Here is a 125,221-nt window from a genome sequence, read left to right on the forward strand (position 1 = left end):
TTAAACACACTTCCAGGGGCGTGTGGGTGACTCAGTCGGTTAAGCGTCCGACTTCAGCTCAAGTCATGATCTCACGGTTCGTGGGTTCGAATCCCATGTCAGGCTCTGTGCTCACAGCTCAGAGCCTGGAGCCTGCTTCCGATTCTGTGTCTCCCTCTCTCTCTGCCCCCTGCCCTGCTCACACTCTGTCTCTGTCTCTCAAAAAGTGAATAAGCGTTAACGAAAAAGAAAAATTAAAAAAAAAAAAAAACACACTTCCAGACCATTCTGCCCATTTTGTTTCCCACCCCACCTCCTCCCTCTAAGCTCCAAGGGCTTTCTCTCAGCTCCTTTCGTCAGAACGCCACAGTCCTTGGCCTGAACAGCCACCTGCAGCCCTCCGCCTCCCCACCGCGCACCCCTGGGCCCCCAGGAAGCGGCCACTACCTGGAACAGAGGGCGCCTTACTATCGAGCCCTTCTTTATACTTTCACCACACAAACATCTCCCTAAGTGACCCATGTTATTCCTCCACGCCACTGACGTCGTACTGCGTATTCTCTTGCAACCTGCCGTTCTGCTCAACACTGCCACAGCCTGATAGGCTGAATCCCTTCACTTCCGCCGTGGCAGAGCTCCGACTCCGTCCGGCGTCTCTACCCACCGTGCTGCTCAACGCCTGGGCCAATGCCAACGTTCTGTCTTCACAAACAATACTCCTAGGGCCACATTTGTACCCGTCTTCGTGCAGCTGGGGAGTTTTTCCAAGGCAAGCCTTCCGGTGTGTAACTGCACGTGGCACCTTCCAATTTTCTCCGCGAGGACAAATTAGGATTCAGAGGGGTTCTACCAATTCTCACCCTCACGCGGCCCACGAAAACACCCATTATCCTGCCACTTTATGTGAGCAGTGGCCTAAAGGCTACAACCCTAACGCAAAACCGCTGTGTTAGCTACGCAAGACAACTGACCCGCCGGAACTTTACAGAGACCTGGGTGGAGAAGGGGGTGTTGGGCGTCACAATCACTTCAGGGCTCCTGGTCCAATGTCATTCACCTGAGAAATTATCTTCCTGGAGGCAGAAGGGCTTCGATACCGACAGCGTGGAAGGGGGAGGAATCTGCGTGACACCCAAGTGGAGTTGTCCACCGGGTATGTGAGACACGAGTTCTGTGGCAGGCAGAATTCCAAGCTGTCCCCAAGATCCCCCCCCTCAGTCCCCCGCCAGGAAAGGACGGGACGCACTCTCATAAGGTTACGTTATATGACACAGCTGGCTTTAAGAAAGGGAGGTTATCCTCTGTGGGCCTGACCTAATCAGATGACCAGTGATCCTGAAGGTCAGTTGTGAGGATGAGTGGAGGCAACATGCAGAGTCCCAGGCCCCAGGCCCGACAGGTTCTCTGCACGGGGGAGCCGCTGCTACCGCCATCTAAGTACTGGACACTGCAGAGAGGTGTGACGATGAGTGAACACCTGTTAACAGTTACCGAGTGCCCACTACGTGCCAAGCACCGGTCTAAAGATTCCCCCAAAACTAACTGTCTTTCTGTGCACAACCCTACCCAGGCACACGCGGCCACCAGCCCTACTTCACGCGCGAGAAACTGAAGCACAGACACTAAGCAGGGAGGCCATGCTCCTCTGAGGTCTTCCGGCTCGTTGTGGCAGAGATGAGATTCAGACCCGGACCTGTGGATGCAGGGCCCAAGGACTTAACCGGTGAAGAGCCTGAGAGCATCAAAGCCCAATCGCACTGTCTGACAGAGGAGAGAGCAGAGACGTGAAAGGCTCAGGAAGAAAAAGGGCAACGTGGTTAAGAGCCCTGGAATGGGAACATCTGGTCAGATTACAGCCCCGTGCTGCTTCCCAGCTCTGTAACTTGTCAGCTGCTGATTTCCTAACTGTCAGGTGGGCATGCCAAAGCTGCCTGCCTCGGTTGGGAGGACCGGAGCCCAGGCAGCAGAGCACCTGGCACACGGCAAACTGTCACTAACCACCGTAGATCACCCAGGTCGGGAAGTCCATGTGCAACCGCCGACGGAAAGCAGAATACTCAACGCTAAGTTCAGTACTGATCCATTCGCAGACCCGGCGGCGCGGAGACAGAGGGAGATACAGCGAGAGGCCAGAGGGAGAGAGAAAGAAAGGAGAGAGCGAGAGAGAGAAAGAGAGAGAGAGAGAGAGAGAAGTAGAGAGCGGGAGAGAAAAGGCAACACTGTTGCCAACAACCGTTCTGGAATCCCCACAGTTGCACTTGCTCCCACTGACGCTCACGGCTACGGGCGGCTGTGAGGGGCATGCACCCTACTTTTAAGGAAGAAGGGCAAGGCTCAGAAGCGGAGGCCCTCGCCAGGTCCTCCCGCCTCCCGGCCGAGGGAAGCCCGACGGGACCCGCACGGAGGGGGCGGGTGGCTCGCGTGGAGAAGGCGCCGGGCCTGGCCGCCGGCCCCGCTCACCTCCTCCTTCCGCGAGCGCTTGGACACCTTCTTCTCCATCTTGGCGGCCGTCTTCTCCGCCCCGCGGCCCTTCTTCTCCTTCTTGCCCTTCTTGCCCATCGCGCCGGTCCGAGGTGGAACCAGGACTCCCAGAGGGGCGGGCAGCGAAGCACAGCGTGGCGCGGCGCGGCGCACCGGAAATACGCGCTCGCGGGGGGCGGGCACGGGGAAGCGTCACTTCCGGCGCGCTACGCGCGTGCTTCCGGCCGGCGGCCGAAACTCCCGGAGCCCGGGCGCTGGGGCTCTGGGGACAGGCTGGGCGCCCTCGGTCCGGGGGGCGCGTAGGTGGAAAGCTGCCGGCCCGGCCGTGGGAGGCCCCGCCTGCCCTCCCCCTGGGGCCCCGCCGAGCGAGCTGAGGTGGGCTGCGAGTGTTTACTGGATGCGGCCAAATTACTTAGCCTCGCAGAGTGACCCGGTTGGGTGACTCGGGACGGGAGCCACATTTTGCTCCTAACCTCGGACGGACCCTTTTGCGGGTTTAATTATTGCTTCGACTTCCCTCCCCAGGCAAATGTTCATACATTTGCAAGGATTTCCAGGGAAGACGGTCCCTCCTCCCGCACGGGGTTAGGTGCTGAGGATCTCGTGCTGAACGAGGAAACACGTCCTGCCATCCGCTGTCCACCGAGTTTCCTCAGATGTCCCGCGATAGAGGACTTGCTGCTTCAGCCGTGGGGGAGGGCTGATGATCCCCCTCCAAGAGCAGTCAGCTCAGCAAGCCTGAGAAACTGAAACTGCCTGCTAGGAAATTGTGCTCTAGGATTGGACTGAAATACCCGTATAAATGGGAAATTTATTTGTAGGGCATGGAATACTATGGCTTGGACAGGGTTCAGTGAAAATTCTTACCATTACTTAGAAAATTCCATCTTTGGGGCTCCTACGTGGCTCAGTCCATTAAGCATCTGACTCTTGATTTCTGCTCAGGTCATGCTCTCAGGGTTCATGAGTTCCAGCCCCATGTCTGGCTCTGTGCTGACAGCTCAGAGCCTGCATGGGATTCATTCTCTCTCTCTCTCTCTCTCTCTCTCTCTCTCTCTCTCTTCCCCTCCCCACCTCAAAATAAATAAATTTAGAGAAAAGGAAATGTCATCTTTTGGGCTCGTGATCAAGGAAATAGAGCAAATTAATGACAAAAGCAAGCAAGTATTTGGCAAAAAGAAAGCATAAGTCAAGAAATGATCTCGTTGCTTATTGTGCAAGTGAACTGCCACAGGGATCAGCCTCAAAGAAATTACCTTGGATCTGTGAAAATTAATAAAAGGAAACCTCACTAAAATGGAGCGGGGAGGCTAGACGGGGGAGCCACACCACTCAAGGTCAGTTACAGGAAGAATTCTCAATTATAGGCTCCAATAGAAGAGTCATCAAGAGGAAAGGATCATCAGTTACAGGCCCCATAGGGAAAGATGTACACTTCCATTTTCTGCGAGAAATAGACCACCCCGGCAACTCAGCCAGTGAGAAGTCATCATCACCCTGGATTCCTGGTTTTCTTCTATGGACTTTTGTTCAAAACAACCCCTCCCAGCTTCCTCCGCCATAAAATACGGTTTTGCCATAGCTTGTGTGTCCTGAATTGCAATTCCTCTGCCATTGCTGAATAAACCCCTTTTTGCTAGTAAAACAACGGGTTTATTTTTTTTAATGTTTATTTATTTTTGAGAGAGAGACCATGAGCCGGGGAGGGGCAGAGAGAGAGGGGGGCAGAGGACCCAAAGCAGGCCCCGTGCTGACGGTAGCAAGCTCAACGTGGGGCTTGGAATCGTGAACCGTGAGACCATGACCTGAGCCAAAGTTGGATGCTCAACCGACTAAGCCACCCAGGTAGATTAACAGATCCAATCAATTACTCATCACCAAAAAGGCAGGGATAAATGCTTTCCCAACCAACCCCAACCCTTGTCCATAAACCTACTTACTTAAAAAGAGAAATGAAGTTTGGGGAGACTATGGGAATAAGAGGTCGAGAAGGATTCCGGCTGGAACTGTGTCCAGTGCTGCCTGTAGGTGATTAGGAGACCATGTGTGATAAAAGGGGGCAAAAACAGAAGTATATCCGAAAAGAGCTACAGCGTCTCACAGTGAGCTGGCTCCTGAACCTCCAGACATAATCACCTCCAACAATGAGCTACAAAGGGCCAAGTCCTTACTATTGCCCCACTTTCCTTCTAGTGCAATATGACTTTAAGAACACACCTAACCCTTTAGTACTTTTCTAAGAATATCGGGTGACCTCGAGGCAATGCACTTGAAGCCCAATGACCCTTGAGTCCCAGCGCATCTGTAGGAAATTCATTACAGTGTTCCCCTCTTGAAGGCTGAGAAAGGGAGAGCATATTCCCTTTTAAGATTTAGAAGGGTCTGGCCGATGTAGGGCTTAATGCTTTTATTATCCGAAAGAATCTTGAAGCCAGGTTGGAAGGTGCTTGGACGATATTTGTCATGGTGATTTACGTGAGGTTGAGATTCTCATTACCCAGACACAGAGAGGCTAGAACATTTAAAATGAGATCAGAATCCTAAAATGGTGACAAGATTAACTACATAGTCCTATTTTAGTGAAATCATACTTTTGAAACTTTAATGGGTTATCTTACATCTAATATAACGTTAATGGCTAGAGTGTATCTTTTGTGTGGACAGGCGCCCTCTGCTGTCTTCAAGTTGAAACCCAGAAGAGAAAACTGATTAACAATGGCTCGACCTCATTACCCTCGTTGCAAATAATCAGTGTAGTTGGAAAGCTCTCCCAAGTGCGGTATGGATGTTGTGGTTCTTTGCATGTTTCCCATCTGGAAAAAATGAGAATATTAAACTAGCCCACTTCCTACGCAAAAGTCTTGGGAGAATCGAGCGAGATAACAAGAAAACTTAGAAAAATTTGGCAAAATGCAAACTTAAGAGATTCTGTGTGCTGTGAAATGACGGCATGAAATAGAGCTGGCTGACAATCATTTCGTGTAACAACATTAACTGGACTGCAGCGCGTGAACATTGTACCAGAATAGGAAATACAAAACAGAAGTCACGCCCACCGGCTTCCAGGAAGTTTGGTTCTAACAAGACAGAGAAACATAGATGTTCCTCAAATGCTTTGTGAAGTGAAGCAAGGAATAAGGAGGGATGGAGGAAGGGAGGAAGGGGTTAGGAGAGAAAGGGGAGAGAGTGAAACCAACCCGTTGCTTTGTACATTTGTCCGGTTTTCTAGAAGCCTGAAGGGAAGGGGTAGACCCAGTCTCCTTGCTCCATCGAGGCTGACAGCAAAATTCTCTCCTCTCTGGGGTTAAAATGTGCTGCTTAATTTCCAAGTATTTGGGGACCTTTTCTCCTTTTTTTCTAATTTAATCCATTTATTTGAAATCTTTAAGAGTTCTCGGTCTCCTTTTGATGACGGTTCAGGTGCATCTTACAAATTGTAATGCGTTATGGTTTGACTTCCATTCAGTTCAAGATACTGCCTAATTTCTCTCTTGATCTCTTCTTAGACCCCTGGGTTACTTAGAAGTGTGCTACTTAGTTTCTAAAGCCTTAGAGATTTTCCAAAGATCTTTCTGGAAAGTTTTTTCCCCCTCTACCTGCTTTTATGATCTTATCTTCATCCTCATTATCCTGCAGTTTCGCTAAGACATATTTAGGTATTAATTCTTTATTTCTCTTGCCTGGGGTTCGGTAGTCTTCCTGAAGCTGGGGACGGAGGCTTTATTGTGTCCAGGAACTTCTCTCTCATTTTCTCTTCAGAGGATGCTGTCTGTTCTCGCTCCTCTTGTCCTGGAGCTCCAGTTAAACACATGCCACCCCTTTCCCAGTCCTTGTTTCAGGTCCTTTAACTCCTGTCCACATTTTCCATTTCTTTGTCTCTTTGTACCACATTCTGGATCATTCTTTCTTTCCAAAGTTCTATTTCTTTTCTCAAAGCTGCTAGGTCACGTGTATAGCTGTCTGTTCTCTGCAGATATTTTAAAGCTTGTCTTCTATTTCCTTAAAGTACGTATATTAATCAGTTTATGCTGCAGTAATGCTGCTCATTTTCTTCAGAGCACAGCTTGTGTGCATCCTTTGAAAGACTGCAGCGGAAGCGTCTTTCTCCAGAGGGGAATTGCCTTAGCTTCTGCCAGAGAACCATGGCGCTGCTGGTTCACGACATCCCGAGCCCAGATTCGTAGCCTAAGTTCTTTCTGACAACCCAGGCCATGCAAACGTAGGCTGAAAAATCCAAGGATGGGCAGGGATGTGGTTATAACACCTCAGGATCTTTTGCCTCACCACCTGCTCAGCACCGAGGTGACGTCCTTGTGGTCCCCAAGATATTGGGGGGCAGGGTTGCTCCCTCTGAGGAAACTCCGCTTAATCTGAGATCCTCTAACTTCTTTTAGGTCCCACCTGGGTCAGCCTTGGGCTTGACGAATTTTTGCCCCTGCCCTTTGAGGCTGTCAAAACTGAAGCCGAACATGGCAACGCTTGCTCATGCCTGGAATCAAAAGCCATTTGCAGAATCTAGTTTCTACCCGATGTTTTTGCTTCTAGTTTCTGTTAGATGCTGACCTGGTAACACTTTGCTCCTTGTTCATTTTGCAGTGTCTTTAAGAAGGCTCGTTTCGACGTTTGCCCAGCATTCTCAGTTGCTTGGAACGGACAACTGGTCCGTTAACACAATCCACCACGCTGCCGCCCAGCTTCCTGTTTTAAATCGTAGTTTTCAGGATGTAATCTGGAAAAGACAGACAAGGCTAAGAAGGAAACTTCAAGGCCGCCCACAGGCTTCCCTCCCACGTGCAGCCACTCTGAGCATTTGTGGGACTTTCCTGCCGACTGATGATGAACAAAAATCTGCGTTGCCGTTTCCCTCATCTGCTCGGCTCCTTGTACAGGACCCCCCTTGCCCTGTCCCTCGTTATCACTGGTTCTCAGAGGCATCCCATGAAGATCAAGGACAGTTCGGAGGTTGTCAGATACAAAAACTGGGGAGAAGGCAACACCAAAACCCGGAAAATAATGCCGAAAATGGAACAGAAGCTGGGAGCCATGCTGGATACGGTCGCTGCAAGTGCGGAAGCAACCTTGAACGTCGCACGGATGGCAATGAGTCCGCGAGCAGGTTGCAGTAAAGCCACGGACCGTGCGTGCTCTTACACTGAAGGTTACCAGTGGCAGCCCCTTAAGTCCCAGATGCCCGGCCATGAAGTTAGATCACGCTGCTAAAAATGCCTGCTTCTCAAGAAGGGCTTTCCCGTCACTGTGCAACCACGTGGCTCTTACCTTCTGAAGGTGCTGACCCTTTGCAGAAGCAGTAGTGAAACCGCATTCTGGGTACAGAACTCACTCATATTCTCCTCTTGAACATGCTTGTGAATGATGCAATTTATAGAAAGTGTGTGCGAGAAAGACTACCGCATCAGACTCTGAGGGCTGGATCGTTTTCAGACAATCCGAGACTGGTGAGTTGGTTAAGTGTTGCCCAGGTTTTCAATGACGCGCCAGGAATAACGTTCATAGTATCTGATTTCCAGGTAAATCAAGATTTTCCCGCTAATGCACTTCCTCTAATGATCCTGAGAATACACTGGAAACGCATTGTGTTGGAATTACTCGTGTGCCGTTGCTCTCTTCCCCTAGATTTTTTTTTTTAATTTTTTTTTCAACATTTATTTATTTTTGGGACAGAGAGAGAGAGACAGAGCATGAACGGGGGAGGGGCAGAGAGAGGGAGACACAGAATCGGAAACAGGCTCCAGGCTCCGAGCCATCAGCCCAGAGCCCGACGCGGGGCTCGAACTCCCGGACCGCGAGATCGTGACCTGGCTGAAGTCGGACGCTTAACCGACTGCGCCACCCAGGCGCCTCTCTTCCCCTAGATTTTAATCTCCCTTCCACCATGCCTGGTTCACTTTTGGACCCCCAGAGAGGTCACACTATTCGTTACATGCTAACAAATAATGCGTAAACAATGAATGAATGAAGTCCCCCGAGGGGCTGACAAGGGACGCGGAGAGCGCTATCTAGCACAGACAAGGGGAGTGTCTCCGTGCGCAAGCGTTTTAGGACAGCACGCGACGCTACACACGGATCATCCGTTTCCAAAGAGTAATAACCACACACATTTGAAAACCCCGCCGAGATGAGAGTGAAGATTTAGAAAGGTCCGGCAGAGGAACATAGGACCGATGGATAAATGTACAGTTTCTGGGATGAGAGACAAGCCATTCTGGTGAATTTTGAGAAAGACGCAAATCCTGTCTTCCTTATGGCTGGACTCTGACCGCATGAGGCTTGATGGTCTCATTGCAAACCTTTAATTCTGATCCTCTACGGCCCCTTACCCCCCTTACCAGATCTGCGGTCAGCTCCCTGGGGAGGAAGCCCTCTCTTGGGCAGAGGGGGGCAGGAACAGGAGTCAGTTAACACTGAAGACAAAAACACAAAGTAGGTTCTTCCGGGAAATGGGTGAAGCTGCTCCAGGGCAAAACCCCAACGCCAGTGACGCTGCCGTGAAGTTGCGTGAGATCATGACCTGAGCCAAAATGAAGAGTCAGACACCTAACCGACTGAGTCACCCAGGTGCCCCAGTCCCGCTTGCCTCCACTCCCCCCGGGCCCCTCACTTGCCCTCAAAATGTGCCCGATGTCCTAGTCTCTCAAATATCCCCTCTCTACGGACAGGCAGTTAGCTAATGGGTTTATAATTAAGGTAGATTGCTCCCGGCCAGATGTCACCCTGGAAATGCAAAGTAAAACAAAAAGACACCATCTCACCCCTATGACAACGGCCAAAATCCAGAACGCTGACAATCACCAAATACTGGCGGGGTGTATTTATTTAATACCTTCAAAAAAAAAAAAAAGTAGCAAAAGCCTTTAAGACCAGTGCTGGGAGTCAGATTGCAGCGGGTGGGGTCTCGGCAGCCAGGGCCCACCTCCGGGAAAGCAGGGTGAGGGGACACACACCACAGGCTCTCACGGGAGCAGGCAAGGTGCCCGTACAAGCTGCTCACCGGCCCATTGTCGTCCTCGAGTCTTAAAGGTCGCTTCCTGGCTGTCAAGGCCAGTCTCCAGGATGCCCCTGAGTCCCGGCCGGATGAGGAAATTCCCGCTGCCGGGCTTCGGGGCCAGCAGGGGGCGCTGATGACCCCTCTCAGGGAAAAGCGGCTCTGCCCATGGGCACACATGCAGTGTTCACATTGATTTATATTAATAAGCATAATAACAAAAAATAAAGAAACAAACAAAAAAGAGAAAAGCGTTACCACACTTTAAAAAGCCAGGGACTGGGGCACGTGGGTGCCTCAGTCAGCTAAGCGTCTGACTCTTGATTTTGGCTCAGGTCACGATCTCCTGGTTCGAACGTCTGAGTCCCACGTCAGGCTCTGGACCGACAGCGTAGAGCCTACTTGGGATCCTGTCTCTCTCTCCCTCTTTCTCTGTCCCTCTCCTGCTCACATGCCCCCCCCTTCTCAAAATAAATAAATAATCTTTAAAAATAAAATAAAATAAAATTACCAGGGACTCTGAACTGGGCATCCCTCCCCAGTTCTGACCCTTGGCCCCACCTGGCCCCTCCCATCCCCACGGGGAAGTCACAGGGGTCCGAAATTCTTGTGCCAGCGTTCTTGAAAGTAGAAGGCGGTGTCTCATTTTCTCTCCGGCATCAGACCACTCTGGTCTGCGGCCCGGGTGCCATAGCACAGACACACCCTGACTCTGCTCTGGGCCAAGGACATGGGCAAAAAGGGCCGAGTGACGGAAGGTCAGCTTAGATACAGCCGCCACGGCAGCTAGAGCTTCCTTGGAGGTGACGAGCAGGCCGTGGTCCTAGTGGGCCACCAGCTCCCCTGGTCCTCGGCCAGGCCCAGGGCCATGGGACTGTGGACACAGTGCCCACAACAATGACAAAGGAGCCTGGGAGGGGAGCGTCACCCCATCACCCACACCTCACAACCCAGCAGCCTTTAAACGCACTTGCGGGGGGGTGGCGGTGGCCTGGGTCGCACGCGACTGGAGCCGGCCTGGCCTCAGTTTCCCCAGGCTCCCGGGGGCTGATAGGACAGGGCTTCAGAGTTGGTCACGAGTCCCGAGCTGGCAAAGTCACAGCCACTAGAGGGCAGTGCTGCTACGTGGACGGCCACGTGCGGGGAAAATTGCATCATCCCCTCGTGCGTGCCGGCATTGCACGCAGAGTCAGGTGTCCTGCAGCCTTCCTGGGCACAGACACGGCCTGCCGTGGCGCTCATGCCAGAGGGCCTTGGTGTGGACGGGGACCGCACCTGCAGGCTGGCGGTGAGGGGACGGGGGTGGGGGGGGAGGGAGCCGGCGGGGCAGAGTGGCTTTTCTGAATTCACTCTGTCCTTCCAGATGAATAATGTGTTAGACGCTGCATTTTTTGTTTTCCTTTGTGTTTTAAGAGGGGCTTCGGTGCAGGCTTAGCAATAGTTTCACGGGATTAACTGAGGGAGGCAATAGAGCCTCAGGCACGCACGTTAGCCAGGCTGGGGCCGCAGCCCTGGGACCCAGGTGGAGTCTGGGGGAAAGGACTCCAACCAGGTCCCAGGATGTTTGCGCTCTCTGGTGTCACCATGGCCCGGTGTCTATGGAAACCCATAAACTACTGTTTGCTCAACTGTCCTGAAAGCAAACCGTGTGCAGAAAGCATTTTGACAGCTGAGGAGAGTGATGGCCAAGGGCTCAGGGCAAAGGCCGTTGGTCCCATGGTCCTGACCTCCAACATCTCCGCCATCAAAGCGCCACGGTGCGCTGGAGCGCCGCCCTGGCGGCCAAGATTCCTGCAGAGAGCCACAGGCCCTCCTCCAGCGGCCTTGTGGTGGGCTTTCCGGCACCTTCCGCCCTCTGCCCATCTGCCTGGCACTCCACCGGCCCCAGGCCCCTAGCACTTTCACCTGTGGTCACTTGATTTTTTTTTTTTTTTTGCTTTGTGTTTTTAATCAGACATATTCGCTTTCCTTTTGGAATAATTTTAGATTTGCAGAAAAGTTGCAAAGACAGTTGCGACAGCTCTGGTGTGTTCATCTTCCATGCTGATAACGAGTTGGTCAAGACAGAGAAGCCCACAGTGGGGCGTGAGTATTAGCTAAACTCCAGGCTTCATGTGGATTTTGCTGGCTTTTCCACAAATGTGCTTTGTCTGGTCTCATTCAGGAGCCCATGCGGGATACGACGCTGCATTTTGATACAGCTCACTTCTCAGAGTCCAGACCCTGAGCCGTCCCACCCAGCATAGGGCATCTGCTCTGGGGAGAGAACACCCACGAGTGGTAATCCCCAGACTCTCCTAGGTGCCTTTGGGCTACAGATGAAGATGTCGGGGGGCATCCATTTGACATTCTCCCTCCCCCCTCCTCACATAACCTTTGTGCATCCTTTTAGCGAACCACCTACCTCCTTAGCAGTCCAGTTGCCTTGCTCTGGAGATTCTAAGTATCAGTCATTCACCACTTAGTAAAAACCAGACCGCAGTGCTGCACATTGCTGAGAAATAGAGACGCAGAGTCCTCTAGGATGACAATCGTCTAGAATCTGGGGTAGAAGTAGGGATTAAAGCCTCTTTGGGAGTTTCGTTATTTAGACAGAGCCCCCTCCCACCCCCACCCCGCCCCGTGACTGTGGCCTTTTCGGACCCCCAGGATGCCCGGAATAGCGTTTCAAAGCATCTACCTGCAGAGCCCCTGTGCTCTGCTCCCCGCCTCCCAGATTCTTCCCCAAATCCCACAAAGTGCTGACACAGGACATTTGAGACTCACTTGCAGGCAGAGGCTGGCAGCATGGGCTGTTTACTGAGGCCAGACCCTCTTTAAGGCCTGTCTCCCAGTCACCCCGATGCCTTTGTCCAACTGCCCCCAAATCATCGGGTTCAGCTCAGAAAACTCAAAACAAACCCCGGGTAAGGTGCAGAAATCAACACGTCTCCCAGAAGTGCACCAAGGGGGACAGTGAGTGTTTGTTTCTCCTGCTCGGGGCCACTGGGCACGCAGGAGCCAGAAGGGCTGGCTCATCATGTTTTGTCACCGCGGTGACTCGGGGCCAGAGCGTTGAGGGCTCTGAGCTATGCTGGGACCTGAGGGGCACCGCTGCTCTGAACCAGTGTCCACAGGAAAAGCGGATGCCCGGCGGGGCCATCCGTGGACATGCCACTGTGGGGGCAGCTCTGAGTCCCCTCACCCAGCGTCACCCAGCCCTGCGGCCAGAACTGGAGAAACGACACCCTCCTGACCCCAGTCCCCTCCTTTCTGCTGAGCAACACTAGCTCGGAGAAGCATGGGAATCCCTGCAGGGTCCCAGGGTCAGGGTACTCGCTGCCGGTGTGAGCTCTCGTAGCCCTGCCGGGCGCTGGGGTGAAGGGAGCTGGCCTCTGGTCCCTGTCCCGGGCCAGGCTAGGCCGGCTCCCAGCTCTCCCTGGTCCTGCGGAGACACCGTTCGTTCTAGACCGAGCGCCATTGGTTCCCCTCCTCCCCCACCCCGCACGCTGGGCTTGCAGAATACCCCCGCTTTATTTTGCAAATCAGGGAACTCAGCACAAAGAAACTGAGCTCTGGCTGGGGGATGTAGGCGGCAGCCAGAACCCGGGTCTGCAGGGAGGCCGACCAGACTGACCAGACTTGCTTAGGCCGCTGGGTCCCATCAGCCCAGGGAGATTCTGTACCTGGACCCTGCGCCCGCCGTCCCCTCCGGCTCTCCCTGTGGCCACCTCCACATCCATCACACCTCCGTCTACGCTGGACAGTGAGGCCGGAACAAACACCTTCCTAGCAGGCGGCACTCAGCCCGGAGAGAGAATAAACTTGGTAGCACATGGGGTGCCCCGGGGCACCGGTGACGTGTCCGTGCAGGCTCCTGACAGCAGCAGGGGCACCGCGGTGGTGCAGGACTGCGTGTGGGGAGGCCGCGGGTGTGAGGGGGCACGGCCGCGTGGGGATTCTCTGCACCTGCCGCTCCATTCTGCTGTGAACCGAAAACTGCTCCCCCCAATGAAGTTACTTTAAAACAAAAAAAAGAAAAGCAAGCCTCCGTAGCTTGGAGGATACTCTTCCCACTGTGGGCTCTGGTTCCTGTCCCCTTGGGCCAAATGTCCCTGCCCCTGCTCCTCTCTCTGTCCACCACGGGGCCCCTGCTAGCGGCACCCACTGGGCAGGTGACTTGGTTTATGGGACACACTGGGGTCCCGCAGCCCCCACGTGCAGGCAGGGCCTATGCGGCCATTGTGGGCTTGGAGGATGCGCCCACCCCCCGCCCCATATGAGTCTGTTGGACGGCCACGGCCAAGTACCGCAGCATGGGGCCTCAGCCCACAGATGCTCATTCTCTCCCAGTGCTGGAGGCTGGAAGGCTGCGGTCAAGGTGTGGGTAGCGTTGGTTTCCTGACAGGTCTGTCCTTGGCTGGCCTTCCCCTGGTGGCCTCACCTGGTCCTTCCTTCGTCTATGTACATCCCAGTGTCTCTGTGGATACAAATTTCCTCTTACAAGCACACTAGTGAGATTATGGGTTTAGGGGCTCAGCTTCATGACATTTCAAAAAATATTTGTTTAATATTTATTTTTGAGACAGAGCACAAGCAGGGGAGGGGCCATGAAAGAGGGAGACACAGAATCTGAAGCAGGCTCCGGGCTCTGAGCTGTCAGCACAGAGCCCGACGTGGGGCTCGATTCCACAAACTGTGAGCTCATGACCTGAGCCGAAGTCAGACACTTATCCAACTGAGCCACCCAGGCACCCCATTATTAATTCATTTTAAATAGCAAGAATAATGTTATTACCTGTTACCATAAACCACCTATTTTTAATGAAAAGCAACTATATTTCTCTTTAATAAAAAGTAACCACATTTAGTGAGAAGCCGAGCTCTGTTCTTTGTTTTTGCAAATGTCTTACTGTCTGGCTTCATAGACAACTGATGGAATTCTTAGATGTGCTTGTGCATTTAATCTGTTGGGCCGAGCATGTCCTGTGGCCTCTGGAAAACTCCACTGTACATTCACGAGAGTCCCTGAAAGTTTTGTTTTTGTTTTTAGTTGTACTATCTGCTTTTACGTGGAGCCTTTGTAATATCCAAAAACTATTCTGCCACGGCCATCTCTCCAAAATCCTTCATAGACTTTGTGATGAGGGAAGGAGGTAAGAAGAAAGAAAGAAAGAAAGAAAGAAAGAAAGAAAGAAAGAAAGAAAGAAGGAAGAAGAAAGAAAGAAAAGACATAAGGTTTGAGAAAGAGATAAACTGTCATTACTCACACACAACATAGTGTAAAAAATCCAAAGGCATTTACCAATAACCTATTCAAAGTAAGAGGTAAAATTAGCTAGGTTGCTGGATACAAGATCAATATACAAAACTGGTTGTTGTTTTATATGTCTATACTAGCAACAAATAAATACAAATTTAAAAAATCTTTAAAGTTACCATCTTTAAGAGCATCAAAAAACACCAAATGCCTAGGAAAAGACTGAGCCAGAGATGTGCAAGGCCTCTGCACTAGAGACTATGAAGCACCACTGAGGAGAAAACTACGTAGTTCTGCAAACTACGTAGTTCTGCATATGGAGGGATCGGTCTGAGTAACGGGGAAAGACTCAATGCGAGAAAGGTTTCCATCTTCCCACAAACAACCTAAAGGTTCAACAGCACCCCGACAAAATCGCAGAGGGCTTTCTGTGTGCACGTGTGTGCGCACTCACAGACTGACCAGCTGATTCTAAAATTTAAATGGGGGACTAGCTACCGTGTATCATTTTCATTTGAAAACAAAACAAAAGACTAATGACTCTTTGGGGCACAGAGCAACTCAGAGCTGCTGGTGTTCTTTGCTGAGGGGAGGTGCTGTCGGAATGGCCCGCGAGCCTGCACTTGGCAGTTTCCCTGACTTCTGAACCAAGACTCTCACACACTGCCTGAAATCTTTGGCAAACTCTTGAAAAATGACAGCATGAACCAAAGACCAGAAGGGAAGTCAGGTTGGTGGAAAGCAGCTCTCCAGACTTGTTTAATCGTGTTGGGGAAGCCATTAATCCGTTGGAGTAAGAGCCTGGCAATTCTTGGGTCCCTCTAAGTGCTTCATTCCTTGGGAATTAACACACAGGATCCTGCAGGTTTCAACAAACAAACCCAGAAGAGGGGGACGGGATACACCCCGGGCATCCAGGGCCAAAGGCCCGGGTATGGAGCAAAGGGAGTGCTGCCCCGTGGACACGAGGCTCAAGCGGCCGCGCGAGGTCCCTCCACCCCCGAGACAGTCAGGGGTTGCTATGACTCTAAATTGCCCGATACAAACACGCGCTTAACAAGGATGCAGAAATTCACTGGACAGAGTGTGACCTGACACGGCTTGTGCGAATGGTGCTGTGGGCGGGGAGGCTTCTGATGGTGAGCTCCCGACAGCAGCCGCCAGCCCACGGCCCCAGCCGCAGAGGCTCCATGCGACCCTGTGGCCTCCTCACACCCTCCATCACCCCCTCCCCGGGTGTTTGCTTCAGACCTCTTCGCTCTGTTCCCTGGGGTCTCCGGGGTCTCCAGAGGGCTCCTCCCTCTGGCACTAACAGGGGTTAGCTCGCATTAGGTGTGCCATTTTTAGGGGCCCGGAGAAGACCCTTGCTTCACCGGCCTTCTGTCTGCTTGGCTAGCGGACGCATCTTTCCAGCCCTGGGCAAAATCGGGCAATGCTCTAAGTCTCCCGAGATAACTGTAGATCCCTTAATTAACAAGCACACCGGAACCGAGCGGAGGTCGACCCCGCCGTGCGGGGCCGGGAGGGCGGACGTGCTGAGGCCCGGCTGTGCTTGTTGCCTCCTGGGCTTGGCTGCTGTTTGTCTCTGGACATCACCACCTTCCTGGCTCCCCGAGGCTCTCCCGCCCAGAAGGGACGGACCATCCCTTGCTGCCAAGAAACAGGCTAGCACTTATCTCACGCTCGCAAAGCTCAGCCAAGCGGAGGCACCCTGCCCACGAATGGTATCCCGTGCAGCCCACGGCCAAGGCCAAACTCGGATTTGGAAGTGGCGGGTCAAAGAAGCCAGATTTCCAGAGCAGGAGCGGAGGAGGCCCGGCGGACGAGCACAGCTCCTTGATCCACTGTCGTTTTGTTACAGCTGGAGGGAACTTCATCTGTTCAAGTAGCGCCATGAGCACCCCAGAGCCCGGAGCCCCGGGCGTCCCCACAGCACACTGTGCCCTCTGTTTCCTCCAGCCGCGGCCAAGAGCGCTTTGTGTGTCTGAATAACTGGCCGGGAACTGGACAGCAATCCCGTGCCAAGACACAGACGACAGGGCTGGCTTTAACTCCTTAGCGGCTGCCGGAACGCCTCGTTCGTTTTACAAGTATTTGTCGAGTGCCTGCCATGTGCTGGGCCTTGTCTAGGCTCACGGGACCCTTGGCCGCGGAACCCGGTTTCTGGAGGAGGCAGACAGGAATCTCAGATGGTTTGGAATAAGACAGGCGTGTGAATGAACGAAACAGGGAGGACGGGGGTTCGTTCGGGAGACGGCCTGATGACGGAGAGATCTGGGTGTGAGGGGCTGCTCTGGTGTAGACGAGGGTGGGTGAAGAGGCAGGGCCCCCTCCTCTGGGGCTGCCGGCACGGGGAGGGGTTTGGATTTTGTCCTAAGCACCATGGGAGCTGCTGGCAGGTGGTGAGCAGGGTGGTAACATGAAGGGGGGAAGCCACCTTCTAGAGAGAGAGCACTGTGGCCCCCCCATGGGCTGAGGGAAGGATGGTGACTGGGTCAACAGGGTAACCGTGTCCCGATTCCCAGAAGGAATCTGTCGCTACGTGACATTGTCTGGGGGCAAAGCGGACTTCGCAGGTGAGGCTAAGTGGGAGTCTTGAAGTGAGAGACCATCCTGGGCTATCACGCTGGGCTCAGTGTCATCACGGGATCCTTACAGCAGGGGGCGGGAGTCAGAGTCAGAGGGAGCTGGGAAGGCCCCCTGCTGCTGGCTCTGGACATGGAGGGAGGGCCACAGCCAAGGATGCGGGTGGAAATGGCAGAAACAAATGGTAAGGAAAATACAGAACAAGCAGGTGGGTGCACAGTTGCAATGTATTAGAAATATATTAGAAATAAGAACCAACAGGGTGTGCGAGGGTCCTGGGGCCACCATTACAAATGGCCACAAAGTGGGGGTTTGAAACACAGAACTGTCTCACAGTTCTGGAAGCCGAAAGTCCAAAATCCAGGGGTTTCTGGGGCTGGGCTCCCTCTGAAGGCTCTAGGGAGGACCCTTTCTCAAGCTTGTGGCGGCCAGTGATCCCTGCCGTTCCTTGGCCTGCGGCGGCTTCCTGCCAGGCTCCCCTGGTCTTCAAAGGGGCCTCCCTGCATCTTCAAAGGCACCAGTGGTTGGGGGTAGGGCCACCTTTATCCAGTGTGAAGCAGTGAGTTGAAAAGCATCCCCTAAAAAGAGTCCTCACCCCTGCGCCCCGTGAACGCGACCTTATTTGGAAATAGGTCTTTGCAGATGTGATTAGATTACAGAATCCACGGCCGAGCCTCCTTGAAAGAGATAGAGTGAGATTTGGGGCATGGGGACACAGGTCATGTGAGAATAGAGGCAGAGACCGGAGGGCTGTGACCACGAGCCCAGGGATTCCTGGAGCCGCCAGGACCTAGAAGAAGCAAGACGTGGGTGAAGAAGTTCCTGTGCCAACTGGTGTTTGGTCAAACATTATTCTGAGTGTTTCTGGGAAGACCGTTTTGGACGAGATTAACGTTTAAATCGATAGAGTAAAGCACTTGGTTTTCAGGGCGCCTGGGTGGCTCAGTCGGTTGAGCGTCCGACTTCGGCTCAGGTCATGATCTCACGGCCTGTGGTTTTGAGCCCTGCGTCAGGCTCTGTGCTGACAGCTCAGAGCCTGGAGCCTGCTTCGGATTCTGGGTCTCCCTCTCTGTGCCCCTCCCCTGCTCATGCTCTGTCTCTCTCTCTCTCTCTCTCTGTCCAAAATAAATAAATATTAAAAGAAAAAATTTAAAAAAAAAGCACTTGCTTTTTTTTTTTTTTAATTTTTTTTTTCAACGTTTATTTATTTTTGGGACAGAGAGAGACAGAGCATGAACGGGGGAGGGGCAGAGAGAGAGGGAGACACAGAATCGGAAACAGGCTCCAGGCTCTGAGCCATCAGCCCAGAGCCCGACGCAGGGCTCGAACCCACGGACCGTGAGATCGTGACCTGGCTGAAGTCGGACGCTTAACTGACTGCGCCACCCAGGCGCCCCAGCACTTGCTTTTCTGTAAGGAGAGTGGGCCTCATCCAATCAGTTGAAGGCCTGAAGGGAACAGAAGGTTGGCCCTCCTCGGAGTAAGGGAGGTTTCTTCCTGCTTGATGGCCTTTGAACTGAAACTGACACATGGGTTGTTCCCGCGTCCCCAGCTGTCAGCCCCCCTGCGGCTCTTGGCACCTGCCGGCCTCCGCAACAACGTGAGCTCCTTCTCTAAGACCGATCTCTTCCCGCATCCGCACACGTCCTCTGGCTGCCATGTCTCCAGAGGAGCCTGAAGGATCCGGCTCAGGGTCAGAAGGATCCTGCCGACACCCTGCCCAGCCTCTGGTGCCTCATTTCTGTTGCTTTATTTTATTTTTTTAATTTTTTTTAACATTTATTCATTTGTGAGAGATAGAGACAGAGCACAAGCCGGGGAGGGGCAGAGAGGGAGGGAGACCCAGAATCCGACGCAGGCTCCAGGCTCCGAGCTGTCAGCACAGAGACCGACGCAGGGCTCGAACCCACAAACTTCGGTGAGCCGAAGTCGGACGCTCGACCGACTGAGCCACGCAGGTGCCCCATCGTTCCTGTTGCTTTAAACCCAGGTTGGTGGGAACATGTAACAACCCCAGGGTGCTCCCAAAACAAGGAACCAAACTTGAAAGGGAGGCCACACCCAGCTCCCTAGTGACGTCTTATCTAGAACCTCGCTCTTCCTTCGAAACGCAGCCTTGCGCATGTGCACCGGTGACCCTCGGAGGGAGGAGGTTCACCCCGTAGCCCGTGTCCCGCAGAAGGCCGGCTGCTTGGGCTCACCCCTCCCCGGCTGCAGGGGAGAGGCCGGACGGCTGTACCTCACTGTCAGCTTCAGGTTTCTCAGACTAACCGCCTCCAGTTGCTTCCCGCCCAACAGGAGGGAAGGCTCGCGGGCCTCTTTGCCTTTCAAATGAGAGCTTTGAGAAGGGACCTGTCACAGGCCCGCTCCCCACCCGGGCAGATCCCGAGGCCAGGGCCTTGCGACAGGAAAACGGGGCAGCGTGCCCTGGCTGCCTGCCCCGGGTCGGGTCGGCCTGGCCTAGAAACGAGCAGGAAGCAGGGAGACGTCCGGAGGTTTCCCCAGGTGTGACCCGGGAGGTCACAGCTTAGCGACTGTCAGGGCGTGTGTGCATCTTCCGCTCCCGGGTCTGCGTGGCCCCCTGGGAAAGTCCCCAGTTGCGTCAGTGGATGAGGAGGCGGGGCCCCCACACCCCGACACCCCCGGTGGCCTGGGGTCCCCTCCAGGGCACCCAAACGTCTAAGAGGACGGAAGTCTACATTCTCGTGGCTGTCTCCTCTCAGTCTGAGAACATTCCAGCAAACAGCACCGCTGCCTGTTTGGGGTCGTGGGCAGCAACACGTCGACAGGAGGGGGACCTTCCCGGTGATGGAGGCCCATCCCCCGGACCTGGGGGCCCCGCGTCCCTACCGCGGGCAGTGTTGATCCTCCGCTCTGCACGGCACCGGCCGCTGTCACACGCTGACCTCCGCGGCGCCCCGAGGCTCCAGCCTCCTCTGCCGCAGAACCTCGTCTCTGCCTCGCACACGGGAGGCAGCTCGCGGCCATGCCCTTGACACGTGGGAAGGCGGGAGGTTCCGTCCACCCCGGCCGACCACACAGGCGCGGGGAGCCCAGCTTCCCCAGAGGGAGGACAGACGCTTCATTCTCCGGGGTTCCCACCACAGACCGCCGGGCCCCGCACAGGATGACGCACTCCGGGTGTGATCCTGTGGTCGGCCCACACACACTCTTCTGCCCGGCAAGGCCGGGGGCTCTCGGAAAGCAGGGCTGGGGTTTATCCATCACGGGGTCCCTCCAGCTCCGAGTGCTGGGTCCCGCCACCTGGTCATGTGGTGCAGTGCGGGGTCCACAAGGGACCCACAAAGCCTTCCTCGCTCCTCGCAGCAGGGGGTAGGGTCTGCGACCCCAACACGGTGCCGGCTCTGGCCGGCGGCTTCCACTTCCCGTCTCTCGGAAGGGTTGTCCTTGGAGCCCAGAATCCCCACGTAACCAGTCCCACCACGGCGAGACCGGCGGGCTGTGGGGTTCCTCGCGCCAGTCCCGCGGGCAAGCTGCGTGGAGAGAGATGCCCGAACAGCCCTCGCGGTTCCAGCCATCCTGCGCAGGGGGCAGACGTGTGGACCAAGAGGCAGTGCGAGGACTCTAGACCCAGCCGTCCTCTGATCGCAGCTGTGCGTGAGACCCCAAGCAAGGACCATCCAGTCGAGTCCAAGTGCCCAGAGCCAGGAGCCCGTCATAATGAATTGTCTTAAGCCATGAACTTTGGGGCTGATTTGTTACATGGCGATTGCTAGAGCAGGTGGCTTGGTGGGAACGAGAAACTCTTCCCCTTTCGGGGGATACGCTGTTCAGCAGCACTTCCTCTGGGTGGGCACCGTGGACGGCATTCTGTGCAAAGAAGCAGATGCCCCGTCTCCCAGCTGGAGGACGCCCGGATGAGGGTACACAGGAGGCACACAGAGCATGGGCCAGCGCCGTGCGCCTTTGTGCAGTGTACAAACTGTGCAAGTGTACGTGACAGCCCCGCATGGAGGCCTTACTACCAACAGGAGGAGGTAGAAAGCGTCCATTTCGGACGGGTGCTCCGTCGCTGTTCCTCACCACGTCTATATATGGCTGGCCATCGCTCAGTCAGTCACACCGGGGCCCCTTCCTTGTGCCAGCCTACTTGGGGGCTGGGGAGCTCAGCCAGGTAGGGATTTGGACAGAAGCGGCTCCAGGTGCCGGGAGAGCACAGAGCAGGGTGCCCGCGGAGGCGCCAGCACGGCTCTGCAGCTCTCTGATTGGGACTTGACCCCACCGCCTGGGCTTGTCCAGCCCTGTGCGGCCCGACAAGCGCGCTTTTGAAGTCTGCTGCTGGGGATGATCACAGGGGCCCCGATCCGGAACCAAGCGCCCACACCCGCCCCTCCAACCCTTGGCCGCCTCTGCTCCAAGCGGATGTGCGTCTCCCGCCTCTTCCCCGGTGACCCCAGCCCGCCTGGAGCCACCTGACACTGGAATCCAGCCTGCTCTGCCCAGGCCTGAGAGGATCTGTGCGGCCGCCGCCCGTGGCCCCTCCAGGATCCCCTCTGCAGCTGCCCGCCCCGTTGCCCCCCGGCCGCTGCTCGGATTTGGCCATTGGGAGTACTACCGTGGGAGCCTGGAGGCCTGTGCTGGAAGGACAGTGAGGCCAGGGAGGGACGTGCCCCCGTCCCCTTCCCGCGGGCCGAGGGGCGCTCGGCAGGCGGCCCCGCCCACGGCCACGGGAATCTCCGGGGCCCCTGACGTGGGTGTCCCTGCTCCTACTCCTGCGGCCCCAGGGCCCCCCGTCTGGGTGCCCAGTTCCTCGGCTCCACGGGGGCCGCCTGTCCCGCTGGGCCCCCGCTGGTGTGGAATTAGAGGGGAAACAAACTGGCTTCCACAACCGGTGAGGGCTCGGTCCTCCCTCGGCCTCAGAAAAACCCCGACAGAAGGAACCTCAGGAAACCCCCCCCCCCGCCCCACCAGAGACAGTTGTCCACTGTATCCCACGCTTTGGGGTCCGACGGGGGCAGGGGCCATCTGTGCGGCAGGAAGGAGAAGCTCGCCCCTCCGCCCCCCTCATCAGACTCCAGCCCGGCATAACCCGGGGGGTCTGGCGTGGCTGTGCTGGCCTCCAGTGCCCGCCGGGCCACGCGCTGGGGGCCCTGGGCCAGTGACAGGGCTTTCTGCGTCCCCGCTTCCTCCTGTGTAACAAGGGCAAGAGACGACCACGGGTGCCCGCGTGCTGTGACAAAGATTCCTTGACCATGGCCCAGCGGGGCTCCTCCGAGCACCTTTTCGAGGAGGCCTCAGCCTGGGGCACATCCTCAAGAGCCAGTTTCAGCAGGAACCCGGCTGAGTCAGTTAGGCCAGAAGCCCCAGTTGGATATCCGGGTCACCTCACCTCGGTGCCAATCGGGTTCCCCCACCCCCAGTCCCCCAGGGCACGAGGCCGTCTTCAGCAAGAGTCTGGTCGGGCCTGTTTAGCGGGAACGTCCCTCACCCCAAGTTCCTCTTGGAGATTTGCATCTACTGACCCAGAAGACCCCTGGGCTCTACATCCCCACACCGTCCTCAGGGCAGGCGAAGTCTCCCCCCTGCCGCAGAACCCCTGCTCCGGTCCCTGGGCACCCCCACCAACATGTCTGCCTCTCCACTTTTGTCTCCACCGACTGTGGCTCCCTCGGCACAAACAACGCAGCCGCTCGCGGAACCCCACACGGTGGGTGAATGAATCTCTTGAGTTTCGGGAGGGAGACCCCCGTTCTGGATGCCCGAGCAGGGGCTTCTCTCCCACCCTGGGGGTCTCCCAGCAGACCTCTGAGGGGACCCAGATGAACCTCTGGTTTTGAGATTCTGTGTTCAGCCTGGACAGTGGGCGGGGGTGGGGGGGTTCTCGGTTCCTGTGGACCTTGAGGTGAGAGGCCTTCCCTGGAGCCCAGCCCGGCAGAGGTGGGACAGAAGTGGAGGCAGGGAGGCCTGCAAGGAGGCCGAGGGACAGGGAGGCGTGGGCGTGGTGGGCCTAAGGCAGAGCTGGGGGCTGGAGGGACAGGAGGAGGGGAGGACAATTCCTGGGGATTCGCTCAGCATGGGGGCCCTGGGGCTGGCACTCAACTGGGGTCAACTGTGCCTCCCAGGGGACACTTGGTGACATTCGATGACATTGTTGGTTGTCAGTATGGGGAGGGGGTACCAGGGCACCTGGCAGGCGGATCTGCTCAACGTCGTGCATCAGTGATGCAAAGGCCCTGCGCCCCACCCCCGAGAATTACCAGCCCTGAATGTCGTCTGTGTGGTGACGTGAAACCCTGCGAGAAAGGGCACAGCTTCCTGACCGCTGTCACCGTCTCCTCCTCCTGGGGGTGGCGAGCCCCTACTCAACGTGAAGCTGAGCACAGAGAGGAGGGTGCTGGGCAAACACAGTGTCAAGGCCGCCGGGCCCCCTGGTCGGCAGCCGCCATGCGCCCACACCTCCCCCAACTGCGTTCCAGGCCTCAGAGTCTCCCTGGCCAGAAAACTCCCGTTGCTCAGGCCTGTGAAGACTGGGGATGCGTTCCTGTCCCTCTAGGGGCCATTGTCCCTCCTCGCAGGCCCCACCCCCACCCCCCACCGGGCTCTCGCAGTGGGTGTGGGGAGACACGGGCACTCACTTTCCTTTCTGCCTTCTGTGCCCGCAGCGTTTGTCCCGTTTTTGTGGGTCCCTCTCGAGTCCCCCCTCCGCAGAGCCCCACTAGGTCCCTTCTGCCACAAGCTGGCGGTGGTGTTTTTTTTTTTTTTTTAACAAGTCACCTGCGGTTTGCAGGCCTGCTTCCCCCTCAAGTGGCATTTCCCAGTTGCGGGGAGCAGAGCAATCCTGGAACCTCTTGCATCAGCCGTTTTGCATGAGGGGTGGAGTGAGGACAGCCAGAGCGGGCGGTCGGTGCGTCCACCTGGCTCCCGGGTTCACTGAGGCGAGGAAACGAACAAACGTGCCCCGGGGGTTCCTTTCCCAACAGAAGGCGCTCAGCCTTCTCCGCGCAGGCTGGCACTTGCGTAAGTGGAGGTGGCGGTTGGGTCGCGGTTGGCCAGATGCTCCCAGCAGTTGCTCTGACCCTGCCCCGCCCTCACCTGGGCCTGTGAGTCACCGATGGGGGGCGGGGAGGGCAGGGGATCTGGGAGTGAGGTGCCGCCACCTGCCTGTTGATGGGACGCAGCCTTGGGGTCACTGTGTCAGAGCGGGAATGTGCAAACGGGGACACTCTGCCCCCGGCCGGGACGGCAAAGAGGCCACCCCGTCCCCCGGGCCAGCTCTGGTCAACGGCCGGGCCCCCGAGGGGCCTCTGGGCTTGGTTCTCGAGCAGGGGGACGCTTGGTGGTGTCTGGAGACATTCTGTCCATCACGGTTTGCGGGGGGGGGGGGGGGGTGCGGCTACTGGCTTCTAGAGGGTCCAGGTCAGCGGTGCCGTCCAACATCCTTCAAAGCACAGGTCGGGCCCCCAACACAGACATCCACGAAGAATGACCTGGCCCCAGATGTCCACAGCCCCCCGTGAGAAACCGGCTTGGGGGCAAAAGGAGCTGCCGTCCGTTCCTTCTGCTTCTCACGTCTGCCCTTGGCACCTGGGCTGTTCACTTGTGATCCCAGACCCACCGGGCAAACCGTCCGAAAGCAGCCGGTGCCTCCCCCTGCCCCCGCCCTTCCTCTCCGGACCTTTTACTCCCACAGTCTCTGTGCGGCTGGCTCCAGGAGGGCCCGGGGCCGCGGGGGATGCTTGGACCCGGGCCGCGTGTTACACAACCCAGGGTTTCATCAACCCGGTGGCCTTGTACGGATTGCTGTTTTCTTGGGGATGGTTTTTATATGGGCAGGAGTTGAAATCTCACATGCCTCCAGGGGCCCGACCAGAAGAGAAGGGACTTGAACGGGCAGGTGGAGGCAATGGTTCGGCGCCTGGGCGGCTTAGAGAGACGGGGCGGCTGCCGGGAGGCTCCAGCCTCTTCCGGCGCCTGCAGACTGATAGCCTCAAACTGCTACATTTTTGAATTTTTTTTTTTTTAAAGAGAAGTCAGAAATTTGGTTTTTGTTTTTGCTTTTTTTTAAATCTGCTATTTCCTCATTTTTAAACGCGAATGCAAATTGTTTGAAAATAAAGCGTCAGTGGGTCCAGCCAGCCCCCAGCTGTCCCTTGTGCACCCTCTGTGGCGCCTCAAGCAGGGCCCAGCTCCCCAAGTCACGGCGATGTGCACCTGCTCCAGTGACATCACACTGCCCACCTGGCCAAGGATGCACCCTCGAGGGGGCTGGGGCAGAAGACAGCATGGCGGGCGAGGAGGGAGGGACGGGACCCGGGAACGAGTTCCAGGTTGGGCTTTCAGACCCTGACCCCAACCCGGCACCTCCCAGCTGGCTCCCCCCGTGGCTCCTTCCAGGAGCCCCTTAAACTCCGGACCCCAGGATTCTGCCCAAGCCTTGCCGAACCGGAATCCCGCAGGTCTGACCAGGAATATGTGCTCCAGAACACTTTCTAGTAACATTTTCTATCTTCTTGGGGTGTTGGTTTACCAAGTGTATGTGTTTGTCTGAACTCACCAAGTGCCTTGCTTCATTGTGTTTAATTTTATAGAAAGAAGGAAAGGAAGGAAGACAGGGAAAGGAAGAGGGAGGCTGAGGCAACACCCACGTCTCCGCCTCCTGGTCCCGTATGACTGATGCCCGTGGTGTCTCAAACCTTTCGTCTCGTGGTCTCCCCATCACTGTTCCCGTACTCACTATTTCTCTTTAAATAGACTCACCTAATGGGAAAACCAGCCACAAATCCAAGGTAGGCGTAAAAACAAATACAATGTAACAAAATACCACATCAGGGGTCCAGCAGGTTCTCTGACTGTCAGAGGATGGGAACCAGGTCTATGGACACAGAGAAGGAAAATCTCGGGGGTCCACACCTGATGGGGGCGGAAGCTTCTCGCTACACAATTCAGCGTCATTTCACGCAGGGTCTGTGATCCCGAGTCGCCTCTGGGGATCGCCTCTGAGGCACCGGTCTGTGCTTCAGCAAGGACGCCCTGCACCCCACTGACCGCGGGCCGCTAGCCTGGGAATGAGGCCCTCCCCAGCAAGTCAGGGGCTGGGGGAGCCTTGAGGAAACAGCTCAGGTGAGCCGGCACTGAGCGGGGGTTGAAACCTTCCATCAGGTCAAAGGAAAGTCGGGTGACCCAGCGATTCCACTCCCCGGTGTGTACCGCAAAGAGGTGAAAGTTGGTGTTCAAACCAGCACTGTTCACAACGGCTAAGAGTGGAAACGACAATGTCCGTCCATGGACAAATGGACCAAAAGACAGCAGACCCGCACCGTGCAATGCTATGCAGTCACGAAGAGGAACAAGGTGCTGGCATTCGCAGGGATCCACCTCGAAAACATGGTCAGTGACACGAGCCGGTCACCGGAGGCTGCATACTATCGGATTCTATGAAGTGTCGAGGACAGGCGGGTCCACGGAGACAGGAACCAGACGGTGTTGCCCAGGCTGGGGGAGGGCACGGGCATGACTGCTGATGGCTACGGGGCATGTTTCTCGGGGAGGAGAATGTTCTGGAACCAGACAGAGGTGGTGGTTGTACACGACTGTGAATTTACTAAATGCCACCGAATTGTACACTTTAAAGTGGTCGGACTTATGTTGTGCGAATTTTACCGCAACTAAAAAAAATAATCCTTTAGGGGCGCCTGGGTGGCTCAGTCGGTTGGGCGTCCGACTTCGGCTCGGGTCATGATCTCGCGGTCTGTGGGTTCGAGCCCCGCGTCGGGCTCTGTGCTGACGGCTCAGAGCCTGGAGCCTGCTTTGGATTCTGTGTCTCCCCCTCTCTCTGCCCCTCCCCCAGTTGTGCTCTGTCTCTCTCTCTCTCAAAAATAAACATTAATAATAATAATAATAATCCTTTAAAAAGAGACACCGGGGAAGAAGGGGCTGGGATGGCTTCGTGCTTGAGGCTGAGCCCAGACCCTGGAACCTCAGGTGCCCGATCCCCTCCCAGACAGGAGCAGTCTACGCGAGGTGACAGGCGCCAGCTTCAGGGGGCACGGGCAGTGTGCACACGCAGGACAGGGAGTCCCTGAGGCCCCGGCACCGAATTCCCCGAGGAAACCCTCCTGCCTCACCCTTGCGAAGCACCGGGGACTTGGGGGCGAGCCCTGGGGCCAGGCGGTCTTTGCCACTTCCCACCCCCATCCTCTGAGCAGCGGCTCGTGCTGAAGACACCGCGGGCAGGGGTCAGCACATCTCCAGCCGAGACAGACTCACGGACGCCTACAAAAACCACTGTATCAACGAGCTGACCAGCCATCTGCTGTCTCCTGTGAATACAGGCACTCACTTAATCCTCCTGCCGGACAGATTATTATCCCCATTGGAAAAAGGCACCCACATGGAAATGAGGAGAGGGCCAGGCCCCACAAGGTCAGGGGGCTGGTCCACACCGACGATGGGCTCCCGCAGGGTTGTGCAGGGCTCAAGAGGGACTTGGTGACCCCAGCGAACAGATACGCCAGGAGGAGCTGGTTACGAATGTCACCTGTAGCCCCCGTTGTGGGTGACACAGTGACTCCCTTCCCAAAATGTACCCTCCGCCAGAAACTCAGATGCAACCTTATTTGGAAAGAGGGTCTTTGCAGGTGCGATTAGTTAAGCTTAGGTGAGGTTATTCTGGATCAGAGCAGCCCCAAATCCAGTGACTGGAGTTCATTATATTAGAGACAGAGACTTGAGGCACTGGGTCATAGCCAAGGGCCTGGGGCCACCAAGAGCTGGGAGAGGCAGGAAGGACCTACCCCCCCCCGGAGCCTTTGGAGGGAGCGCGGCCCTGAGACGTCTCCATTGTGGACTCTGGCCTCCAGAGCTGGCAGAGGACAGATTTCTGTTGTTATGACCCCGGCCTGGGGTCACTTTTGCCGTGGCCCCGGGACACAGATGCCCCGCACCCTCCAGCCTCATGAGATGGTGGACTCGCCGTGGCGTCCTTCCTGGACCCGTTTGCTGAGGAGAGGCCGGCTCGGGGGTGGGAACCCGCAGCTTCCTCCAGCCCACGCAGCAACGGGTGCGGCCCCCTCCCGACAGCCGCCGCAGCCCCACATCCCACGGCGGCCCCAAGCAGGGACTCGCGGAGCCCATGGACCACGAGAAGCGTGGTCCTCATCCCTCATCACGGAAGCAGCTGGAGCTTGCCTGGCCCCAGGGCTGTGACGGGGACGCCGAGGGCAGGCTCGCTCCGAGCACAGCACCTCACAGGGCTGACGGAGCCCCAGAACGCGGGGAGGCCCCTCCAATCGGCAGGGCTGCCGAAGCAAGGGGCAGCCAGCTTTCCAGAACTTAGTGAGCAGCGTTCCGGGAGTGTCCTGGGGCCACTGTGGCGAAGGGCCACAGGTAGGGCAGCTCAGAACAACAGAGATTACTTTCTCCCAGTCTGGAGGCCGGAGTCTGAGTGCAAGGTGTGGCAGGGCCACACTGCCTCCAAAGGCTCCGGGGGAGGGTCCTTCCTGCCTCTTCCTGCCCCTGGGGACCCCAGGTGACCCTCTTCTGTGGCCACGTCCTCCACCTCTGCCCCTGACCTCGCACGGCCCTCGGGGTCTGTGTCTCAGAGCCCCGACCCTACTCCAGCATGAGTTCATCGGAACTCGATGACACCTGCAAGGACCCTATTTCCGAATAAGGCCCCATACACGGGTATCGGGGGTCAGGACGTGGCCGCCTTTCAGGGGGACACGGGTCAGCCCACAGCCACTGTAGAGGAGCCGAGCCACTCCAAGCCACGGACAGGGCAGTGGCGTGGGAACCGCACCCCTGACTCTTCTGGGGTGACAGGCGCCTGGGCCGGGACGAAGCAGGACAGAGCGCTGGGCGTGGCTGGACGGGCATCCCTAGGCCGAGGGCCCCACGGCGGAGCGGTCGCTCGCTCGCACGTCTGGAAGAGTTAGGCCCACCCGCACCCCTCGAGCCAGCTCCACGCTGGGCTCCCCCCTCCGACCCCTGCTCCCGGCGGTTTCTTCTACAGACGGAACAGGGAAAGTACCCGGGCGAGATCATTGCGCTCTGAAAACGGCGGCGAGGGTGACTCTGCGGGGTCAGAAGTCCGTTTAGGAAGAGGCCTCGCTGACCCTTATCTGAAAACGGGGACATCGCCCGTGTAATCGGGTAAGAATCTCAAGATGAGATCATCCTGGATTCAGATGGGCCCTAAATCCAAGGAGACGTCCTGATCAGAGAGACAGGAAACACACACAGAGACACAGAAACACGGGAGGACCGCGGCCACGGGTGGAGGGACGTGGCCGGGAGCCAAGGGTCGCGGAGCCACCACAGCCGACGGTGGCTGGAAGGCTCGCCCCGGAGCCTCCCGAGGGAGCGCGGTGGTGGCCCCGTGGACGCCTTCATCTCAGACTTCCGCCTCCAGAGCAGGAGCCAACACGCTCTGTCTGGGGTTACGGCTTCTGTTTGCGGTCCTTTGTTACCGCGGCCCCAGGGCGCGAATACAGAGACCTTTGGGCCATGCCCTTTCTCCACAGAGGGCACAGAAGCACCTTGCTCGGTCTCACTGATGCACCTGACCACACGTGCGGAATGCAGCTCCTGACGGGGACAGTCTCTGTGGTGGGCGGGGGTTGGCCTGCCCGGAGCCCCTTCCCGGAGGGTCCGTTGCACACGAGGAAAAACGCCACCCCTCCTCAGGCTCCCTTTTCAAGCAAAGGTCTGTTTATAGCGGATTCATTTCCCGGCATTTTCCACCAGGCCAACTCCACCCATAGCCGTGCCGAGGGGGAGGGAGCACATCCTGGGTCAAGACGAGTCCGAGGCCCGGTTCCAATAAAGAGAGTTATTTATAAGCAGGAGACCCTGGATGTTCTCGCCGTCACAACATCACACATCTTCACGTCTTCTCGTAGGGACCATTTAAACGCTCTGCAATGGCTTCACTCCAATCCTCCACGGCCTCGTCCAGCGTTTGAATCTGTTCTGGAACAGTCCCACCAAGCACCATGCTGCATCCTGGCTTTTATTTTTAATTTTTAAAAATTGTTTAACGTTCATTTATCTTTGAGAGACAGACACAGTGTGAGCAGGGAAAAGGGGCAGAGAGAGAGGGAGACACAGAATGTGAAGCAGGCTCCAGGCTCCGAGCCGTCAGCACAGAGCCCTACGCGAGCCCTGAACCCACGGACTGTGAGATCATGACCTGAGCCGAAGTCAGACGCTTAACTGACCGAGCCACCCAGGCGCCCCTCTTTTTTTTTTTTTTTAATTTTTTTAATGTTTATTTATTTTTGACATAGAGAGAGACAAAGGGTGAGTGGGGAGGGGCAGAGAGAAAGAGGGAGACCCAGAATCTGAAGCAGGCTCCAGGCTCTGAGCTGTCAGCACGGAGCCCGCCGCAGAGCTTGAACCCACAAACCACAACACCAAGATCTGAGCTGAAGTCAGCCTCTTAAGCGAGGGAGCCACCCAGGCGTCCCAAATCCTGGCTTTTAAAGCCCCTGGTGGCTCCACGATTTGTGGGGTGACACATCCTCATCACCAAGACCCACCTTGGGCTCGGGGGTCAGGTTGGGCTGCTGGTTCGGCCTGGGTGTGGCTCACCCATCCAGACTCCCCTTCTCTGTCTGAGGCCACACGGGTAGGTAAGAGGCCGGCAGAGTAACAGCCCCCGGGACGTCCACATCCTAATCCCTGGAAGTTGTGAGTACGTTACAGAGCAAAAGGGACTTTGCAGATGTGGTTCAGTTCAGGACCTTGAGGGGCGGAGATGGTCCTGGGGCATCCACACTGGCACAGTGTCCTCACAAGAGAGGGGCGGTCGGTCACAGAGGAGCAAGATGCCACGCCGATGGCTTTGCACACGGGGGAGGGGCTACAAGCCAAGGAACGCAGGTGCCTTCCAGAAGCTGGGGAAGGCCAAGAAACGGATCCTACCCAGGGCTTCCAGAAGGAACCAGCTTTACGGATACCTGGACGTTAGTCCCAGCAGCCCTGTGTCAGACTTCTGGTCTCCAGGACTGCCAGACGATAAAGTTCCGTCTAAGCCACCGGTTTGGGGGCCATTTGTCAGAGCAGCCCCAGAAAGGCGACGAGATGAGCACGTGTCCGTGGAATGAACAGATGTATTGTCCTTGTTTGCTTCCTCACCACACTCTTCTTTAACGTAAACGTGTTACGAAAGGGTCACGCGCACTCCGTACGCCGCTCAGATCCTCGGCGTGCGCGGCTCGATGGCTGTCACGAGGTCGCTGCCGTGGAACCGGAACCAGAACGCCACCTGCACACGAAGCCGCTTCCGGAACTCACCTGTCTTAGCCCTGCTTCGAGCATCTGCAGAGGTGAATGACATCCCCTGCCCAGTTCACGTCTACTAGAACCACAGAACGTGCGTGGCCTCATTTGGAAACAGGGGCTTTGCAGATGAAACTGCGATCCAGTGAGGCCATGCTGGAGAAGGGTGGGCCACAAATCCCGTGGCTGCCGTCCTCGTGAGGACAGGGAGATCTGGACACAGACGCGCACAGGAGAGACCTCGTGAAGACAGGGGCGGGGACTTGAGGGGCGCGGCCACCAGCCAAGGGACACGAGGAGCCGCCAGGAGCTGGAAGAGGCAGGAAGGACCCCGCCCTGGAGCTTCGGGGGGCACTCGGCCCTGCAGACGCCTCCGCCTCCAGAACAGCGAGGGGATAAATGTCTGCTGTTCAAGCCCCTGTCTGCGTGGACGTGTTCCTGCGGCCCCAGGACACTGACACGAAGCATCACTACCACCTGCCGTGCACACTCACTGATCACGCCCCGAGTTCCAGACGTCCCGAGAACAGGAGCAGGCGACAGGAGGGTCTGGGCGCAGCCTTCTCTCGCCCGGACGTGGGTCCGCGGAACCTCTCCACGTGGCCATGCTTGGCCACCGCCCATCCCCCTCACCAGTATCTGTTACCCCAGCGTGTGGCCACCTTTCTCCTTTCTGGGATTCACGGACTTGTGGGCGGTTCCCAGCGTGGGTCGCTGGGACCAGCACGGCGGCCAACATCCTCGCACACGCCCCGGGGTGCGTGTGCGCACGCCTCTCAGGTGGACACACACCCACAAGGGGGGCCGTTGAGTCACAGGCCCTGGGAAACACTGCCTGAACGTTTCCAGAGGGGCTGAACTTGTTTACGCCCCTTCGCAGAGCAAAGCGTGAAAATGAGGAACGCCGTGGATGGGGGGCGCCTCGCGTCCTCACAGCCAAGAGCGATGAGGACCACGGAGAGAAAGTAGGGGGCGGGGAGGGGTCAGGACGCACGGTGACCCAGGGGAGACGTCTCTGCGCGGCGTTTTCGCCGCCCGCTGAGCCGTGAGAGGCGCACGCAGAGCTGGACTGAGACAGTCCCGATTGCTGGGACGGCAGAGGGTGGTTCCTCTCACGAGAGTCACTGAGGTCCCCCGGATCCCCGGCCCGCAGGCCTCGCGGAACGCGTGTGTCAGGACGCCCGCGGAAGCGGGTTCTGTCGTCTGGGAGGTTCCCAGCGGTGGTCCTGAGTTCCCCGCGTCTGGTGAGAGACAGTTTCCTCTGGGGCCAAAGGAAGGCGGCAGGAGTCAGCTAGTGGCCAGCTCCAGTGTCCAGAGAGGCCAGGGATTCTCGGCCCTCCTGCTTTGCCCTGGGGGTGGTATTGGGAACCCCGTTTTATCAGCCCCCAGACTCCCTGGGCTTCTTCGGACTCCTCACGGGCACGACGGAACCAGAGTTCTAGTGAAGACAGAGAGGAGAGAGGGGGCAAGGGGACAGACCACCTCCCCTTTGTCCCGCGGCCTGGCGTGGGCTCCCCGAAGGCAGGCTCCGAGCCAGAGGTGTGAGGTGGGGGCTGACTGGGGTGGCCCCACTGGGCAGAGGGGACACCCGGCTGCGTGCGGTCATGACAGAGGCCTCGGCCGACCCCACAGGAGCCTGGGGCTGGGACGGCTGCAGGAATTGTCCCAAGGTGGGGCGGACGGGCCTCGGCACATGTCCAGCCAGCAGCGGACGCCGGTCACCTGCAGATAGGCAAGTGGACCCTCCGGCCAAGGGCAAGTCTGGGGGAGCCCTGCGGGGAGCGGCCAGCAGCCACCCTGGGAAGGCGAGACCCAGGCCTGACGGGGCCCCTGGGCCGCGCCAGACGGCGCCCACTCCCGCAGCCGGGACCGAGCCAGGCGCCAGCGCTGTCATCCCGGGCGGCTCCTGGAGGCGGCGGGAGCTTTCACACAGGACGGTGCACCTGCCTCGTGCCCTCAGCATGGCCGGCGTGCTGCAGGCCACCCCCGGGGGTCTTGGTTCGGGACCCTGCCGCGTCCGGCAGGGAAGCGGCAGGAGGAGCTCAGTTGGTCTCTACCACAACTGGAGCCCAGAGGGAGGGCTCCCCCCACCCTCCACTCCTCTGGGCTCCCCCCTGCGTGTGGGCTGGCCTGCCGGCCCTGCTGTGCTCAGCCGCGTCCGGGGGAAGGGAACCACCTCTGCCAGGAGCCTTCCCCGGGGCCGCCGCGCTTCTCCCGCAGGGCTCCCCGAGCCACGCGCACACTGCTCCTGAAGCAGGTGCTGGGAAGGGGTGTGCGTGTGCCCCTGGGCCACTGTGTCCCCTGCAGCTGGCAGTGGCCTCGGGCTCCTGGAAGGGAAGGGGTTCCTGGAGTGGACAGGGGGAGGAAGGATGCAGCGTGGGCCACTTCCCTTAACCCTTACCACCCAGGAGACGGGTGGACACACCTGGCACACCCACATCACAGGTGGGTAAACTGAGGCTCTGAGAGGGGAGCAATGAGTTGCATAGCTGGAGAGGGGTGGGCCCGGACCCTCTCAGACCCCGGGAGGGCCGACAGGACAGCTCGTCCCCCTCTCCCGCTTCCAGCTAAGTGTCTCCAGGAATCTCCAGAAAATGTTCTTACAGGTGAGCGAGGAAAAGAAGCCAAAGGCAATTCACAAGATCCCGTAAACCTCGAGGGGTGGAGAGAGGACTCTGTGTACAGGGAGCAGCCACAATACGCCCCGCAGGTGGGAGGGGAGTGGCAGTGAGTAGGCGAGGAGGCAGGGAAGAGTGGCTCAGTGAGGACACAGCATGTGCAAAAACCCTGAGGTGTGTCCCAGGCACAGAATGTTCTAGAAATAAAAGAAGGCCATCGGGGGGCACCTGGGTGCCGCAATCTGCTGAACTTCTCACTCTTGATCCGGGCTCAGGTCACGATCTCACAGTTCACGAGTTTGAGCCCCGATCCTCTCTCTCCCTCTCTCGGCCCCTCCCCCCACTTGCTTTCTCTCCCTCTCCCTCTCTCTCTCTCTCTCTCAAAATAAATAAAATAAACTTAAAAGATTAAAAAAAGAAGAAGAAGGCCACCAAGGACGGGACGCAAGGGGGAGGCGGTTCAACAAAGTTTGGAAAAGGAGGCGGGTGGCAGATGTATCCTGGGAACCCTGAAGGAGTGGGAGCAGCACGCATTGCATCGTGTCCGTTACGTGTTTGCTCCTGGAACCTGGCACATGTTTGCTTGCGTTGAGGGTAGAGACAGTGAACAAACAGGGCTCAGGACAGAAGCCTGTGGCCGAGCCCCAGGTGCCGGCGCCCCGAAGAGGGACGGGGATGCGCTCGGTGCTCTGGCTCACACAGCGGCACGAACGTACCATCCCGCAGCCGGTCTTTTCGTCTTTGGGGCACGAGGATCCAGGAAGCCTTACCAGACGCCTGCACTGCTCTGCCAGTCCAGCCGATCCCAGGCCCCCAGGCCCCCCAAAAAACCCAGGCCAGCCCGATGGGTATTTCCAGAGAGCCCCCGGCCCCAGTGGTCACCTCCCTTTGTGACAGCTCACACATTATCCTTCCAGAATGGGCTCTGGAGGTTTCCCAGGCTTGGACGACTTTCCTGCGGGGGTTTGTGAGGCCTCCCCTTCCCCAGAGAGCAACTCGGGTGGTCCCCACCCTTCTCCTTCCAGCCTTCCATAGGTGAGGGAGAGCACTTTCCAGTTCTTTCTGCGTGTACCCTCGAATGCACCCATCTAAGCCCACTGCTTAAGCCCATTACTGATGAAGTTTAGGGGTGATGGGGGTGTGGACCAGAGCTGACGGCCAAGAAAGAATTCTTGGTGCCAAAAGGTGATTTTATTAAAGCACGGGGGACAGGACCCGTGGGCGGGAAGAGCTGCCCTGGAGTCGTGACGGGTGACTCATTATATCCCCTCAGGTTGGGAGCGGGGCAGAGATAGAGTAAGTCTCTAAGGAATTTTGGAAGCAAGGTTTCCAGGACCTTGAGGGGCTAGCTGTTGCTAGGGAAATGCCGTTTATTACCATTTAATAAAACCTCAGTCACGGGACCTTCCGATGTATATCAGGGGCCATAAGCTTGGAGTAGGACTGCCCGCATGTATCTTGGGTCAGTTGAGATAAAGAAATTGACTTACAGGATCCTCAGGTTGGGAGGTTGGATGATGTTAAGCTAAGATTCCCTTCTGCCCCCAGCAAAGGGTCATCACAGAGGGAGGTCACTGCCGGTTTCAAGGACTCGTCAGTGGGCTGTAGGCAGCAAGGGAATTTAATTTTTCATTTGCCTTAGTCTCCCCCATCACCATGGCAAGCCCTTAAACCCCTTTCCTGTGTTCTGGGGTAGCTGGGAGAGTCCAAGGAACATCTCACATATTCCCCTGGGCGGGGGGAGGGGGTGTGCTGTGTTCCCTTATCAATCACTACCAGTTCATTATCACCCCACCCCGCCAGAAGCCCGGGAAGAGAACCGGGGAGGGGTCAGGACACGCGCTTTTGTACAGACCTGGGACGCTTTGAGCCGTGTACATTTGCATATATCACCTAGTGAATAACATGTAATTAGCGAAAACAATCAGATCGTTTGTGTTTGGTAGAGAGGACAAAATCCTGACGGGGTTCATGCTCTCAGCAGACTGAGCGACTCCCACTCCGGTGCTCACGCTCTCTGCCTCAGTTTCTCCATCTGTAAAATGGCCTTGGTGCAGCCCTTTGTGATCCTAACTCACAGTAGCCTGGGGACACAGCTGGTTCCTTGGGCTGTCTTTGTTATGTTGCCAAGCCCATCAAATCAAATCACATCAAATCAAATCGCAGGGACCCAGCCCTGCAGGAGCAAGCCCGGTCATCCCCTCAGGGAAAGGGTGGAGGATGCCAGGGACAGGAGGTGTGGCCTCTGGGTGTGGAGCCCCAGAGGTAATCCCGGCGGGAGTTTCAGAACCCTCTCCTGGGGGCGGTAGTAAGGTCCTGAGAGGTCCCCTGACCCTCCTCCCAAGGAGGCTTCGTCCAGACGGAGGCCGAGGTGCACCATCAACCAACTGATGTCTCAGACGCACCTGGCCCCTTAAAGGGCTGGCTCTCAGAGCCTCTGCTGAGGCACCAGGTCCCACAAGGCAGGAGGATGGCTCCAGGCAGCCGGTGACTCCTGGGACCCTGCGAATGTGTAACTGCTGACGTGTTTCTCACCAGCTTGAGGTCTCTGACAAGACACGAGAGTCCCTTGCCCCTCACCCGGCATTACACTGGGGCCCCGTGAGCATCACGTCCAGCCCTCGACGGGCGAGGAGCCCACGGCGGGAGCTGGCGAGGAAGGGGTGCCAATGCCCCGTCCTCACGTGGGGGGTGGGACCTGCGGTGGGCGGGCCACACGGAGAACCCACAGCAAGATCGAGGCGGATGCCAGGCAGCATAGCACCCAGCGTGTGCTGCAAAACCATGTCGAAAAGGGCACAAACCCTGGGGGCACGGCACGTCCCAGACGGCCTGGCGATTTGTAAAAGCTAATTTAAAAAGTACTGTTTCTGTGGGGCTCCTGGGTGGCTCAGTCGGTTGAGCGTCCGACTTCGGCTCAGGTCATGATTTCACAGTCTGTGGGTTCAAGCCCCACGTCAGGCTCTGTGCTGACAGCTCGGAGCCTGGAGCCTGCTTCGGATTCTGGGTCTCCCCCTCTCTCTGCCCCTACCCTGCTCGCTCAATCTGTCTCTCTCCCTAAGATAAACATTAAAAAAAAAAAAAAAAAAGGTACAAATTTCCAGGTCTAAAATAAGTCAATCTTGGCGATGCATATCATATAGCAGGGTGACCACAGTTAATAATACTGTGCTGTTGGGGGCGCTCAGGTCATGATCTCGCAGTCCGTGGGTTCGAGCCCCGCATTGGGCTCTGTGCTGACAGCTCGGAGCCTGGATCCTGCTTCGGATTCTGTGTCTCCCTCTCTCTCTGCCCCTCCCCACTCGCTGTCTCTCTCTCTCTCTCTCTCTCTCTCTCTCAAAAATAAACATTAAAAAAATTTTAAAGTACCGTTTTTGTGAGCGAGTGAGTCGTCCTTGCGATTCAAGACACAAAAGGAAAAAAGGGCACACGGCAAAAATCCCTTTTCCTGCCACGTCCCCAGGTACCGGGGTTCCAGATCTAGAGGATCCCAAGGTGACTGACCTCCGCAAGACTCGCCCAGAGATGCTCTGTCGTCAGGGAAATACGTTTGTACGCTCTCCCCCCCCCCCTTCAGTGAAACAGTGGCACGTCCTGTCCAAGGTTTGCACCTTGCTGGCTCCGCGAAGTGATTTGCACCGTTCGCAGGCCGCACGATGTACCACGTACGGGGGACAACCTGGTGGTTTTGGGCACGCTCGCCCGGCTGTGCCGTCACCGCCACCGCGGGGGTCAGGACGGGCTCCCCCCGGGGGTCTGTCGTCCCCACCACCTCCTGCTCCCCTTCCCACAACCCGCTGCCTGCGGGGCCACCGGCACTGAAGACACGGGGGACAGACCAGGCGACCTCCGCGCCCGTTTCCTGCTTCCCTGCGGGGCACCCGCGTCTCCACACTCGTCACACTGGGAACTCCGCACACGCGTGGGTTCACTGGATGGATGCGTCCCCCCGCGCGGACAGGAAGTTCACTGAGACCGCGTGCCCCGTGGCCAGCAGGAGCCCCCACAAAGGGAGGAAAGTGAGGCCAGGGTCTCCATGCGTGGGGCCCCATGAGGGGGGGCTGGCAGGCGACACCGTGGGAGGGTACAGAACACACGCCCCGTCCACATCCGGACGCGGCTGAGACTCCGCGAGCCCCGCCACCCTGGAGAAGAGCCACGGCTGACAAGCCCTCCCCCTCCGTGTTCCGGAAGCGCCTCACTGCCAAGAAGCCCCCGCCCTGGGACTGGAGACCCTCAGCCGTGACAGGCCCGATGCGGGCCCTCAAACTGCCTCTGCGCCCCGGCAGCGACGAGCGCGGCCGCTCTACCCCGCAGACCCGCCGGAACAAAATGCCCACTAACCAAGCTGTGGTCTGGCCTCCCGTCCTCCCCAGACCCCCGACCCTGGTGCCGCTCAGGGCGAGCCAGCAGCCCGGCCTCTGGGTCGGGGGGACACTCCTCTAGCAGCGCCCCACCCGGCCGCCCTCCCCCCACGCCCACCCCGAACCCTTCCCTTAGCTCCGGGGGGGGATGTCTAAGATGATTGTAGGAAGACCCCCCCAACCACACACACACACACCGCGCCCAGCCCGGTGCCTACAGGTTCACAGTCGGAACAGCGTTCTCTCCCAACAGTGACAGCCTACCCCTTCCAAATAACGTCTCTCCTTACTCAGTCCAGACTTGGATTTTATTTGACAAATCCCCCGCTGTGGGATCCACACTGTCCTCAAGGGACCGAGTGGAGCCCAGAATCAAACAGGAACAGCTCAAATGGAAGAAGTCCGGACTCGGCCCCCAGCCCACGATGTGGCTCTTTGAGGGCGAGGCTGAGCGTCCACGCGGCCATCAAGGCCCGGAGAAGTGTCAGTGAGAGAACAGGGAGGGGTGGCAGTCTCGTCCAGGGACACCCTCCCGCTCCCCCGGCTGTCCAGGAGGGGAAACCGTGGCCCTTCGGAAACGCTGGGGACGCATTCACTGACGAGAGAAGTCAGCTTCGTGCTTGCCCGACGGAGTGCGGGTGGTTCATCAAGACGGGAGAGCGGCCGGCCAGCCTGGGGGTTCGAGCCCCGCATCGTGGGCCTGACCGCCTCCTTGCCCAGGAGCCCCCCATGCGGCTTTCCCAAGCGGCCTCTCCCCAGAGGGGTGGGCGGGACTGGCTGGGGCTCTGGCGCACAAGGGCGGCTTGCAGGGACCACCGGGGGGAGGGCAGGGACAGAGCCACACCTTGCCTTGGGGCCCCAGCCCTCCTTCGAGGGGGGACGGGCCTTCCCCGGGGCCACGTGCCGCTCTGCAGCCAGCCTGCACCGAGGCCGCGGAGGGAGCGAGAGCTTCTGGAACCTTCCGTGCCCTCTTGGATCCGGACAGGATTTGTTCTCCAGCGGAGCTGGTAGAGACACGCTTTGTCAGCTGTCCACTCACCCCCAGGGCTGTGTGTGTTCTTGCATTTTTTTTGACTTTAATTACATCGTCGAGCTCCTACTTGCAGGATTAAATCACTCTTTGGATAAGAGTAAGATCCGGGTCTTGCCTGAACTGGACCCCGAGAGGTCCAGAGGGCGGCCCTTGGCCTGCTCGGCGTGCGGGCACGCAGGACTTCCGGGCCACAGGGGGGGCCCGTCTAGTGTGCGCAGCCCGCGTGCATGCGGGGGAGAGGGCCTGCCTGCTTTCACCGGGGAGGGCGCCCAAGGACTTGGGCTCCAGGCCCGGGGCCCCTCCCTCCTTCCCCGTGTGCAGGGGCTGGTCCGGAGGGGGCCGAGGATTTGGACTCTGGAGGCCACACAAGTTCCTGTATTCAGGGGGCTCAGAAAGGGCCTCGGCCGGAGGCAGGTGCACGCGCAGGGGGAGCTCCGGGCGGTCGCACCGCCCCCTCCCTGGGGTCCTTGTGACACCCTGGGGCTCCTGAGCTCTGTCACCTGGCCCAGATGTCCCATCCCCTCCAGCTGTGCTCGGAATCCCCATTCCACTTGCCTGACCCCTCTTCCTGCGGCCACCGAAACCCCGTACTGTTGGTGCATCCGGCTAATCGCACGGGCAATGGTGCGGGTTTCGCTGTCGCTGGCCTGACCCAGCCCACCCCCTCCCGGGCTCTCCAGACGAGCACCTGGTGAATTCAGCGAGCCTGGCAGGATTTTCTAGAAAGTGGGGGGCCACGAGGGGTCTCCTGTGGCAGCCGGCACCCCACAACCTCCCCGCCTCCCCGCTGCTCCTGCAAACACGTTCTTCTCCTGGGACGGTGGCTGAGTAGGTGCCCTGCCTCGTGGACATCTCTCTCCCCGCTCCACCCCTCCCTCTGCCCCGTCTCCCTCTCTCCCACCTTCTCTCTCTGCCCACCCCTCACAGGGAGAGCCGGACTGCTGGTGTGTGGCTGTTCCCCATGGGAGGTTTGAGAACTGTGCTTTACAGAGTCAGGACCCTATTTCATCAACAACAGAGAAAGGGCAGCTGCCCGGGGGCTGGGGCCACGGAACAGTCACAACAAGGTTTCCCACGTGCCTCTCTGGGACAGAAGCAGGACTCCTGTGCGAGTGCGGCTGGGCTCCCGGGAGCAGACAGCGGGGTGGCCCGGTACTCGGGCAGGAGTGAGAACCGTCGTGGGCACCTGGCCCCCGGGGGCGGGGGGGGAGGGTGTCCAGCAGGGGTGTAGCGGGGTCCCCTAGGCCGCTCGGCTCTGGGGTTCGGTGTGCAGGGAGCCCGCGTGTGGTTGGGCCGTGGTGGTCCCGGTGTTCTCGGTGGCAGCAACGGGGACCCGCGCCTGGCGGCTTTCGGGGCCACAGGCAGCACCCCCTCCCTCTGGTGGGCCCCCTGTCCGCGTGACGGAGCAGATGCTCTCTTCACGGAGCACCCGAACCCTCAGTCCCACTCTTTCGTGCCCTCGTGCCCCTGACCCGGGCTCACGAGGCAGCTGCCGCGGACAGTCCTGCCTCATTCACCGAGGCACAGGCTGCGGCTGCCCCGAAACACCCTTTCCGGCCCGGCAGACCCCCGTCCCGCCGGTCCTCAAGGCCCCGTACGAACGCTGACGCTCCGAATGGAGTTTGCCGGAATTGAGTGAGGGCCGTCCGTGGGCCCGTGTCACCGTGGCTCCACCGGGGGCCGCCCTCCCTCCCGACCCCCAGCTACTCGTGCCTCCCCGTGGTGCTCTCCCCGCCTCGGGGTCTCCTCCATCCGGACTCCAGCGGCCCCTCCAAGAGGCCGACCTCGACTCTCGCCCAGCCTCTCTGCCTCCTGCCCGGCCTTCACCACACATCCCGAGACAGGGCCCACGGCCCCCACGTCCGGCCTCCCGCTCTGCCGGCCCCAAGGAGGCCCTGTCGGTGAATGAATGAATGAGCGAACGAATGAGGTGGGCCAGGAGGTGTGTGGTCACCCCCGTCTGTGGGGAGAATGCCCAGGCCCGTCCCTACACCCAGAACGTGGCGCTGGAAACAGGACACAGAAAACCACCCGCAGCACTTAAGATTCTGATCGTTTTTCTTTAAAAAACAAACGAAAAGCCCCCAACTCCCCACCCTGAACCAGCCCAGCGCAACAGGTTAGCCATTAACGGGAAAAGAGAAAGAGACATGAAGCGACACCATTACGCGGCAGGTGTCCCGGCCGGGCTGACGTGGCCGCGACGCCAACAGGGACACGAGACAGCGGGAACACTGTGAAGCAGCAAGGCCATCGACCCCGCAAATAAATAGACATACTGCCAACAGCACCCTGCAAATTAGCGACACGTCGGACAGGATCAAACAGCAGAACCGCTAACAAACGCTCATGGTTATGACAGGGTTTGGTTTAAAACAAACGAAGCCTGACAAATGGGGCGCGCTCGGGGGCACCTGTCAGTAGGGTGGTCGGACAGAGTCCCTGTCCCGCCTGGAAGGTCACCACAGAGGCGCCGTGTAGTGTCTGCGGGCTTGCATGGCGCCTGGGTGGTCCCCGCCTTCTGAGGGGGTCCCTGGGCCGGGGGGGGGGGGCACAGCTCCAGGAACTGCAGCCTGGGCTCCGACCCCCTTCACGGCAGACCTGCCAGCCAGATGTGGGGACAGTCGCATGTCAGAACTACCTGTGACCTCCCGGGGCCCCCTCCAGCACCCCTCCTCCAGTGCCGCCTGTGTGAGACAGGGTCCCCGGGCCCCCGGTCCACCCCCGCAAGGCGACACTGCCCCAGTTCCCCACACCCGCCCCCCAGCCCCCTGCGTCCCCCCAGAGCCAGCGCTGTGCTCAGCCCCCAAGCAGGAGGAATGGCGGCCCGGCCCACTTCTCAGCCTCCGGACGCCTGAGGGCTCAGCTCAGCGCGCCCCTGGGGAGGTGGTCAGCAGTCAGGGACCAAAGCAGAGCCACCCGGGGCCTAAGATGGGGGTCTGGCGGGAGACGCACGACCCTGGAGGGCGGTGCTCCCTGCCCTCACACAGCGGTAACCCGGGGTCGCCAGCCAGAGTAGGACACACTGGCCGGGCCCCAGCTGCCGCCCCTGGGGAAGGCGCCTTGGGAACCACAGAGACACAAGTCTCCGGAGCAGCAGTCAGAGTGGTGACGAGGGCCCGGCCGTGCAGGAGGGGGCCGGGGCTGGGGCCAGGCAGTTGGCTGGGGTGTCGTCCAGCCCGTGAGGTCGGTTCTTCAGGCCCCGGCTGGGAGGCGGCTGCCTTGAGGGACTCCCCGGCTGGGAAGCCCACGAGGGGTCACAGTGTCTGCCTTTCTCATCTGGTCGGTTCTAGAAGATTCCAAGTCTGGGGCTTTGCCTGAAAAAGCTATAGCCCGGTTCTGATGCTGTATGCAGAGCGGGCTGGAGGCGCTGCCACCCACGGCCCACGTCCGACGGGCACAGAAGACGTCCGAGTCCTGCCATGGCGCTGCCGTTGCTGAGGCTGGCGTCCAGGGTGGGACGTACGAGGTCGGAAGCCCAGTGCATCCCGGGTGACTGGGGTCTGGCCCGGAGCTGGCTCTGCACCGACATCCCGGGTAGTGCACACCGGTGGCGGCTCAGCTCAGGGATCGTCCAGCTGCCCGTGACCTCTGTCGGAGGCCCCCACCTACAGCAGGCACCGGGCTCGGGACCCGCCTTGTGTGGAGCTGGGGCCAGCGTCACTCTCTGAAGGCCGCTGTTCTAGTGACTTTCTCTTCTCTCTTCTGGGGACGGGAGAGGAAATCTACCCTTGGGTCTTTAAGGCAAAGAGACCTAAGTCCCGAGATTAGTGTTCGCTAAATCACTACGTCTACGACAAGAACAAGCGACGACAAAAAAAGCCAAGCGTGTGGTCTGGGCCGCCGTCTGTCAGTGCAGCTCTGAGGTCCACGCGGCGAGGCCGGAGTGTTGGGCGCTCTGTTCGTGGGACTGGAGTGTCTGGTGCTCAGAATCCCTCCCTTCCCGGGAGCCTGCACCGAGACCAGGCCGAGGGTCGCGCTCCGCAAACGACCTGGTCCCTCTGAGGCAATCGTGCCGTGGGGGGCGTGAGGGGAAACTCTCCCCGCTCCCCCTCAGTTCTTTAGAAACTAAGCATCATGGTGTTGTCAACTTGACCTAAAACTTAAGTTAAAAAAATAATACAAATAAACCAAGGTGGGAAGGAGACGGGCCCAACGTGGCCAATGGTCCGCGGGGCGCCAGGGGCCCAGCCTCTCCTCGGTCCACCGCTCACGGAGGTAAGGGTGGAAGTTCACTTTCTGGGACTAGATTCGTACCAGTTTTTACTGTGGCCCCGGCCCCCTGACCCGGCGGAGGGACGGTGTGGGGCGCTCAGCTGAGCTGCCTGGATGACCGGACTAGAGTCGCTTTTCGAGGTGAGTTGTTTTATCACAATCTTTGTGCGTTTCTTTCCGGCAGCTTCTCGGCCCTTCTCGCTTACGTCTCCTGGGGCACCACTTGCATGAGCTTCTGGCAAAGGACCGTCGTGGAAACTGGTGGGGGGAGGGGATAGAGGAATTAGGCTGGGGGGGCACCCGCGTGATGTGGGCCGCGGCTCCCCCTGCCCCTCCGTGGCCACGCCGTCCAAAGCCGCAAGAGCGGCCACCTTCCTACGTGAACCTTCCCGATGTGCGGCCTCCCTGCCGCTGGGTGCCAGCCTGCACACCCGGCTGGGGTGGCCAAGGAACCTGGCAACAGGTAGGGGCCGGCCCCACCCCTCACCTCGCTTTCAGAGCCCAGGGTTATGAGGAACCACAATGGGGCGCAGGGCCCGCTGCTGGAGGGCTGGGGCATGCCCTCCTCCTCCGGGGCTCGCCTGTGCTCCCGCAGAGGGGCTGGAGCCCGATGGACACCTGCCACCACAGATTCTGGGAACACTCATCCTGGGTGTTGACATCAGGGCGGAGGGGTTCCTGCTCTGGGCCCATGGGGCGGTGAAAGATGACCGACCGGGAGCCGGTGGTCTAGGCTGGAAGCAAAGCTTCACCAACGCGACGGCGGGCGGGCGCCGATGAGAGCTCACGAGGGCCCACGGCACGTGGTGATGGTGGCACAGGCCTGCAGACCGCCCGACTCCTCCAGGGACCCGCCACAGCACAGGCTGTTTCAGTACAGGGTCCTGAAGCTGGCCTGTCCATCGCACCCAGGACGGCGGTGCAGGGACCCTGCGTTCTCCTCCGCTGCCTTTCTGGGTCAACCAGCTGCGTTCAAGCCGGCGACAGACGGAGGGATTTCATCGCTCGTCAAAGGCAGCCTGGTTTTCTGGAATCCCTTGTTCTGAGATTAGCTGCTGCCGAGCTGAGCGTCTTAGCCCCGGACCACGTGGGCTGAACGTCACTGCCACCCACGTCCCAGGGCCCGAACCCTGCTGTTTCCATGGGCCCCCCGCCAGGGATGCATCTCTCCTACACTGGCCGACCCCGGGACCTGGGGACATCACGCGCCCCACTGCTCCTGGACAGTGGGGTTAGGTCAGAGCGCCAAATGGCCCTACTCTGGGGCGGGGGGGGGGAGGGGGCGGCGGGCCCCCGGGTGGGGACGAGGGACGCCCCGGCTGCGGCCCAACGGCACTCACAGATGCCACGGAGAAGCCACTTGGGCTTGTTTGTCCACCAGACCCCGAAGTAGTAGACGGGCAGGCCGCTGAGGATGATGGTGAAGCCGATGCCACACTCCACGGGGGTCTTCCAGAAGGACACGGCGATCAGGAACAGGCAGGCCAGGATGAAGAACACTGGGAGGGCCAGGTTCACCTGGGGACGGGACGGGGAGGGAGCTGACGCCAGGCACTCCCTTCCCACACCTCCCACTGCCCGCTGCGTCACGAGTCCCGTCCACCCGGGGAAAGCACCGTGTCCCCCGAGCCCCTGCTGGAGGCACCCCCCCCCTTGGGACCCCCAGGGCACACGCTGCACCCCAGCCCCCGCCCCAGCTGAGAAGGGCTCCGACCTCTGGGGCCGCTCCAGCTCCTGCCCGGCCGCGGCCCGCACTGGTTTTCGGAGCCGGCCTCGCGCGAGGTGGGGGCTCCTGACCGTGGGGACCTCGCCTCGGTCCCCCTCCCCGACCCCGACCCTCCGCACGCGGCGCCGGGCGATGACTGCTCTAAGCACAGGGGGTGCTGACAGGCGACAACCAGCTTGGTCCCTGGAGGCTTCCCGAGGTCAGGGAAGGTCGGCCTCACCGGTTCCCACGTCGCAGGGTGGAGACCCTGGCCCGGCACCCCTCCCGCCGTCACCCAGAGCGGGGGCCCGGCGCTTCTGGGAAGACCGCGGCTACCCGCTAATAACACGGCAGCACCTGCCTTCTCAGAGGGCCCTTTGTGGACAGGCTGAGCCGCGGTTTGCACAGCAGGGGGCAGACAGCCCACCCGCAGAGCTCAAGGCAAAGGAGCCACAGACCCGCCCACAGACCCAGGGCGGGGGGGGGGGGGGGGCGCGTGGGGGGGGTTGGGGGGGGGCGCCTGTCCCAATTCTGCCTCCGATTCTGCCTCCCCTGTGCCCTCTGCTAGGCAAGCTCATCCTCACGTCGCAGGAGACCCCGGGGGGAACAATGATGAACAGGGGTCTCACTAGGTCAGCCCACTGCAGGCACCACCTGGCTCCAAGGGCAGAGCTCACCACGGGCCCCAGATAACACAAGGGCAGTGGCCACCGCGGGCCCCTGCTGACCTGGGCACAGAGCCCACCACGGGCCCTGCCTAACTCGAGGACAGCGGCCACCCCTTGTCCAGGCTGACAAAGAATCAGAGCCCACCACACGCAAGGGCCAAGATGGCCCAGGTTCCCGGGTCCCCCCCGGAAGAACCCTTCCTGGACGCCGCTGGCCTCTGCAGGACCGCTGGGCGGGGAGCCAGGGAGGACGCTCACGGACAGGTGCCCACTGCCAGGCAGGCCCACACGCCACCACAAAGAGGACGAGGGACGGGAGCTGCCACCAGCTGGCCACGATGTGAGTGTCGGGGCTCAGCAGGGGCCCAGCCTTCTGGTCCCCCTTTTAGGAGAAACCAGGTCACCCTGGGAAGGTGACAAGGTGGCAGAGCGCCCACCTCAGGCCGGGCCGGCACCCGGCTTTCTCCCGGGCAGGGCGAGGCCGGGGCAGGCGCCACGGACAGGCAGACCTCGGGGGGCCCCAGTTCCGCCTCCACCCCGCCTGGCCTCCCCCTCCCCTTCCCGCCCTGGGGCCTGCTCCTCCCCAGACATGCTGTTCCACGCGGCCCCAGGCCAGTCAGGGCCACCCGCCCACCTGGCACTCAGGTTCTCGTGTGCTGCTTCTCCCATGTTAACAGAAGCTCTAGGGGGCCAGAGACTCAGGGGGTCAGTTTTATCCTTTGATGAACCCCCAGCACCTGCAATCACGTGTCAGCACTTAAGAGATTCCCAAGGAACAGTCACTCTCGGTCTAGTGGACAAGCACGTCCACGTTTACCTTGCTCGATCCTTACCAGAACGCTCCGGACAAGGGGCCCCGACCCCTGGCTTGCCGAGGGAAGACAGAGACCCAGCGAGGGACAGCGGCCGGCCCGGCCACAAGCCACAGGCACAGAACCACCTGGTTCCCAGCCCAGGGCTCTGACGGACACTCGGACCTTGTTTCTCAGGTGCGTGACTGCCAACCCCCCGACCGGCCCCGGGCCGTGCCGACGCCCCAGCGGCCAGGCCCTCACCTTGATGGGCCGCTCCAGCTCGGGCTTCTTGTAGCGAAGCCACAGCATGCCGATGATGGCCAGGGCCACGCAGAGCCAGTTGAAGAAGCTGAAGAAGTTGATGACGGAGAAAATGTCTCTAGAGAAGGCGTACAGGAGGGTCATGATGCACTGCAAGCAGAGAAACGGGGACGCGGTGAGCAGGACAGCCGGAACGACACGGGGAAACCACACCTGCTCGCTCTGGCTCCGAAGGGAGGGCCCGGCCTGGACAACACGTGAGTTCTCCGAGAGCAGAGGCAGGAGCAAATGGGAAAACAGTGACGGCGCCTGGATTTTACGGAAGAGACAGACGCGGCACGGGGAGCAGGAGGGGACGCCCAACCCCGCCCTCGCCGCGGCGTCACTGGCGCACTATGGGGTCGTTTAAACAAACGTGGCGCACCCCGGCCGTGACCACCACGTGGCGGTTTCAACACTGAGACTGAACCCTGCCGTGTTTTAAAACACGTCCAGGGGCGCCGGGGTGGCTCGGTCGGTGAAGCGTCCGACTTCAGCTCAGGTCACGATCTCGCGGTTCGTGGGTTCGAGCCCCGCGTCGGGCTCTGGGCTGACAGCTCGGAGCCCGGAGCCTGCTTGGATTCTGCTTCTCCCTCTCTCTCTGCCCCTGCCCTGCTCACACGCTCACACGCTCTCAAAAATGGATGTTAAAAAAATTGATAAGATACAATAAATAAAAAAACAAAACACATCCAACAATCGCTTGATCCTTCTCTCTCCGAGAGGTGGACCTAAACCCTCCGTCCGCTGGGCCTACGGGCTCGCACTCTCAACACAGAAAAGCACAGCAATGACGGGGTGTGACTTCTGAGCCCAGGTCACAGAAAACGTGGCGCGTGCTCCTGCCCGTGGCTGTGTGGGGAGCCACCCGGGAAGAGGCGCCTCCAGCCGCACGAGAGCCGTTCCCCTATGGCCTGGGGGGGGGGGGGTCAGTCCCGTAGCGGCCAAGAACCAACACCCCGCGTGCACCCACACAGGCAGACGTCGGACGAGCTGAAGAAAAACGCACAACGTGATCGTCAAGCAAGCAAACGCTGTGCGTGCACGGCGCCCACACAGCTCAGGGAGCTGCCTGTCAACAGCGGTCTCCTGGGAGAGTCTTCTCCTCACCCGCTTCCAGGCTGTTCCGAGGTTTTCTGTTTTACAGCCACTACGCGTAGTATTGGGAATGAAAGAAGCCGGTGCCCTTTGGCATTCGGTGAAAGCAGAACGTGAGGAAACACTGGCGTCAGGGGCTCTGTCTCAGCGTCCACCTCCCGTCTGCAGCCAGCGGACGCCAGGCGGAGCCGCGACAGGCCTCACGCAGAGGGAACGCGTGGCCTCCCGCCAGGGAGCCCCCCAAGGCGGGCCCCGAGGGACGCGCCAGTCTCCCGTTTCAAGTGGGGCTGAAGACAGGACTCCGGACGGCACAGCCTGCCTACCGTAAACACGAGGGAGGGCATGGGCGTCAGGAGCCGTGGGTGGATCATGGAGAGGACGGAAGGCAGATGGCCCTCCCTGGACCCCACGAAGAACAGCCTGCGGACAGAGGAGCGAGCGTTCAGCCTCCGCCCCGTGGGCCCCCAGGCGGGGCGGGGAGCGGAGAGGGCCGGGCCCAAGGGCTGGGCTTCTCAGGGGCCCTGATGGGCTCAGCTGGCAAAGGGGCAAATTCAGCCTTCCTCGCCTCCGTCCCCCCCTCCGGGCCGTGTTTGAAGCGAACCCATGAAAGATTCCAGAAGGACACAGTCGTGTCGCCCGTGGGCAGGGGACCAGGGGGGCAGGGTAGAGGCCACGGGTCCCATACTTCTGCATTACTGGGACGTTTTGACGGCTACGTATTCCTCAGTGAGGAAGCAGGCTTTCGAACACGCACTGGACAGCGGTGTGCAGGGACGGCCCCCCACTCCGCCCCGGCCCCCACAGAGCCCGGGTGACAGGAGGAGGCTGGTCCTGGTGTGGGCTCACCTGGAAGACGTGAAGAGGGACCCATTGACAGAGCCGAAGCAGGACAGGCCCACGAAGACGGGGATGATCCAGGACATGACGCCCAGGTGATAGGTCCCGAAGTCCTAGGCAAACACGGAGCGTGAGCCCCCAGGCCCCGCGGCGCCTCCCGGCCCGGCCCCCTCCTGGTGACGGCTTCCTACGTGCTCGTCAGGAGGCTTCTGCACACGGAGCGAGCCCCTGGGGACTGGACTGCGGGGGGGGGGCGGTCCCAGGGACAGGGCCTCGTCTGGCACGGTGCCCCAGGCCTCACTCCCTGTCCACACCTGCGGGCACTTCCCTCGGGCACCTCTCACGGGCACCCACATTCCCCCGTCAGCACAAGTGCTACCTCTGGCCGGCCCCGCACACCGGGCCCAGAGCGGGGCTTGGGGTTCGTTCAGAAGGTGGAAGGGGTGGGCACTGCAGGTGGGGAGACCACCGGCTCTGGGGACCCCCGTGTGGTCTGGGGGTTGGCAAGGCGCTCAGTCGGCCGCCTCTGTGGGACCCGGAGATGCCACGCCCCTCCTCTGAACCCAGCGTCCACGATGCCCAGCAGGGGCAGCTCAGGACGCGACTTCGGCTCAGGTCATGATCTCACGGTTTGTGAGTTTAAGCCCTGAGTCGGGCTCTGTGTGCACAGTGCAGAAACCGCTTGGGATTCTCGCTCCGTCCTCTCTCTGCCCCTCCCCTGCTTGTGTGTTTTCTCTCAAAACTAAACAAACCTAAAACAACCCAATCACTCTGGCTGGGACCACCACAGACGTGCTGACCGAGCGCTGGCCTGGGGGAGGCTGGGCACCAGCATTTTCAAACACCCCGAGCGTGTCACGTGAGCCAGGGTTAAGAGCCGGCACCTTACTCTCTCCCGGGACTAAGCAAGGCACAGCTTGACCCTCCGGGTAGCGTGTGGTTCGAGGACGAGGGGCCCGGTCTGCTCAGCATCGGGGGCTCAGAGATGGCAGGGTGGGCCTCTCGGTGACCCGGCCAGGCTGGAGGGTGGCGTCTTACCACGGCCACAGCCTCTGACGTCAGCATCTGCTCCGTGGACAAGGTGGTGAAGTAGGCCAGGTTCGTCAGCACATACACCAGGGTGACGATGGGGAGGGAGATGATGATAGCCAGGGGCAGGTTTCTGGAAAGAAGGGGAGGGGCACGTCAGCTAAGCGCAGCCCGGCGTGGAGCCAGCCAGACCGGATGGCGAGGAGCCGGGGCCTGAGCCTCGCGGCGTGGGGAAGGGCCCAGCGGGACGTGTCACCAGCCCGGGTTAGCGGCTGGAAGCTGGCCCCTGCGGACGGGCAGCTGTGTGAACCGGGGCTGGAGACTCAACCCCCCATCCCCGAGCCCAGGTCCGTGAAGCAGGAATTCCTGCCCGTCCTGAGGGGGGACCTCGTCTGAGGTCACCTGGCCACCACGTGGCCGGTGTGAGGCTGGAAACCAGCACCCACCTCCCCAGCACGAGTTCTAACCCCAAAGCCCCCACCCCCACCCCCTGCAAGGCCCCGCACTGCTCCCGGCCGTGGGTGGGCCCGTGGGTGGCTGGGAGGCAGAACCTTCTCTCATGAAAATGACAGAAGTCCCTGTTCACACTCGTACCTGTAGGGATTGATCATCTCCTCCGTGACGAAATTCAAGTAATTCCTAGAATCGAGAGAGCAGAATTTAATTATGCTTCCCTCCCACAATCCTTAGGGGAATCCAGATCCCACGGGACCCCCTCCTGGCTGCTCTGGGCCCCTGGGGACGAGATCCCCGCACCCACCACCCGCCCCCCCCCACACCACTTGGTGAGCAGCTGGGGACACAGGGGTGCCTGCTGGCACGGCGACACCCTGTCCTGAGGGAAATCAGCCGCCCCCCCAGCAGCCTGTCCTTGACCCGCTGCGTCCCCCACCCCAGGCGCCAGCACCGTGTCTGAGGCGGGCGCACGGTCCAGCCTGAACGGCGGCGTCTTGGGCACCGCCACCCGCACAGGCCCGCTTCGTGTGCGGATATTAACGTCCACGCTGAGCACTCAAGGTCAGGCTCAGAGGCCACGCGGAAAGAGACTCAGAGGCGGCCCGCACGGGTTCAGTGCCCGTGCTAAATGGCACCACTCCACTAAGCGTGCCCCGAGGCACCCCTGTCCGCTGCCTGACCCTCTCCAGCGCCTTCCTCACCTGCCTGCCCGCCAGCCTGCCGCACAGCAGCCACTCTCACGGCTCAGTACAGCCTGGCCCAGGGGCAGGGGCCACAGCGGAGGATCCAGAGGGACGGAAGGCGCCGGCAAGGGCCACAGACAGGGTCCCCGCTCCTGGCGGGGAGAGGCCGAGAACCACCCGGCTCAGGGCCTTCAGCCTAAATGCTTTATGCCCGTCAGCAGAGATCTGTCTCCAGGAGCATCTTCTCAGGGGCCGAGGCGCGCTGCGGACAGCGCCCGGGGCTGCTCTGGAACCCTCTCTGTGCTCTTCTGGGATGCGAGGGGCCAGCAGCGGCCCCGAGAGGCTTTCCTGCCACTCTCCAGAACCACCGCGGAGGGCCAGACTTCTGGACGTTTCGGGGCCCACCCAGCCTGCGTGTCCCAAGGCCCAGAGACCCCGACATTCCGGAACCTACCATCCCCCGTAGGCAAAGAGGCCACTGTACAACGCCAGCACAATGTTTCCCACGTCCAGTTTGGTGCCCTCAAACGAGGACTTGGGATCCAGATTGGACACACCACCTGGAAAAGGCCAAACAGAAAGGAATGCTGGTCAGAGAGCACTGCAGAGACCACACCGCAAGTTCTGGAATGTTCCTGGAGCAAAATACGTGCTGAGCCACCTGACCCACGCAGGATTCCCGACTTTGCCCGGGACCAGGAGCGAGCAGGTGAGGACAGCGTGGTCGTGCCGTGGGCCGGGGACCTGGCTGCCAGCCCACCCGGGAGGGGTCGGCAGCTCTGTAGACCCTTGGTCGTGCGTGGTCTGTGCGCCCAGAAGGGCAGGTACGGGGGGGGCTGCAGCCCCAGTCACCCCAGAGAACACTCCCTGCAGAGCCCGTGACACGAGCCCCGGGTCAGCGGCGCCTGGGCCTGACTCTGCAGTGCTGGGAACGTGACCCGTCAGCAAGCATCAGCATGGAACTTCCTGAAAATGACTCCGAGGTGTCCCTGGACGTGACCCCCGGGCTGCCCAAGGGTCAGCGTCGCCCACAGCCAGCGGGTCTGCGGGCCCCCCGGGGATGGGAGGGTGGACGATGCCAGGGGAGCCCAAGTTCTCAAGGGACCCCACACCACCCACAAGTGACCGCCTCAGTCACCCCAGGAACAGGACGCGACGGAATGTGAGGATGTTGCCAGAGGGGACGATGGAAGGGAGGTTCCCATAAAGCCTGTCACTCCCCTCCCTGGGAGGCCTCAAAAACAGCACAGAGTTTCCTACAGCAAACACCGCAGTGGGGGGGTGGAGAGAAGGGACCCCAATTTCTGTTTCTGGGTCCATTTTCCTACGCTGATCTGAACTCTGCCCTCAGGCCTGTGTGTCCTGACCCCACAGGTGTGCTTGGGCCTTTGGTCCCCAGCCTGAGCTGGGAGGTGGATGTGGGATCCTTGAGGTGCCCAGCCCCCGCCCCCCGATGAGGCCACGGTCTCGTGAGGAGCTGAACAGGCCCCGGGGCGGCTGGCATCTCACCCAGCCCGCTGCCCGCATGTGACCTGTGTTGGAGACCCGGGTCGTGGGACTGCCTGGTCACAGGGTGGTCACCAGGCTGGGTGGGCGGGGACAGTGCCGAGTGCTGGCTCGGGACGGCACACCCTTCAACAACACCCCACAAGGGCGCCCGGAGCCCCTCTGGGCTCCGTCCCGGCGGCTCCCCTGTGGAGATGGTCCAGAGTGTGTCCTCCTTTACGTCTGCAGAGCTCCGCCGCATCCCGCAGCCCTGTCCGTGTACTTTTGCTGTGCAACAGCTGGGGAAACTGAGGCCGGGGCCACCTGCCCTGGGGGTGGGGAACTGCCAGCACGCAGTGGGATCTAGGATCGTGAGGGCTAACGGGTCTGACCTCAGGGACCGCGTGCGTGTCCACACCACCCTACGCCTCCCAGAATGCCGAGCTGCTCCAAAGAGTCTGGGGGAGCCCGATGAGACGGCTCACAGGTCCTGCAGAGACTTCCAGAACATTGGTGGTCTTTCACAATAAAGGCTCCTCACGAGTAACGCGGGCTTGTCTCAAGCCTGTAATTCTCCCATCAATCTGCCCAGTTTTCCTACCAGGATACGCCTCTATGCACCCTGGTTACTATTCAAGTTAAATTTCTTTTTTCACACGCCGGGATACGGGTTTGGGTGCAGTTGTTAGAACTGGCCCCCACCTGAATTAGAGACACCGTGTGTAATCCGTGCACAGTGTGTGTGCACGTGTGGGCTGGAGACGCCCCAGGCAGGCGGATGGCTGTTGCTTTTGGTGACCACCACCCATGGGAAATGCCGGTGGCTCAGAAGGACCCCTGTGCCCTAGAGATCAAGTGCTGGAACAGGGATAAAATTCAAGGCTTCATATACAGCCCTGGGGTTTCCGGGTAAGCAAGTTTTCAGCCCCAGGCCCCGCAGCCTCAGGGTTCTCATCAAGGAGTCACTCGTGCCGCGGTCACCAGCTCAGCGTTCTGACACGGACACACGGGCCTCCGCCTGAGACGAACGTGCTGGGCACGGAACCCCTGATGTCGAACAGTATTTTCTGGGATTTGTAAGCTTGGTTTTGCAGTGTCTAAAATGCCAGGAAAATACTAGCTGCTGGGACCAAACACAGATTAAAGAATCTCACTGGGGGCCTCAGCCAGGTCTCTCCCAAATAGCCCATGAGATTTCTATTCCTAGGACCAGCGTGACTGGGTCATCTGCCGGGACCTCCCTCAGTTGTCTGGGGCCTCACTCTGTCTGCAAAGTGCCCGAGGTCGCTCGGAGGAAGGCAGACACCCCAGCACCGCCAGACCCCGCAGCGCGCAGCGTGGAGCGTGGCCGGCCTCCTGCTCCTGTCCCAGCACGGGCTGGGGCGGGCACCAGTCAAACCTCAGCTAGTTCCTCCAGGCCGCCTCCCGCCCCGTCACCTCCCACAGGCACGGTGGGCCCGGCGGCGGCACACCAGGGACAGAGGGAGGGACAGGAGCCTGAACTGCCTTGAGAGTGGCCGGCTCGCATGCGTCCCCGGCAGGGCTCCTGGCCGTGCTCAGCCTCGGCCTGTGCTGGACGCCGGCCCAGAAGGGAGACCCGTAGCTCCTCCGGGCTCCCGACCAAATGCTGGCCAAGCATGCGGCCCCTCCTTCTTGACGGGCATCAGAGAGTGGGCGCTGGGTCTGCCGGCTGCGTGTGGCACTTGGCCTGGGCGGCCACTCGGGGACACTGGCTGTGCCTGCCCTCACTGTCCTGGTGTCCTGCTGGGGCTGGAGCCCTAACAGCAGGCATTCTGGAAGGAGGCCTGGAGAGCTGGCGGGAGGCCCCGCCTGCCCGTCTCCAGGCCAGCGAGAAGCGGGCGAGACAGCCACACCTCCGCTGAATGATGTGTGTCGGCAGCTGCACCGAGCCCGGCGACGACGGAGGCGGTGAGCAGGGGGTGGGGCGCGGCAAAGAGACACAGACTGTCCTAGCGAGGAGGGCAGACTCTAGACCCCACGCGTGGTCTCCAGCACTGGCCTGCCCTCGGCAACCAGGGGATGTACGGCCACGTCTGGAGACACTTGGGGCTATCGTGGCTGGGGACATTGAGGGGGCAGAGGCCACGGGCGCTGTTGGACACCCTGGAAGGCAGAGGGCAGCCCCCAGATGGCAACAATTCGGGAACGGAAGCCCGGTCCACACACTGCTGCTCCCGGGGCCGGGGCAGACGCGTGAGCTGCGCCGGCCGTTCACTCCCCCGGACCCCAAACTGGGCTGCACTGGACAGAGGTGAATGACAACAGTCCCCCGATGGCCACTATGCTCCAAGCTGACCAGTCGGTCTCTGTCCCCACCGGGCCCCAGCCCACTCTGTGAGCAGACAAGACTGATGGCGATGGACAGACAGACGGCACGTCCTGCTGTAGGCTCCAAGTGGGGGGCAGAAACCCTGGGACCCACAACTGACCGGGTCCCCTGTGCCAGCACCCCTTCTCTGCAATTTTTCTGCAGACCTCGAAGCGGCCTCTAACTGCTGCCTCAAGAGAAGGCAGCTTGCCACCTCGGTGGGCCCGGCCCTCTGCTCGTCCGTGCCGCGGGCTAGCCCGGAAGCCCCTCTGCTCAAGTCTGCCCGTCCCAGCCCTAAATCCCCTAAGTCGCAGCCACTGCCAGCGCCCTCCCGGACGGGCCGCGAGGAATGTGCACGCCAACGCACGGCCAGACGTGCCCGTCGGCAAGCCGTGATGTCCCAGCAGAGCCTGCCTCCCACCCACTGGGACCCCCTGAGAAGCGGGGTAATTGGCGGGGGGATGCTCAGAGGCCCCAGGGAGCTGCTCTCAGGGAAAGCCAGCCCAGATCTCTGAGTCACACGGACGCAGCCATGGGAGTCATGGATGACGGGTGGGGGAGGGCACCCAGTGGCCCTTTTTCCCACCAGGGAAGTGTGCTAGACCCGTGGCTCCTGAATGAGGACAAGGGCTCCCTACAGGGTCTGCGGCCCCTGAGACCCAGCCCGACCTCTGTGTGGGAGGAAGGCCTGGTCAGGCGTTCCCAGGCCTTCTCTGGGGCCCCGGGAGCCTGTCAACGCCCCAATCTGGAAATGGGCAGTGGGAGGCAGCTGCAGAAAATGCCAGAACTCTAGGTCTGGCCAGGCCCCATCCCCACCCAGTGCTTTCCCATAGCCAGACCAGCCCGGGGGCACCCCTCCTGGGACAGGGACACCACAGGAAAGTCATCCCAAACTGGGGAGCATCCACCGTGCTGGAACCTTCCGCCTCTGCTCCCACTTTATCCCTCTGGGGCCTCAGGGGATGGCCGTTTATGTCAAGAGATGTGCTGAACAGGGTCCCCCCAATTCATGTCAGCCCAGAACCTCTGAATGTGACCTGATTTGGAAAAGGGTCTTTGAAGATGGAATTAAGGTAAGGATCTTGAAATGAGATCGTAGATGAGGGTAGGCCCTGGAGCCCACAAGTGTCCTTACGGGACACAGAGGCCACTGGGAGAGGCCCGGGGGACGAGGCAGAGGGCACAGTGCTGCAGCCACAAGCCCAGGGACGCCAGCAGCCTGAACAGACAAGGAGGAATCCCCCTGAGTTTCAGGGGGAATGCAGCCCTGATTCTGGGCTTTTGTCCCCCAGAATTGTGAGGAGGACAACAGGACACTGTCTGCAGACAGACCGGCGGGCCTCGCTCTGTCTGGGTCAGACTCCCTGGTCTCCACTCTGTGCCTCACGGACGTGCCTGGGATAAGCTGTGGCCTCGGGCTCCTGTTCTGTAAAATGGGCTGTCACCCGTGGGGCCACCAGACCTCCCCGGCAAGTCAACTCTGCACGATCAGAGCCCTCAGTGGGCCTGGGGACAAAGCACAGCGAGGGGTCTCCCGCTCCGTCCAGACACCAGCATCCTCGGAGAGGGTGCATCCTGCCGGCCAGTTCACCAGGTTCCTCTCTCCCACTGTCCCGCCCCGGGGCGAGTCCCAGACGCCTGGTGCCTGTGCTCCAGCTCTGCCTGAGGTCTACGAACCGGGCGGGAATCTGGGTCTGGGGAGGCTGAGAGGTCAGTGCTTGTTCACCTGGCCAGCGTCTGTCGCAGACGCCCCCGTCTTTTAACCCCTTGGAGGAGCTGGCCCCTCGGCCTCGAGATCTGCTGCAAACCTCAAATCCCAGTTGGAAGGGGCCCGCTCCCTACTGAACAGGCCGCCAGAGACCCCTGGGAACGAACCGTGCCCAGCGCAGGGCTGTGTGGCGCTCTGCCCCCACCTCCCGTTCCTGCCGCCCCAGGGCACAGGCGAGCCAGCAGGAGCTTTGATCTCCTGCCACAGGGTGGCCCAAGCAGACCATGTGATTTCGAATCTGCTACAACTCTGGATGCTGAGTTAGTGCAGAGGCGTGCAGACCCAAAGAAAAGGCCTCAACTAAAAATTATCAAAGAACATCCACAGGAAAACACCACCAAGCCTGCCTCGATGGTAGCTTTGCCACGCCTTCCCAAGTAGCCCCGTGACCTACGGCTCTCAACGTTCAGCGGGGAGATGGGTCACGGGCACCGGCCACCAGATGATGGCTCTGCCCCACCCCACAGTCCCATCCCAGTTCCTGGGCCACAGGTGACCAGTGCAGGGTAGAGAACCGAACCCTAGCCCTACATGGCCCGTCATAGGGTCCTGCGGTCCCGGCCCCACCCTGAGCCCCGCTGAAACGAGCCCCGAAGTCCTCTGCGAGGGGAGGCTAGGCCTGGGAACACTGAGGGTGTCTGGCCCCCCACTTTGAGGGGCGACAGCCCACTTCCTCGCTGCCAGGGGCTTGCCCATCCTGCCGGGACCGTCCCCCCCCCATCCCGAGACCCCCTGTCACTTTGGGACAGTGCCCAGACACAGGAGATAATCAACACGGAAGCCAGGAGCCTCCGCTTGTGGTACAAACCACGGCCAGGTGTCCTGGCAACTGGGACAAACGTCCCAGAAGCGGGGTGAACTTCTGTGAGCTGCTGGGGGCTCGGGAGGGCAGGGGGCTGGGGGGCAGGACTGCCTGGTGCATGGAGACTGCGCCTCCCACGACCTCCCTCAGCAGAGGGCATCGTGCAGGGGGACGCGGCGAGGGTGGAAGCACTTGTATCTGTACAACTGGGCCGTCCACACCGGCCGCTCTCCCCCCTCCTGATGCAGCCCACGCAAAACCACAAGGGTCCCATTGTGTGCCCCCCGGGAGGGGCCTGGGCACAGGGACGCGCCTGTCGCAACCCGCTCCCACCTTCTGGGCTGGGAAACGCCTACTTGGCTTCGGGAACAGCCTGACCTCGGGGCCACGGCCTCTGCACGGTGTCCAGTAAGGAGCCAACAGAACAAAAGACACAGCAGGTGGAGGCGGCCGGCAGGTACGGGCCTCAAAGGGCCTCTGTGGCCTCCCCGGCCAAGCCGCCCACCCACGCTTTGTGCGGCAGCCACTGGGTCTGAAATGCTGACCTGAGTTCCGTCTCCCCTGCGGAGGACGCTGGGAGCAAATGCAGACAACTCGCGTGACGCCGGGCCCGCAGGCCCGACCCCGGGGGGCCCCCAGCCCCAGCCGCAGGGTAGCTGAGCTGCTCCCACGCGGGACGGCTTGGCCGGGGACCCTGCAGAGCAGTCTCTCTGTTCGACTCTGGGCCTGCGTCCAGCCGCCCCCTCCCGCCCTCAGTCCCGGTCCCGGCTGGCGCCTCGTCCGCCCGCCCGTCTCCAATTCTCCTGTTCACGTGCTGTCTGGGGTCCCCAGCCCACGGCCAAGCTCTGGCCAGCAGGGGCCACCGGGGCCAACAGACTTGTACTCGGGGCCCGGGAAGTTCTGGCGAAGGACGGTGTGATGAACAACTGCTCGCTGGTCTCGAGATAACGAGCCCAGTGGGGCCCATGGCCGACCCATGGCCGGCTGGCCTCCAGTCCCTTCGGCGGCCCTTGGGCCCACCTGGGTGCTGGGGGTGGGGGTGGGGAGGACACCGACCACCGTGCCCGGCGGAGCGGGGCGCCCAGGGTCTGTGCGATGCTTGGGCACAAGCAAGCCACCAGCACGGGGACCCAGGGCCTGTGGCAGGCGGACCAATGGACTCCACCGTAGAAGGGGGTCGACGTGTGCAACGTGTCCCCCGGAAGGGAAGGCATTCGTCTGGGAACGACATAAATCTCTTGAGGAAAACCAGGAGACAGAGATTCTGCAGGCGCTGCCCTGTATCCCAAGTTGAGGAAGGAATTGCTCTGGGGAGGAGGAGGCTTTCGACCGCAACACGATTATAAACATATTAGGTATTCTAGCTGAACAAAAGCCCTTTGCTATCCCTACTGAAATCTGTTTTTACAAAAGTCAGGTCGCCCCCTCCACATTCCTCATCATACCAGCCAAGCAAATACCTTCACGGGCAAATCTTTCGAAGGCCGAGCGTCCTGGCTACACAAAGCCTGGTCGGCTGGGTCCCACCCACCAGGCCAAGCTCCTCACGAGGCTTCAGAGTTATTCAGCCCCGACCAGGGTCCCCGAGACCCGAGGAATAAGGAGAAAGATAAGGTCCTGTCTTTTTTTTAAAAAATTTTTTTTTTCAACGTTTATTTATTTTTGGGACAGAGAGAGACAGAGCATGAACGGGGGAGGGGCAGAGAGAGAGGGAGACACAGAATCGGAAGCAGGCTCCAGGCTCTGAGCCATCAGCCCAGAGCCCGACGCGGGGCTCGAACTCACGGACCGCGAGATCGTGACCTGGCTGAAGTCGGACGCTTAACCGACTGCGCCACCCAGGCGCCCCGATAAGGTCCTGTCTTAAAGAAGATGCCAGAAGCCGAGCCCCAGGACGGCTCCCGGAGTGCGGCAGGAGCGCCCAGAGGCACGCACTGGGGCACGTCCCGCCCCCGCCCCCAGCCCTGCCCGGGGGGGGGGGGGGCTCACCCGAGCGTGGGTTTCCCGGGTGATCTGACACCACTGAGGCCGAGGCACCGGTCGGACACACTCTCAGGATGACGTCCAGCTCCTGAAGCAGCGACCTACCTTCCACAGAAAGCGATCTGGAAATCGGCCGCAATTTCCCCTTCGAGGCCGACAGAACCAGAGCCCGTGGGTGCTGGGTGGTCAGAGCTTCCTACACGTTAACGTGCTCGATGACGCCGATCTGCCCAAACTCTCTGGATTATTGCTGCCACTTTACTAGGTCAGTGTGGACCAGCACGTGGGCCTCTCTTTACCCCCAGAAGAGGGCCCGTGAGGGCAGGCACTGTGGCGGCCACCGCAGCCCCGCGTGCACCCAATTCTGCGGAGTCACGCGCGCCCCCCTGCACAGGCCCGTGGTCTGTGGACGCTGGGTCCCCATAAATCACAGTGCCCCGCGTGGCCATTACAGGGAAGGAAACAGGAGAGTCCGGAACCACAAGATGAATTTCTGGGTGTCACAGCAGACGCTCAGAGGACACGGCAGGTGTGGGGCCACGAGGGGTCTTCTACCCACTCCACGCCCAGCTAGCCAGCAGCTGGGTGAAGAGGGTGGACGGGAACAAGGACGCCTGCAGCTGCCCACGCGGGGTGTCACAGTGGGGAAGACCAGCACCAGACCTGCAGCTTGGCGCCAGCACGGACCTTGGACAACGTAAACCCGGTCCGAATCCCGGCTCGCCCCCACGACCAGGGGAGTCAGGCTAGGGGGGACACCGGGTACTGCCTTCCCGCACCCCAGTGCCCTGAGGGCACGCAGAACGGGGCCAATGCAGGGGCCGGGGACACGAGCTCCGCCTGTGTGCCCCTCGGCGACCTTCTCTGAAGGGGCCCTCAGGAGCTGCCCTGCACCAGCCGCTGCGGGATCTCTGACGCCCTCCCCCGTCCGCAGGAGAAACCTTACTTCTGTTCCCGGCGCTGCGGGGCCGCACCACCACCGAAAGCCGCCAGACGTCATGGCGGGGGTGGGGGGGGGTGTCCCACATCCTCCCCGGGGGCGGCTACACTTCATCAGACAGGCCCTTAAGATTTGTGCTCCTGGATGCGCGACATCCGCCTCAGCAACAGGCAAACCAGCAAGGGCTCCACCCCGCCGCGCCCTCCACGCGCTGGGCACAGCGCCAAGGTCACTCTGCGAACCCCCACGTCACCATCCGACCCCTGCCCTCAAGTGTGGGTAGGAGAGCGAGGTTCGGAGGGGACGGGGCGGGTCCGTTTCTCCCCATCGCTCGCGGTGGATTTAACTTGTGGGTGATGCTCAGTCTCTCCACCGACGGCTCAAATGAAACCGTGCGCACGCGGGCACGGCGGACGTGCGGGGGCCCGGGGCATTCGGGGACGGGGGCCCAGAGGTTACACTCACCCTTCCCGATCTGGATGAAGCCCAGGAGCACGATGAGGGCCAGCGCCAGGAGCTTGGCGGCAGCGAAGGCGTCCTGGACTCGGGTGGCAGCCTTCACACTGTAACAGTTCACGGCCGTGAGCAGCACTGTAGAGAGAGGGCAGCAGTGAGAAGGCGGGTTCCGCTATGCTTGACCTTCTCCAGGCCCAAGGTCAAAGGCGGAGGACTGCACCACTTGACTCTCAACGAAGCTACAGTCCCACAAGCCCCCCCCCTCCCCACCGTCATCAAGGAGTTTCAAGGTTTCAAGGGATGAATTTCCACCTCCTACAGGGAGGTCAGCACACCCGGCCCCGCCCCTCCCCCACCCCACCTGCTGCACACCTGGGCGGCCCCGCCTCCGGAGGGTAGGTTGCAAACGCACATTTGCACTCGGAGGAGGCTGCGCTCGCTGTGCACGCCTCGCACGGTCTCAGCACGATTTAGGTGCCCGCACAGCCCACCTCACTCCCTGAAGGCAAGGAACCCTTTCTGCAGAGAGAACCTGCTGGAATCCCACTGAGGAAACAGGTGAGATAGCAGTAGCACAAAACTATTTCACAAGCCAAGCACTGGCACCATGGGGCGATTCTGACACGCGAAGTGGGGACTTAAGGTGAGGCCACAGCCCGGGGCGCGGGGGGCCAACACCACTCAGGCGGGTCCAGCTGGTAAAGAACACAATAGGCACTCACCCCCGCCCCGTCCTACTGCTATTTTCACAGCAAACACTGAAGACAAAATCACACCTATCACAGACGGCCCCCCCCCAGCCCCCCAACACGGAAGGGAGGGGAGATGGGACTGGGCAGGGGGTGCTGCCCAGGCAGGCTGCTAAACCAGGCTCCATAAGCTCGCCTGGACACGCACACTCAAGCCCCGCCGGGGCTCCCTGTGGGACCCCGGACCTGAGCCAAAGTTGGGATATTCAGGTGTGCAGGAGACACGGGTAAGTAAGTGCTCAGGGACCTCATGGCCACCCCATAAACTCACAGCAAAACAAAATTATACTAGAACAAAGGAAAGAAATGCTCAACACCGAGACCTTCCGATTCACTATTTCTAACTCTCATATGCTCAGGTGGTCTACAATGCAGACAGACGCTCTAAGGGTGAGCTGGTCATGCTCTGGTCCTGACTCTGGGCACGGCACCTTCACGAAGGTGCTAGAAATCGGCTGTGCAGGGACTACTCACACCAGGAAATCCTCGAGAGCACAGGGCTGGAGCTGGGAGGGGCCTCTCCATGAGTTCCCCCCCCCCCCCCTGGCCCCCTGCCCTCCCTAATCCTGGAGACAGAGCTCGGGGCTGGTCCTTCCACACTGACCAGCAGGGCTGGAGCTGGGAGGGGTCTCTCCATGAACCCCCCCAGGGCCCCTGCCCTCCCCCCTTCTCTGAGGACTGCAGAAAGGTAAGAAACACTGGCAGGATCTGCTCACGTTTTCTCTCTGCCGGTCACAGCTAACCCAGGGCCGGCAGACCCCAGGTGGCTCCTTTCCCCAGCCAGAGTAATTAAATGTAATTTTACAGTTCGGGGAGCAGGACCCAAAGAAATAAATCCACACTAATGAAGTGGATGAGGCAGTTCAGGTAGAAGAAAAACAGGAACTCTCCCCAGCGTGCTCTGGAGAAGATTAAGGCTCCGGGCTTCACCGGCCACCTGCTTATCGCTCCAGGAAATTAACCGACACCTTAATAGCACCCTCCCCCACTCCCATTTTCCTCCGCTGCCCTGAGCTCTGGCTGATGCAATGGCCTACCAAGATGGGGCCATGCACTAAGGGTTCAGGTGGAAACTGTCCTGAGAGCAGTTAGCTGCCCTTCCTAAGCTGAAACAGAACGTCCCCGCACTGGGTGACAGCGCAGAGCGGCGGCGTTTGGGCCTGGCACCGACCCCGGCCCAGCCCCCTGGGCTCCTCGGCTGTGGTTCTGCACCTGCGACCTGCAACGGCCAGGTCCGCAGTAAAATGAGCTGCCTCAGGGCGGTGGGGCTCAAGACACAATGTCCACATCACCGTCCTGAAGTAGAAGCCGCGCCCCCGGCCAAGATGAGGGACCGAGGTGTGCCCGGGGCAACCAGCACTGGTGACCTTCACTGTGTGGCCCCGGGGAGCGGGCACAGGCTCCGTCCAGGCCCTCAGAGACAACAGGGAGATGGCTGTGGCGTATTAACCACGTCAGCACTGCCATTCTCAGCACAGAAGACGAAACAGAGGCTCACAGTGGCCCCCTGTGCCCAGGTGTTAGGGGGCAGACCCTCTGGGGCCCTTCTGACATCCCCCAGGAATCGCAGTGAAGGGCAGGGACAGGATGAATTCCCTCTCCCTGCACTGGTACTGATCCAACCTGCCGCAGGGCTGGGATCCAGGATGGAAGGGCCCTGAAGGTGAGGCCGGGCTCGGGGCTGTTCCTTCCTGCCACCCGGTCCCAGGGAGCCTCTGCACACCGAGAGGGTGGGGCCGCCGGGGGCTTTTCCGGGATGGCCTCACATTTCCTTATGTGGGAGTGTGACCACCTTACGGGGGAAGTGGGGGAAGGACTCTGGCGCCTCGGCAGCAGCGAGCATTCCGCCGCTCCCCGCCCCCCCCCCCCCCCAGCCCCAGAGCGCATTCGGCAAGAGGCCGGCCCATTGCATCATTCTTCCATTCATGCCCCGGGAGGGGGGGGTGGAGGGGAGGTGTGGCGTAGCCGAGGCGGGAGCCTGCTTCTTCCGCCAGCCCTGCCCCCCTGAGCCGCGCCAGGCTCTAGAAACCCGGAACGGCACTGCCGGCAGAGCCGGCACAGCGCCACCGGCTCTGGCGGCACGACTTGCTCCCTGGGGTCTCTCCACACCTCTCCCCGTTTCTCAGGCTCCAGGACGGGGAGCTGGCTTGCCCAGAGACCCCAGCTCACGGGGGCAGGACAGAGGCCGGGGCCCCTCCGTCGGGAGTGAGCCCTGCCCGCGCCCAGACCTGACCCGCTGCTCCAGCTAGAACATCCTGAGCCCCAGGCAAGGAGGGCCGGCGGGCTGCAGGCTGGAGGGGAAGGGAACTGATCACAGAACAAACAGGACCTTGTAACACTTACTTCTTTTAGAAAAGGGATTGAAACATCTGATGAAATTCTAATGTTCACTTACTTTTGGCCAACGAGTAAATAAATGCTTGAACATCCTCCTTAGCGTTCCTTTTTAAAACAGTTTCAAAATGACATGTAATCTTAAGTAAATACACGAATTCATCAGGGACCCACTGTCCTGTGGCCTTGACAGAAGCAGCCCCGGGGTGCCGTCCAGAGCAGTGTCCGTGCACTTCGGCCACCCTGCCTTTAAGCTCCTACACCTTGACAAGATGCCTTCAGAAGGGGGGGGATGCTGGGACTTCCGGGTGGGAGCCCTGCAGGCTAGCTGTGTTGTCCCCGTCCCCCGTGGACTCGCAGCCCTCCCCGGCCGGGAGAGGACAGGTAACCGCGGGGCACTGCCCAGCGGGCCGGCTGACAGGCGGATGCGCTGTCGGGGAGCTCCCCACGCTGGCACCCCCAGATAAGCACGACGGAGTTGGCACGCGGAGGCAGCTGGGGCCAGGGAGATAAGCCGGCTTTGGGCTGCCTGAGGACAGCCAGGAGTGGGCTGGGCGCGGCCGCCAGGCCGGCATCCACACCGGGAGCTTGTCCTTCAGGGGTGCGTCTGTCCCATCCTCGTCCTGCCGTGACCTCCACCACCTCGCAGGCCAGCAGGGCCCCCACTTGCGACCCTACCTCCTGTCCAGATACACCTCGATGGTGGGCAGTGCTGCCCAGTGAAGGGGGACAGCCCCACGGCCTCACAGGACACCTGGTCACAGTCAGAGCCTGCCCCCGGCTCCAAGCCTGACTAGGGGGCTTCCGTTCCCGTCTGCAGACTCCCCCCTCCTCGACCCTGAGCACAGGGTGTCCTGGGGGTGCGGCCACCGGTGGTGTCAGATGTGACTCAGGACACGCTCCCCACTCTGCTTCCCCAGACCTAGTGGGGCCACCTTCACAACAGCACAGGTGGCTGTGAGTGGGGGAGGGGGTTATGTGAGCAGGACCCAGCCTGGCCCCACCTGACTTCTAGAAAACGGCCTGTTAGGTGTTCTGTTGGCTCATTCAGCTGTTCCCCTCGCGCAGAGGGGAGGCTCAAAATGCAAGGGGAGCCTGTTTTCATTTCAAAACAGCGAAAGAAAACACAAAAAAAGCACCCCAACTGAAGGTACCATGCTGATGAATTTATCAGGCCCAGCGATCAGGCCTGTGCTTCCTCAGGTAACAAAACCAGCAAGGATCTTAATAGCAAGAACAGTGTATGAGCACCCGCTCTATACTCAGACTCACTCTATCATTCAGTGCCCTCCACGCACAGAAGGTGGCCCATTCCCTCTGCTGACCTGAGGTCAGATACACCAGGGGAGGTCATAAGCAAGCCCAACAGAACCATCCAGAAGCACAGCATGTGGCTACTGGCCAGTACCTGCTGATCAGGAAATCAAGTCCAATGTCCCCCCAGGCGGCCGCAGTGATGGACCCACCTCGTTCCTGGGCCAAGGGTCTGCAGGGACTGTCCACCCCCCCCCCCCCCCCAGGATGGAAGGACCCAAGGTCAGAGCCCCCAAGCCTAGAACCTCACTGCCTGAGTCCTGCTGAAGAGCCGCTAGTGAGCGAGGCTACCTCACACAGGTGGGGGACTCACTGGCAGGAAATGGCCAGATGGCACGGAGACGCAGGCAAATGAGCGCTGTTTGACCAGAGCTTTGCTGGCAGGCGGGAGGCAGGAGAGGAAGTGGCCGTCAGGCTGTGTCAGTTCCAGGAAGCTCGGCCAGCCTGGTCCCCCGGGTGTGCCTGGGGCAGCCCCGGGCCAAGGAGCAGAGCCGGCCTAAGGCCCGGGCTCCAGAAAAGCGGCCAGGCTGTCCCTTGGAGCCTCCCCCCCGCCCCAGTCAACATCACGGTGTTCGAAACCCCAAGCCTCGGCTGCAGGTGGCAGCTCCCGGGGCAGCAGCCGGTGACCGCACACTTGCTTAGGCACTGCGAGCGCAGGCTGGCATGGCCAGGCAGCGGGCGGAGCAGTCATCCAGGGGCCTGACTTCCGAAGGGGCGCCCAGCCGCTCGGCGGGTCTCGTTCTGCCTCTGCCGTATTTATGCAAACCCACCCAGCACGCGCAGGGGCCCAGAGCTCAGCAGGTGCTCAGGAGTGTGGGGCTCGCTCAGGTCCAGATGTCCTCGGGCTCACTGCGAGCCCCCCTTCCAACAGAGCTTGGCAGCCGTGATCACCTGCCCCCCCCTCCTCCTTTCCTGCCTTAACTTTCTCATCCCTGCCAACGCAGATAGGGTCTCAGGCTCCAGGGAGCCCAGAGGCCCCTGAGGGCCTTGTAAGAGAGCCAGTCGGGGCCCTACTCCAGAGCGTGAGATTCCAGCCAAGAATCTGCATTCCTAACTGTCCTGGTCCAGAGATCCCACTCGGAGAACCCGAGGGCGGCTTCACCTTCTTTGGGCTCCAAGAAAATGAGTACGTGGGACCCAACAACACCCCGGAACCATCTGAGAGGGCCGACCTCACTCTGGAATGTGCTAGAACACTGAACCAGTTCAGGTGACAGCCTGGCTCCAAGGAGTTGTTGAGATGGGACCCAGGGCTCCCTCGGCTCCCTTGGCAAAGAGGCCACTGCCTGCGAGAGAGGCCAGCGGGGACACCGGCTCTCAAGCACCACCCCTCCCCCCCAGGTCTTGCTGATTCACTGCTTTTCTGTGAAAAGAAATGACTGATAGGCTAATATCACATTTTCAAATTCCCCAGAACACTTGGCTTTTCAAGTTCAAACGACCAGCCCTGGAGTACATGTTTCCGTATTTTTTTTTTTCCATTTTTAACCAGGGCTGGGTGACAGCTGACCCCACGGCCCGGCAGGCCGGGGGTGGGGGTGGGGTGGGGTGGGGGTGTCGGCCAGCCCCAGGATCGGGGCTGACGCATTCGTTCCCAAACACGCCAGCGAGAGGCAAATTCGGTGCGCTCCGAAATCCGCCAGCGCCCCGGCAGACAGCGACTTCTCACTTTGGCGGGCTTTTCTGAAGCACGAGTCCTGGAGAATGGGGGAGCTCTGCCTCAGCTCTGAGCGCATCCCCGCCTTCTGACCTGCTGTGCAATCTGGGGCAGGCTACTTGGCGCGTCTGGGCCGCCTTCCTCACGGCAGCCGGGGGCGAATTCAACATGCGGGCTCAGCGGCACTCCACCTAGGTCACCGCAGGGTGTGCGGGTCTGTGCGGGACGGACCAGGCCGTTGCTCCCAAGACCCAGTGCCTGGCGATCTCCGCGGTGGCCCAGAACCACTGCCCCCCCCCTCCTTCGGCACTTTTACTAAAGAAGGAAAAGGAGAGAAGAACCTGCCGGAGGTGCGGCGCCCGAGGGTGAGAGCACGGCCGAGCATCCAACCTGATGCCCTCCCCTGAGAGTCGGGTAAACGGAGCTCAGAGAGTTGTGTGACTTGCCAAAAGTCACACAGCCGTTACCAAGGGAGTGGGGAGAGACGCTCAGGTCTCCCAAGTCCAACTCCCGAGCTCTGGCCCCTGGAGCGGGGGCTTCGATCCCGGCTCCTCGTGAGAAGCACCACCCAGCCCCCCACCTGCTGACTCGGACGTGCAGTCAGGCTGACACCCACCGATGGGGGCAAATCCCACAGAGACCCACCCACCACGCGCACACCCGTGATTCAAGTGTCCTGGGCACCGTCTAAAGGGAGGGGCCGGGTGGGTGCAGGGCAGTGTCCTGTGCTGGTTTAGACCAGAGTCTGAAGCAGGCCGTCCCTCAGCGTGGGGCCCTGGACAGGCGTCTGGCGCTCTCTGGACGGCGGGTTTCTCGCGCGGGCCCGGAGGGACCGTGCCCAGAAGAGTGCCAGCCAAGAGCATCCCGGGTGGGCATCCCCCCTGCGGGCCCCCCATTAGGCGACAGGGCCTTCCTGGAGCTATAGTGTCTCCCTCCCACCGGGTAAGGTGGCCCCAGGACAGGGTCCAATCCCGACCAGCCAGCCACCCCCCCCCCCCCCCCCCCCCCCCCCCCGCTGCAACTACAGGACCCACACCTCACAGGGCAGGGCCATAGCTCCTGGTCCCTCCCCCAGCCCGTCCACTGCTGCCCTCCCCAGGCACATCTGCCCTGTCGTCTTTCATTTCTGGACAGTCCCTGTCACCTGCCCCCGCTGTGATGAGATGGTTGACTCACACCCTCCACAGGATCGGCCTGTGCGCCCCTGCTCTGAGCTCTGAAACTGCTCTGAGGCTAAGCGCCCAGCCCCAGGTCACACAGCCCCAGGGACTCACAGAACTTGCCTCTGCAGCAGCCCTGGGCCTTCCAGATAACTCAGGCTGGATGTGAATGTGTCTGTGCCAGGTTCGGGCAGCTCACACAGACCTGGACAAACGCGAGGCCGGCCAGAAGGTCGCAGGGGGCTTCAGGCTCATGTTTCTGGGCAGTGGCCTCGGTTCTATACTGGCTACGTGTCGAGGGACTCACGGACAATCACAGACCATCAGCTGGGTCCCAGCAGCGCCAGATGTCTGCCAGCAAGCAAGGTCAGGCTGACTCGGGAGCACAGATCAGGTTGCAAACACGCGCCAGGAGCAGGAATGGGAAGTTGGTGCCCATTCCTCACCTAGCGGGAGGGGTGGGTGTGACCCAGGTCCACAGGGACAGGCGTGTGTGACGCGGGTGCTGGAGAGCCACCTGGGATAGCCAGCCTCCGAGCAAGAGTCCAGGATTCTGCCGGGAGCCAAGAGGCTGCTGGACTGGGCGGTGGTCTGGGGCGGGGCAGGGCTAGTCCTGTCGGCGGGATGAAGCCTGGGGGTGGGGACAAGTGCGCTCTGGGTGGCACCCTGGGCCAGCAATCCAGATGAGGGCGCAAAGGTCATGCCCCCTGAGGGCGGGGAATCAGGTATACCCCTGGTTCCCAGCACCTGCTATGGGTCACAGAAGGGGCATGGGGACTGGAGGTCAGCGTGGGCACGGGAAGGGGCGCACGCTGGGGGGCAGCGGTCCACCCACCCTGCTCCAGAAGCTACTTTGCAAGGTGAAGACCTGGAGAGAAGAGGACAGGCTCCCTAGGCGGCCCTGCATCCAGGCTCTGGGGCTCGGTCAGGGGGAAAAGCACTTCCCAGCGAGTCGGGGCCCACGTCTCCTCACCCCGGCTGACCGGGCGCCCACAGGCGGCGACCCTGGCATCTGCCGCTCTCGCCAAAGATGTGGCCTGGTGTCCCCACACACGTGGTGAGAAAAGGCAGTTCAGCACGGACAGTGCCATAGCCCCGGGCTCTCGGCCCACCGCTGCCTCAGTTTCCCTGGCTGTAGAGAGGGGAGGAGAACACTGGTTTCCAAGGCTGGGGCAGGCGCCTGTGAGCAGAGGTGTGAGTTCAAGCAGCGCCGGCTTGGAGACGCCAGATCCACCCCCGCCACCGTCCGCGGGCAGGGGCGTGAGAGCCCCGTGACTGGGCGCGCTTTGGAGTTAATACGCCCGCTACGCATTTCTGCCCAGAGTCTGCACATTCCGCTGGATTATCAAAGGGGGTCCGTGACCCGGGGAAAACAGGGTCAGAAATGCCCACCCAGCGTCTCCCACTTCTCTTGAGGTCACGCGCTTTTGTGAAGTACCCCACAGGCCTCAGCTCCAGTCCCGTGACTCGGCGTGACTGGCTCTGCGGCCGGAGCACGTTCGTGTCTGGCCGGGAAAGGCAGATTTCAGCGCTCATGACTGGGCTGTCATCTGCACTTAGTTCACAGCTTGCGACTCTGGGGACACCAGCTCCTTGCAAACACCCAGAAGCCTTTGCCTCGTGCAGAGAGGGATTTGGCCCTGGCGGCCAGCAGGCGTTCAGACGCCCTGAAGCAGGCGATACAGTGGTCTACACATTGTGCAGTAGGGGTCTCACGCCTCCAGGAGCAGGTCACTGCCCGGAGCTGATGCAGAAGACTGGGGGGGGGGGGGGCGGGGTACGGCCATGGCCTCCCCTCCCCCACTGGCCATCATCCCAATGGACTCACCCTCGGCAGGCCGAAACCCACAGCCAGCCACACCCACCCCTTATCTGTGCCCTTCACCTACAGGACAGCCGGTCTTCTGCCCCTGAGGCAGGGAGGGACGATTTGTGTGACAGGCATTTGGCAACTCAGACCCCAGCCCCAGAGGGGACGCTGGTGTTCACCTCTGGCTTTTTCCTGCCTTGTCTCCGTTCTCCCTCCCTCCTTCTTTCTGTCGAACTGGAACAGACCAAGTCCTAAGGTAGCTCGAGAGGTGAAAGGTGAACACCAGACAGAGAGCAGCGTTGAGAATAAGTTGCAGCCACCCTGTGAACTGGGGACTCTGCGTGCCGAGCTCATTAAATACCAGGCAGGGCCGTGACCCATTCCCATTTCACAGATGCGCAGTCACACCGGGACGTCCGAGTGGATCTCTTGAGACGGAACCCAGCTCTGCTCACGTGCAGGGCACAGCCGCCCCACGTGTCTCGCACGAGAAGGCAGATCAGAGTGCTTTCCAGACCCCACAAAGGCCACCACCCTGAAGGGGACCACTCCGAGTTCTACAAGTGAGTCTGAGCTGTGGCTCTCCCAGTGGGCCCAATACCCACCCCCCCCCACACACCCACTGGGAGAGGAGGGTGGGCCCCCAGCAGCCTGCAGCCACTTGCCCGACACCTTTGTGTGCAGGGTAGGGGTCACTATGAGAGGGGTGCCTCTCCCTTGACATAAAAGACCCAAGCAGGCGTCTGGACCTTGGGCCAGCTCTCGCTGCGGCCTCAGTTTAAAAACAATTTTTTTGTTTATTTATTTATTTTGAGAGAGAGAGAGAGAGCAGAGAAGGGGCAGAGAGAGAGAATCCTGAGCAGGCTCCGCACCATCAGCACGGAGCCCGATGCGGGGCTCAAACCCACAAACCGTGAGATCGTGACCTGAGCCTTGACCGACTGAGCCACCCAGGTGCCCCCAACACTGGACCCATTTTGCAGAGAAAGCCCACACAGGGAGGTCAGAAAAATTGCCAAAAGCCAAGTGAGGCTGGCGAGAATCTCAGCTCCGGTCGGAGTGACTTCCGCCCAGAAGGCGAGCCCAGCAGTATCGAGGTTTCAAGCAGACCTCACCAACTGTCTGCGGAGCGAGAATGTAAACCGAGACTCAGGCCAGATGCCACAGGGCCATCGGGAAAGGCGAACGCGGCGAGTTTCTCTCACCTTTACGGCCGAGAAACCCCAGAGCCACACTATGGAGGGGCCCCATTATCGGTCATCTCGGACAGACTTACAAGAAAAGGGCTTTTATTCCCACCGATATCTCGAGACAGCAGGACCGGTCTACGCACCAAAGCCAACCTGTTTCAGAACACCACCGTTTAAGCAGCAGAAAGCAACTTACGGTAGGATATGCCCAGGGCACCAAAAGACCGACCAGCAAAACGGACAACTTTGTTCTGGCACCCAGGACACGCTGCTAGAAGGAACGGGCCACCAGGCCCTTCCACGGGGTCCCACGGGGATGCGCTAGGTAGGGGCGGAAAGCAGTGCGGAGCGCCCTTCTTCTTGAGTAGACATTCTAGAACCCGGGCCTTTGTGGGATACTTGAAGAACACTCAGACGCTTTCCGTGTGCCCCTGTAAGGACAGGCCTGCCCCCCTGGACACCCGTAACCTTTCTCCCTGCTCAGTTCAGGGCGGCCTGTGCCAGCGAGCTCTGAGTTCTGTGAGCCTTGGACAAGCCCTTGGCCCTTTCCAGACGGAGTAAGGCTCTAGACTAGGGCTCTGCCTGCGGTGCGTCCCGTTCTGTAATGGAAAATCCTCTCTCCGTGGGAGAAAGCCACCCACATCCACCCACAAGGTGCTTCAGGGAAAAAGAGCCACGAGGGCTGATCGCCACGTGGAAACTGTAGCCCCCGCTCACAACTCACACTGGCATTGCCACAGCGCCACGGGGTGGGGGGGGGTTGCCGGGCGGCTGGCAAGGCTGTACCCACCACAGTCCCCCCTGCAATCCGTCTACTCAAACCCAAGAGCTTAAAAAAGTAAGGGATTGATTCTTAAAGACTAGACAACAGGCACTTTAAAGATACTATTTACTTCACTACGTTCTAGGCCCAGACGTTAAATCGTCTTGTAATAATATTGCATCATAAAGTCGTCCTGCCTTTAGACGGGCTTTTCCCTACACGGCCCAATGTGTCATCCCATAAAAAGCCTCATCTCAAACCTACCAGAAGCCACGGGTTTTCCTGTGTTCAAGCAGATCGACTATTGCTGTAACTCTCCCTAGATTTAGACCAAAGTTTTTTTTAAGCTGAGATTCACATCACTGAGCGAGACCGCCCCAAAAAAGGCAAATAACGCTCCTTCAGCCGGCGTGGCTGCTCTGTTCAGGGTCTCAGCAACGCGTGTGATGTCAGGCAGCCGAGCAGAGCTGCACGTGGGGTTCTGCTTCCTGGACTCCCCCCTGCAGGAAACGTGCCTCCCCCTACACTACAGCGTGGCTCTCGTGGGAAACCCGGTCCACACGCGCCAGAATCCCCGTGGCACCAGCAGGCACTGCCGATCAGAAGCCACTCCCAGGGACGGCCCGGTCCCTGAGTCTCCTGGCTGGGACCCCGGCCCCGAATGCCCAGAGCCCTGCTCACCCCGGACCTGTACCCACTATCAACATTCGGGCAAATCCTCAAATCAGGTGGCAGGCAGTTCTGGAAGGCTGGCTGCTTCCACCTCGCAGGGCTCCTAAGAGGGGGGCCGAGGGGCAGGTGTAAGAGCCCCCACCCCCCCAGCCGAAAAGGACAGGAAAGTCACATGGCATTTGGTACAAATGATTTCTTTTGAAATCCCACGAGAAGACTTTTGGAAAGCACTCGTGGGTGAAGGACGAACCAGGACTGTGCCCACCAACATACCAAGACCAAGCCCAACGTTAGGAATATGACCAGGGGCTGTTTCTCTGCACAGCTTGGGACCCCCGAAACCCACCCTCCACCCCCATTCGCTGCCAACTCCCCCATTTTACTACTAACTTTGACACTGCTGCCCAACCCAGCAACTCAGAATTCTGTCCCCACCGGTTTTGTATGAGCAGAAATGAATGAATTTTTTTTTCTTTGACTACAATTTTTGTGATAAGCGGTCAGCACCGAGAACCTCAAACGGTAAATGTGTTTTCAGACACTACCCGGAGCGGACGCTATCCAGAGGCAGGGACGTGTGCTCCAGCCTCTCTGAATGAAGCGGCTGAGGAAGCGGAACGTCTCGGGGACCCTGAGGGCTGGGACCCTGCTGACTCACCGTTGATTTCCCGAGGCACACGAATGAATGAGACCCACGTGGGTTCCGGGAGCGGCGGCCTCAGCCGCGCGGCGCGGGGCACCGCCGCCCCCGCCGCCGCCACCGCGAGGTCGGTACTTACGCACGCAGAGGCAGGCCACGAGCTTGGCGGCTTCCTCGGGCACCGGGCAGGTGGGGAAGAGCGGCTTGAGCAGGTAGGTGGCGAAGACGAGGGCCACGATGTACTGCGAGGAGGGCCGGATGATGAGCAGCTCGACCCAGAGCTTCAGGAAGGCGGGCAGCGAGCCGTAGACCTCCAGCATGTACGCGTAGTCGCCCCCCGACTTGGTGATGGTGGTCCCCAGCTCCGCATAGCAGAGCGCCCCCACGATGGAGAAGACCCCGCACACGGCCCACACCACCAGCGCCAGCCCGGGCGAGCCCGCCTCCTTGAGCACGCCGGTGGGCGTCACGAAGATGCCCGAGCCGATGATCGTGCCCACGATGATGGCCACGCCGTTGAGCAGCGTGATGCTGCGCTGCAGGGTCACGCCCTCCGCGCCCTCGGCGCCCTCCGCGCCGTCCCCCGCGCCGCGCCGCCAGCATCCGCTCCCGCGCCTGCCGCTCCTCCTCCTCGGCCGCCGCGGGGGCCGCGGACGCGCGCCGCTTCGGGCCGGTGCCTGCCATGCCGCCGGCCGGGCCACGAGGCGCGCGCGCCGCCGCCGCCGCCGCCGCCACCGCCCAGCGAGGACCCTCTCCCGGCGCTGCGTCAGGCCCGGCGCTCCGCCCCCTTTATACGCGGCCGCCGCCCCGCCCCCAGGCCCCGCCCCCGCCGCGCGGCCTATCCGCCTCGCCCGCCGGCGTCAAGCGGCCCCGCCCACGCGGCGCCGCGAGCGGGCTGCACCTGCGAGGACCGTGAGCCGGGCGGACGGAGGGCCCGGCGCCCCCGACCCGGGCTCGGGGCTGCGTGACGGCGGCTCAGACGAGGCCCGCCCGCCTGCCCCGCCGGAGGGCGCTCCGGCCTGGTGGGGCGCGGTGGGCCGAGGTGATGGCCCCCCCCCCCCCCCCCCCGCGCCCACCTAGGCAGCCTGCTCCTCCCGCGGGCCTGCGGGGGTTTGCGGGTGTCCGGAACCTGCCCTCCTGCGGGAAACTGGTGGTCCAGTTGGGGACCTGGGAGTGGGGGGGCTGAGTCACGGGGCGAGTGAGCGGAGCTCGGAGAAGAGGGAGCCGCTGGGGCACCGGAGAGGCCCACTCGGTTAAGGGTGGACTCGTAAGATCTCCGCTCAGGTCGTGATCTCGCAGTTCGTGGGTTCAAGGTCTGCGGCGGGCTCTGCGCTGACGGCACGGAACCTGCTTGGGATTCCGTCTCTTCCTCTTTCTCTGCCCCTCCCTCCCACTCTCTCAAAATAAGTAAATAAACATTAAAAAAAAAAATAAAAAGGAGGGGACCAAGGCCACATTCTGGATCCCTTCCTGGGCTAACAATTAACCATCTTAAGGGGGATCTCCCTGACAAAGAACAGAGTCCAGGGCCGCGCGGCTCTGACAAGCCGGGACTCGGGCTTTGGGAAACCACGAGTCTGCACAGGCCCACTTACATTGACCTGATGGGGCATCTCTGGAAGGAGCAAAATCCCAAATCCCAAACCCCGCGGGAATTCGAGGCAGGCGCGCGTGGAGAGCCTGTAGTCTGTAGGTCCCGAAGAACCCAAGAATGGCTGCAAGGTAGCTAGTGGTCAGGAGTGGGGAGGATGACAAGTCACACCAGGCCTGGAAGCAGGAAAGGATCGAAAATGCGTGCTGATTCAACTCACATGCGCGCCTGCCAGCATCCCGAATCTTGGGGGAGTTTAGCCAAGGGGCGTGGCTCTGGACCACCCTCACCTAGACCCCCCTCCGCCCCCCCACGGCAGCTGTACACCTGCAATGCCAGAACCGAATGAAATCCTGGCCTCCTAAAGATCACACAGCACAAATATTAACTGGCAAGACGTTGTCCAAACTGGTGGCTTAGGGGAAAGAAAACAGTCTCTCCACTCTTGCTCTTCCCGCTGTCCTTCCTGAGCAGGAGGCCCGACTACCGATGGCTGAGCGAACTTACTGAGCCCATGTGAGGCGCCAGGCGCTGTGCTGAGGCTTCCGTGGACACATTCTGATTGAGAGCCATTTTGTAGCTGACAGACAGGCTGGACCGGGTTATGTAACTTATCTGACCAGTCAGTGGGCCGGGACCTACCCTTCTGACCACCCCTGAACCGCAGTGGACTTCTAGTCCTTCCTCCACCCTTCTTCCTGTGCTTTATTCACCTCTAGACTGATGCTAAATTTCTGTTTCTGTCGCTCAGAGCTGCTAAAACTCGGCCACCTCGAGATGGATTTCGGTTTCTCAAGGAAGGCGATCATTTAGCAAAGATCTAAGGCAAGGTCCCAGGCACCTCGTCTGCATTTCCGCAGCAGACACCTGCAGGGCATGCTGCCCTGGGCTCCAGGCACATGACCGGGAGGACCTCCCTCCTCCAACAAGACAGAGGCGATCGATGATCACACACAGAACTGTAAAGCGGCAGCCCTGATAAGCCGACGGCACTACTAGGACCTGGAGAGCTGGTCAGGAGGAACCAGACTGGTCCGATTCAGCTTTCCCGGGAAAAGAATTAACGAGAGAGGCAGACGGACCCACGTGTGCCCGTGGGTGTGCACATGCGCTTGGGTGCGGGGCTCCTGAGAGGATGTGGGAGACCTTCATAACCTGGAAGGGTTACAACGCCCCCAGGAGCGCGTTCAAGCTCCCCCAGGATCCCGAGGTCCCGCTGTTACGCGACACTGTCTGTTGGTTTTCATGTAACGTCCTAGACTCCCTCCTGCAATCATGCTCTGGAATATACATATCTCAGAGTTCTCTGATATAAGTTGAATGAAATCTTAAAACACCTTACTTGAAACCTGACTCTAAAAATCTTAGCAAAGAGTGCCATCTGCTGGTGGCGTCATTAAGGTGCTACTTGCCGCTACAGATTCAAAGGAACTGCTGCCCCAACAAAGGTCTTTTCAGTGGCAGCCAGCGCTAGCTTCTAATTTGTTAGAAGCTGTGTCGTTTATCCTCGTGAGGGCTGGTGGGGAGAATATCTTGAACATTCGACGGAGGAAAGTTCGGGAGTTTCTGTCAAAAGCCTTAAAGCCGTGCGCCCTCTACTCAGTAATCCCCTTCTGGGAATTTCTCTAAGGAAATAAGGCATGTGCTGTATTTCTGGCTACACGGTTGTTTATTATAGCTTTAAAACATAATGGCAAATATCGGAACTAAACCAAACACCCAACAGACTTGCTTTGGTAGATGTTGCTGTACCCACATGTGGATACAGTGTAACTGTTAAACATCAGGATGTGAAAGAATCTTTTCCTGGAACAATCTGTTCCTGACTTATTGAAGAGGACGTTGCGATATAACATCCCAAAGCCCCATCTGACGGGTGCTCTGGTTAAACTGGGGCCCCACTTCCATATTTTTGAGAACTGGGAGACCTGCCCTCTTGGAGGAACATCGGTTCCTGTTTCTCAGGTGTGGGGTGTAACTGGGCGTCCAGGCCACTGCCTCGTGTGGGAAGGAACGTTTCCCAGGGCCTCTTGGAACAGGGAGGATCGTCCTCGGAGAAGCGGAACCGCCTTGGAGGAAAACGACCTTGGTGCTTCATCAGGGCGGAGCTGTGTCTCCTGTGGGGCTTGTAAAGGATGACCCCTTTTAGGTGGCTCCTCTCCCCTGTTCCGAGCCTCCTGGGAGAAGAGATCCTGTCCCAGGCCCCCGCTGCGGGAAGATAGGCCGGGCGCTGGGCCAAGGCAGCAGTCGCTCTGCACTCTGCGAACTCTTCCTGCTTGCTTTCTGAACTCTCTCCTGTTCCCTGCAAAGCTGCCCTGGCGTTCGGGTTCCTGGTTGCAAAATCTGGGCTTTGGGGGCGGGGGAAAGGGCGAAGGGAGTCAGAAGGCACAAACTCTGTTGTAAGTGCTGGCAATGATGTGGACAGCAAGGGGCTGGAGTTAGTCAGTGTGGTGTATTTGAAAGTCGCTAAGAACGCAGATTTTTTGTTTTTATTAAAAAAATTTTTTTAATGTTTATTTATTTTTGAGAGAGAGAGAGAGACGGAGTGTGAGCTGGGGAGGGGCAGAGAGACAGGGGGGCACAGAATCTGAAGCAGGCTCCGTCCAGGCTCTGAGCCGTCAGCACAGAGCCCGACGTGGGGCTCGAGCTCACAAACCGTGAGATCGTGACCTGAGCTGAAGTCGGACGCTCAACTGACTGAGCCACCCAGGCGCCCCATAGGAAAGAAAGCAGATCTTAAAAGTTCTCATCAGAAGAAAAAGATAAAAATCTTTCATGTCAGGCGCGCATGTCAGAAATGTAATAAATATTATGTATGTATACATATGTGTACAATACGTACATACATACATACATATATACACATATGTATACATACATATATACGTATACGTATATACACGTACAATATACATATACATATACAATATGTACAATATAATATGTAATAAGTATTAAAACTAACTAATAAAAGTAACCAATATGGAAATGTTGGGGCTTGGAGCTGACGGCCAAGAAAGAATTCTTGAGATGTCTTTGGTGCAAAAGGTGGTTTTATTAAAGCACGGGGACAGGACCCGTGGGCAGAGAGAGCTGCAACGGGGTTGTGACAGGTGACTGATCGTACACTTTCAAGTTGGGAGGGGGTCAAGGACAGCACAAGCCTCCAAGGTATTTTGGAAGCAAGGTTTCCAGGACCTTGAGGGGGGGGTAGCTATTGCTAGGAAAAGGTCACTTATTACCGTTTAGTCAAAACTTAGTCATGAGATCCTTCTTTTTTTTTTTTTTTAATTTTTTTTTCAACGTTTATTTATTTTTGGGACAGAGAGAGACAGAGCATGAACGGGGGAGGGGCAGAGAGAGAGGGAGACACAGAATTGGAAACAGGGTCCAGGCTCCGAGCCATCAGCTCCGAGCCTGACGCGGGGCTCGAACTCACAGACTGCGAGATCGTGACCTGGCTGAAGTCGGATGCTTAACCGACTGCGCCACCCAGGCGCCCCAGTCATGAGATCCTTCTGATGTGTATCAGGGGGCCATATGCTTGCAGGAATGATCGCCAGCATATATCTTGGGGGCAGAGATACAGGAAGTTTCCGAAGGACTTTGTATTTGTTAGAGGAGACTTATGGGATCCTGGGAGGTGGGGGGCGGGTGAAGATTGCCTTTGCCCTTAACCAAGTGTCGTCACCGAGGCAGCTGGGCTCCTGGAGGAATGTTGCTCTGCCCGTCCCAGGGACTTGTCAACCGGCTGTGGGCAGTAAGGGAATGTAATTTTTTCTTTTGCTTTGTTTCCCACACCAGTAACTCTGTGAGGTGATGGGTGCTAGGTAGACCTACCGTGGCGCCGTTCGGCAGGACATACAAACGGACCATTACACCGAGCCCCCGCAACTAGTCACTGTGCAAGCGGATCATGGCTCAGTACAGCTGGGGGTGGCGGGTGGGGAGGTCCACGGCAGCAGCGGAAACCTCACTTCAGACTCGGGCTTCCTGAGCTCACCCCCAGGCCCCACGTCCACTGGGCCACCAGCTCAAGACGCTGGGCACATCTGGCCCCCTCTCTGGGCCTCAGTTTCCCGTGCTCTCGGTGCAGATCGTAGCTCCTACTACAAATGAACTAACGCGTGCAGGGCACCGAGAGGAGTGTCGTCACAGAACAAGTCCCAAGCAGCAGCCGCCAGGCGTTAATAGTGGCTAGAAGACAGCAACTTTGCTGAATTTTACACCGAAATGGTGACGGCAGCCATCTGTAATGCGTCCACACACGGGGGTGGGGGAGGGGTTGTGTTATATGCAACTTGTTACATTTCCCTGTTGTTCCCGAACTTTCTTCCCAAAGGCCTCACGTGGCAGATCCCCAAAGCCGAAAGGCAGTTTCCCACGACACATTCCAGCAACCCGAGTTCTGCTTCCCTTTCCAAGCCGAGTCGCACGTCACTTTGCCAAGCCTGGCCCGCGACTCCTCCCCGGGGGAAGCAAGTAGGAGTCTATGTGAAGTCTCGCCCCTGCTCACCTGGCTTCGTCTCGGACTGCCCTTTTCTGATACCAGTGTTTGGCCTCGGAAAAGAGTTCGGCCCCCTCGCCCAGAGGGCGTCGAGGGCCTTACAAACCTTGCATCCGCGGAAGTGGGCTCTGTGTCTTTCACAAACATTCCAAGCACGAGTCGTCACCAAGCGCGCAGTTCCCTTAACGCAAGCCCACCGTCCCCGAAGGTGAATAAAACTCAAATGGCAAAATGGACCGGTAGGCTGCGTTTCCGCCTTGCACACAGGCCCTCTGCCCCGGCAGACAAGGGGCTCGCTTTGTCTCACGGGGCGTAAGGTGCTTGGACGTGGGCGGTCCTCCCCGGTGTCCTTGCTTTCACCCAGACTGCCCTTGCTTAAATGCAGGCAGACGGGCTAGTGGCCTGGCTTTAAGGGGAAGCTCCAGCACTGTGACCGGGAGCTTGGTCCCACAACGCACCATGAGCCGAAATCGAGAGTTGGCTGCTCAACCCACTGAGTACTCACAATTCTAGCGGATCTTTGCTCCTTTTGAACTCACTCTTTTTCCCAGGAGAGAGCAGAAAATCCTTCCCTGATGTGGAAGCTTGCCTCCCCCCCCCCCCCCCCCAATCTGTCTATTCTCAGTTGCGTGAGAAATATCTGTGTTCTTTTCACAAAGTAAGTGTCCTTGCTTCTTCTGGAAATTTGTTTTTAAAAGCCAGGCTTTTGTTGCGCTCGGCTGTGAGCTTTTCCCGTCTGCGCGCTTGACGAGGTGGGACGCCGCCCCCCCCCCCCATCCAGGGTAATATCTGAAATGAAGTTCTGTTTCTGAGCCCACGTGTGTGTGCGTGGCACACGCATACCGAGTGTTCAGCCGGGGCCAGGACGTGCTGTTTGAGTCCCGCAACAACATCATTAGGCCCTGTGGGTGGTCCCCGTCTGAGCCTGGCGAATCAAGGTGCACGAGGTCAGCAGGTGGCCCGGCCCAGCTTCAGACGCAGGCTGGGCCTCAGATCACAGCTGTGACGCGGTGGGCACACAGAGCGCGTCTCACACGGGCAGCCATGCTGTCCGCCCTCGGGCCGCGCTGACAAGCACGGGATTCTTCCGGTTTAGGGGAGCTTTATTCCGCCGCTGCCGGAGGCTCCCGGCAGCTTCACTGCGCTTGGGTGGGAACGCGCCCACCCTGGAGAAGATCGAAGATCGGATCGCCTGACTCCTTCGCAGAGTATTTTTGGCTTCATTCAAATGCTCAGCAAGGCCCCCCGACCGTCTCAAGTTCACAGGGGTGGGGATGTCAAGTCTCTGTAGCTCCGGGTGGGATCCAAAGCCCTGGGAACTTCCTGGTAATAGAAGCAAAGTTAGAGATCGCAGGGCTGGGTTTCCTGAAGGGTTCCAACCAGGTGACAGCACAAGTTTGCCTGTTTCAGGCACTGGGCTTGGGCCTCACTTCTCAGCCTTGGCCCCAAGCGTGGCCTGGTCGATGTGCTCAGAAGAGCGCCTGATCCTTGAGGATTATGGAGCCGGCAACAGCGGGGAGCGGGGATGAGGGTTCGGGCCCAGCCGTCAGCCGATAGACGGCTAGGTAAAGCGGGGCAGAGCCACACGCCGGATTCGTATCCGGCCTCAAAAAGGTGGATGGACTGGGAACACGTCACGCTCAGGGAACGAAGCCAGGCGCACAGGATCAAAGGGTTCCACGGAGGTGAAATGGCCTGGAAAGGCAAACCTATAGGGACAGAACGTACACTCGCTGCCAGGCCCGGGAAGGGGGGGGTGTGTGACCACTGATGGGGGGTTTCTCTTCGGGGAGGTGAAATCTCTTGAGACCCAGTAGAGGTGGGGGGGGGCACAACGGTGTGAACGTGCTAAGGCCACTGAATTGTGTACTTAAATGGCTAGTGGCCAATTTTGTGTTTCTACCTCAAAAACGGAGAAGAGAGCGGGCCTGGACTCGGGGGCCCTGGGGTCACATGTGGCCTCTCCCCCGTGGCTAGTGGTGCTCTAGGCAGGGCCCCGCCCAGCTTCTCTTCTGTGCAGGGTGGGTGGGAGGCGCCGACGGGGGCCCCGCATCCCAGCTGTGCCGCAGCCGGGACTAGCGCCTGACCGGAAGGGCGTTCTTCCGGGGACTTGCGGCCGACGGCTGGTGAGGTGCCAGGCTCCACGATCGGACGTTCCTTCCAGCACGGGCTGAGCCGGGATGGGTCAGAGGAACCGTGAAAGACGTGATTCTAGCACTACACCCACCACATCCTCTGATGTGGACACTTGTCCAGGCGGGTCACTTCTCCGGGTGTGGTCGCTTGTCCGGGCGGGGTCACTCGCTTGACCACGGTCGCTTGTTCTCCGGGTGTGGTCACTTGTCCAGGCATGGTCACTCGCTCAGCCATGGTCACTTGCCCGGGTGGTGGCCTTGTCCCGTCCAAGCGTGGTCACGACCCACGGAGCGTCGCAGGTGCCCCAGAACCTTTAAACTCCCAGCGACCTGATAGCCCCATAGCCAGTTGGTGCTAACGCCCCCCCACCCCCGGCCTCTGGCACAGTTAATCACTCAACCCAATCAGGCCTTCCCCCCAAACAAGAGGTTTGGGTTTGGGACTCAGGGCTTCTCCCGGGGTTTATGCCAAAGGCCCGGACTGACGAGTCCCAGCGCTGGCTGGACATTTTGGTCCTAGTCGGATTTCTTCCCATGGATAATATGCAACCGATGCTGGGCTTCCATCCTGCACCTCCTTGCACAGGCTCGTCTGGGAGGTGGCCCCCACCCCACTTCACTGATATGGGCTGAATTGTGTCTCCCCCTAAAACGATGGATAGAAGTCCTACCCTCCCCTGCTCCCCGGACCTCAGAGCGGGACCTTATTTGGAAATTGGTCGTTGCAGAGGTAACTAGGGAGGATGGGGCCATCCTGGAGCGGGGTGTCCCCGACCCAGAGTGACTGGCGTCTCTACAAGATCAGACACAGTGAAAATGGAGGTAGAGGCTGGAGTGAAGCTCCAGGATGGCCAGGGAGCGCTGGGGCCACCAGAGGCGGGACGAGGCCTGATGGCTCCCCCCCTGTTGGCTTCAGGGGGCGCACAGCCCTGATTTTGGACTCTGGGCGCCAGAACCCTGCGAGAAGCAACTTCTGTCGTGGAAAGCCCCGAGCGTGCTGCCTTGTTGTGGCCCTAAACCCGTCCCTGAGATACCGTAGAGAGAGAGTAAGTCTCTGCCCGGGCCCCTTCTCGGCTCTGGCCCCTCGTGCTGGGCTGTCAAGGGCGCAGGGAGAGCCAGCCTGACCTGTCCACGCCACATTCCTGCGGAATCCTCACCTCACCGAGCACCTGTGGGTCCGTGTGCCCCCAGCTCTGCGGAACGCCGCCCTTCCCTGCCGCACCTCTGAACCAAGTGGGGCCAAAGGCGCCGGCAGCTGGGAGAGCACGTCCGTGCAGAATCAGCTTCTGGCTGGAAGGAGGGACAGACAGACGGAGGCGGGCACGGAGGCCCCACCCGGCAGCCTCTACGACGGGGACCTGTAGACACAGATGCGAGCTCGCAGGTCGTGGGGACACCTCCCTCCTCAGACAGGCCACCTCCGGGCCATCTTGCACCTTGAATTTTCCTCGATCCCGGAGTGCAGGGGTGGGGAAGGAGGTCGCTCCCAGCGGTCAGCCTGGCTCTGGGGGCCAGCTCGGGCCCACAGGAAGGAAGCGGCAAGGAGATCTGTCCCGTTCCCATCACCAATCCCATCCCGAGTGGACACGGAGGGCGGAAGGAAGGTCTGAGCTGCCTCTGCTCCCCACGCACGGGCAGGCAGCAGGACGGGCCTCGGGACGAGGTCCTTCCCACCACGTCTGAGAGCCGACACCATCGCCCCAGAGCCACTCCGCTCCCCGAAGCCCACGGGGCTGCGCCTGCCTGCTGAGGGTCTGACCCCGGTCATGTCCACCTTCCCCACTCAGCGGTGCAGGGCACATGGCCATTTGTTTTACTTCACTTGGCCCTCCTGAGGTTCTAGAAGTGAGTGAGGAATGGAGACACGGAAAGCAAAGTTGTCACCACCGGAGGCCACTGAAAACACGCAGCCAGAGCTGGGGGGGGGTCCCTCCCCCTCTGCCCCAGCCTTCCAGGCCGAGTGGCACACCAATGCCCTGACCTTACCCTTGACACCCCCCTTTCTCCGGATCGCACAGCTGGGGGGCTGAGACCACGGTGCAAGTGTCTCCAGCAACCAGTGCCTCCTGTCCCCACCGCCAGCGTGGTTCACCAGTGAGCTGCGTCTGTTACGTGGTCAACACGCGCCCTGTCTGACACTCTCCCTTCTCCCTGCAGAGCAAAGTCCCACCTTCACGTGGCCCCGAGGCCCGCCTGGACCTGGCCCCTCTGAGCAGATCTCTGCCCTTCCCTCCTGCCGCTTTGCCCTTGTTTGCTTCATCTGGCCATGCTGTTCTCGCCGATGCTCTGGAACGTTCCAGAACCGTCTCCCAGTATCTGCCAGGCTCACCTCCTCACCTCTTGCAAATCTTTGCTCGGATGCCAGCTTCTCAGGGAGGCCCACCCTGACCCCAGCGCCTGGCTCCCTGCCTCCGCTTGGCATTTTTTGGAGCCCCGGTCACCTCTAGCATGTCATATCCCACATTTATTCCACCCCGCCTCCGTGCCGTCTTCCCCGCCGATGCGGGCTCCGCCGGGGCTGGGCCTGGTTTGCCTTGTTGTTGGATTCACTGGTGTATCCCAGCTGCCTTGCGCACTAACTGGAACATACTGGCGGGAGGTGTTCAGTAAGTGGTTGCTGGACGTCGATCGGAGAGAAGATGTGTGCCTCGTTAGGCGATCACGGATGTACGCGGAAAGCCTCAATGGCGTGCCTGCTGTTTGATGTTCGTGCCTTTGATTTGTGTTTGTGTGTTCAGGGACCTAGAACACCTGTAGGGTGGCCTTTCTGGATTTCCAGGACTCAGTAAAAAGGATCAGAAGATTTTGCTTTACTTAAAAATAGTTTCTCTATTTCAGTGCTGCTAAAAAAAAAAAAAAAAAAAAATCCCAAACCGACACAGGAAATTCGGACAGAATAATTGGAAAAGTACACAGCTTTAATCTTCAATGCAGTAGTCTGTGAACATAATCTTAAGTATGGCGGAAACAGAAGAGCTTTTTTCCTGTTGACATGCATGCTGACACTTCCACGGACTCGGGGCCGGGCATTTCTCCTGCTTAGCCTCGGACGTGCACGCCGAACGCGTGGGTAGCCGACGCGTGGACAAGCTGAGTCTCACACCGGACTTGCTCCCGCCCTGTCCTCATCCCGCAACCCCACGACCCGGCACCAAGCAGGGCTAGGGCTGATGTGTGTGCCCGGGGAGTAGCTCTTATGATTCTGCAGAGTCTGGAGAGACCCACGCTCTGGGAAGCCACGGTTTTCAGAGCTCCTCGCTCAGGCCGCTTGGCTCTTCCGCTCACTTTTGGGCACAGCGGTCGCTGGGCAGATGACACACAAACCAGGTCAGGGAAAGGACTCAGGGCCGCAAGGTAGATGTGGGGAGGCGAGAATGTAATTCTGTACCTCAGAAATCTCCAGGAGGAGATCATTCACCACCCTACACGATGCTTTGTATTGAGTCGGCTCGTGCTGTTCCCTTCTACTCCCTACTGCCCCATGCTCTTCCGTGCTCTTCCATGCTGTTCCATGCTGTTCCGTGCCGCTTCCCACTACTTCCCACTGCTTCAAGCTCTCCCTCGCTCGCTTTCACACACATCCATAGGACACGGGGTAGCAGGAGAGGGGTAGTTCTCTGGGGAGGTGCTGAGGAAAGAGTCACAGCAGAGCAGGCACTTGGGCTGAGCCCGGCGATCGAAGTTTTTGAGCAGAAGCAGAAGGGAAGGGCATTCCCGAGAGAGGGAACAGCATGCCCGAAGACGCCGAAGCAAGAGCACGCACGGCTGACTGGGAGATGGCGCCCGAGCTTCGTGGGTTGGGGCGCCTCGCCCGGTCTCCGCAGAGCGGCTGTCTATTCTGTGCTGCGAGTCAGCGGGTACATGGGCACACCACCCTCGCGGGGGACACGCGGGGGACCGGCGGACCGGCACGAGCCCCGCAGACGGGAGGAGTGCCCCGTCCAGGCTGCAGGGAGGCCCGTGGTCGGGGCAGAGGTGAAGACGCGGAGGACGATGAGCGACTCACACAAATGGCCCGGGGACGGCAGTGCGAGCCGAGAGAACCCCGCACACAGAGGGCAACCCGGGAGGGACCTGGGGTGCGGGTGTCACAGGGAGAAGCTTGTGCTCAGTTCTGAGTGTAAAGGAAGCCCCGGTGTTGAGAGGGAAGCACAGTCAGTGGTCTGCTGACGACCTGCGCCGCGGAGAGAAGAGAGGACCGGCTGTGAGCGGGGGCGTCTGGGCAGAAGGGGCGACGGGGAGAGGCTGGCGGCACGGCCGGAGGCGAGGCAGCCCGGGCAGCGGCACGGAACGCGGAGGACAGAGAGCGGATCTGGAACACGGGACGAGCTAGGGCCGCCGCCTGCGGGGCCCGTGGCGCCTTGGGTGCAGGGGGGAGTGGGGGGGGGCAGGAGCTGCGAGGGGCTCCCCGAGGCTGGCCTTAGTGCGGGGGGCGGGGGGCGGGTGGAGGCGCCCTTGACCGAGATGGAGACGGCGGGCGTCCACAGAACTGGGAACCCCGGGTGCGGTCCGGGGCCTCCGGGCGCCTCCGCGGCCCTGGCGTTTCTGCGGAGATGTCAGCGGGCGGGTGGGAGAGCGGGGCGTCCAGGCCCCCGGGAAGGGGAGACGCGGGGTGGGGGAGGTGGGCAGGGCCGCCCGCCGAAGAATTCTCAGTGGGTCCGTCCCAGGGGGGCAGCGTGGAGGGGACTGAGGCCTGCGACCCGTGGGGGGGTGGTGGTGGGGGAGCGCCTCTGGTTCTGGGTCAGGAAGGGGAAGGGGAGGGAGGGCGGGACCGCCGTGTGCCGGGAACTGGCGCTTCTCACACATTTGTATTGCAGAAAATGATAAAGTAACATGAAAGCACGGGGAGGAGTCTTTGGGCTTTCAAGTCGGGGCCAGAGTTTGTACAATACAGACCTCAGGCACAATCGCGCCACCCTGAGAGCCCGGCCCGCAAGCCCGCGGACCTTGACCCCCGCGTCTGGCAGCCACTCGGGACAGGGAGTGGGGGCGTCTGTGTTTGTTTTTTGTACCATTGCTTTGAGGGCTGGGATCAATGTCTTTCCTGTCGGGGTGTTTGTGGTTTGAGTGCAATGTGTCCCCGCTCGCTCAGTGTGGCTCCTGGGAGAGTCTCTGTGTCTCGGGGCGAACGCCGGCTTTTAAAAATAACCGACAAAAGAGAACACCTACCAGGAGACAAAGGCGCTTCTGCACTGAGAGGAAGGACTCACATCCGCATGAACGATGAGGATGGAAACACTCCCACCTGCTCTTGGAATTCTGGCCGGGACACGACATCACCGCGTGGCGGGCAGGACCGAGCCCGGGCGCGGTGGCCCTTTCTCCCTCTTGCGAGGTCCCTCTGGACACCTGGGCCTTCCTCTGCCCCGACGTCCCTGTGGAAAGGGACGGCCCCCACCCCACTCTGACTCAGAGACCCCAACCTCCAACCACGACCCTCCCGTGGTGCCCTCGTTACCTGCCAACGCCATGTTCAGAAACCGCGGGAGGTCTCAGCAGGTGCCTCTCTGGAGGGAAGCGTCCATCAGAATGCGACTGCGGGCTATTGTAGAAAGAGATTTCTCGCGCAAGGGTCACGCCGGGGCTTTATCTTTTTGACGCGAGGCTGCACTTTTTCTCCTACTGGGCCCCACACATCAGAGGGGGCCGAGTGAACCCCCCAAGGGCGCTGGAGGGCCACCTCCCGAGAGCGGCTCTCTCTCCTACTTCTGCCTCTTCCTGGCCAAGAGTCTCCACCTCTCGAGCGAGCCTCAGTGTCCCCATTCAGACCTGGAGGTGATGTCCCAGAATCCCACAGAACTCGTTACAATAGCGACACGGGATTGCCGGCCACGCAAAGCACTCATTGGGCCCCTTCCCGAAACCACCGTTCCCCGGCCCGGGGGCGCCGCACGCTTTCGGGCTGAGGGCTGGGCGCCGTGCGGTTCTGACACGCGGTGGGATTGAGGACTGCGGAGTGTGCCTGCGAACAGCCCGGGCCTGGGCGGGGACAGCCCCGAGCGGTGACCTGTTGTTCAGTAAACTCCTCTTAATCCTGAATTTTGTGACCGGGGACAGCAGCTCAGAAATGGAACAGAACGTGTCCGTTTTGGTGAGTTCCTCGTTCAGTATCTATTTTGATGGCTTCAAGCCAATCCTCTCTTACCTAGCATCACCACTAAATTTGACCCTTTAAAGGGTCAAAACATGTCTATTTTAAGTCATTTTTGTTGAAAATGAACGAGCTGTGTCCTGATCAGGACACAGAGCCACCTTCCCTTGGTGGCTGGTCACCTGGTGGCAGTGAGTTTTGTGAGGCCCTCGGCAGCTAAGGAAGGATACAAGGAGAGGACCGTGTGTACCGGGGGGTGGGGGTGGGGTAGGGGGGTGGCGGGATCCAATCTCCCACTTTGCTCCACCGATTCCCGCAAGTGCTGGCGTTGACACCCCAGATGGCCTCATGTCCTGTCTGCAGGGCCTCAGAAACCCCAGCCCTCAAGTGGCCAGCCAAGTAATATATGCGTCCAGATCAAGGGAGAGAGCTGTGCTGTCCAACGCGGTGGCCACTGGCCGGTCGCGTGTGGCATTTGAAATTGAGTAATTAAAATTATGTGCAACTAAAATTCAATACGTCAATTGCTCTGACCACATTTCAAGTGTGCAATGGCCGTGCGTACCCAAGAGCTGCCCCATAGGACCATGCAATTCTGGAACATTCCGCCGTCACACAACGTGCTGTGGGACAGCACAGTTCTAGAACATTTCACCAGCACAGAATGTGCTATAGGACCAGTGAAGCTCTGGAACATTCCACCATCCCAGAAAGTGCTATGGGACAGCACAGTTCTAGAACATTTCACCAGCACAGAATGTGCTATAGGACCAATGAAGCTCTGGAACATTCCACTATCCCAGAAAGTGCTATGGGACAGCACAGTTCTAGAACATTTCACCAGCACAGAATGTGCTATAGGACCAGTGAAGCTCTGGAACATTCCACCATCCCAGAAAGTGCTATGGGACAGCACAGTTCTAGAACATTTCACCAGCACAGAATGTGCTATAGGACCAGTGAAGCTCTGGAACATTCCACCATCCCAGAAAGTGCTATGAGACAGCACAGTTCTAGAACATTTCACCATCACAGAATGTGCTATAGGACCAATGAAGCTCTGGAACATTCCATCATCCCAGAAAGTGCTATGGGACAGCACAGTTCTAGAACATTCCATCATCACAGAAAGTGCCATGGGATAGCCTAGTTCTAGAACATCTCATCACTGTAGTGTGTGCTATAGGACCAGGGCAGCTCTGGAACATTCCATCATCCCAGAAAGTACTGTAAGGCAGTGTAGTTCTAGAACATTCCAACATCACAGACCGTGCAATTGGACAGGGCTGCTCTGGAGCATTTTCAATATCCCTTTCCTCCGACCCCTGCGGTTCCCCCCATACCTTTCCCAATCCGTCCCCTCCCCTCACCTCCAGAGGAGACCAGTCTCAGGGCTGCTAGGCTGAAGTTGCCACCGTGTGGTTTTGCATATACACCGTGGACGGCTGAATAACGTCCTCATGCTAACCCCCGGGACCTGTGGTTACGTGACTTCACGTGGCAAAGGGACTTGGAGACGAGAGGGTAAGAGTCTGCATGACCCTGGTGGGCCCCGGGGACTCGCAAGGCCCTCGTAAGGGGGAGGGCCAAAGTCAGAGGGACGGCGTGGTGAAGGCTGGTGGCAGCGTCCAGCTTGGAAGGTGGAGGAGGGGCCACGAGCCAGGGGCCACGGGCACCTCCAGCGGTTGGGAAAGCCCGGAATCAGCTCCGTCCCGGAGCCTCCCGCAGGAACCTGCCCACACCCTGACTGTAGCTCCGTGTGGCCGCGACCGACCTCTGCCCTCCAGACCGTGAGGCGACAAATGCACGTTGTCAGAAGCCACCGAGCCTGTGGTTTTGTGGCACCTCGTGCGGCAGCCACGGGACGCTCCGCCCGCAGGCGTAAGTCCACCTCACTGAAGACTCAGGAGTGGTGACATCTTCCCGGGAGACAAGAAGTGTGTTGGGTCCAAACCAAACTTCAACTGTCCTCTTCCCTCCCGGACCGTCCATCCGGAGCCGCCCCCCCATCCAGCTCTGTGCCCAGGCTGACGGCCCCACCTCGTGCCGTCGCCTCTGCCTGGCACCTCCCGGGCGTCACGAGGGAAGGGCGTGTGGCAGGGAGTGTAGGACTGCTCTCTCTGGAGCAGGTGCCAGAACCTGGTGGAGCCCGAACCGGGCCGTAAACCGTGGCCCCGCGGCACGGAACTTCCCGGGAAGCTCTGAGGTTGGGGGAAATGTCCATCTTTGCCAAAACAAACCACATCCGCGTCACAGCTTCCCTGTGATTTCAGATGCTATTTGTGGACCATCATTAGTCTATTTATTCTTTATCTCCCCAAAATGAATCGCAGTTTACTGCCGCACCTCAGCAGACGGCCCAGCACGTGTCCGTCCGTCCGTGCGTCACCGCAGCTGCCAGCAAGGGCGTGTCGGAGGGTGCCGAGACTGGGCCGTCCGCACAGGTGCGTCCCCACCAGAGGGACGTATCTGTGATGCTCCGGAAACACAAATACCGTTATCGGTCAGGAGGCTGCTAAAGGAACAGTCGATACGTGCTTTGAGACGAGTGGACGTTGCGGGCATCACGCTCAGTGAAGGAAGCCGGTCACAGAAGGACAGACACTGTAGGATTCCATTTATACTTTATTCCTGGAGCCGTCAAAATCCCAGGGACGGACGGATGGACGGACACCGGACCGGTGGCTGCCAGGGGCTGGGGGAGGGGGGAGTGTGTCCCAGGGGCAGAGCTCCAGTCTTGAAAGATGTACAGATGGGGACGGGTGGTGGGGACGGCTGTACGACCTCGCGAAGGCACCGCACAGCACAGAACTGTTCGCTTAAATGTGGGTAAGACGGCCACTTACGTAATTGTGTTTCAGTACAATTAAAACCCAAAACCCCACAGGGAGAAACCGTTACATACCTTCCAGAACGGCCGTGAGGCGGCAGCGGGCGCTGAACAGCCACCTTGGACAGCCCTTGCTCTGAAGGTGGAGGTGGGGCTGCGGGCCGAGGAAGACGGGCAGCTTCTGGGAGGCGGGCCAGGCCCGCCCGCGCCTGGAATGTGGGCTTCTCGCCTCCAGAACTGAGGGGCTACACATGTGTGTTGTTCTAGCCCCTCCGGTTTGTGGTCATTTGCCGCAGCAGCCCCAGGACACTGACACAACCCAGGAATCCGGAGGTGGGAAAGACGCATGTGGGGCCCAGTCTCTGCGTCGCCCGGGAAGCACGGGGTGGCCATGAGTGAGGAGAAGCAGAGAGAAGAAAGCACAGACCGCCAGGGGCTGGGCGGGTGACCTCAGTCAGCGGGTGCTTGCTAGGGCGCTGCCGCGGGGCCCCAAGATACCCCGCGTCCCAGATTTCCATTCCTCACCATGCTTAAGTTTCTTTGAAGTGATCTCTTTTCCTTGCAACTGAAAAGTCCATTGACTGAGACAATGATCTCTTTCTCTCTTTTTAACGTCAGAGGTTAGGTCTGATCAGACTGTGAAGCTTGGGACACAGAACTTCCTCTTTTAAAAGTCAGTTCTACCCGCTGACTCGGATATAATGCATTTAGAATCTCATGCCCTCTTCCATAGGCCGGAAGGATGAACGGACCTTCCGGTTCATCAGGGCTTGAAGCGGACGGTAGTTGTTCACCATGGCCTTCTCTTCCTCACCAGGCGCAGAAAACAGGAGCGTGCGAAAGGCGGCCAGCTGGAACGGACAGCAAGCAGAGTGAGCTGGGTGCAGGTACAGCGGGAACCAGCTCCCGAGCGTCCCTCCTGCCTTGCACAGCCGCCCCCCACGCACCGAATCCGGGTGGCCCCGCGTGACCAACACGAGGCGGCAGAGGTGACTCCCAAGCTGGCTCAGAAGACGCGCTGCAGCTTCTATCTTGCTCTCTCGCGTCCCTTGCTCTGGAGAAGCCGGCCGCCATGTTGTGAGGACACCCAACCAGCCCCCTGGGAGGGGAGCCGAGGCCCCCCCCCCACCCCACCAGCCAACAGACAGCACCACCTTGCCAGCCACGTGACGGAGCCACTTTCCAGTCCCACTGAAGCTTTCAGACGATGGCAGCCCCCCACGGCATCTGACGACAATGCCACGGGCGAGCCCAAGCCGGAACCCCGCACGTCCTGACCCACGGCAACTCGGAGAGGTAATCGTGGTTATAGTTTCCCTGAGTCGCCACCTTTTGGGGCTGTTACATAGCAACAGATACGCAGGTACACATAGGCGAATAGGTCCACATGCTCACAAACATACTAGATATACTAATCCATGTGACATAACTGCTAAAGTAACGTTAGAGTCACTTCTCTCTTAAGGAGCTAAACGTCCATTTCTTTATCATCTCGTTTGTTCTGAGTATACTCAGGGGCTCGGTGAGAATCACTCGCGTGTCCAGTTACAAGCGGGGCTGGGACAGCGTATTGAGCAGGCTCGATCTGGACGGCCGGCTGGTGACCTCCCCCTGCAACCCCCCGCCCTGGTGTGAGGGGCACGGAGCCCACGGGCTCAGGCGCTCAGACACAGTGTGCCCATCCGGGGCACGCCCGCTGGCTCTCCCAGACACACTGTGTTCCTCCTCCCCTCCAGCTGGCGACCTCCTGCCACCGTCCAGGGGGTGCACGCTCCTCCCCGCCAGGTCCCCTGGTCAGGGTGAGGGGCTTCTCATCCCGCGTTGGTGTGTAACATTCCCCGCCCGGTCTCACAACATGATCGTGTTTCTACTCCTCCCAGACAGCAGTGTGCAGGCACTGTCCTCATTGTCCCACCCTCTCCGGCTACAGTCCCTGAGTGACAGAAGGGGTCTTGGTGACGCGGGGCCATCTTGTGACCAGGGTCCTCCTTGTGTCTCTGACGGTTCTGGTTTGGGAGAAGAGTGGATCCTCCCGCTTCCCACGGCAAACGGCGTCCTTCCGGGACTTTCGTGTGAGACGACAGTCACAGAATCGCAAGGCCGGAGCCTCAGAAAGAGTGCGCGTGACTGGCGAGGCGGGGCGGGGGCCAGGGCAGCGAGCTCGCTGCGGGTCTGTCGTCCCCAGACTCAGGGTGGCCCGACACAGACAGCCTGTCTCCACACTCGGGAGATTTCCAGAGGAAAAAACACTCTGCTTTTTAAAATGGAAGCAGGTAATATCTATCTACTTACTTTGGGGGGGGGGGGAAGAACACTGAGAAAGGAAGAGGAAGAAAGTGAATGCGCTGCAGAAATGCTGGGGCGGCCAGTATTAACTGTGTGGGCGGATCTGTGGGAGACCGGACACTGCTCTGGGCACTCACTCACCTCCTCCCTGCCCCGCCCGCTTCAGCCTTGCCCGCTGGGACCCACTGTGGCCGACGGGACACGAGCAGACGCCATGCCCGCAGGCGCCTCAGTTGGCCCCGGTCGTGTGCTTGTCTTCTGTGTGTCTGTCCGGACCATGGAGACCGTCTCTGGGGAGCCACTGGCCCAGGGAGCATGAGACACACTGGGCCCGACCCAGACCCCAACCACCCTGCCATCCACAGCCTAAGACAGAGTCTCCCCGGCCAACCCACCACCTGCACGCAGGAAAAGTAAATGCTTGTTTTGAGCCATTGAGTTTTGGGGCGCTTTGTTATGCAGCATTATTGTAGCAATAGCTGACTGATGTAGTCCTTCCGGAATTTTCTCCCAGCGTATATAACGTCTTTAGGTGAGAGAAAGTTCTGCAGTCTCCACTGTTTACTCTTCTGACATCCAAGGGAGCGGGATGAACCCTAAAATCTTCTCTTCTCCTTCAAGGACCCCTCTTCTTGAACGGCTTTGCAAAATTCATCGATGACATTCCTTTCTTGGTTAATGTGTTCACCCGAAAATACCTACTGAGGTCCCATTAGGGGCGAGGACCCAGGTCCCGATTACAATGTCACTTCCGTTCCTGTAAAGTGACTTCAGCCCGAGATACTGAAGAGCAAGCCTTGAGCCCACTCAACCATTCGTCATCAGGGATGTTCTCCACGTCCGAATTCGAGACCGCTAGAGGTCAGGTAGAGCCAAAAAGCGTTTCCTTATGTGCAGTCCCTCCCTCTCTCTCCCTGCCTCTCGATCTCCACCCCATCTCTCTCCCACACTATTATCTCGGGCTCAGAAGAACTGTTCAATCTAAACTGGCTTCTGTTTCAGTCAGAAAATTCTTCTTGTGGGAGAATATCCAAAACACACCAGAGAGGGATGCCTGGGGGGCTCAGTCAGCTCAGGTCATGATCTCGCGGTTCATGGGCTCGAGCCCCGCGTCGGGCTCTGTGCTGACGGCTTGGAGCCTGGAGCTGCTTTGGATTCTGTGTCTCCCTCTCTCCCTGCCCCTCCCCTGCTCACGCTCTGTGTCTCTCTGTCTCTCTCTCAAAAATAAACATTAAAACACACACACACACACACACACACACACACACACACACACACACACACCAGAGAATAAAACCCACGACACTCGCTCACAGCATCTTGGGGACACAGAGCGAGAGGGGTGGGTTCGTTCAGGGCCTCCTGCTATGCTGGGTCAGGCACAACTCACCTGGTTCCGAGCCACTTGGATGGGCTCCCTCAAGATCATCCAGGTGACCGACTCGGTTAGCGGAGGGGTGGTGAGGGACCCCGGGTAGGTCCAGTAATCCCGGCAGACGGGCAGCAGACAGGACGGCTGGAAGGGGCCCATGGCCACCTGCGCCCCCTGGGGGACCAAGACCACAGGCGGCGTCAGGTCTCAGACTGAGACGGGGGGCGTGCAGGAAGGAAGGGGATGGCACCCCATCATTACCCAAGTTTGTTCCCGGGATAAAGACGGGGGTTGGGGTGTGGTGGTCACGTTTGGGAGCAGTAACAAGAAAACGTGACCGTCCTGTGCAGAGCAGGGACCCCCGCCCGATGCTTACACTTTTCCTTTAAAGTTACTCAGTTTTGTACACCTTGGCTGTGAAGAAAACATTACATTTTTAAAAACTGTGGCAAAGCCACGTACATAACCTGAAAGTCGCCACCCTAACCACTTCTGAGTGTGCCTTTCCGTGGCGCTAACTACAGTCCCATGGCACCCCCCCCCCCAATCCGTCTCCGGGACCTCTCTGTCTTCCCAAACAAACTGCGGCCCGTCACACGCCAGCTCGCCCCCCTCCCCCTGCCCCTGCCCCCCCCACCTCTTTCTGTCTCGGGGAACTGACGCCTCGTGTCAGGAGGACCCCACCGCGACTGTCCCGCGTGACGGCCGGTTTCACGGAGCACAGGGTCCTCCGGGGTCGCCCACGTTGTAGCAGGTGTGAGGAGCCCCTCCCTTTTCAGGCGGAGGAACATTCCACTGTGTGCACGGCCCACGCTCTGCTTACCCGTTCGCCCCCTAAACGGACACCTGAGTTGCTTCCGCCCCTCGGCTCCCGTGAGAAGTGCTGCTGAGAACACGGGTGTGCCGACGCCTCTTCCAGACCTTGCTTTGCAGTTATTTGGGGGTAAGTAGCCCGAAGCGGAGACACTGGATCCCACGCCAATTCCGCGTTTAATTGCTTGAGGAACCGCCAGGCTGTTTCCCGTAGTGGCTGCACCAGAAAATACTACCCTTCTGGGACACCCGGTCTTCCCCTTGAGGCAGCGTCCCCTGACCCTCACGCCAGGACCCTCCTTCTCCGGACAGCTGTCCTCGACCACCATGCGCCGAGCTCCCTGTGCGGCAGCCCGAGGGGATGCTGTCGGCACGTCCCCGGCTCGGGAGTCTCTGTTCAGAACTCACGCCCCCCCACCACCCAGCTGGAATGAGCAAGCAAGAAACAAAATCAGGAACGAGGTGGGGGCAGGGAGCCCGCAGACAGGGACCCCCCTGCTTCCGCCCAGGGCTGGGCCCCCTGAAGAAATCCACCAGCAGGGGTGGGAGCACCGAGGCTGTGGTCCGGATGCCGCTCGGCACGGCGTCTGGAGCAGGTGCGAAGGAGAACCTCTCGGTTCCCCAGCCAGAGGCCCTCGGGCAGGCTGTCGCTCGGTGAAGATAGGATGTCTCGGGGTCCCTGGGCTTGGCAGGCCGAGTACAGAGCCCCCACCCTGCTCTGAAGAGGCGGGGCAGGCCCGGGGGCAGCGCAGCACTGACCGGCACCCAGTGTGCCCAGCTCTGCTGCGGTCCCCGCTCCGGGCCGGCTCTGCGGGAGGGTCTCCCGGCACGGGGAGGACACACGCTCGGCCTCGGGGGAAGGAGACCTCCCTGCTCGTCCAGACCCCGCCACCCAGCTGTCAGACACAGGCGCTTGGGGCCCAGGCGGCCCGGCTGTACCCTAACTGCAGCCCCCCCAGTCAGACACGGAGACTTAGGCAAGATGTCGGAGGCGAGGACGGGAGCTGCTTCACCCCTGCCGTCGGCTAGCACCGCCCGGCTGTGCTGGCTGTGCACTGTGCGAGCAGCAGTCTAGTTAACGCGTAAGGAACAGCAGCAGCGGGGCACCTGGGGGGCTCCGTGGGGTCAGCATCAGACTCTTGATTTCGGTTCACGTCACGGTCTCACGGTTCGTGAGTGCGAGCCCTCGGTCGGGCTCTGCGCTGACGGGGTGGAGCCTGCTTGGGATTCTCTCTCCCCGCCTCTCTCAAAATAAATAGATAAAACTTAAAAAAAGAAAGTGGATTTGAAATACAGTTCACAGAGCCCGGAACCCACACGTTTACAGCTCCCAGGGCTCTGGCGTTCCGTATATTCACGATCGTGACGTGCGGCCATTACTGGTCAGCTTTAGAACATTCTCTGCACCTCAGAAAGGACCCCAGGAAACAAAGAGCCCCAGTAGATGCTCTTTAGCGATCACGCACCCTAAACTCCCCTCACCCCCCGCCACAAATCTGCCTTCTGTCTCCACAGATTTGCCTGTTCTGGACATTTCCTACAAAGAATCCTATTCTGTGTCGCCTTTGTGACCAGGTTCCCGCTCAGCGTTGTGTCCTCAAGACCTGAGGCGCCCAAGGGTGCTGACGGGCCGGACACCTGTTACCGCCAAGTTTCAGAACCACCTGTGAGAGAGCTCCTGCTCCCTCAGCGAAGGAGAAAGTAAGACAGTTGGAACTGACTTTCCCAAAGCCACATAAAGAGTGGCAGAACCCAGACGCTGCAGCAAGTCTGTCCCACCCGGGAGTGGGGGGCGGGGGGCCGCGGCTCGTGCACCCACCGCTGTTCCTTGCTAATTGAAACTTCGGGAGGACCCATGACCGTGCATGTGTCAAAGCCCAAAGGGTGCACGCCACAGAGGTGGCGTCCGAGGCTGCAGATGTAAAGAGTGGCTCCAGACGTTGGTGGCCCCCAGCGTGGGCTGCAGGCGGGGCCACGGAGTCTGGCGGGGTTACCCTCACTGCTCCACGGGACACAAACTCCCGCTCTACAGGCTTTTTGTCCCCTAGACCCTCACTCTTATTTCCCAGGGGAGGAACCAAAGCCCAGGGGGAGCGTCAGGCCCACGGGTGAGGCCCCTGCTGACGCCACGTCTCCCGTGAGACTTGCCCACCAGGCGCTGGGTCGGCCCGCGGGGAGACGCGCTCCAGGGCTTCCGTGGAAGGGAACAGACCCCGGCGTAAACAGCACCTCCCAGCCAGGTCCTCTCTTTCCCACCAAGAGGTGGAGGCCACGCCGTGTGGGAGGGGGGCGTGCACGCGGAAGACCTCCTGGGTTTACTCTGGCTGCAGACCAGCGGGAAAGACGATGCTCCCAGCACCTTGACCTTGCGGAGTTCCTGAGCTGCAGGATGAGGCAGCGGGGGGTGATCTGGTGTTGGCCCCAGGAGGCCGGCCCAGAGGTCAACATCAAGGGGGAGCGCACAGACCCCGTGAACCCGGCGAGGAAGGGCTGGCCCCCAGCTTTCATCTGGAGCCGCTCTTGTCATTGTTACCACGGGTCGGAGCCCATCCGTCCAGGGACCACCGTGACTCCTCGGGTCGCGGAATTCTTTTGTTTGGTACCTGAACAAATAAACTACATTTCTTTGGAATTTCCACCCCTCCATCAAAGTCCTTTCACAGCTGTTGTTGGAGAAAAGCTGCAATGTTGCCATTGTCTTTTGAGCTTTAGTGCAGCAAGGTGCACGCAGGGAGCTGGGGGGGCCGAGCGGGCCAGCTGGCGAGACTCCCCCCGGCGTCCCCGATCTGCTGGGATGGGGTGGTGCTAAGTTGCCCCCCAGGAGTGTGCGCGAATGGACGCTCTTAAATGTGAACGGTTAGGCATTTATTTCAGTCGGTTTAAAACAAATGTTATCCCTGGTAGATGCCATTGCCTGGGACAAGGCTAAAGATTTTTAAAAAACGACAGCGTAAGGAAAAATACTAAGTAACAAACAGTGCCCGTGGCAGGTGAACATGGCAAAACCCTGAATTTTGGGAAGCTCGGATGGGAGTCCGGCACCCCCGTGGTACGGAGGAGGGAGGGGCCCACGGGGAGCAGGGCCCCGTGGACGTCCCCGTGGACGCGGGCATCAGCCCCAGCGAGTCCCATTCCCAGAAGTGGACTCAGACCTCCCTCAGCCCCGCCACCCCCTTCTGCCAAAGTGGCCTTTAATTCCTGCAAACGATCGTTAATTAAGCCAATTCGGTTCTCTGGAGCTGCTGGTTCCAGGCTGCGTGGCCTACCTTATGCTTGACTTCAGGCAAGACTTCTACCAACTTCTGCAGTGGCTCACGGTGGGCCCCCAGCTGCAGGGCGCAGACGAGAAAGGCTCCTTTGAAGAGGCAGCAGGCGGGAGGGGGGCCACACCGCACTCTCCACGGACGGACGGGGTTTCAAAGGCAGCTCCCGGCCACCGCGCACCCGCCCCGCCAGGGGAGCCGCGCCCCAGCATTACCTGTAGGAACACGCCTATCACGGCCAGGCCGCTCTCCCCCAGCACAGCGTCTTTGTAACTTCGGTATTTCGCAGCATTCCAGTGAACGAGGTGCAGCTGAAACCCAGGAGAAAGGACGCGCGTTCACACGAGGCGGCCGTGGCCTCCCCGGGGCAGCCCGCGCGTCCGTTCCGCAGAGTCGGGCCCGCCGCCCGCAGCTCCCGAACTCGGGGCAAACCACCCAGTGAGGCCGATGTGAACGGTGTAACATAGGAATCGGTGCCGGGACGGCTGCCTGTTGCCGGGACGCTCGGTGAAATCTGGATGTCAGATGAACGGCGAACAATTTTTAATGTCAGCGTGTGGTCCCGATTGCATTTTCTTCCTACGTCTGTCACCTCCCTTGGACTTCGTCTGTGCCCTTACTTCACATCCCTCCCTGGGTTTTCCCGAGTCCAATTTCGCCATCAAGACCGGCCAACTGACAAGGCTTTCAATGAGGGGCAGAGGACGAGTCCGGGAGAGACGCTTTCCTGGGTCGCTGGCCAGCGGGAGGCAGGGTGCCGGGGCCTGGCCAGGCTTCCGTGTGATGAGAGCTTGTGGCCCTGCCGATGCTGAGCTTGGCCCAGACCCAAGAGGGGGCTTGGCCGTGGGCACGTATTTCCTGGTGTGCTGGGGGCCTTTCTGAACGGTGACCCGAGCACCAAGTCCACACCGACAGACTCCAGAAAGCCCTCCAGCCTCTCGTGGTCAACTAGCCCCTCCTCCGCAGCCGCTGGAGTCCAGGACTGGGGGCACCTGGTGGAGGGTGTGGGGTCCACATACGCTCCAGGCGGCCCCTCACTCCCACCTAACCCCAGTGCTCCCAGCCACAGGCACCGGGGCCACCGAGGGCGGTGTGAGCTCTCCCCGCCCGTCCATGGCTCACCTGGAACCCCCCACCTGTTGTCCCAGTTCAGTCTCCCAGAAATAAAGACAACTGGGCCCAAGGCCCCAACTGTAACTGCTTCCTTCAGGGACCCCCAGTGACTGGATTTGTCTTCCAAACCTCCACGGGAGACGGGCGCTCCCACGTGGGCCGGAGGCCCGGCCGGGACGGGCCCCGCGGCCCCTGCTCGGCCGGTTCAGGGAAAGCCCCCGGCGGGCCCAGGCTCTGCTCTTGCTTCTGTGCAACAGCCTCTTCCGTTAAGTCAGCTGATCATTAAAAACCACGTGCAGACACACAGTTCCCGAGATAGAAGGCTTGCTGCGTAAAAAGCACGGAACCGGCCCCGCTCCTTCGTGTCCGTGTTACTTGTCAAGTTGTGTCTACTTACAACCAGAGATGTAACTTCCTGTTCATAAACCGTCCCCGGAGGTCGCCTCTGGGGCTGGGATCACAGGTGGGTTTCATGTTTTACTTTGACTGGATCCCAGGCCTGTTTGAGCGACAGCATTACCTCCACCGTGATGGCAGCGAAAAGTTAACACAAAAACAGCCCCTGACCTGAGATGCATCAGGAAGTCAGGTGGTTTGTGGGCGGACGGACATGTGATGAAGCGAATGTGGGCAAAACGCTCGTGGTAGGATCTGGGCGGCAACCTCGCGGGCTCTCCCTGTGCCGACCTGCCAGTCACCGTTGGAAAAATTTCGTGACGAAATATTGGGGACAGTCAAAAAGGCACCGCTCGCCGTCCCACCGTACCTGCGAAAACCAATTCCTAACATTTGTCCTTACTCGTTTTCTTTACGGATTCCCATCTGGGGATGTTGCAAATGTCTCGTTGTTTCAAGAAGGTGATTTCTGTCGTGAAGATTTTCAGGTCTCAGGAGAGGCCCCGAATGCCTTGAGAGACAGGAAGCTTCTAGTCCACGATCGACCAGCAGCGCGGACGTGGCTGCGTGCCGGGCTAAGGGCACAGACTCTGTTGTTGAAGCCCAGCTGGCTGATTTGGCAAGTCACGTGGCCACTCAGCACCTCCGTCTCTCCTTCTGTTAGAGGACAGTATGAATAGTACCCTCGCCCCAGGATGGCCGTGTGGGTGGGACGGGCAGGATGGCCTGGTCCATCGTGAGCGCGGGGAGTCCCGTGCCCCGGGAATCCTTTCTCTGGGCAGCCAGGCTGGTCTGCCGCCCTACAAGCGAGCCTGGCAAGTGGAAAGCACCCACGTCTTTGGTGCTGGGATAGCGTCTACGAACCTCTGCTGGGTACGTGCGGTCATCCACCGTGTGCTCCGAGCCCCACGTGTCCACTGCTCCCCAATGGAAGTGGAACTGCTTTAGCCTGTAGTGGTTTTCCAAGGGGCCGCCGCTGATTCCTGGAAAGTGAAACCAGCAGACCGGTGTGTTAGTTTGTCCGTTGTCGTCGGACCGGGGCTTGTCGTGACAGCGTCTATCTACACTGAGGTCACACAATTTCGCTCTGGAGAGATTGACGTCCTGCTGAAATGACAAACTGGAAGGCGGGCCCCGTGCGAGGCGGCACCTTGTCTGTTCACCCCTGTCCCTGTCACCGAGCCCCAGCTGGCCCACAACAGGCTCAAGGTAGATGCGGGAGTGGATGCAGAGGCCAGTTCTGCCACCAGGTGGCGGCAGGGGGCTCAAGCCCGTTTGGTGCAGCCGTGAAGGTGAAGAAAACCATTTCTGAGACGCACACCAGTCCTCAAAGATTTCCAGACTTTTCTTTAATAATAATAAAAAAATGATGTCTTTTGAATGAAAAAGTGGCAGCTTAAACTCCATCAGCAAAACGAATACGTGATGAGCGGGATGCTCACCTAAGCAAATCCTGAGATGTAACACGCTACCTTCCCGTCAGGCTGAACTGAACGCAGCCCATGGTCAGTCTAGTCTCACCGTATGACCAGACTTTATGGGAACGCTGTTCTTGCTTTTAACTGAAGGGAGCACGTGCTACTGGGCTGGAGACCCCAGCAGATCCCCGGGGTGGCCTTACCCGCATCAACGCCTCTGCGTGGCGAAAGCAGGGAAAACATTTAGTGGTGTGGCGGATGCTATGACGGTGTCAGAGGCTACTGGCGAGGGGTGCTTTCTATCCTGTTTTTGCCGTAAAAAGTATAAGAAGCAGAAAGCACCGAGCAGATTCAGTTCACGACTCTGCCCTCGACCAGATCGTAGAGCTTCCCGCCGTGTTTCTTCGCTTGGAAATGAGCGTTGTTGGTCTAGAACGGCATTAGGGTCTCACCTAGTTGAGAGGCCGTATGGTTTTATGAGGTGATCTACTCTCCCGAGCACACATACATGAACGATATTTCAATTTTTAAAAGTACACAGAAAGAAGCGTATACAACACTATAAGTCACGAGGTCTGAATGTACAGGCGCCCACGGCACACACAGCGTGAGGAGCCTCTCCGCAGGCGGGAAGGCAGGACGGATGGGAGAACCTCCCAGCGGGTTCGAATCGCAGGGCTTTAATGGAGATTTTCTGTGGCTAAAAGTACACAGGGGGATGATTTTTTTCCCCGGAGGGGACACGATGCTCGGGCCCACTGGCCCTTGTAGCTTTGGGTCCCATCGTCATTTACTAGGGGAGGTGAGGCAGGTTGTTGGTAATCCCAGCAGTGGGAGCTAGGATTTGAGCCCAGATGTCACACCAAATCCCACGCGTTTTCCACTTGATCCTTCGAAGCAGGAAACACGATCTGAGGAAATTACAGGACCACGAAGTCGGGCAGCGGAAACCTTTGTGCTCGTTCCCGCCTGGTGTCCGTGGCACGAGGGGCGTTTGCGGCACTGGCCAGCCAGAGACCTCGTGCCACCAAAGCACACCCATCAGTGAGCAGGTGGCAAGCCTGAGGGGTGAGGGTGCATCCCACCGAAAACACCCGTGTAGAAAAATCTCCCGGGTTGTGAACCACAGAGAGCCGGGGGTGGGAAGCCGCTGCGGTGGGAGGGGCCTGTGGGAACCCCCACTACTCCTTTCTCAGCCCGTGAAGAGCTGTAGACTCAGACTTTCTTACCCTCCGCCCGTGGACGTGGCCTCACGCTCTCCCGCCAGCGGCCTCCGGCCTATCTGCTTCCACAAGGGAATGAAAATGGAAACCCATCCTTCGGAATCCTGGGGCTCAGACCCCCCTCAGAAAAGAAGGGTCCTCTTCAGCGGGGCCTCCGGGACAGGTATCTCCTTCATGCTGACATCTGACCCTCCGTAGATGAACATCAGTATCCCGGGCGGGCCGGGGACCAGGCGGGCTCATAACACAAAGCCCAGAAGGCTGTGGCGCCTCCTAGCCTTGTCATAGGCAAACACAGACAAGGAGGTCAGCAAATGGTGAGCTGGTCTGGGAAGATAAGTGAGGGGAAGGAGGTGTGGGCAGACGGAGGAGAGTTTACAGCCTGGGCTGGGCTGGGGGGGCGGGGCCTGGGCTGGAGGGGCGGGGCATGCTGAGGCAGGCTGGCGGACACGCGTGGAATCTGCGTGGAATCTGGCCGTTTGGCCAACGCAGGGCTTGGTCTCCCTTTCGGCCTTTAGGTGCACGTCAGGAAGAGTGAAACAGCAGGCCAGAAAACACGGTTTCTATTTTCAAGACCGCCCCAGGTCACCCGGCGACCCCAGCCCAGGCCTGCCTGGAGGTCCAGCCCCTTGGCTTGTGTAGCCAAACTCCACCCCCTTCCCTGCCAGGAAAGTTAGGAACTCAACCTACGGCTGCAGCTCTGGATAAAATAACCTCAAAATGACTTTTCATAAGGACGGTGTACTGTCAGGGTAATTACCTTTCATTAGACAACGTTACAAAGCAAGCCTAATTCGCGAGCTGGGGGCCTTTCGCTGGCCAGGCCCCTTGCCCCAGACTTGGGCATCGGTGGGCTGTTTTGCACCCAGCTGTCTCCCTGGGCAGGGGCATCGAGACGTGATCGGGGAATTACACCAGCAGCAGCCAGACCCTCCAAACACCCCGAGGAAGCTGACCCCATGCTGAAATCTGCCGTCCCCAGATGCTATGGTCTCGGTGCTTACAGCAGTCGCTCTTAGTAGCCATCTATTTGTAGTTCGGTGCTTGTACCAAGATAAGCAGGCTTTTGGCAGAGGCGCGGTTGTTTTAGGGCTTAAAATAAGTACAAGAGAAGTTTGAGATGCTCTAATTAGTTAACACTGAAAATAACACAACGTCGCCAAGCATCAGCCTGTTCTTGGTGCCACCCTGGGATCTAACGAACGTTCCGAAGCTGTGACACACGAGAGCTAAGAGTTTGCATGTGTCCCCTGGACCAGGAAGACCTCTGTCATTCTCTCAGCAAGTGGGAACCTCAGCTGGCGGCCAGCACACCATCCGTGCTCCAGCAGCACAACCCCACCCCCTAGGATCCTGCATAAAGGGAATCCAGATTGCTCTCTGGTAGTTACGCTCTAAGATCATCACGTATTGGCTCCGGTTTTAGGGTTTTTTAAAATTTTTTTTCAAGGTTTATTCATTTTTCAGAGACAGAGAAAGATAGAGCATGGCAGGGGGGCGGCTAGGGGCAGAGAGAGAAAGAGGGAGACACAGAACCCAAAGCAGGCTCCAGGCTCCGAGCTGTCAGCACAGAGCCCGACGCGGGGCTCGAACTCACGGACCGCGAGATCATGACCTGAGCCGAAGTCAGACGCTTAACCGACTGAGCTGTCCAGGCGCCCCCTGGCTCTAGTGTTAAAGCCAGGCGGACTTGGACTCAAAGCGATTTCGCGTAGCTCACCTTCGCATAGGCTCTTTTGTTTCTCTGAATCTCGAGACAATGACACCTACTTCGTCGGCACACGGTGAGCATCAAATACAGGAACGCTTACAGAACGCCCCCGGACACGGCGCCTGGAGCCCAGAAGGGGCTCTACAGGTGGTTGCACTTTCCGTTATAATTACTGGTATTACTGTCATTACTAAAATTATCATCACCATCATCATCACCATCAAAGCAGAGATATGCAGAGACCTGAAGCCGCCACTGTCACTCCCCAGAGAGGACCCACAGACCTCGACGGGCAAACGCACTTTAAGAAAGTGTCTGTTAGAAGGGGCTGGGCCAGCCCCCGAAGCGCAGAAGAAGTCGACGCGCCTACGATGCGCCGCACCCTCTACGAAGCACTGGGGACCGAGAGGGAACGAGACAGATGGGGCCCTGTCCTCTCAGAGCTCAGAATCCGCAGGGACAGGCAGTCAGAAAATGCGTAGTGAGCGCGAGCAGCTAGGAGCGTCGTGGCGGGCACGGGGGGTGCTCTGGGGCCCTACTCCACAGCGGAGTGGTGGGAGCACCACAGCGGGCCTCCCTGAGGAAGTGGGGCTTCCGCTGAGCCCTAAGGATGGAGACAAAGAACAATTCTAGGCAGAAAGCAACAAGAGGCAGGGAGGACGGGAGGGAGAGAGAGCAGGCCACCGAGGCGGCCCAGACGGAGAGTCCGAGGGGCTGCGGCGTGGGGTCTGCACAGGGCGCGAAGGGGCAGGTGCGGCAGAGGCCAAGCCAGGCACTGTTGTCAACAGACCGAGTGTTCCTGTCTTTAAAAGCAGACGCGTCACGCAAGGTTTGCCCAATGCCATCAAGTGTTTGATTCCTCAACTGCCCTGGCCTGACTCCAAACTGTCCTCCCGGGAAGGCGTGCAAGGGGGACACGTGCCTGGGTGTGGGCTCGAGCCCCTTCCCAGACAGTGTCCCCTCTCCCGAACGTGTCCCAGGGGTCCACTGGCTCAGAAGGCCTTAAAATCATCCTCCCCAGGCCTCCCCGTGGCTCCTCGCAAGTCCCTCCTCTTCCTCCCCGCCCCCCAGGGGTCTCCCCCCTCCCCGTCCCCTCCCAGATGGTCTCCCCTCCTCCTCTTCCCCCTACGCCCCTCCAGGCCACATGCTCTGCATACTGTCTACGACTGGCCCTCTTCCTCTTGGAGATCTCCTTCTGTCCCACACACCCCTCCTTCTGCCGCCCTGAGGGCCACACAGGGTTCCTGGGAGGGCGCCAGCCGGAGGAGGGCGCGTGGGGAGGGGTGCGGGACGGGCGGGGGCTTGCACTCAGTACCCTTGACGTGGGTCACCTTTCCAATTTACCTTTCCGTGTACGTCCCAACTCGAGATGTCCTTGCGAGGGCGGACGGCGCCTTGGGCCCTCAGCGCTGCACCGGCTCGCGGAGTCCTTACCGGAACTTTGCCGAGAGAACACGGCATGACCTCTCTGCCGCGAACGTCCAACCGGAGCTTCTTGGGCACAGCAAGAACGATTAATTCCTGGGTGCCCCTCAGAAGCAGCGGTCAGTGGCGTTCCAGCGACGGAGAGCAGCTACCACACTGGGCATTACGATGTGACAGGTGGCCCGGTGAGGATCCCCCTCCCATTTCCAGGCTGATTCCCGTTAAGTGGAGCGTTTTGTCAGACAACTGCCCTCGACACCAAGGGCAAGGCCATGACGGACCCACGGGAGTGGTCGGGGAGGGTTGGACCAGACGGGGGCTCAGACTTGCCATGTTGGCTGGGAGCTCCCCTCGGCCCCTGGGCACGTAATCTGTTCCCAAGCTTGAGGAGCTGGTGGTCTGGACAGATGCAGGGAGGCGGAGGAGGAGGAGGAGGGGGGCGGGTGGGAGGGCTGCCCCAGCCCTGTGCAAGTGAGTCTCAGTCTCAGGGGAGGGAGGGTGTGTGTGGAGAAGAAAGAAAGAAGGATGAATGCAGGGAGGAGAGAGGGGAGGCTGGAGCGGGGCAAGGAGGTGGGGGGGAGGAGGAGAGGGCAGAAGGATGGCTCTGGGTTCTCGGGCCTTCCCAGGCAGGGCTCTCATTCCCGCTGAGAACCACAGAATGCAAGCCCGGAGAACCACACTCCACCTGACCTGCAAACAAACGACTGTCTCTGCCCTCCCAATACCCGTGCCCAGGGACCAAGGGAGGAGACAGCAGATAGATAAGGAACGAAGGTGGAAAGAACTCGAACTGGATAGACCGCCGACAAATTTGCGGGACAAGATAACTGCTCCGGGACATTTCAGCTCCATCAAGGCGGGACTGTGGTCGGCGCAGCCACACGCCTCTCCTCTCCGTGAGGCCCAGGACCCCCTCCCGGAGTCCCCTCCTCCCCCAGGGCAGAAGCTTGAACTACCTCCCGCCTCCCTGCAGGCGCCTCGCCTCCGGCAGCAGGTGGAAAGGTCCCCGGGACTCGGGTCCTGAGTGGGACGATGCCGGGGACAGAGAGATAGCAGAGTGGTTCCTGCTGCCGTGTTCCTGACCCGACTCCGGGCCCCATCTCCCGCCTGCCTTCCCAGGAGGGAGCCCCGGATTCTTCCAGGCAGCTCCGTTTTGGCTGGTGTGACTCGAGCCAGCTTCTCTGGCTCGCACCTGACGGTCCCCACGGATGGAAGTGAAGTCTGCAGACCTCACCGCTCGGCGGGCCTGCCTCCACTCCAGGAGCCAACATCCACTGAGCGCCTGCTGTGTGCACCGGGTGCTGAGCTCAGTGGTGGGTGGCCTCGCGCCCAAGGACCCGGGCCCAGCTGGGATCTCTTGGCACTGGCCGTGGTTACCAACTGTCCTTTGGGGGATAAAAGGCTGTCGTTGGCCCCACTTTACAAGTGACTTAAAATTCACTTTGACGTTGGAAGGAGCATTAATGTACCTGTGGCTCTAGCACCTGACGCCTCAAACTGCCCATCACTGTCCTTGCAAGTGAGGGACCCCCCACACGGGCAGCTCACACGTCAGGATGCCGCCGACCCGCCTGCAGTTCCAGATTTTCTCCCTCCGCCAGCTGAGTGGGTCACACAGAGTCCCCCGTGGTCAGAAAAGGCCAGACCCCGCCTGGCCGGCGGCGGCTTCTCCGCCGTCTCCGTGCTCCCCCTAGTGGAAGACGTTAGACGCGCACATGGCCCGAGCCCCGCTTGGGTCATTTCATTTACGAACAAAGGCAACAACTGTCATCAAATTGTTAATTCAGCTCCCAGAGCGCCAAGTGCTTCCCAGAGCCCTCCTTAATTCCTCCGGAGTCAGGCGGACCTTCCCTTTACAGAGGAGGAGACTGGGGGTCAGAGAGGACCAAGGATCAGAGAGTTTAGGCGACTTGGTAGAGCTGACGGCCTGCTCCGCACGCTTCTCTCCCTCTCTCTCTCTTTCTGCCCCACAGCAGGACCCTCACCCCCATGCTGTACTCCCCCTGCACCTTCAGGAATACTTGTGTGGCCTCTGGGTGCAGAGACTCAGCACAGGGGCCTGGCCCCCACAGGACACGGGTCCAGCGTGTGGGACAGAGGCGATTTCCCCTCTGTGGCCTACCCCCCCCCCACCCACTCCCCTAGACAGGTGCACGGGGTGGGAACAGGGATAGGGCAGCAGGGCACCCGGCCTCCCTGGCGTCAGGCTCTACCCTGCAAGGCTGCAGAGCCCTGGCTCCTTTTCTGTGGACGGCGAGCACAGTGTGGGGTTTGGAAACAGCTCTCGGCTGAATGTTGGATAAGGGCGTCCCCTCTCCACGTGTGGGAACATTTTCTATTTTTGGGGGGTAATTTCGAGGATCAAAGGGGATAAAAGCTGTACCCCGCTCAGCACATGGCTTTGCCACATGAGGAGCACCCGGCCACGTCCAGCAGCAACAGCGACTATGGGTCATTGAACACGCATCTCTTTCGTGGCCTCTGAGCACCCATCTGGCAGACTGGGCGGGCGCTGTCACCCCTTCCAGAAGGATCGTCCTTCGGGACTGGGCAAGAGGGCTTCCCGGGAGAGGAGGTGTGTGTGGGGGGAGAGGAGGCCCTGCCTTTGCCGACTTTCCTCCCTTGCTCCCTCTGCTCCCAGGAAGCTCTCTCCCTCCAGCGCCCCTGCACCAGCCCCCACGGCCCCGGGCCCGGGCCGTCAGCTGCTTCTCCAATCCCTTGGAACGCCCCGCTGTCTCCACCTGTCATACATCATCCCTGGCTGGCGCTAATCTCCAAGCGCGCGTATTCCTCGCCCTCTGGAAAAAAACTGCTGGACCCTTCCACGCCGACGGAGAATGTCCTCAGCCTCCCAGTTATGTTTCTGTCTGAGTTTCTGGCGGTCACCTGTTTGCGTAACCGGACCTGAGTGATCACAGATCCTGCACAATTACTTCTACGGCGAGTGCCTTCCCCGCTCACTTCCTTTCCTGCTCGTGGGGCACTTCCTTGCCGTCGATTCAGTGTTATTTTTGAGTTGTGGGACTGTCTCCTTTTTCTCATTTTCTTGCCGCAAATGTGTTTTAACGGGCTCCAGTCTTCAGCTGCGTTTTTCATTTCCTTTGCTCCTGGCAGTTCCCAATTTTCAGTGGCGGTGAGCAAAGAGGACGGGAGATGTGGAAACAGGGAGAGAGCCTGGGAATTGAGCTGGGGGCGGGGGGGAGGGTGTGGGGCATGTGAAATTGAGGAGGAGAGACAGAAAGGAAACTGGGTTTTTGGGAAAATGACAAGTAAAGTAAAACCAGATTGGCCTGGGTGGACACGAGCCACGGGGGGAATTATCTAGTAATTTATATGGCCAGAGAGAGACACCCAGATAATTCTTTCGGTCTGTGGCAGTGGGGGGGGGGGAGGGGGTGGCGAGTCCCTTTGGATCAGATTGAGAAGGTGGTGCAGAAGCCAGAAAGTGAGGGTCAGGCCCAGGTCAACGCACAGGCCTGGCTGCATCAGGGCGCGACGGTCTTGAACGCTGACGGCCGCCTGACTCGGGTGGGCCAGGGTCAGTGCAGGGTCAACAGCAAGCATGCCAGGCCCGGTGGAGAGAGCTCGGGGTGCGCCTCCCAGCCCCGGCCACCCTCTCTTCTGGGCACAGCACCTTGCTGCAGGGCGGGCTCGTCCTCCGTCACCGCGGTGCGCTCCAGCCGCCACGCGGGGGTTCGAGGGTCAGCAGCCCGGGCCTGAGCTGTGATCGCCGGGGCAGGGGCGCTGTCGCTCCAAACCGCTCAATCCGGAGGGTGAACCAGAACGGCAGGTGCGTCTCTGGCCCGGGATGACCCCACCAGAGCGGAGCAGGGGCCCCAGGGAGGATTCAGCTTCCTTCCACCTTCCGTTCCATTCCTTCCATTCCTTCTGTGGGCCGTCTGCCACCTGACTCAGCCACACCCCAGACTTTTCAGGATCTGAGCCGATACATTTCCCCTTTTTCGCTTCGGCCAGTCTGAGTCGAGTCTCTGCCACGTGCAACGGTCTTAGCCAGTACAGACGAGGCCTCGCTTGGAGAGCCCACGAGAGCTCAGAGGCAGCAGGGACTGTGGGGGCGGGGGGAGGGCCTGGGACAGTGACGCGTGGGACCGACTGGAACTGGGCCCTGGGAGATGGCCGCGTTCTCCTCCCCGCCTGGGATCAGTGACTGTTGGAGACTGAGGCCGGCCGTGCGGGAGTATTTACACCAGGGCAAGCGGGCAAAGCTGTCAATGGCTTCCGGTCCCTCCCCCGAGCCCTAGAGGGCCAGGTGCCAAACCCTTGCCAGCACGCCGCTGGCCAGGCTCGCCTGGGCTCGGCTTCCCTGAGGACCCACCTGGGGTCTCCAGGCCCCGTGCTCTGACCGCCCGCCTCTGTGGGTCAAGTGCAGCGTCCCCCCGGCCCTGGGCCTCAGGGACCCAGGCTGCCCCCGCATCGCATTTGAGCAGAAAGCGAAACGAGGGAGGCGGCCGGTTCCCAGGTGACTCCCTTCCATTTCTGCTCTCTCAACTCGGTCACTTTTTTTGGTCTTCTGTATTAGGGCTCTGGGAAACAAGGGGCGGAACTATCATTACTCAAACTGACTTAAGCAAAAAGAGAGATTTATTGGTCCGGGGGCTGCATTGGCCTCAGGCACAGCTGCATTTAGAGGCTCCGACAAGGGCCTCAGGCCTCAAGTTTCCTCCCCTCTCTTGGCTTTGCTCTCCCCTGAAGACCGGCGGGCCCGGCTCCCAGCTGCCCCTGCACAACACAGGCGGGAAGGGATTCTCTTCCAACGCCTCCCAGGGGAGCTCTGGCGCTCAGCGGTCTGACCGGGGTCGCACGCCCGCCCCGGGACAGATCCCGGAAGCAGAGAGAGGCTGCCGGGGCTGGCCGTGCCCAATTCTGAGTTACTCTTGGGGTAAAAATTCCAGAGATTGAAATTCTTGACCAAGAGGAGGCCTTGAGCTGTGACTCTGGGGATAATTACGACCTGTGATAGCCTAGTTCTCCAGCCTCGAACCTGAGCCTGAGCTCCCGTGGGGTTCAGAAACATCTAGAGCCCAAGTCACAGGTGCTGTTAAGACTCCCATACAGAAATAACGGCAACAACCTCACCCTGGAAGCATCACAGAGACGTCCCCGCTCCACCTGTCAGGGCAGTCGGGCGTGGGCTTGGCCGGCACCCTCAGCAGCTGCTGGCTCTCTGGGGACCTGACCATGAGCCCAGGACCTTCTCCCCATGTGCCACGTGGGGTCAGTGCCTTGGCTTCACGCCCGACCTCTGTGGATGTTGGGTGCAGATTTTTCCCAGAGAGAGGTCACGCTTGTGAAGTTCCCTGCTCTGGAGAGCACAGAATCCCGTCGTGCGGGCTCTGTGACTTCTGGCCATGGACATCTCTGTGCCTCATTTTTCTTATCTGTCAAATGGGAGCCAACACCCATCTCAGCAATCCTCAGGAGTACTCAAGTTTCTGTAAGCAAAGCGTTGCCGAGGAGAAGGGTCCAGCAAACAGCGGATGTGGTGACTCCAGTGGGCTTTCCAAGCAGCAGGAACTGGGTTTGAACCTGACCCTCCACTTGCCGCGCTCGACCTTGAATGAGCCACGTCTCTGGGCCTCTGTCCTTGAGGAGAATGAGGAGGCAGACGCTGTCTGCTGTGGTGTCTGCTTAGGGCCATGCTGTTATCCATTGGATGGAGGTACTTTTTTTTTTTTTTTAACGTTTTTATTTTTGAGACAGAGAGAGACAGAGCATGAACGGGGGAGGGACAGAGAGAGAGAGAGGGAGACACAGAATCGGAAGCAGGCTCCAGGCTCTGAGCCATGAGGCCAGAGCCCGACGCGGGGCTCGAACCCACGGACCGCGAGATCGTGACCTGAGCCGAAGTCGGACGCTTAACCGACTGAGCCACCCAGTCGCCCCTGGAGGTACTTTTGAAAGAGGATGTTCACTCGTCTGTGCGGCAAAGCTTCCGCCTTCTAGAAAAAGCATTGCAATTTACCCTGGGACCACTGCTTCCCGGAGCATGTGGTCTCGGTGAGGCTATCACTCGGCGTTACGGGTGCTCCACTGACCAGCCACTGACGAGGTGCCACGCTCAGCCACCACACCCTTTCCCCTGGGAATCTGAACAATTTTTGTCCAATGTATCCTAACGATACACAGGCAGGAGTCCTAAGTGACCTTCGAAGCTTTTTGTATTTTATGACTGAAAGGAAAATAAACCTATGTAGATATCAGTAAGACCCATAACTGCACATAATAATTATACGGGAGGAGTATGAATTCTAGAGGAACTCATCCACAACCATATCTGTTTTTCCCCAAATTATTACTACATTCACATAACTAATAACCAAGCAATGAAAAGTTCCGGAACTATTATTCTTTGTTCAGTCTTTTCAACTTGCTGCATAAGGGGCACCTGGCTGTCTCGGTCAGTAGAGCATGAGGCTCTTGATCTTGGAGTCGTGAGTTCAAGCTCCACGTTGCGGGTAGAGTTTACTTCAAAATAAATCGGGGCACCTGGGTGGCTCAGTGGGTTTAGCGTCGGACTTGAGCTCAGGTCATGATCTCACAGTTGACGGGTTTGAGCCCCGCGTCGGGCTCTGTGCCGACAGCTCGGAGCCTGGAGCCTGCTTCGGATCCTGTGTCTTCTTCTCTCTCTGCCCCTCCCCCGCTCACGCTCTGTCTCTGTCTCTCAAAGATAGACATTAAAAAACGTGTTTAAAAAAAACAAAAGCGATAAAGTTGCTGCACAAAAATTTTTTAAAATGGTACAACCACATTGAACCTGGAAATTCAATTTTAGTTGTTCCTTGGGAATCCGGACTTGGAAGAGACCAGCGAGGGCACAGAAGGCAGCCCACTGAGTAGGTGAGCACACACATCGCTGTGCCGGGCAGCTCCAGTGCTTTCTAGGGTCTGAGAACACAGCTTCCCCTTCTCTCCTTTGAGCCCATCTCATCCTTCCCAGAAGTTCCTCTGTGCGTGCCTTGGCCAGAGTTGGCGTTTTGCCGCACCCCCCGCCCCCGCCGGCCTCAGCGAACGCCATGTGAGAGGCGTGCCCGAGGGTCACGGTGAAGAGCTACCTGGAGAAGCCCCCACCCCGCAGCCGCTCCGTCCATCGGAGGCAGGCCGGTTGAGGCTGGGCCTCCGCTCACCATCCAGACCCTCTCCCGGGGCCGCCGGAAGGCCGGCACATGGGCTGCACGTGGCTCAGGGCGCCCGGAGTGGGGGCTGCGGCTGCTCGCACACTTCCAGGCCGGGTGACACAGAATCAGCGTCAGGACAGAGCCAGGACGCAGGGCTGACACCTCCCGGTGACGGCGGGAGCAGACTGACAGTCTAGGGCCGGCGCTCGGCTCTAAGGAAGGCTCCGCACGCCCTGCGCGAGGGCAAGGCCACGAGCAAGCTCCCGCTCCGGCGTCCTGCTGCCGGTGACCCAGGAAGGCGGACTCAGGTCAGCAGCCAGGGCAGGCGGCAGCAGCCTGCTTCGGGAGCTGGTCCGTGCGACGCCGTGAGCCGCTGACGGCTTCCCTGCGGAGGCCTCGTTTCTTCCTCCAACAGCCTTTGAGGCGGGCGCCCTGCTCCCCACTCCCGAGGGGAGAATCGAGGCTCCTTTGCTCCCTTAACTCCTCATTCGAGGTTCATCCATCAGTTTACTGAGCACCTGCGACGCTCAGCATAAACTAGAGGTCCTGCCCTCCTGGGGCTGGCGTCCTCGCAGGGCGATGATGGGGAAGTAAGATGACTGGGTGCGTGGAAGGGGATGGGCTGAGGGCTGGCCCACGAGGGACCTGGGACTGGGGGCTGGGCCGGGGGTCCCCAGATTCGAGCGCTCCCAAGACTCAGCGTAGAGCCGTCCGCGTGGCTAAGATTTATTACAGCGAAACGACGCAAGCACATTCTGTAGACCGCGCTGTCTGGAGGAAACCAGGCGCCGGCCTCCAGAGCCCTCTCTCGTGGAGTCACACGGGACACACCGAGTCCCCCCGGCATTGAGCCGTGACAACACGTGTGAAGTCACGTCCACCAGGGAAGCCGAGGAGAGGCCTGCTGCCTAAGGTTTCCACTGGGGGCTGGCCGCGTAGCACCCTCTGCCCGTCCGCGCGACAACCCCCGCTCCCAGAAGGAAGACGGGCGAGCAGCATGAACAGGGTTTATGACGATACCGGCAGGTGCTGAAGGAAGGCCAGACGGAATCCGGCAGCAGTCCCGACGGAAAGCAGGGGTGGAAGGCAGCTTCCCAGACCTCACAGAGTCCCTGCTCCGCCCCCTGTGCCTCACAGCCGCTGGGCGTCCTCTGGGCAGGGACCAGCGAGGGGCCCGGCTCTGGATGGCCTGCCCCGGCCTTGGTACAATTTCATTCTGCCTCCGCTTGCGGGCCCCGTCCCCACCGCGCCTCTCTCCCCCCCACCTGCTCCGCTCTCCTCTGTGACCTGCCGTACATGTGCGTTTCTCTCGGCACATCGTTTCTTCCTGACCGGCCCCCAGGATGTGCAGTAAAGCCGTGCAAGTGTCGGGCGTGGGCGTCATAATCCTTAAAGCGAGCGTCACCTCCCTGCCCTGCGACGCTGAGATGCCTCTGTTCTTTGCCCGCAAACACCACGCGTCAGCAAAGCCCCGGTCCCCTTCTCTGCCCACCCCGTGGCCTGGCTGTGACAGGCCCCGGCTCACCTGACCCCTCAGTGGAGTCGTCGAACTCCACCTGTAAGGAGTAGCCGGTGTTCCAGACGTAGAGGCAGCTCTCTGCGGCGTAGGAGACCATGAGAGGCTTCAGCCGCGGGTCGTAGATGCTGTCCCTGCAGCGGATGTTGATGGGGGACTGCCGGGTGCCCCCCGGCACAGAGACGGGGCCCTTCCAGAGGGGGTGCCCTGGGGTAGAGAGAAGGAAGAGAAGGCCTCCACTGATGCACTGGAGTGATTGGTGCCTCAGGGCAGGTGGCCTCGTCACAAACGGGGCCCCAGAGGAGCCAGGTCTCTGGAAACCGGCCCAACGCGGAGCCCGGGGGCCACCAGATGCCCAGCAGCCCAACCCCGGCCCTGCACGTGGGGCCTTCGCTTCATCTCCTCCCTGAACCCTCCCCCCAAAACCGGCTTTCCCGCGTGGCATTGATCTGCTTTGGATCCGCGGTCACCGTCACGGTGTGGTCACGGGAAGTCCGTGCCCCCACCCCCACCCTGGGGCTCCAGCCCACAGGGGTCACGGGAAGTCCGTGCCCCCCCCCCCCACCCAACGTGTTACATTTGCACACAGGGCTGCCAACCACGTGCTCACAGTCTCTGTCCCCTGTGAAAGGGCGTTGCTCATGACCGCGCACCATGAGGTGAGGCTGCTTAGATCCTGAACGGGCTCCCAGGGCCTGTTCCTGGCGGCCGTGCGCCTCCAGGGCGAGGGCCGCGCAGCAAAGTAAGTCTGGTCTTTGCGGACGGACGTGATAAAAGTAATGCGGTATCTTCTTCTCGCTGACTCAACCCTCCCGCCGTGGGTCAAGCACCAGCCTCAGTGCCAGGAAGGACGCACTGAACGGACCTGGACCCTTCCCGCCGCCCGGCTGAGCCAAATCCGGGAAGCCTCGCAGATGCACGAGCCACAGGTGCCAGCTCAGGTGTCCGAGAACTTGCCGCGGCGCGCTGGCAGGCGTTAACGCTGCCCCGAAGGGCCCGCGTGGGCCATGTCTGCCATGGCCGGGGTGCAATGCTCCCGCCAGCACGGACGTCACCAATCCGGCCCGGGGAAGGGACGCACTCCCTCGGCGAAAGGTAGCTCCCGTGGGTCCCGGGGCGTGGCCAGGGAATGTGGGATGGAGACGACTCTGGAACATTTTATAACGCTGTCAGTGTTCTCTCTAGGCTGAGCCACCGGCGACTTTCGGTCACACAGAGGTCCCCTGACCCGCGGTTTCTCTGCCTGCGGTTCCAGCAGCTGGCGGTCAACCGCAGTCGGGCAGCGGACGATCCCGCTTCTCACGTGCTACCGGGTCACTGATGGCCTAAGGCTCGGTCACTCATCCCGCTTCACCTCATCGCCTGGGCGTTTTATCACCTCACGTCATCGCCAGAGTGATGGTAAGCGGTAAGGCCGCGGTGACATTACTTTGATGACGACGTTCCGGTTTTCTGTTTTATTATCGGTCCCGTTGTTCACCTCTGTGCCAAATTTACAGATTAAACTTACTGTAGCTATGTGTGTTTAGGAGAAAACAGTCTACATAAAGTTCCATCCCTTCTTTCCAGAATCCCAGGGGCTCCTGGAACGGCCCCCGGCTCCCGATAATACGCTGGGGGGGGGGGCGGGCGGTGTATTTAGTAACAAACTCTCTTTATCCCCCAGAGGAAATGTTCTGCCAAACAACGGTGCACAAGACGCTAACATGAGGCACAAACCTCTCAGGAAGCTCCAGTCTTCCTTTGGCGGAAGAGACTGTCCAATGTGGCGTTCTGAGATCGCCGTGGAGCCCTGGGGTTCCCCTGAAGGTAGTTTGAAGACCAGTTGACACAAAACGTCACTCTGTCCTGCACACGGGTGTGGGGATGTGCGAGGATGTGGTTGGTCATAGTTAGAGATTGGAGCCCACCTCACATTCCCCAAAAAGGAAGTGGTTAAATACGGCAGTATCCATGCTACGGCCCAAGGTGACAGTAACAACAAGTTAGTGCCTGGGACGTGGTTCCACGTTCTAGGCCGGTCCATCCCCGGCCTCCTCTCTGCCTCCCACAGCGCCGTGTGATAAGTACTGTGACTTCCCGGGGGCCAAGGGGGGAAGGCACCTGCCGAGGGGTCCGGAAGTGGCGGGGCCAGGGTTCCGGTTGAGGGGGCTTGATGTCCATCCCGGTCACACCAAGTGTAAAAGAAGGGAAGGTTGTGAGGATGTCTCCAGTCGAGTCGAGAACACCCAGGTGCAGATCGACATGTCCAGTGGGGTCCGTGTTTGCTTCGGTGAGAAGCCTTGTGAATGCGTGGACCCATTTCCTGTGCGTGGAGGAAAGCGTCAGAGGTGAGCCCTGAGGCACACCTAGCGGTGGCCTCTGGGAGCTGGGCTCGGAGGCTGGTCAGGTGTCAGCGCCTTTCCGTGTGGTCTGAAGTTTACAGGTAGGTCCAGGGCAGGGCCCAGCGTTTTACTTCCGGCTCCCGGTGCCGACCTTGCTGCCATCCTGGGCACCCACTCCGAGTCCGAGTCCGGAACGTTCACTGGGAGCCCACTGTGCACCGGGCTTTCTGCACGTGGTTCCATGTCTACATGACCCTGTGAGACAGGCGCTTCTCCCATTTTACAGACAAGGAGACTGGGGCTCAGGGGGCATGAAAGCAGCCGGCCCCGCTCTCACCTCTGACAAGAGTCACTCGTCCCGAGTGACCACACTCAGGAGCCACCGAGAAGAAGTCCAAGCTCTTCCCACTGGCCAACCTGGACGGTGTGGATATTTTAGGAATGAAAATCAGAAGTGATCTCATCAGCCAGCCTTTTTTTTTTTTTTTTGGACGGAGAAGAAATCTGAGACCCACAATGAGGGAGGTCGCAGAATGTTAAGGACACTGCCGTCAGGGTGCGGCTGACCCGGGGCAGTCTTTGGTTGGATGATGTGTTTTTTTTTTTTTTAATTTTTTTTTAACATTTATTTATTATTGAGAGACAGAGAGAGACAGAGCATGAGCAGGGGAGGGGCCGAGAGACAGGGAGACACAGAATCGGAAGCAGGCACCAGGCTCTGAACTGTCAGCACAGAGCCCGACGCGGGGCTCGAACTCACAAACCGTGAGATCGTGAGCTGAGCCAAAGTTGGACGCTTAACCGAGGGAGCCACCCAGGTGCCCCTGGATAATGTGTTTACTGCACGTTTGCTGAGAATGGTCTCCGCCTGAGGGGTTCTGGAGCTCAAACGACTGGCTGGGACTGGTTGGCGGGGCTAATTTCTAGGGGGCTGGATGGTCCTAGTAACAACCCATCCCAGGGGGCACTTGCTAACTGTCTTCTTCTGAGGGTCTCACCCTCCTGATGGCTCCGCAGAACAGAGCTTAAAGGAATTGGCCAAGTTCACCCACAGGAAAAGGAGACAGACTGGGAACCTGAACCCCAGCAGGCCGGTTCTAACGCCTCTCATTTTGGAAGACGCTACAGAATTAGCCAAACATCAAAGTGCACCTGGGGAAATCTGAGGGCCCACTTACCAGTATCAGTCTGATTTCTCTGCACACAAGGACCCTGTGAGCACCTTCGCTCCAGCCTCAGCGGATGACTGTGGGGGGTCCCCCACATCCGCTTGACGGAGACGGAGAAATCGGACGGCTTCCAAAGGCTCCTGCCCAACACCGGGGTCCTCAACATCTTCAAACTGCTCCCCTCAGAGCCCCGTAAACACAGGGTGATCTTCCTACCAAAGCTCTCACTTTGTTCTGGACGATCGTGGAACGGGGTTAGCCTACCTCTTTTTGTAGAAACTCACCCAACCCCCCTGATCCCGAAGGTTAAATTTCAACCCGCGCCTGCCCCTACTTCTGGACGATGCTCAGTTTGGCATAGTGGTGGGTGCCCCTCGACAGACCTGTGGCCTTCACCGTGGCCGGCCCCTCGGTTCGCTTTGATCTGGTAAACAGCAGAGTGTGCCGGGGAGTCGGGAGCACACAGTGGAGAGCGCACTGCTCGTCCTGGCGAAGAGGGCAAGAGGCAAATAGGAGAGAGCAAAGGCCTTGTTCCTGGACGTTGACCCCTAGTTTGGAGCCGTGTCGTATGCATGTAGGGCCAGGCACAAAGCCGTGCCGTGTGTATGTGGAGGGAGTGGCAGGTTCTGGAGTGCAGGGACAGGAATTAGGCAAAGCACTGCCGAGGTGGAGGGGCAGGCGGGCAGGTGACCCCTCTCTGCCAGGAACAAAGAGACATGACCTGATACAAATTTGTTCTGCCTAAACTAACGTCCCGGCTGGCCCAGAGCGCTCCCAGGTCACCGTGTCAGCATGGATCCTAATGTCCCCCTTTTCATGCACATAGAATCCTGGACCCTTAGATCTGGAAAACCCCACAGAACAGGGGTTTGGAACCTTGGGTCCGCGTGTGGGTTCCCAAGAACCCTGTTGGTCACGTGCACAGAATTTTGACCTGGTCTCCGGTGGCCCCTGCATCTGCCTGCCTTCCTTGCAACTCTGGGATACACGTGGTTTTCTTCCACAGAGGCATTTTGCAAGGGTACGTACCCTTGGGTAGATTCATTCATTCATTCATTCATTCATTCATTCATTCATTGACTTCTGCCCCAGTTCCCTCCTCTGTAAGGTAGGGAAATAATAGCACTAATTCCGCTATGTTGCCCTCAGGGTTTAACGAATCCATCACTCACGCACTTAGGAGAGAGGTATTTCTGTTACCGATGCCCAGGTCAGCCTTCCAGGCGTTCTAGGAGTTGGCTGAGCCCTGAAGGAACGCGGGTTTCCTGGGCATCGGGGACCCTGTCAGCCAGCACTCCGTAGCCCTTTTGCTACGTAGCCCTTTTGCTCAGCCCTTTGCTCTGAAGGGCATGCCCTTGGCCGTGCTCAGCTACTCGGCCGTCCTCAGCCAGCCTATTTGAGGTAGAACGCCACACTGGCTGTCCCCGTGGTCCTGGGATCTCCCTGTCCTTCCTGTAGCCACACGACAGAGCTCTGCTTTATCTAGAAAATACTGCCAACTGAGCCTGCCCCACGCAACCCTCCCAGCCGACTCAAACATCAGTTCAGCCACTATTACAGTAGAAACTGAAATGTCTGCCATCAAAAGAGATAGAGAAGCCATTTACATGCATGTTATGAAAAATATTTCAAGTAGGTCAAAGGTGAAAAATGAATGCCTCTATCTTTTTGTGAACTGCGCTCTGATAGCAGTTTCTTGTGGCTCTTTCTGGAAATCTCCACGACATAAAATCTTCTCTCTCTCTCTCACTATTTTTAATACTGGAGATAATCATATCCTATGTAAACGGTATATATGTGTATGTATGTATGTATATAGATACAGATGTAGTCACTTGATAATTATCATGAATAAGCTTTTACATCCGTGCTTTTTGCTTGTTTTTTTTGAACTATAGAATACTCTGTGAAAAGATATACCATAATTCATCAAACCACTCCCTTTACAGATGGCCTATTTTTTTAATTTAACGTTTATTTTGAGAGAGAGAGAGAGAGAGAGAGACAGAGACAGTGTGAGTTGGGGAGGGTCAGAGACAGAGGGAGACACAGAATCTGAAGCCGGCTTCAGGCTCCAGGCTCCGAGCCGTCAGCACAGAGCCTGACACGGGGCTTGAACCCATGAACCGCGAGATCATGACCCAAGCCAAGGTTGGACACTTAACCGACTGAGCCACCCAGGCGCCCCTATTTATTTATTTATTTATTTATTTTTTGGTCTTATAAATGACACTGCATGAACATCTTTTAACTCCCACTTTTGACAACCGTGGGTCCGAGGACAAATGTATTAAAATAGTTGATACAAGTGCCAACTTACTCTCTTGAGGGAGCGCACTATGTCCAATTCTCACCCACTTTCCTCGTATTTTGAGCCAAAGAACCTCATGTTTATCCAAACCAACGCCTTCTAATTCCTTAGTATCTCCTTTGCACATAAAACACCAATCGGTGGCCTTCATATGATGTGTTGAAATTATCTGCCGGAACTGAACTTTTCTCATGGGGAGTCGTGATGGTTATTTTTCTGTCAATTTGGCCGAGCCACAGTGCCAAGATATTTGGTTGAACATTATCCTGAATGTTTCAGTGTAGATGTGTTTTTTCTTTTTAATGTTTATTTTTGGGAGACAGAGACAGAGCACGAATGGGGGAAGGGCAGAGAGAGAGGGAGACACAGAATCTGAAGCAGTTTCCAGGCTCTGAGCTGTCAGCACAGAGCCTGAAGTGGGGCTCGAACGGATGGACCGCGAGATCATGACCTGAGCCAAAGTTGGATGCTCAACTGACTGAGCCATCTAGGCGCCCTTCAGTGTAGACATTTTTTGGATGTGATTAACATTTAAGTCAGTGGACATGCTTCACTGTGGGCGGGCCTCATCCAATCAGTTGAAGGCCTGAATAGAACAAAGACTGACCTCCCCTGAGCAAGAGGGAATTCTGCCAGAGTCTCCCTTTGGGCTCTGCAGGTCTCCCCCAGGTCTCCGGCCTGCTGCTCCTCCCCCCCATCAGATTTTGGACTTGGCTAAGCCTCGGTCACGTGAGCCAACTCCAGACTGTCCTTCAAAGTGCAGGAAGAAAAGATAGGAATTTCTATCGTTATTTCCTCTCTCACTGGTCATAACTTCTATTTTACATGTTTAATAGAGCACACAGTAATCGTACCTAACACACAGGAATGATTTATTCGTAAATACATATGTGTTGGAGGACCACGCCAAAAGCTTTTTATAGAGCAGACTGTGTGATCAAAGTGTGGAGCTCGCTCTTGTGTGAGACGCCTCGAATTTCTTGGCATCACTCTCTCCAGAGAGGGCTTTATTCTTACGTGATAGAAATTCACATTCATTCCTAAATGCAACTGAATGCTCTCCATAGTACTTTAAGATCTCCAAATGATACATACACTGTCCATAAAGAAATTCTGTTCTAGTTGGGGGAAAAAAAAAAAAAAAGAAGGAAATAGGAAGAAATGCTGATTGGACAAAAATCTTGCAAATACATGCGAGTTTCCACGTGCATTTTGTCCACAGTAATCTCTTTTGTTCTCCGGGGATTTTTTTTTATAGTACAATTTTGGGCACACGCTTTTATTGATTTTATGGATTTGTAAACCTGTTTCCGTGACCTGAGCAGCCAAGGGGATGCTTTGTAGTGGAAATCTCTTGTTCGCAAGGATGTTGAAACTCAGCAGTGCTATTGAGATATTCACCATCTGCCTGGCTTAATTACACCATCTCCTGAGTCAAATGAAAATTAATGGATCAAAGGTGCCTGGGAGCCCAAGAGAAACACTTTCTCCTCTTTGTTGCAACATACTCAACCTTTCCTTCTGGAAAGTACAAATCAACAGCTTCCGGGAGAAAAGAAACAACCATTGGACAGACATCAATGTTGACATCACTGCTCACATGGGCTTGGGTGCCACTTTTGGGTCTTGTGAGAGCCCTGGGACACTCGCGCTAGGGGCAGATGCTGTGTATGCTTGCCTGACACCTGGCCCCCTTCCTCTGATAACATCACCCGAGTCTTCCCGGGGACACTAGCCCTCCCCCACTGGCCATCCATGGGGCTCAGGTCAAGCTGACCCCATCCCTGATGTATCTCGGGTTTGGCCAACCAGAGGGAAGGTCATTTACAGGTAACCTGAACTGACCAATCAGTGTTAACTCCGGAAGTTTCGCTGCAATTATGGGGAAAGAGATTTAGACTGGTAAGGTGTGCACCGTGTGCAGTTGCTGGGAACTCTTCTTGAGACCTTGCTCAAGAATGGAGACAAAGTGAGCCCCAGGGCGGGAAGGCTGGAAAAGGAGAGAGGGACGGAGAGACAGCGTGACAGAGTACCTGACATTGCCTCAGCCAAGCAATTTCCATTCCCGTATCCTGAAGTGCACTTCTGAACTTGTCACTTATGGAAATCAAGGAGTTCCTCTGATTGTATTCAGCTAGTTTACATTCCCCCGTAGCCCAAAGGGCGCTAACTTGTAGGCACTTAGGTCTCCATCCTACAGACAAGGAACCGAAGCTCAGAGCAGTGACGTGCGCATTGTCTAAGTTCTCCCTCGCTGGAAATTGGCAGAGTCAGGGCTCAGGTACGGGGTCTTGAGCTCATTGTCTCATTGAACCTTGCCTCGTGGCTGTTTGCTTCCATAGGCCCAACGTAAAGTGTATAATCCGTGCTCGCTGCATTGCAGGGAATGGCCAGTCATCTATTCCAAATACTTACCTGGTGCAAGGAGAGTTTGGGTTGGAATAAAAAGGGTACACATAAGTCTGTGCCCCAATTATCTTCTGCTGCCTGACAAATGACTCCAAAACGCGGGGGCTGAAGACAACGTGCTTGGGCTCACACAACTGCCATCTGGGCAGGGCTCAGTAGAAAGTGCCTGTCTCTGCCCCAGGAGGCCACAGTTGAGACGGCCCATCTGGGACTGGAGGACCGGCTTCCAAGGCGGTGCGCCCACAAGGCTGGCGAGGTGCAGCTGGCTGTCGGTTCCTCTCGATGTGGGCCTCTCTGAATCGGGAAAGCAGCATTTGCTCACCGAGAACAATGAGGAGTGTCATTTAGGAGGGCATGCGGGCTCTTCAATAAGTCAAATGCAGAGTTATCATGAGTCCCGGCAATTTGGTTCCAAGGTACACACCCAGGAGGAATGAAAACATACGTCCACGTAAATGCTTGTACACAAATGTGCACAGCAGCATTATTCATAATAACCAAAACATAGAAATGACCCAAATGTTCAGCAAAGGATGAGTGGATTAAGAAAAAAAAACAAAACAGTATCACAAAATGCAATTAATCAGTCATAAAAAACGAAGTTACAGTAATCAAGGCAGTGTGGTGGTGGCTGAAGAATATACAAATCAGTCCGTGGGATGGAAGGGAGCCCAGAAATCGACCTCGGGGGACTGGGCGGTGACAAAAGAGTGAAGGCATCTTCTGAACTGACGGCACTGGGACAACTGTACATCCATGTACAAAAAAATCAGTCGAGACACAGACCTTATGCCCTTCGTAAAAATGATCTCAAAATGGATCGCGGGTCGAAATGTAAAATGCAAAACTAAAAAGTCCTCAAAGATGACACAGGAGAAAATCTAGGTGACCCTGGGTGTGGTGATGCCTTTTCAGATACGGCACCGAAGGCGCGGTCCGGGAGAGAGATCACTAACACGTGAGCCTTCCTTGACACGAGACACTTGTGCCGTGTGAGAGACAATGTCAGAGGACGAGAAGACAAGCCACAGACCGGGAGAAAATATCTGCCAGAGATACAAAGACGGTACACCAAGAGTGACCTCTGGGTGACCACGATGTGTCACTGGAGGCCTCGCGAACTGTCCCAAATATCCCACCCTGATGGGGGATGCTGGTGACGGGGGGAGGCCGTGAGCGTGGACGCGCAAGGGCTGCACATGCTCTCTCTGTACTTTCCTGTTCCGCTTTGCTGTGAACCGAAAACTGCTCTAAAAAATAAGATTAAGTAACAACAACGACAACAAAAAGACGCGCAGGCCTAACACACGTTACAACGGGGATGGACGGCCCTTGAAAACGTCATATGAGTGAAAGAAGCCGGTCACAAAAGGCCACAAGTTGTAGGATGCCCCTTATATGAAATATCCAGAACAGGCAAACGTATAGAGACGGAAAGCAGGTGGGGGTTGCCAGGGCTGGGGGGTGCGGGAGTGATGGATAATGGGGAAGCCGTTTTGGGGAGGACAGAAGGGTTCTGGAACAAGTTAGTGGTGATGGTTGCACAACTTTGTGAAGGTACTTAATAGCACTGAAGTGTGTATTTAGAACGGTTAAAATGGTAAATTTTATGGGATGTGTATTTAACTATAATAAGAAAAAAAGAGAGAGAGACGGAGAAAAAAAGCAGTCAAGCAGGCCGGGCAAAGTGTAGCTAGAGGAGCGGGTTGTTACGTGATCCAGTAAAGGCACAGCACTCGGCCCCCGTGAGCAGTCGACAGTGGCAGCGGTGGATGTCTCATTAGCAGTGGTAGCCTCCAAGTCATTTGCATGGATATAAAGTTTGACAACAACATCAGGGTAAGCGTCCCCTTTGTGCCAGATGCTGTGGTGAGCACTTCCCATGGTCAATTTCAAAATTTAGAAACAACTCTGCCAAGTAGATTTTATTGTCCCATTTTACAGAGGAGGATACCGAGGCCAGGGATGTCATGTGACTGGTCCAGAGCCACACAGAGGTAATATGAGCCAGGAGTGGAGTCCATGTCACAATCTGTACGCGAAGGCACCTATGTCACAGGTGACTTTTATGAGGTCTCAACACCACACTTTCCAGGGGTGGAAAAGAAGGCACAGGACGTTTCGGTACCTTTCCCAGATTCACAGGACGTCCTATCCATGCAGCAGTGACTGAATAGAGTTCTCCCTGAAGACTTTAAAAACATAATTTATTTTCCAGCCTTATTGAAGTAAAATGGACAAAGAAAATGACAATTTTGCATGCGTATACACTATGAAAGTCCGACCACAAGCAGGTTAATGAACAACTCCACCACCTGACACAGTTAGGATTGCTCTTTCTGTGGTGAGAGTGCTTGAGGTCTTGGTCACTTCTAAGTACACGGTGTAGTCCCCATACTGTACGTTAGATCCCCAAGTGCATTCATCTTAAAACTGGAAGGAAGTCCGGGGGCACCTGGGTGGCTCAGTCGGCTATGCGTCCAACTTCGGCTCAGGTCTGACCTTGCCGTTTGTCAGTTTGAGACCCGCATCGGGCTCTGTGCTGATGGCTCATAGCCTGGAGCCTGCTTGGGATTCTGTGTCTCCCTTTCTCTCTGCCTCTCCCACACTCGTACTCGGTGTCTCTCTTTCTCAAAAACATTAAAACATTAAAAAAATTTTAACTGGAAGTCTGTACACTTTGACCAGCGTTCCCATCTCCCTTACCCTGACCCTGATAACCACTCTTCTACTGTCTGCTTCTGGAAGTTCGACTTTTTTTTTTTTTACTTTATTTTATTTAAAAAATGTTTATTTAT

General features: G+C 58.9%; 3 protein-coding genes and 1 long non-coding RNA gene across 6 annotated transcripts in view; 1 reads left to right on the forward strand and 3 right to left on the reverse strand.

Moving 5' to 3' along the window:
* Positions 1 to 2,577, reverse strand: part of KLHDC4 (kelch domain containing 4) — a 54,615-nt gene extending 52,038 nt beyond the window's left edge. For all 3 annotated transcript variants that reach the window (XM_047078893.1, XM_047078890.1, XM_047078891.1), the window contains exon 1: positions 2,440 to 2,577. In XM_047078893.1, the coding sequence (XP_046934849.1) occupies positions 2,440 to 2,538 (99 nt within the window). In that variant the 5' untranslated portion in view covers positions 2,539 to 2,577. The remainder of the gene's footprint in view (positions 1 to 2,439) is intronic.
* Positions 2,578 to 24,176: 21,599 nt separating this feature from the next.
* LOC124511886 (uncharacterized) lies at positions 24,177 to 26,879 on the forward strand. Its single transcript, XR_006961983.1, has 2 exons — positions 24,177 to 24,266; positions 25,838 to 26,879. It is a non-coding gene; the product is annotated as an uncharacterized LOC124511886 (long non-coding RNA).
* A 15,442-nt stretch (positions 26,880 to 42,321) lies between these two features.
* On the reverse strand, positions 42,322 to 74,068 carry SLC7A5 (solute carrier family 7 member 5). The gene is given in 11 exon segments (XM_047078897.1): positions 42,322 to 44,020; positions 45,103 to 45,280; positions 47,191 to 47,340; positions 48,651 to 48,747; positions 49,174 to 49,277; positions 50,203 to 50,326; positions 50,788 to 50,832; positions 51,787 to 51,892; positions 61,105 to 61,230; positions 73,524 to 73,971; positions 73,973 to 74,068. Coding segments are annotated over 11 exon segments (1,530 nt in total). The 3' UTR covers positions 42,322 to 43,964.
* A 17,177-nt stretch (positions 74,069 to 91,245) lies between these two features.
* CA5A (carbonic anhydrase 5A) lies at positions 91,246 to 117,869 on the reverse strand. The gene is made up of 7 exons (XM_047077422.1): positions 117,713 to 117,869; positions 114,220 to 114,417; positions 100,646 to 100,764; positions 98,488 to 98,583; positions 98,276 to 98,338; positions 94,215 to 94,370; positions 91,246 to 91,389 (listed from the first exon to the last, which is right to left on the reverse strand). The coding sequence occupies exons 1-7, from the start codon at positions 117,867 to 117,869 to the stop codon at positions 91,246 to 91,248; spliced, it is 933 nt and encodes a 310-aa protein (XP_046933378.1).
* Between the last annotated feature and the right edge of the window lie 7,352 nt (positions 117,870 to 125,221).

Source organism: Lynx rufus, unplaced genomic scaffold (assembly GCF_022079265.1).
Source record: "Lynx rufus isolate CCGP_SWC_20201006 ecotype Redwood Valley unplaced genomic scaffold, mLynRuf1.p SCAF_16, whole genome shotgun sequence".
Lineage (NCBI taxonomy): Eukaryota > Metazoa > Chordata > Mammalia > Carnivora > Felidae > Lynx > Lynx rufus.

What these genes read in the sequence shown, in the direction of transcription:
- CA5A (XM_047077422.1), bottom strand. Translation starts at nt 117,869, where the DNA reads ATGTTGAGGACCCCGGTGTTGGGCAGGAGCCTTTGGAAGCCGTCCGAT. An exon ending in ACCGCACGTACCCAGCAGAG is followed by an intron (nt 98,584 to 100,645) that starts GTTCGTAGACGC and finishes CCTGGGTTTCAG; the next exon opens with CTGCACCTCGTTCACTGGAA. An exon ending in TCCAAGTGGCTCGGAACCAG is followed by an intron (nt 91,390 to 94,214) that starts GTGAGTTGTGCC and finishes TGTCCGTTCCAG; the next exon opens with CTGGCCGCCTTTCGCACGCT.